This window comes from Gossypium arboreum, chromosome 5 (assembly GCF_025698485.1).
Source record: "Gossypium arboreum isolate Shixiya-1 chromosome 5, ASM2569848v2, whole genome shotgun sequence".
Taxonomy (NCBI): domain Eukaryota; kingdom Viridiplantae; phylum Streptophyta; class Magnoliopsida; order Malvales; family Malvaceae; genus Gossypium; species Gossypium arboreum.
The window spans coordinates 2,955,513-3,097,123 of record NC_069074.1 but is presented as its reverse complement, the minus strand read 5'-3'; the positions used below and the strand labels follow the sequence as shown (position 1 = coordinate 3,097,123).

At 33.0% G+C, this 141,611-nt stretch overlaps 15 protein-coding genes, 1 long non-coding RNA gene, 1 other non-coding gene and 1 pseudogene across 23 annotated transcripts; 12 read left to right on the top strand and 6 right to left on the bottom strand.

The window, feature by feature from the left end:
* Positions 1-13,175: 13,175 nt before the first annotated feature.
* On the top strand, positions 13,176-14,575 carry LOC128292922 (uncharacterized). The gene is made up of 3 exons (XR_008282911.1): positions 13,176-13,255; positions 13,719-13,805; positions 14,433-14,575. It is a non-coding gene; the product is annotated as an uncharacterized LOC128292922 (long non-coding RNA).
* Positions 14,576-47,977: 33,402 nt separating this feature from the next.
* On the top strand, positions 47,978-49,138 carry LOC108463874 (60S ribosomal protein L37-1-like). Its single transcript, XM_017763888.2, has 4 exons — positions 47,978-48,126; positions 48,222-48,357; positions 48,727-48,828; positions 48,932-49,138. The coding sequence occupies exons 1-4, from the start codon at positions 48,124-48,126 to the stop codon at positions 48,976-48,978; spliced, it is 288 nt and encodes a 95-aa protein (XP_017619377.1). The 5' UTR covers positions 47,978-48,123; the 3' UTR covers positions 48,979-49,138.
* Positions 49,139-49,393: 255 nt separating this feature from the next.
* LOC108463811 (rhomboid-like protein 11, chloroplastic) lies at positions 49,394-51,386 on the bottom strand. The gene is made up of 7 exons (XM_017763777.2): positions 51,126-51,386; positions 50,774-50,898; positions 50,513-50,598; positions 50,337-50,377; positions 50,077-50,243; positions 49,881-49,943; positions 49,394-49,780 (listed from the first exon to the last, which is right to left on the bottom strand). The coding sequence occupies exons 1-7, from the start codon at positions 51,334-51,336 to the stop codon at positions 49,598-49,600; spliced, it is 876 nt and encodes a 291-aa protein (XP_017619266.1). The 5' UTR covers positions 51,337-51,386; the 3' UTR covers positions 49,394-49,597.
* Positions 51,387-62,276: 10,890 nt separating this feature from the next.
* On the top strand, positions 62,277-66,743 carry LOC108456916 (sulfite exporter TauE/SafE family protein 3). The gene is made up of 12 exons (XM_017755654.2): positions 62,277-63,071; positions 63,227-63,386; positions 64,162-64,362; positions 64,452-64,516; positions 64,804-64,831; positions 64,947-65,029; positions 65,102-65,188; positions 65,281-65,331; positions 65,471-65,692; positions 65,843-65,936; positions 66,087-66,227; positions 66,328-66,743. The coding sequence occupies exons 1-12, from the start codon at positions 62,862-62,864 to the stop codon at positions 66,411-66,413; spliced, it is 1,428 nt and encodes a 475-aa protein (XP_017611143.1). The 5' UTR covers positions 62,277-62,861; the 3' UTR covers positions 66,414-66,743.
* A 12,633-nt stretch (positions 66,744-79,376) lies between these two features.
* On the top strand, positions 79,377-81,862 carry LOC108466413 (uncharacterized). 2 transcript variants are annotated; one of them, XR_001868617.2, is made up of 7 exons: positions 79,377-79,709; positions 79,838-79,965; positions 80,078-80,181; positions 80,256-80,343; positions 80,541-80,602; positions 81,368-81,590; positions 81,750-81,862. XR_001868617.2 is itself a non-coding variant. In XM_017766737.2 (6 exons), the coding sequence occupies exons 1-6, from the start codon at positions 79,597-79,599 to the stop codon at positions 81,518-81,520; spliced, it is 648 nt and encodes a 215-aa protein (XP_017622226.1). In that variant the 5' UTR covers positions 79,379-79,596; the 3' UTR covers positions 81,521-81,862. The 2 variants fall into 2 exon arrangements, 1 of the variants encoding a protein (XP_017622226.1); XM_017766737.2 differs by having other exon boundaries at positions 79,379-79,709; positions 81,368-81,862.
* Positions 81,863-82,677: 815 nt separating this feature from the next.
* On the top strand, positions 82,678-85,642 carry LOC108469747 (la protein 1). The gene is made up of 10 exons (XM_017770803.2): positions 82,678-82,930; positions 83,043-83,121; positions 83,234-83,383; positions 83,508-83,650; positions 83,780-83,928; positions 84,086-84,187; positions 84,277-84,598; positions 84,694-84,841; positions 85,150-85,228; positions 85,342-85,642. The coding sequence occupies exons 1-10, from the start codon at positions 82,880-82,882 to the stop codon at positions 85,418-85,420; spliced, it is 1,302 nt and encodes a 433-aa protein (XP_017626292.1). The 5' UTR covers positions 82,678-82,879; the 3' UTR covers positions 85,421-85,642.
* Positions 85,643-86,694: 1,052 nt separating this feature from the next.
* On the top strand, positions 86,695-92,148 carry LOC108483422 (transcription factor MYB3R-1). Its single transcript, XM_017786842.2, has 12 exons — positions 86,695-87,006; positions 87,281-87,465; positions 87,652-87,706; positions 87,890-87,947; positions 88,030-88,124; positions 88,243-88,346; positions 88,670-88,798; positions 89,004-90,747; positions 90,852-91,198; positions 91,319-91,433; positions 91,508-91,732; positions 91,815-92,148. The coding sequence occupies exons 2-12, from the start codon at positions 87,383-87,385 to the stop codon at positions 91,938-91,940; spliced, it is 3,081 nt and encodes a 1,026-aa protein (XP_017642331.1). The 5' UTR covers positions 86,695-87,006; positions 87,281-87,382; the 3' UTR covers positions 91,941-92,148.
* Positions 92,149-93,796: 1,648 nt separating this feature from the next.
* LOC108454479 (uncharacterized) lies at positions 93,797-97,289 on the bottom strand. The gene is made up of 8 exons (XM_017752957.2): positions 96,660-97,289; positions 96,424-96,582; positions 95,977-96,308; positions 95,534-95,873; positions 94,834-94,982; positions 94,469-94,562; positions 94,150-94,221; positions 93,797-94,022 (listed from the first exon to the last, which is right to left on the bottom strand). The coding sequence occupies exons 1-8, from the start codon at positions 97,029-97,031 to the stop codon at positions 93,978-93,980; spliced, it is 1,563 nt and encodes a 520-aa protein (XP_017608446.1). The 5' UTR covers positions 97,032-97,289; the 3' UTR covers positions 93,797-93,977.
* Positions 97,290-97,313: 24 nt separating this feature from the next.
* LOC108454489 (uncharacterized) lies at positions 97,314-100,508 on the bottom strand. The gene is made up of 3 exons (XM_017752967.2): positions 99,515-100,508; positions 98,613-98,693; positions 97,314-98,146 (listed from the first exon to the last, which is right to left on the bottom strand). Exons 1-3 carry the CDS (start codon positions 99,897-99,899, stop codon positions 97,728-97,730), a joined length of 885 nt encoding a protein of 294 aa, XP_017608456.1. The 5' UTR covers positions 99,900-100,508; the 3' UTR covers positions 97,314-97,727.
* A 1,147-nt stretch (positions 100,509-101,655) lies between these two features.
* LOC108475787 (TOM1-like protein 9) lies at positions 101,656-107,816 on the top strand. The gene is made up of 10 exons (XM_053028059.1): positions 101,656-102,070; positions 102,765-102,843; positions 102,979-103,077; positions 103,160-103,273; positions 103,436-103,593; positions 104,151-104,232; positions 104,591-104,676; positions 105,224-105,415; positions 105,878-106,680; positions 106,920-107,816. The coding sequence occupies exons 1-10, from the start codon at positions 101,970-101,972 to the stop codon at positions 107,492-107,494; spliced, it is 2,289 nt and encodes a 762-aa protein (XP_052884019.1). The 5' UTR covers positions 101,656-101,969; the 3' UTR covers positions 107,495-107,816.
* A 1,076-nt stretch (positions 107,817-108,892) lies between these two features.
* LOC108450362 (probable beta-1,4-xylosyltransferase IRX9H) lies at positions 108,893-112,931 on the top strand. Of its 3 annotated transcripts, none has more exons than XM_017748068.2 (5): positions 108,894-109,946; positions 110,105-111,250; positions 111,401-111,650; positions 111,971-112,179; positions 112,492-112,931. In XM_017748068.2, exons 2-4 carry the CDS (start codon positions 110,340-110,342, stop codon positions 112,139-112,141), a joined length of 1,332 nt encoding a protein of 443 aa, XP_017603557.1. In that variant the 5' UTR covers positions 108,894-109,946; positions 110,105-110,339; the 3' UTR covers positions 112,142-112,179; positions 112,492-112,931. The 3 variants fall into 3 exon arrangements, with proteins under 3 accessions (XP_052884020.1, XP_017603557.1, XP_017603634.1); XM_017748145.2 differs by having other exon boundaries at positions 108,894-109,972; XM_053028060.1 differs by having other exon boundaries at positions 108,893-111,250; positions 112,497-112,931.
* Positions 112,932-113,556: 625 nt separating this feature from the next.
* Positions 113,557-113,638, top strand: TRNAS-CGA (transfer RNA serine (anticodon CGA)). Its single transcript has one exon. It is a non-coding gene; the product is annotated as a tRNA-Ser (tRNA).
* A 1,518-nt stretch (positions 113,639-115,156) lies between these two features.
* LOC108475773 (anthocyanidin 3-O-glucosyltransferase 7-like) lies at positions 115,157-116,548 on the top strand. The gene has a single exon (XM_017777763.1). The coding sequence runs from the start codon at positions 115,157-115,159 to the stop codon at positions 116,546-116,548; it is 1,392 nt and encodes a 463-aa protein (XP_017633252.1).
* A 1,544-nt stretch (positions 116,549-118,092) lies between these two features.
* LOC108459692 (tocopherol cyclase, chloroplastic) lies at positions 118,093-123,334 on the top strand. Of its 4 annotated transcripts, none has more exons than XM_017759096.2 (10): positions 118,093-118,574; positions 119,042-119,286; positions 120,037-120,116; positions 120,260-120,336; positions 120,833-121,002; positions 121,205-121,302; positions 121,446-121,553; positions 122,080-122,196; positions 122,431-122,580; positions 123,045-123,334. In XM_017759096.2, the coding sequence occupies exons 1-10, from the start codon at positions 118,270-118,272 to the stop codon at positions 123,219-123,221; spliced, it is 1,527 nt and encodes a 508-aa protein (XP_017614585.1). In that variant the 5' UTR covers positions 118,093-118,269; the 3' UTR covers positions 123,222-123,334. The 4 variants fall into 4 exon arrangements, with proteins under 4 accessions (XP_017614585.1, XP_017614593.1, XP_052884451.1 ...); XM_053028491.1 differs by having other exon boundaries at positions 118,397-118,574; positions 119,032-119,286; XM_053028490.1 differs by having other exon boundaries at positions 118,397-118,632.
* Positions 123,335-123,483: 149 nt separating this feature from the next.
* Positions 123,484-127,374, top strand: LOC108483052 (VAN3-binding protein). The gene is made up of 9 exons (XM_017786241.2): positions 123,484-125,181; positions 125,270-125,541; positions 125,665-125,733; positions 125,832-125,900; positions 125,998-126,370; positions 126,572-126,715; positions 126,810-126,859; positions 126,965-127,022; positions 127,120-127,374. The coding sequence occupies exons 1-9, from the start codon at positions 125,052-125,054 to the stop codon at positions 127,320-127,322; spliced, it is 1,368 nt and encodes a 455-aa protein (XP_017641730.1). The 5' UTR covers positions 123,484-125,051; the 3' UTR covers positions 127,323-127,374.
* Positions 123,652-124,215, bottom strand: LOC108475783 (protein NRT1/ PTR FAMILY 1.1-like). Its single transcript, XM_017777768.1, has one exon. The coding sequence runs from the start codon at positions 124,213-124,215 to the stop codon at positions 123,652-123,654; it is 564 nt and encodes a 187-aa protein (XP_017633257.1).
* LOC108475795 (carotenoid 9,10(9',10')-cleavage dioxygenase 1-like) lies at positions 127,339-130,587 on the bottom strand (annotated as a pseudogene).
* A 3,352-nt stretch (positions 130,588-133,939) lies between these two features.
* LOC108481843 (carotenoid 9,10(9',10')-cleavage dioxygenase 1-like) lies at positions 133,940-137,183 on the bottom strand. Its single transcript, XM_053028586.1, has 11 exons — positions 136,863-137,183; positions 136,668-136,770; positions 136,086-136,345; positions 135,823-136,002; positions 135,674-135,752; positions 135,506-135,587; positions 135,361-135,423; positions 135,123-135,261; positions 134,717-135,038; positions 134,405-134,607; positions 133,940-134,307 (listed from the first exon to the last, which is right to left on the bottom strand). The coding sequence occupies exons 1-11, from the start codon at positions 137,181-137,183 to the stop codon at positions 134,185-134,187; spliced, it is 1,875 nt and encodes a 624-aa protein (XP_052884546.1). The 3' UTR covers positions 133,940-134,184.
* Between the last annotated feature and the right edge of the window lie 4,428 nt (positions 137,184-141,611).

Sequence of the window (141,611 nt, the reverse complement as noted above, 5' to 3'; positions counted from 1 at the left end):
TTGTCAAATGATTGTGTCAGGTTTTAAAAAAATTAATTTTTTTAGTTTTGGTCATTGACACCAGAGTATTTTTTTTAAAAAATCGTATCATATTGGTATACAAAATACGAGTTTTAAAAAAAATTGGTCTTGGCTTTGTCAATGGGGCACCCAGTCTAACAAAAAAATTCAACTTTTTTCAAAATTTTTTTGCTCTCTAAAATACGAGTTTTAAAAAAAAAAATTTGGGTGCTGGCTTGTCAATGGTCGACACCCAATACCAGAAAAAAAAATTCAATTTTTTTTCAAATTTTTTTTTTTTTTTGCTCTCTAAACACACGATTTTTTTTTAAAAAAAATTTTGGGATCTTGGCTTTGTCAATGGCAAGACTCGATATAAAAAAAAATTTAATTTTTTTTCAAATTTTTTTTTTTGCTTTTAAAAATACGAGTTTTTTTCAAAAAAAATTTGGGTGCTGGCCTTTTTTTTCAAAATTTTTTTTTTGCTCTCGAAAATACGAGTTCCAAAAAAAAAAATTTTTTGGGTGCTAGCCTGTCAATGGCCGGCACCTAGTGCAAAAAAATATATATATATTCTCGAACAATGGAGGAATATCTCGCAGTGGATCTGGATCCATGGGGTGTGATGATGAGCCGGATGTTTCATATTCTGGCTCGAGATCGGGGTTCGAGGTAGTATCAGACTCGATTTCACCGAATGGCGGAACTCGATTACTGCGCGGTTGTGCGTTCCTTGGTTGCCATCGAGAAGATTCCGGTTGCGCGTCTTTTTGGATCAGCATGTATTTACCTTAGAATATAAAGAGTTTTCCGTATGCCATATACCATGCTGTGTACTCGGGCGTAGGAGAAAACCCTCCATCTAAGGTATACAAGAGAGGGTGCCTCGAATGTCCCATATTCCATAGAAAGATATATGGTTCATGTTTTTGCGCCCAATTTAAAGAGTCTCGACCCGAACCCTTTTTGTCCATTCCGTGAACTTCTTTAATGTTGACGGGAGGGTTCGGGATAGGTTGTGCGCAACCAAACTGCCTCAAAACCCGACTTCCATCGTGCCACTCCACCATATGGAAATGAATCAACGGCACATTTGACACGAACAACTGTTGCTGCTCGGCAACCCATGATGGTATGAGCGCTGCGATATGTTCCTCATTATATGGCATCCATATGAACTGCATAATATAAAGAACACGTTATATTTAATTTTTATTCTTGCGCAATTATTTATTTAAAAAAGAGAAATTCGAAATCGTCTTTTACAGCATCCCCTGAATGAGTCTCCATCATCATACGGTACATAGGTACCGTAAAAGATCGGTCGATTCCCGGTACAGTTGCCCATCTAAAAAAAAAGAAAAAAATATCGTATTATTTCCAATATGAAAAAAATAAGTATACTAGAGTATACAATTAAAAAATAGATGGCAAATTGAACTATATATTTACCTATTAACGAGTGGCCAAACATACAGTTGGTGGCTCACTGATGCTAGAAATGGCATTCGATATAATGCCCAAGACTGCAGTAGAAGGCAGCAACCGCCCATTGTTTTTGTAGACGGCTTTGTTACTCGACAAAGTTCGCGGTATAAGCATGCCAACACTGCAGAGCCCCAACTAAATCTGCCGGCAAGCTCGAGATCTTCTAGTAAGGGAGATACATTAATGAGACTTTATTTTGATTTATGTCCGGCATCAGTATCCCACCTATAAGTTGAAGAATAAATGCTCTCGCAGCGTAGATAATGTCCATCTGCGTTGGATTTCTTTGAAGATGTTGGAAGTTTTGTTTTAACCAATTAAAATTAATATGTGTTAATCGTCCTTCCTCGTCGTTCGGTGGCACCCTTCCAAGTAACCGCTTGCTAGTGCTCCATGGATCGGGCACTCTTCCAAGCCCGGTCACTGCTTCACCGTTTACAGAAAGCCCTAGTTGGACTGCTACATCTTGCAGCGTAATAGTAACCTCTCCACACGGGAGGTGGAACGTATGTGTCTTCGGGCGCCATCTTTCAACTAAAGCCGATATTAAATTGGCTCGTAGCTCAGATGTCTGAATGTATGCGGCTACCCCAAAACCCACTACATTCAAATGCTGTAAAACTCTTCTATCAGGAAAATAACTGGGTCATGCAGCCGGGGTCTCACAAATCGGTACAGATCCTGCGTTTATAGTAAATATATAATGTTATATTTCTCATGGCAAAAAAATTAAAAGAATATTTAAAATTAAATAATACATTTTATTTCTTGTTTACCTGATGCATATTAACTGCAATGTGATCGTTATCATTTAAAAGAACATTAGGATTAGGATCCATGGAGTGATTCGCGAATGTCAGTGATGAACAGTGATTGTAGAAGGTTTCTAGAAGTGCTCGGTGGTTGTTGATGGTCGTCGGAATAGCCTATTTATAGTGGGGGACCATTTGACTTCAAAGGCAAAATTGAAAAAAAAAAAAAAGAAAGCATGAATGGCCAACCAATTGTATCCTGTGACACAGGCCTGACACAGGAAGGGTCTTGTCAACTTTTTTTTAATTTTAATTTAATTTAAATTAATTTAAATTATTTCATTTCAATTATTTTTTTTCAATTCAATTCATATTAATTTTTTCATATTATTCCTCATTAATTTTTTAATTCATTTTATATTTTATCAAATTAATTAGAAGTGGTCTTAATATCATGGTTATTTAAATTGTTTTCATCAATATTTTAAATTTTTTATATTTTAATTTTTCAAATTAAATTTAAAATTAGTTAAATATAATTTAATTTAATTTCAATTATTTTTTCAATTCATTTCATATTATTAGTTAAATTTCATATTATTTTTCAATTTAGTTTTTATATTATATTTCATTATATTTTATCAAATTAATTAGAAGTTGTCTTAATATCGGTGTTATTTAAATTGTTTTCATCAATTTTTAAATTTGATTATATTTTAATTTTTCAAATTAAATTTAAAATTAGTTAAATATAATTTAATTTAATTTCAATTATTTTTTCAATTCATTTCATATTATTTTTTTCATATTATTAGTTAAATTTCATATTATTTTTCAATTTAGTTTTTATATTATATTTCATTTTCTTTTTTCAATTCATTTTATATTTTATCAAATTAATTAGAAGTGGTCTTAATATCAGTGTTATTTAAATTGTTTTCATAAAAAATTTATAATATTTTATTTTTGTCAAATTAAATTTAAAATTCATTACATTTTTTCATATTTTCTAATATTATTTTTTAGATTTTTTAGGTTTGACACCGTATTTATTAGGCTTGATAAAAGTTATTTGGAGGCTTAATAAAAGTAAGCTGAAGCCGGCCATTGCAAGGCCATTGTCAGGCCTATTAGGTGATGCAGGCCTAGCCTGCAAATTAGGGGATGCCAACCTTTTTTTTTTCATTTCTTTTCATTTTCATTTTATTTTAATTTTATTTCATTTCAACTTTATTTCATTCTAATTTCATTTTCATTCCCATTTCCATTTCATTTAAAGGGTTTTTTACTAAAATAATTTTAAAAAATTTATTTACAAATTTTATTTTTTATTTTTAAATAAAGTATTATTTTTTTATTTTTGGATCAGTATGACCCGCGTATGATACAAATACATGTTGTTTTCTCGGTTTTATTAGGTATAAGTATTTAAAATTTTGTGAATTAGTTTATATATTTTTTAAATAGCTTTACTTTGGGTAAAATATATTTACTTTAATATTAATATATAGGGCTTTTATGAGTAAAAACCATAAATAATATATCACTCGTCATCTTGGAGTCCAGCATTACGAGACGATTGACCGGAAACATAGACACGATGTGGGCATGTTGATCGGTTGTGTCTGGATGTTCGACACACAGTGCACAGTTTGGGTTCACTCGTCTCCCTGACATCCATGTCATTTCGAATTCTCGTCGATTGTGGTCGACCTTTAGGATTTTTGCAGAGACTACGGTCAGGCACCATCTCGAAAGCAGGTGGTGGAACTTCCAAGTTTGAGACATCGGGCATTACAGGAAATTCGTTCCCCCATATACATAATGTACGTTCCAACGTGTAGATCTCGTCTATGAATTGTTCAACATTTAAGTTTGCTCTCGCACACGCTGCATGAACATGCGCACACGGATATCAAAGAGTCTGAAATATCCCGCACTCGCATTGTGACAGCCCTAATTTGGCCCTAGTCGGAAAGTGGTTTCGGGATCACAAAACCGAGTCCCAAAAATAATCAAATGTTATATTATGTGTTTATTTCATGTGAAAGTGCATGTGTGAAAATCCCATGCTTTGATTCTGCCATTTGTGAGTGAAATTATGAAATATGACCTATGTGAAAATTTTTGAAAATGCTATAGGCTAATATGTAGTGGCCTAATAAATAGTAGTGCAAAATAGGAGGATTTGCATGTCAAACTCCCCATTTTATGTGTAGTGGCCGGCCATGGTGTTAATGGTAGACAACATGTGCAAATTTTTTTATTGAAGTTATGGCATAAGTATGGCACAAATAATATATGTTATTTTGTGTCATAAAATGTTTAGTAATAGAATAACAAAAAGGAAGAAAAGGAAGGTTTTTGTTCATTCTTGTTCATGAAAGTTGAAAATAGAAGAGAAAGGAGAGGAAAAGAGCTCTTGAATGTTCGGTCACTTGGGGAAGAAAAATCCAAGGTAAGTTCATGGTAGTTTGCTTTTATCTTGATGTTCATGAGTTCTTCTTGATTCTACCCTAACTCATGAAGCATATTTTGATTTTTGATTGTATTGTGAGCATTCGGTCATGAATTAAAATGAAGGAAATGGTTGTTGTTTCATGTCCTTTTGATGAAAAATGGAAGATAGGTGAAGTTGAGCCAAGCAAATGAGCATGCATGTGCCTTAGATGCTAAGAGAAAAATCAGCTAACATGTTGTGCTTTAAAATGATGAAATGAAGATTATGCTTAAGTAAAATTATAGATATATGATGAATGATTGGTGATATGCATGTTTAAATAACATGCATGCAAGGTATGTGTGAAAGAGTGATTTGGTAATAAATCTGTTTGGGACAGCAGCAGTAACGTAAATTTGGAAAATCACCATAAATTGTGGGAGATGATTTAGAAGCTGAATAAATTATGTAATTAAAGCTTAATGAGTCTAGTTTCTTATAAAACAAACCATGTAAGCAAAAGAATTTCCGATAATGAGATATTTGAAGTGATGTGGGACAGGGTCATAATGACTTCTAGATCCTCTGTTCTGTCTTTATAAAATCATTATAAATTGTAAAAAATGTTCATAAGATGAAATTTATATGCTTAGACTCTTTAATGAGTCTAGTTTCAAATGACATAAACGAGAACATATTTTGAATTCGGTACAATGATAAATTTGATTCGTAGTGAGGAGTGGTCAGATTAGTCAAACATTGAAGCAGGGGAAATTTTAAGAAAAATCTGGTATTGATTGGCCAAACCAAAAATTCTGAAAATTTTATGGATGAAAGATATATGAGTCTATCTTCAGGAAAAATTAACGGCACTTGATTTGGAGTTTCGTAGCTCCGTTATAAATGATTTAGTGACTGTTGCTCAGGAAGATAGCTTGCAGTGAAATTATGATTATGTGGTAAACATTGACAAAAATTTGTTAATGAGTTGCTTATTGATTTCTTATAAGCTTAATATGATCAGTAGGTGTGAAAGTCGAATATATATATGTATATATTATATTTTGAAAGTGAGCTCGAATAGTCGAATAATGACTAGTTTAAAATATTTGAATTTAAGCTCAAGAGCATAGAGGAGCAAAATTCGGATAAGGAAAAAGAGAAAGTAATCGAATAGCCGTTGTAATCGTTCGGCAAGATTCAAGGTAAGTTCTTAAGTGTTTAAGCTTGATTCCTTTTTATATGCCCAAGAGTTAAATTAATATGGAAAAGGGAATGTACATTTTTATTTAGTTAATGTGCCAAATATGTAATGATTTAAGGCTATAAGCCGATTATGGCTATTATGCTTAAATTGAATTGGATTTGGAAATTTGATACACTAAATGAGTGTTACAATGAATAAACTGTGCCGTATATGTGCTGGTGGAGATATCACGATTTGTGATTATTAAATACCTAAAGGAAACCATGATGTGTATAAAATTATTATTATTAGTCCTTTGTGGTAGCCGAATATGGCTTGGCACTAAAGTGATTAAATGTGAACTTCGATGAGGTAAACTATTAAAAGTGTGGTGCTATAAGACTATGGGCTAATACGATATGTGGATTCGTTCCGTAAAGTAAATTATTAAGGTATGTGATATGTACTTATGCATGTTAAATCGATTGGAATTGAATCATGAATGTGAATTGCCAAGCATAGGTAAAAATGCCTATGACATATATGTGAGTAAGGGTAAAACCATCGTAAATTATCGATAAGGATGGGCTATGTGCGGAACCATCTTATAATTGCTAATTTGAAAGGTTGTGTGTGAATCAGTGAGCAATATGTATATATTAGATGAATCGTGACCTTTTGGTTCTACTTGAATTAAGTTATGCGATAAATAATTTATGTATATGACTTATAGTCGAATGGTCACTATGGGTTAAGTTTGAATGGTGAAATGGATATGTGATATTTATGAATGACTTTTGAACCGAAATGTAAATGATGGTGTTCATATGGAGCTTATACCCGAATGTTGCAAATGACTACGAATGTGATATGTTGAATGAGATGTATTAATAAATGATTAAATATGCATGATATTTGATGTGTATTCGGTTAAATCCCACAGCTTCGTCTTTGGTATTATATCAGGATAAATCCCACGTGCCTAGTCTTTGGTATTATATTCGCCTTCGTGCCTAGCGAGCTTAGTACCGGTGATGTATATTCGCCTTCGTGCCTAGCGAGCTTAGTCTTGATGATGTATTCGACGCCGTGCCTAGCGAGGCTTCATGCGGTGATGTGTATTCGCCTTGCCTAGCGAGCTTCGTGCGGTGGCGTGTATTTGGGCCTTCGTACCTAGCAGGCTTCGTGCCGATGACGTGTATTCGGGCCTTCGTGCCTAGCAGGCGTAATGCCAATGAAATGATATGTTATGTGAATTCGGTGTTCCTTGTAAGATAAGGGTTTAGCCAAATGTTAAAGATGAAATGATAATGTATTGTATCATGCTTATATGGCCTAATGGCAAGTATAACATGTTGGTAAAAATGCAATATGCTTTTATAATCGAATGATAAGTTTGAAATGAACGTAAGTGAAATGTTATGCATAAGCTATCAAATGCTAAGTGTGAAAATGAGATGAAAGAAAAGTGTTTGAGATGTTTAATTATATACGTTCGAATGATGTTAGTACTTAATTGATATGAATATGTTATATGGAACTTGTTGACTTGATTATTCGGGCCTTTGAGCTTAGCAAACTATAATGCCGGTGAGATACTATTCAGGCCTTTGAGCCTAGCAGGCTATAATGCCGGTGAACTGATATCGGGCCTCGAGCCTAACAGGCGAAATGCTAGTGATTTGAAAAAAGTCCATAACTAAGGTACCTTGTGTTAGGTTGACAAATGAATACATTCAGTACGTTAAGTGGGCCAGGTACGCATTATGTACTCATATGTGAGTTTGATCTGCAATGAATCATAAGTGTGCATTGTGATACTTACGTGAATAAATGTTATAACTATATCTATGATCATGATACACCGGGTCAGGGTGTGAAAGTATGTGAAAGTTTTTGATTTAATTATGTTATACGAATTCAGATTAAGTGTGATAAGAATGCTGAACGTGCATTATGTGTTTGTGTGTATTCGGCCAGATGGCAATATACCTAGAATATGGCCACTTAAGAAATTGAATAATCGAAGTATAATTGCATTTATTTGTTTGTATTGCTTAAGACTTACTAAGCTTATAAAAGCTTACTCCGTTGTTACATTCCTCTGTTTTATAGATTGTTGACTTGGTTACACTTTCGAGTTGAAGTTCACGGAGATATTATCACACCGTCGAGCTCACGCTATTGGTGTAAGTAAATCCTAGTATTTCGAGTCTATGGCATGTATAGGGTTTTAATGTTGAGTATGTGATATTATAATTTAGCCAAAGGTATTGGCTAGTGATGTTTTGGGCCTTGTAAGCCCATATATGGGACAGATTGCATGTGAAAAGAAAAGTTTTAAATTGATTGAAATTTTTCGGCACTGTTTTTGTGTGATTGACTGAGTTTAAGTCGGGCAACACCTCGAACCCTGTTCCGGCGAGGGATACGGGTGAAGGGTGTTACACGCATCGTCTGTTTCGCAGATCAACTGCGTACAATCTAGGTGGATGTAACGACCCGAATTTTATCGTTACCGAAAAAGTGTATTTTCGGGTCTCCGTTTCTGAAAAACGGATTCATAAATATTTATTAAAAATATTTACGAAGTAAAATGAGTAGTTAATTAGAGTTTCATTAAGTGAATTTAATTTAATTAATAGTAATTAAGAAAAAGGACTAAATTGAATAAGGGGTAAAAGTTGAATTATAGATTAAAAGAAAATAAAAAGGACTAAAAAGGAAATTATACAAAAAGTATAAATTGAGGCGGTTTACCGTGAAGAAAATCTAAGATTTTTTTTATGTTTAGTATATTATTATATTATTATATAATAAAGATACTTTATGTTTTAATTATATTATATTATATTATATTATATATATAAACTAAAGAAGCAAATGAAAGGAAATAGAAACAGAATGAAACGAAACAGAGAGCAGGGGAGAAAAAGAAAGAAGGGGAGAAAAGGGAAAATTGAAGGTTTGAAGCTTTAAGCTCTAATAGGTAAGTCAATCAAGCCCTTTTTACTTAATTTTGATGTTTTAGAAGTTTTAGAATAAAGTTTTGATGAAATTAAGTTGATATTTTGATAGTTATTAGATTTCTAGATATTGTCCATGTTAAATAAAATGATGAATTAAGGGCTAAATTGATAGAAATTCAAGTTAAAAATGATACAAGGATTGAATTGTAAAGTGATTCATAAGTTTTATGCTTTAAGGACTAAATTGAAAGAATTTCGAAATTATGGTTTTATGATGAAAAATAGATAATTATGTCTAAGTTTGGTTAAAATTGAGTAGAAATAAAGTATGAATTAAGATAGAAAAGTAAGTGAATTTAGTTAGAATTAAATTGAAATTAAAGTAAATCAACATTTTGTACTAAGACTATTTTGGGCAGAAGCAGTAGTCTAAGTTTGAAAAATCACCAAAAATTTTAAAAATTGAATTAGAGGATGAATAAAATATGGTATTAAATATTATTGAGTCTAGTTTCTTATAGAAGAAACGATATAAGCAATTGAATTGTAAATTATGAGATATAATGAATTTTGTGAGACAAGGTCAGAATGAATTCGGGTTCCCCTGTTCTGACTTTGGAAAATCACAAAAAATTGAAGAAAAATAATTAGAGGTTTAAAGTTATATGTTTAGAATCCCTAATGAGTCTATTTTCAGGAGAAATCAACGAGAATATTATCCGATTTCTTTACTATGAGATAATTAATTTTTATTTAAGAAGGGACGAAACTGTCAGACAGCAGAATAGGGGTGAATTTAAAGAATAAACTGTACTTAATGGCTAAACCAAAAATTCTGAAAATTTTATTGTAAGAATATTTGTGAGTCTAGTTTCAGGAAAAATTAGCGGATCTTAATTTAGAATTCTGTAACTCAAGATATGAATTAGTAATGTATTAATGATTATAAATTGTATTAATTTCGTAGTCAATGTGGTACCAGAAATCTCGGCTAAGAAAGGACAAGACAAAGTCAACGGGAGTTAGCTCGAAAATTACGGTTTGTATTTCTATAATCTGAACGTAGTTATTATTTGTTATAATTATATACATATGGCAATTGTTAGTGTTAGAATTATGATGTTTTACAATTGGAATTGATTGATTTTGGTATGCGATGGATTTATTGAATTTATATTGATTGAAATTATTTTGATTGAATTTATATTGATTGAATTATATAATATATATGATTTATGTAGAAATTTGAATATTGAATGAATATTATATTGAAAAATATATTGATTGGAAATATGAGGAAATTGATATGAATATATGAGATTGTGATAATTGAATATTTGATATTGAAAAGTGAATTGAATTGTATTGAATTATGAATTAATGTGAATAATTGAAATATATTGTTGAATTGAATGAAATTGTATGAATTGTGAAAATGGGTGAATATATGTGATTATCGAATGGTATATTGATGAAAGAATTATTAAATTGAGAAAGTGAATGAAATACCCTATTAACTAGTCGAAATTTGAGTCGAATATAATTGGCATGCCATAGGATCCGGAAGTGTACGGATTTGCGGCTTTATCGATCAGGCACTTTATGTGTCGTATTTCAGGCACCTCGTGTGTCGTATCAGTCACCTCGTGTGTCGTTTTAGGCACTTTATGTGTCGTATACTGATCAGGTACTATGTACCGTTTTAGGCACAATGTGCCGTACTAGTGTGTTTGGGTTGGAATCCGTGTATCCGTCAAAGTCCGGGTTTGTTAATAGGGGTAAATAAGTGAAAGATAAATCGAATAAATTTGATTGATCAAGCTATTGAAATGAAACGAGAAATTGAATTGAGAATTGAAAATTTAGATATGAAATTGAAAATATGAACCAAAGGTTCATGAAATGATTGGAGTTCGAATTGATGATATACGATGCCACTTGATGAATTGAAATGTGATTTGAGATATATGAATTGTATGTATATATTGAAAGCTACCAGGGATAGTAAGTTGATATGATATAAATGAAATTGACAGTTATTGAAATGAATTAAAATGGAATATGATTGATAAGTGTATAGTTGAATATAGTTTAATGATATTGAATTGTGAGTAAATTAAGGAAAGCTATACCGAGTAGTAAGTGAAAGAATGGAGTAAATAATAATGGATTTAGTTAAGAATTGAACAATTATGTTATTGTGTTTATTATATGATTTGTATAAAATTTATATGGTAAGTAGTTGAAATTTATCTATGAAAAATAATTGCATAATTGTAATTGTTATTATGATCTTAAGTATTTGTTATATTATTAAATGTTCGGATTTTAGAAATACAATCGAGTATACCGTACTCAGTATACGGTTTGTTTCCGTACGCAGGTTAAGTAAAGATAGTACGTTGAATCAGCATCCCAGGACGATCCCAAATTCATTAAGGTAAAGTATGTTGAGTATTGATTGTGGCATGTACCCAGGATGTTTAATGAGAGTCACTTAGGTTGTAAAAGTATTGATGAAATAAGTAAATTATGGTTGGTAACGGTATATAGTATGAATTTTGAAATTTACTAAAAATTCGTAGTGATTCTAAATTAGTTCCGAATTGAATTTACTATTCATATTGGATCGCAAGGGCCCATTAAAGGGATTACATCTTAAAACTAAGATGTGTATGAATATTTATTTTAATTAATGATCGAAATTGGACTGTACTGACTGGTAATGTCTCGTAACCCTGTTCTGGTAACGGTATAGGGTTAGGGGATGGAAGACCCGAACAACGGCCGATGTACTCTTGAACTCGAAAAGTCTCCAAGTCGCGCGAATACAATTCAGCATTCATTGTTTGTGCCCTTCGACTATTTACCGCCATGGCCTTTCGGACGGCCTCTATGTACACGTGCCCGGCCTCAATCTGCTTAACTTGTCTCAACCCCATCTTGGGCATCAATGTTGCCAACCTATAAAATGTTGCCGAGAACACAGCAGAAATCAGGAGATGGCGTGTGCGCCTCAATACAAAGTTGATCGCCTTTACCAAGTTGGTCGTCATCTGCCCATATCGAAACCCCTTATCATAACTTTGAGTCCATTGCCAGTTCTCCATGCTACCCAACCATGTTCGGAGATCTGTTGGTAAAGATGACATCTGAGATTCAAGCCTCGCGAACCTCTGCCTAAATCTTCGCGGTTCTAACTCACGAGCTGCATATTTAATTTGAAACCATCATTCTAAAAACAACAAAAAATTTGAAAAGTAATTTTTTAAATAAATACAAACAAATTTTTTTACCCATGTTCACGAGTTCTTTTTTCCAATCTTTATTCTTATAATCTCTATGAAAATTTACCGCAATGTGCCATATGCAATAAACAGACCTCCACGGAACCCCCGATCGCCTTATCGCCGCAAGTAATCCTTTCGATATATCTGATATAATGCAAATATTATCTTCTTTGACAACGTGCCTCCGTAAATTTGTGAGGAAAAATTCTCAAGAGTCGAAGCACTCACGCTCCACGATGGCGAAAGCGATCGGAAGTACATTTCGGTTGCCATCTTGTGCAATAACAATCAGGAGTATTTGCGTTTATTTGCCATACAACCATGTCCCATCCGCCTGCACCATCGGTTTGCAATGAGGGAATGCCCTAACACACGGCTCGAACGTCTAAAATAATCGGTGAAAAACTCATTTCCCCGATTGTATCTCTCCGTCCAAGCCTTTATACGGCAGTGTTTGCAAATCAGTCACTGTCCCAGGCACATACTCCTTCATCCCGGCTATCCACCCTTGAATCTCGTTATATGACGCATCCCAATCACCATACAACTCTCGCATCGCCATTTTCTTTGCCCACCATGCCTTTCGACACGACACTTTATACTTGAATCGAGCTTGCATGTCCGCAATAAGGACCAAAACTTGAATGGTGGGCGACTCTTTCACCAAAGGTATTGTAACATTCTGAAATAGGGCCTAAACAGAATAGTGGTTGCGAAACCACAAATTCAGGGTAAAAAAAAAATTTATTATTATTTTGAGGTTCATGGTATGATTACATGATTGTGTGAAAATTTCGTGATAAAATTCTATGCATAAAGTGCTTAAATTGAGGTTAGGGACTAAATCGAATAATTTGCAAAACTTGCATTCTAGAAGTTTTTAGTATGAAATTATTTTGGAATATTAATTAGGAGATCTTAAATGGTAATTTGACCAATTTTAAGTTCATGGACAAAATTAGGACATGGAAGGAATTTTTGAAAGTTTAGTAAGGAGGGCATTTTGGTCATTTGGTTATTAACATTAATAAAAGGTAAAAAGATGATAAAATTGTATCATCTTCTTCAAGTTACCAGCAGAACCTTACCTCTCTCCATAGCTGGGGTTTCTTCAACTTTCAAGCTTCATAGTAAGTGATTCCAAGCCCGCTTTTAATGATCTTTACGTTTTGAAGTCCCGGTAGCTCGATAAAGCTTATGCTAGCAATAATTTAAGTTAGGAATCAAATTTGGAAAAATACCCATAGGTGAAATTTGTGTATTTTGATGTTTTATGATGGAATATGAGGTTTTAAATTATGTTAGACAACTTGTGCTACTTGGTTTTAAGTGAAAACGAGTAAAAGGCTTAATCGGTAAAAATACCTAATAGTCATAAGTACATGTTAGTGTGTGAATTTGATGTTGCCATAGAAGGAAAAATGATCAGCATGTCATAAAACATAAGAAAATAGGATGAAGTTTAATTTACGAGCCTTGGGGCAAAAGTGCAAATATGTGAAAGTTTAGGGCAAAATGTAATTTTGCCAAAGTTTGAGTAAAGGGTTGTTTTGATAAATTTTGATATTAAATAAGCTAAATTTGCTATTATAGATCAAGAAGAGCGAAATTCGAGAGTAGATCGGGGAAAAGAAAAAGTAAAGGACTAAATTGTAAAGTTTAGTCACATTTTGTATCGAGGTAAGTTTACAGTAAATAAATGTAATATTCTTTTATTTTACATTATTATTGTCAATTTCCAGCATTTATATATTTATGTTATGAAAATATTTAAAGTCGAATTTAAGGTGAAGTAATGAGAGGAAAAGTGTTAGAAAGCCCCGGTTGAACCCTAGGAATGTTAGGATATTAGGGTTGACAGGACAGAACGAAATGAGCCATGTAAGTCCATATTAGAAATATGGCTTTGGAGACAGGATTGAGCCATGTAAGTCCATATTATATATGGCATTGGAGACAGGAATGATTCATGTAAGTCCATGTCAAAGACATGGCATTGGTAGGATATTGATAGACAGGAACGACCCTAGTATCCTTAGTATTTCGAGTGGTTCAACGGGTCAGGATACGAGTTAAATTACAGTGAATTAACAGCAAAGGAAAAGTAGATTATACTTATGAAAAAGGAAAGGTCAGGTAAGAAAGAAGGTAAGGGAATAAAGAAGAAGATAGAAATTGATAAGTACAGAAATTTATGATGTTAGATGATATTATGCATAATTATCCATTATGTTGAATGTTGTGATTTATTTGCTTGTAAGCTTACTAAGCCTAGTGCTTAATCTCTTTATTTTCTTCTTCTTATAGTACTTATCTAGCCACTCGGGGATCGAAGGAAACGTCGGAGGCCGATCACACTATCAAAGAAATAACTCGGTATAATTAGGCGTTTTGTTTTGTGTATGGCATGTATAGAAACTTAGCCACTTTTGGTATAATATGAACAATGAATGATGTGTAAATACTTGCTAGTGATTAGCTAATAAAATGGCCGATGATATGCATGTTTATTAATATGTATGATTGAATGGTGATTATCACATGAAAATTATGAAAATGTGAAAGTAACCTAAAACAGATTCAAGTAACAGCAATTACGTAACTTTGAAAAATCACTAAAAATTGTATAAACATAGTTTGAAGATGAATAATATATGAAATTAAAGCTTATTATGTCTATTTTCTTATGGAATAAGAAAAATAGGTAAAGGTATTATATTTCATGATATATCTGAGTTTTAATGAAACAGGGTTAGAGCGATTTCTGGAACCCCTGTTTCAAATTTGGAAATTCACCATAAATTGTACAAAACTAATTAGAAGGTATACTTTATATGGTTATAATACTTGTTGAGTCTAGTTTTAAGAGAAACAAATGGCTTAGTGATATGAATTTTGTACAGGAAGAAACATGGTTCGTAGTAACAAGAGGTTAGTGCAGTCGAGTTTTGAAACAGGGGAAACTTTAACTAATAAACTGTACTAATTGGCTAAGTCAAAAATCTATGAAAAAAATTAGTAGATAGATATATGAGTCTAGTTTCAGGAAAAATTTACGGATCTTAATTTCGAGTTTCGGAACTCAAGATATGAATTTTTAGGCGACTACGACGCAGAATGGCAGCACATTCCGAAATGCTTAAATAAACAATTTTAAACCTATTTAAGGGATAGAATAAGTTTAGTAATGCCTCGTGCTCGATTCTGGAAACAGTCTCGGGTAAGGAGTGTTACATTTATTGGTATCAGAGCAGGTTTAGTCGGTTCTCGGAACAGTTAGTGTGAGAAAAAGTCTAGCTATACATGCCATACTTATATTTTGATAGTGTGACGACTCGGCGATTTTTTTAAATATTTTGTTTTATAGTAATGGATCCCGGGCAGCCGGTGATGATGATGTAGAAAGTAATGCTACTGCTTCCACGGAAGGGCAGCACCATCGAGAATAGGCCGTAATAGTTGATCGGGGAGGAGTGACTGAGAAGCTCTCTCCGAGCTTTGAATGATTTGTTTGCCGAGTTCGTTCGCATGCGAATCCGGCAGTTAGACCTCCACCCCTCATGATTCTCGGGCTACCCATGTAGCTCAAGCTTCCCGATCCACAGTGCAGTGGTAAGAGAAAAACCACCGTTGATAGAATCAGAAACAAGGGCGTAAGAGTTCGAGCAACAAAAGATGATGATGCGAAAGAGCGAATTTTGGTTAGAAAATACTATCGAGTCTTTGATTGAATTATCTTGTACATCCGAGGAATGTATGAAATGTGTAGTATCACTTCTTAGAGACTCACCTACTACTTGGTGGAAGACACTTGTATCGGTTGTACCGAAAGAGAGGGTCACTTGGGATTTCTTTCGGAAGAATTTCGTAAAAAGTACATCATCGAGGTTTATTGACCGTAAGAGAAAGGAATTCCTGGAATTGAAACAAGGCAATATGACGGTGACCGATTATGAGCGTGAATTTGTCAGGCTCAGTAAATATGCTCAAGAATGTGTGTCCACAGAGGCTATCCTGTGTAAAAGGTTTGAGGATGGGTTAAATGATGATATCCGACTGTCAGTGGGTGTCCTAGAAATAAAAGAGTTCGTTATTTTAGTTGAGAGAGCCTGTAAGGCAGAGGAGCTATTAAAAAGAAAAGGCAAAGTTGAGACAGAGACACAAGATACAAAGAAGAGACAGATGAACAGATCATTTCAGGCTACATCCAAGAGGCCCAGAGAGTTTTCTACCAGATCTAGCTTTTCGGCAGGGCAATCTAGTCAGAATAGAGGTAGCAGATTTAAGGATTCGAAGGCTCAGACCACCTCGACTACGAGTGTAGGTAATGTCAGACAGGGTAGATCAGGGTGTCCACGGTGTGGTAGACTTCATTATGGTCCTTGTCGGGCAGGCGAAAATGTTTGCTATAAATGTGGTGCTCCAGATCATTTTATACGAGAATGTCTAGAAGTGGCTAGCCGAGAGGTAACACAGAGTGCTAGATCCGAAAATGCTCCTACTAGAGGCAGATCACCGAGGCAACCGGGAGTAGGAGCAAGTAACAGAGGTACCTCTAGAGATTTGGCTGTGAGACCAGATGTTAGAGCCCCTGCAAGGACTTATGCTATTCGTGCACGCGAAGAGACATCCTCCCCCGATGTGATTACGGGTACATTTTCTCTACATGATATTAATGTCATTGCTCTGATTGATCCGGGTTCAACTCATTCTTATGTTTGTATGAAATTGATGCCTAGTATAAGTATGCCTATAGGATCTATAGAATTTGTGATTCACAGTGATGCATCCTTGAATGGGCTCGGTTGTGTACTCATGCAGGAAGGAAAGGTAATTGCTTATGCCTCTAGACAATTGAAGCCACATGAGAAAAATTATCCGACACATGATTTAGAGCTAGCTGCTATTGTATTTGCATTGAAGATTTGGAGACATTATTTGTATGGTGAAAGGTGCCGGATATTTACCGATCATAAAAGCTTGAAATACTTGATGACTCAAAAAGATTTGAATTTGAGGCAAAGAAGATGGTTGGAATTGCTTAAAGATTATGAGTTAGTGATTGATTATCACCCGTGTAAGGCAAATGTAGTTCTTGACGCTTTAAGCGAAACTTTTATTTACATTATGAGCTTTGAATACCAATTTAGCCATGTCGATGATGGTTCTATTTTAGCTGAATTTAGAGCTAAACTGGTATTTCTTGAAGAGATTTGTGAAGCTCAGAAAGATGATAATGACTTACAAGCTAAAAGAGTTCAATGTGAGTCAGGCATAGAATCAGATTTCTGGATTGGTTCTGATGGTTGTTTGATGTTTAGAGACAGAATTTGTGTACCAAAGAATGATGAGCTTATTCGAAAGATTTTACAGGAAGCACATAGCAGTTCTTTATCTATTCATCCAGGCAGTACAAAAATGTATAATGATTTGAAGAAATTGTATTGGTGGGTAGGAATGAAAAGAGATATTTCAGAGTTTGTTTCTAGATGCTTGATTTGTCAACAGGTAAAGGCCGAACATCAGGTACCCTCAGGATTATTGCAACCTGTGCTAGTTCCGGAATGGAAATGGGACAGAGTTACTATGGATTTTGTGACAGGATTGCCGTTAACACTGAAAAAGAAAGATGCAATATGGGTTGTGATTGATAAGCTAACTAAGTCGGCTCATTTTATCCCAATCCGTATGGATTATTCACTTGACAAGTTGGCGAGTTATACATTTCAGAGATAGTTAGACTACATGGAGTGCCATTATCGATCATTTCAGACAGAGATCCAAGATTTACTTCACGGTTCGGCGAAGTTACAAGAGGCTTTAGGTGCGAAGTTGAGTTTTAGTACGACTTTTCACCCTCGAATCGATGGTCATCGAGAGAGTTATTCGGTACTTGAAGATATGCTTAGATGTTGTGTATTAGAATTTCAAGGTAGTTGGGAAAAATACTTACCATTGGTAGAGTTTGCCTACAATAATAGTTATCAGTCAAGTTTGAAGATGGCACCTTATGAAGCTTTGTATGGACGTAAATGCCGCACACCTTTATATTGGATGAGCTTAAAGAAAGCCGATTTGGGGTTGATCTAGTTAAAGAAACGGAAGAAAAGTGAAAGTTATCGAAATTGTTTAAAAGCGACTTGAGATGTGCGTAAGTCGTATGCGATTTAAAAAGAAAAGAGATCGAATATCAAGTTGGTGACAAAGTTTTTTGAAAGTATCCCGTGGAAGAAAGTTCTCGATTTGGCAAGAAAGGCAAACTAAGTCCACGTTTTATTGGACCGTTTGAAGTGATTGAGAGAGTCGGACCATTAGCATATCGGTTAGCTTTACCGATTGAGTTAGAGAAGATTCATAATGTATTTCATGTGTCTATGCTACGTCGTTATCGTTCAGATCCGTCACATGTGATTTCTCAAACAGAGGTTGAGATTGACCAGACATGACTTACGGTGAAGAACCCAGAAAGATTCTAGCTCGAGAGGTAAAGCAATTAAGGAACAAAAGTATTGTACTTGTGAAAGTACTATGGAATAGACATGGGGTAGACGAGGCTACATGGGAACCCGAAGAGGCTATCGAAAACAGTACCCATATCTCTTCACGGTAAGATTTTGGGACGAAAATCCCTAAAGGGGAGAAATGTAACATTCAAATAGGGCCTAAACGGAAGTGGTTGCGAAACCACAAATTCAGGGTAAAAAAATTTATTATTATTTTGAGGTTCATGGTATGATTACATGATTGTGTGAAAATTTCGTGATAAAATTCTATGCATAAAGTGCTTAAATTGAGGTTAGGGACTAAATCGAATAATTTGCAAAACTTGCATTCCGAAGTTTTAGTATGAAATTATTTTGGAATATTAATAAGGAGATCTTAAATGGTAATTTGACCAATTTTAAGTTCATGGACAAAATTAGGACATGGAAGGAATTTTTGAAAGTTTAGTAAGGAGGGCATTTTGGTCATTTGGTTATTAACATTAATAAAAGGTAAAAAGATGATAAAATTGTATCATCTTCTTCAAGTTACCAGCAGAACCTTACCTCTCTCCATAGCTGGGGTTTCTTCAACTTTCAAGCTTCATAGTAAGTGATTCCAAGCCCGCTTTTAATGATCTTTACGTTTTGAAGTCCGTAGCTCGATAAAGCTTATGCTAGCAATAATTTAAGTTAGGAATCAAATTTGGAAAAATACCCATAGGTGAAATTTGTGTATTTTGATGTTTTATGATGGAATATGAGGTTTTAAATTATGTTAGACAACTTGTGCTACTTGGTTTTAAGTGAAAACGAGTAAAAGGCTTAATCGGTAAAAATACCTAATAGTCATAAGTACATGTTAGTGTGTGAATTTGATGTTGCCATAGAAGGAAAAATGATCAGCATATCATAAAACATAAGAAAATAGGATGAAGTTTAATTTACGAGCCTTGGGGCAAAAGTGCAAATATGTGAAAGTTTAGAGGCAAAATGTAATTTTGCCAAAGTTTGAGTAAAGGGTTGTTTTGATAAATGTTGATATTAAATAAGCTAAATTTGCTATTATAGATCAAGAAGAGCGAAATTCGAGAGTAGATCGGGAAAAGAAAAGTAAAGGACTAAATTGTAAAGTTTAGTCACATTTTGTATCGAGGTAAGTTTACATAAATAAATGTAATATTCTTTTATTTTACATTATTATTGTCAATTTCAGCATTTATATATTTATGTTATGAAAATATTTAAAGTCGAATTTAAGGTGAAGTGACAGAGGAAAAGTGTTAGAAAGCCGGTTGAACCCTAGGAATGTTAGGATATTAGGGTTGACAGATGAACGAAATGAGCCATGTAAGTCCATATTAGAAATATGGCTTTGGAGACAGGATTGAGCCATGTAAGTCCATATTATATATGGCATTGGAGGCAGAATAATTCATGTAAGTCCATGTCAAAGACATGGCATTGGCGAGATATTGATAGACAGAAGCGACCTTAGTATCCTTAGTATTCCGAGTGGTTCAACGGGTCAGGATACGAGTTAAATTACAGTGAATTAACAGCAAAGGAAAAGTAGATTATACTTATGAAAAAGGAAAGGTCAGGTAAGAAAGAAGGTAAGGGAATAAAGAAGAAGATAGAAATTGAGAAGTACAGAAATTTATGATGTTAGATGATATTATGCATAATTATCCATTATGTTGAATGTTGTGATTTATTTGCTTCTAAGCTTACTAAGCCTAGTGCTTAATCTCTTTATTTTCTTCTTCTTATAGTACTTATCTAGCCACTCGGGGATCGAAGGAAACGTCGGAGGCCGATCACACTATCAAAGAAATAACTCGATATAATTAGACGTTTTGTTTTGTGTATGGCATGTATAGAAACTTAGCCACTTTTGGTATAATATGAACAATGAATGATGTGTAAATACTTGCTAGTGATTAGCTAATAAAATGGCCGATGATATGCATGTTTATTAATATGTATGATTGAATGGTGATTATCACATGAAAATTATGAAAAATGTGAAAGTAACCTAAAACAGATTCAAGTAACAGCATTGACGTAACTTTGAAAAATCACTAAAATTGTATAAACATAGTTTGAAGATGAATAATATATGAAATTAAAGCTTATTATGTCTATTTTCTTATGGAATAAGAAAAATAGGTAAAGGTATTATATTTCATGATATATCTGAGTTTTAATGAAACAGGGTCAGAGCGATTTCTGGAACCCTGTTTCAAATTTGAAATTCACCATAAATTGTAAAAACTAATTAGAAGGTATACTTTATATGGTTATAATACTTGTTGAGTCTAGTTTTAAGAGAAACAAACGGCTTAGTGATATGAATTTTGTACAGGAAGAAACATGGTTCGTAGTAACAAGAGGTTAGTGCAGTCGAGTTTTGAAACAGGGGAAACTTTAACTAATAAACTGTACTAATTGGCCAAGTCAAAAATCTATGAAAAAAATTAGTAGATAGATATATGAGTCTAGTTTCAGAAAAAATTTACGGATCTTAATTTCGAGTTTCGGAACTCAAGATATGAATTTTTAGGCGACTACGACGCAAAATAGCAGCACATTCCGAAATGCTTAAATAAACAATTTAAACCTATTTAAGGGATAGAATAAGTTTAGTAATGCCTCGTGCTTGATTCTGGCAACAGTCTCGGGTAAGGAGTGTTACAGGTATGATGCAATTGCATATAGTTTTTGCTTCTAACTTTCCATAGTCTTGCGACAAACGAGCGGACGTGCATGTGTGTGGACCTTCGAGTTTCCTTATTATTGACATCTGCGTCCGCTGCATTAACGCAGCTCGGACACGCCATTTACAACCACTTGACGCTTTCCAATATTCTCCTACATACAAAGACCGCGTCGACTTCGTTACTTTATAATCCACACCTAACTTCAAGCTAAGTTGTTTTATAGCATGTAAACAGTCTCTTTTGTTATCGAATTGTTGTCCTACAAACAACTCTTCATCGCCGAATCCTTCGTACAGTAGGTGAGCAGGCACAATATTTGTATATTCCGGGAACTCGGGTGCTAGAGCTGCATCAGGATCCACGTCGGTCATGAAAGACCCCAGATTATTTCTTATAACTATACCAGGGCCCGTGTTCCCAGCCGAATAGGGGTTTGCATTTTCACCCTCCACCGGTCTTTCCTCGTCTATGTCTTTAGGGATGTCATCCAAATCGGGGTCACTGAAATCATCATTTGGATCACGGTGGGACTGGTCATCATTATCAGACCCTTCATCACCATCTTCTATGGTGGCCAACACCTCTGGATGGATCTGTAGACGAGGACATAGGTTTGGGAAGTTATACGAACATCCGCCGGTGTTTGGATTTTCGGCAGTTGGCATTGACCATCCAAAAGTCGACTGATCTTCCCAGGAGACGTTAAGATCAAAATCAATTCCAGAGCGTTGGCTTGCTGGAATTACAACTTAAATTGGATCTGGTTCAATTAACTCCGCGAACAACTCAATCGGGTTGGGATTTTCTATCTCAGGGGGGCAATAAATTGCTATCATTGTCCCTAGATCATCATCATCTTCAAGCTCCATTTCTGAGAATTTTAGCGGATCAGTTGAAACCAGAAATTTGTAAAATAGTTTTAACATTTGCTCTCCGCAACAGCTTGCTATTTTTGTACTGATTTTCTGTTTTAAATCCGACAATGAAACACGTTTGTTGAATCTCATTTCTCCATTAAAATGAACATAAACAAACAAAATTTGAGAATTCATCTTTAAAAAATTTTGCTTTCTTCTTAACAAAGAAAAAACTAAAATTTTTAAAAAGAATTGATTTTTTTTTGTCGTACTGGGTGCCGACCATTGACAGGCCAGCACCCAAAATTTTTTTTTAAAACTCGTATTTTGTATACCAATATGATACGATTTAAAAAAAAATACCCTGGTGCTGGCCATTAACAGGCCAAAACTAAAAAAAATAATTTTTTAAAGCCTGACACAATTATTTGGCAATCATTGGTGCAAAATACGAGTTGGTGCCGGCCATTGACAGGCCAAAACCTAATTTTACTGTTCATTTCAAGTTATTTTTGTGATTGTTTTTGAATTTGGGTCATTTTTGTAAATATCAAAATTTTTTAGATTATTTTAGTAAAATTACCCTTGGCTTCATATCAAACACCGGCAATATCGCTGTCAAAATGATTTCCTTCCAAATAGAATGCTTTCGACCACCTCATCATGTGCATTTAAAAATGAGCAGAATAAGTTACATGTACATGGAGATTACATTTATTAAAAGAAAGTCCCATTTTTGCTGCAAGCAGAGCAAACATGCTTCAACAAAAATGAAGGGAACTTATGTGTCACTTTAGGAAAATGAAGGGACCAATCAATTCATTTTTAAACAAAGGAAAAAGGGTCGACCTGGCTATAACTGTATGAAAACCATTGTTTGTCATCTGCAAAAGTTGAGCGGGTTTGACAATTCAGTTGGATTTGATAGATAGCCTGTCATAAAGAAAAGAAATTCAACTATATATATATAAAAGAACAATTAAACGGATCCTTCCCCCAGTTATGGCTTAAAAAATTATAAACGTACAAAAAGATTAGGTGAAAAAAAAGCAGCTTTTGCAGGAGATAAAAGAGAAGGGACCGCGGAATAATTGGTCGTTTTCAAATTCAATTCAAGGCTGGGAGCCTAATTAACATGTGTTACATATATTTGTTGGTAACATATAGCTTTGCATTGCATGGACCATTTATCCTATATTTCCAATTTCCAACTACTTTCACTTGCCTTTGCCATCTTAATTTTCATTTTTCTCCGCCACTCGACAATAAAAAAAACATTTTCCTTCAAAGAAATTATACTATTTCTTGCTATATACACCTCTTTTATTTCCAAATCAGAAACCATGTTCAAAGGATCAATCAGATTTTTTTTTTTAAATTATGTTTGTCTTTTATTTTTATCGATAAGACAACCTGGTTATTTATTTATTTATTTATAAAATTACAAATAGATGCAACCAAAATTTCTTATTATGTAATTTTTAATACGAGTTTATTATTATTATTATTATTATTATTATTATTATTATGATGTAATTTAATAAATTCGAATATTAAAGCATGTCTACTTACAAATATAATGTCAAGTCAAATCAGCCGAAGATAAATATTTTGAAAATTTTTATTTTTATTTCAGAAAACACTTTAATTAAGGGGCATTATTTGTATATTGATGAACCGGAATCTTAGTAATAAATAGATGTATATTTAATAGCTAGCATCAAACACTTTTGCACATGGTTTTTATCTCACCATCGTATCAGATGTGGGCCACTTTTCTCCTACGTCGAAATGTAGAAATGTCTCCTTGTTATGCATACATGCATGCATGCATGCATGAATGTAGTAAAAAATATATGATTCATATAAGCCAACAACATTCACTGCATGCTTCCCGTTATCATCCAACTTAATGGATTCATACGATAAACTTATATTAATAATAAAAAGTTCAATTTTATCCATTTCCCATATTGTAAATTCCTTAATAAAAATCTCAATCTCATTTTATTTTATTTCATTCCACTCCTTTGGTGCAAGCTTTCTTTAAAGCAATGAATGGAGATGAGATGATGGGAGGTATGTATGGCTCATAAGATAGATCCCATATGGCTTGCTACTTCTCTTCCCATTACACAAACAGTAAGCAAATCATGCATCACACATCTCAATTCTCGACTTCAACTCCTTTGGTTAGAATCTAAATAAATCTCATGTAAAACTTAATCAACTAAGAGCAATCTAGTCTGATCATATGAAGAATGAACTTGAATTCGTGTGGATTTTGATAGTAGTTTTGATCTTTCAGATTACAATATACATAATTAAAAGAACGAAATTTTCTCATTTCTAGAAATAATATATACAAATAAAAATATATGTCACATATTCACCAAAATTAATTACTAAAAACATAGGTGTCACATGATTTGTTGTTTCAATAGGGTCGGAAGCGTGTAAATTATTGTACTAAAAAATCACACAAAGTTCAATTCCCAGGGAAGAGAGGTGGATCACAAGGATCTCTTAAATACCAAGTCTTTCCTTAGTCAGAATATCCCTTTTATAGTAATTTAATAGCACAATTAAATACAACTATTATACCTCAAATATTGAAAGAAAAATAGGACAAGAAAGAACACAAGAGTTTTAACGAGGTTCGTAAATTATACCTACGTCCCGGGCACTAACACCGGATGATAACTTTACTATCTCCAAAATATTACAAACAAATAGAATTCCTTAAGAATTCTCAAATGGGAGAAGAGAGAAAACTAAGAGAGAAAGATTGGTTGGGATGATTGAAATGAGAAATGGTTAGGCCTATTTATAGTTAAGGCTCGGGGACTAACTTGCAAATGGCCTAAAAATTAGGGACCAAAATTGCAATTATCCCATTCAACTTTAAACAAGTTGCTTGCCACTTTTTTTCTTTCGGTGCCAATTGCACCTCCCACCACCCACCATTTTGACTTTTCAACAATCTCCACCTTGAAGATTTGATTAGGATAATCACATCTTCACTTCTTTCAACTCCCCAAATTCGATAAAGCTATCTTTTGTAATGCCTCCAAATGCGCTCTCGGCGCCATACACTGAAGGTGCTCAAATTCTCGGGATGTTAATCAAGTTCAAACAATGATTAAACTTGATTGTTGTTACCACTTTGGTCATCATATCTGCAGGATTATCTGCTGTCGGAATCTTCAAGTAGAATTTTTCCTTTTCAAAGACTTCACTTTAAAGTGATATCTTACGTCGATATGCTTGGTTCTTGAATGATAGACTTGATTTTTCGCTAAATGAATAGCGCTCGATTGTCACAATATAGACTAATGTGACTTTGAACAACTCCCAAGTCTTTCAACAATCCATTAAGCCAAATAGCCTCCTTAATGACTTACAGAATCGCCATATATTCCGCTTACGTAGTAGACACGACTCATCAGAGACGCAAGGTAGACTTCCAACTCACTGGGGCTTTAGCAAGAGTAAACAGATACCCCGTAGTTGAACGACGTTTATCTAAATCACCAGCAAAGTCGGAATCAACATATCCGACTACAAACTGACCAAGTGCTTCATCCTGTTCAAAAATTAAACCAACATCTACGGTTTTTGAAGATACCGTAGAATCCATTTCCTGACTTGCCAATGTCCTTTTCGAGGATCATGCATATACCGCTCACAACTCCAACAACTTGTGAAATGTCGGTCAGCAGACACACCATCGCAGATACATCAAACTCCCAACTGCATTAGCATATGGGACTTTTGCCATATATTCTCTTTCTTCTTCAGTTTTCGGAGATAATTGAGCACTAAGTTTCAAATGAGAAGCAAGTGGGGTACTTACATGTTTAGTGTTTTCATTTACACCAAAACATTGTAATACCTTTTTCAGATATTGCTTCTGATTCAAACAAAGCTTGCCTCTCTGTCTATCTCTACTTATCTCCATGCCGAGAATCTTCTTGGCCTCACCTAGATCTTTCATCTCGAACTCTTGATTCAACTGAGCCTTCAGCTTATCTATCTCTTTTTGGCTCTTCGAAGCGATTAACATATCATCAACATACAAGAGTAGATAAATGAAAGATCCGTCATGTAGCTTCTGCAAATACACACAATTGTCATATTTGCTTCTTGTGTACTTCTGCCTTTTCATAAAGCTATCAAATCGCTTGTACCACTGCCTCGGGGATTGCTTCAATCCATATAGCGATTTGTTCAGCTTACAAACCCAATTTCTACCACCAAGATCTTTGTATCCTTGGTGAGTCATATAGATCTCCTCTTCTAACTCACCATGCAAGAAAGCCGTTTTAACATCAAGTTGAGCTAGCTCTAAATTCAACTGTGCTACCAAGGCCAACAAAATTCTAATGGAGGAATGCTTCACAACAGGGGAAAAAACATCATTGTAGTCAATTCCCTCCTTCTGAGCGTAGCCTTTAGCTACTAACCTTGCCTTGTAGCGAACATCTTTCTTGCTAGGAGATCCATCTTTCTTTGCGAATACCCACTTGCATCCGATTGCCCTTTTACCTTTCGATAATTGCGCCAACTCCCAAGTATTGTTCTTCAGGAGAGATTGCATTTCTTCATCCATGGCGCTTTTCCATTTATCACTTTCTAAGCTTTGCATTGCTTCTTGATAAGTGATAGGAATATCATCATCAACAACGGGAAGGGCGTAGGCCACCATATCAGTAAATCGAGCAGGTTTACGAATTTCTCTCCTTGGCCTTGCAAGCGCAATCGGTTACGTGTACTTAATGGTTCTTGGGTCGAACTTCTTCAACCTCTAATTCCTCCATTGTGGTGGAGAATTAGACTTATTAACTGGGCAAATCCCCATCTGCTCAAACTCCACCTGTTTTGGAGTACACTCCACCTGCTGTGGAGTATCGCTTGTCTGAATATCTTCATCTGCTACCTTTTTCAATGTGGCAGATTCATCAAAGGTAACATCTCTGCTACAGATCATTTTCTTTGTGCTTAAGCACCAAAGACGAAATCCCTTCACTCGTAAGTGATTCCCATAAAGAGAGCTTTCTTTGCCCTCGGATCTAACTTTGACTCCTTCACATGGTAATATCGGTGGATCCAAACACATGTAAGGAATCATAATCAGAGGCGGTTTTCAGACCATACCTCCATAGGAGTTTTTCTTTCTAATGCGATGATGGCAAGCGATTAACAAGATGGCGGCATATGTCACACCTCGACCAAAATTGCTTGCCCAACCCAAGATTGGACAACATACATCGAACTTTCTCCAAGCAATGTTCGATTCATACGCTCTGCCACTCCATTCATTGTGGTGTATCCCTAATCGTGAAGTGTCGAACAATACCATACTCTTGGCACACATCGAAGAACGGATCACTTCTATATTCCCTCCATTGTCCGTCCTAGGCCGCTTGATTTTCTTGCCGGTCTGGTTTTCGATCATAGTTTTCCATTTAAGAAAAACTCCAAGCACTTCATCTTTAGTTTTCATGGTATACACCCAAACTCTTCGGAAAAGTCATCAACAAAAGTAACAAAGTAGTGTTTTCCTCCCAACGAAAGTGTTTTGGAAGGCCCCACACATCTGAGTGAACATATTCCAAAATACCTTTTGTATTATGGATAGCATCTTAATTTCACTCTCTTTTGCTTTCCCGAACACAATGCTCGTAAAATTTTAATTTGCAAGCCTTTGCACCTTTCAACAATCCTTGCTTTGCTAGAATTTGCAAGGATTTTTCACGGCATGTCCCAACTTCATATGCCACAACCGCATTGAGTCCAATTCTTTGTTAGGAAGTCGCAATGATCGCTCCAATAACTCGTACTACCTTGGTAGTAATACAAGTTATTTTTCCGATGCCCTTCAATATCACAAGTCGCCAGATGTCACTTTCAAAACCCCATCTCTCATAGTAACAACTGAACCATTGGATTCCAAGGCTCCCAATGAGATGAGATTTTTCTTCAAACCGGCACGCATCAACATCGTTAGAACTCGGTTGATCCATCTTGATTCTTTAATTGGATTGAACCTATCCCAACAGCTTTCTGTGCATTGTCATTGCCCATATAAACAACTCCTCCATTTAGTTCTACTAAATCGAGAACCACTCCGGTTAGGGGACATATGATAGGTACAACCCGAATCCAATATCCACTCATCCGTATGGAACGACGATGATGATGCAACCAGTGATAATTGAGTCACTGGTATCATGCTTTGCAACACAAGCATCTCTGCAGCTTTTCCTTATTCTTGACTTTGGACAATTTTTCTTCCAGTGGCCTTTCTCATGACAAAAGGCACATTCATCTTTCCCAGTCCGGACTTTGACTTTGATCTCCCTTTTGAGTTTTCTTCCGAGTGTATGAACGACCTCGGACTACTAAAGCTTCAGTATCTCGATTGAGTTTTTTCGTTTGTCCTTCTTTCTCTGCTCATAATCGTATAAGGCCGCATGACTTCGCTCGAGATATATCACTCTGCCATGAAGTAGAGTAGTTTCTAGGAACTCAAACTCCTCGTGAAGTGACCCCAACAAGATCAAAGCCAAATCTTCATCTTTGAATGTCTCATCCATATTCACCAAATCGGTGACTAACTGATTAAATTTGGTGATGTGATCATTCATTGTGGTACTTGGGACGTAAGTGAAGCGAAAGCAGATCTTTTCTTCAAGTGGAGCTTATTTTGACTGTTTTTCTTCAAAATTTTTCTTCAAGTGCCACCCACAACTTATTTGCGAAGTCTCCTTTGAAAAAGCATACCGCTTCTCGAGAAAGGCATGATCGAATTGTGCCACATGCCAACCGATTGATCGCCTTCCAATCTTTCTCTGTCTGACAAGATCTGGTTTCTCTTCATCAATGGCAATGTCTAGACCTCGCTGAAAAGGGCATCTAGAACCTCACTTTGCCACATACCAAAATGGCCCGTGCCATCAAAGATCTCCACGCCAATCTTGCATTTGCAATTGTCGGTCTTGTCCACATGGACGATGTTGAAGCTCCTACACCGACCGTTTTCTCCATAATCTTTCAATATACCTAAGGAAATCTTTTTCGATGTGGAAGATCGGTTTAAGCGCAACCACAGAGCATACTACGATTAACCTTCGACTCTTGATACCACTTGTTGTTTCAATAGGGTCGGAAGCGTGTAAATTATTGTACTAAAAAATCACACAAAGTTCAATTCCCAAGGAAGAGAGGTGGATCACAAGGATCTCTTAAATACCAAGTCTTTCCTTAGTCGAATATCCCTTTATAGTAATTTAATAGCACAATTAAATACAACTATTATACCCTCAAATATTGAAAGAAAAATAGGACAAGAAAGAACACAAGAGTTTTAACGAGGTTCGGTAAATTATACCTACGTCCTCGGGCACTAACACCAGATGATAACTTTACTATCTCCAAAATATTACAAACAAATAGAATTCCTTAAGAATTCTCAAATGGGAGAAGAGAGAAAACTAAGAGAGAAAGATTGGTTGGGATGATTGAAATGAGAAATGGTTAGGCCTATTTATAGTTAAGGCTCAGGGACTAACTTGCAAATGGCCTAAAAAATTAGGGACCAAAATTGCAATTATCCCATTCAACTTTAAACAAGTTGCTTGCCACTTTTTTTCTTTCGGTGCCAATTGCACCTCCCACCACCCACCATTTTTGACTTTTCAACATGATTAACAATCCTACGGCTCAAATTTCTTAAATATATAATCCCTTTACAATAATTTAAGGGTTCCTTGACAGCGATGGTAATAAAAAAGTATAACGAAAATCTTTCATCTCAAAATTTCTTGCTAGAAGTTTCTTGGTTTCATGCAACAAGCTTATAATATTATTGACAAGCATTATGTCGTCAACATATAAAACAAAAAAATAAAAATAAAAAAATCCTTACTTTTACTTATTGTATATATAACCATCAACCAAATTCCTTTAAAAAAAAACGAAATAATTACTTGGTGAAATTTGTAATATCATTGACAAAAAGTCTGCTTAATAGTATAAATAAATTTCTTTAATTTGTATATCATTAGCTTTACATCACTTAATACAAAATTATGTGGTTACATCACATAATCTAACACATTTAACTAAAATATTTTGCGACGTTATATTGTGCTTAACCTTAATTAAAGCTAGCTCTTTTTACATATTTAATATAGAAATTTCTATTTATTGCAATTTCATCCCCAATTTCCCTTCACCATTTCCATCAAAGAAGATTATGGTCAAGGCATGTTTACGAAATCATTATATATATGTACATATATATGAAAATGTGAAATTAATACTAATGTGTCTCAAGAGATGTGGATACACTGAGTGATATACCAAATGGTATATCAATAAGTAAACATAAAAAGGATAAAATATTACACATATGAAGTTATTTATGCAGTTTGAACTTAATCTACATCTGAGACATCTTGATATAGAAAAAATTAACTACTTAATCTCATTGTAGAAGCAATTATTTAAGCTCAATCTATCCTGACTCTCAAATAATTACACTCACCTAAGTACACTTAGTATGAACTCTCACCAACAACAACAATCATTCCAATGAAAGAAATTTTCTCAAAAAAGTAAAATAAAAGAGCATAAAAGCAAATTATGCACACTTTCACTCGTTATTTAATCCCAAGAAAATCTTTCAATTTATAAAACATCAAAACCTTAGAGATAATACAAGGTTTAGTTAATAATTATTCCATAACTTTAATTTATCAACAAATAACGCTATTATCACCAAAATAAATCTTCACACAATTATCATATATATTATCTTTGAATTATCTTAAATTTATCGTGTAAATTTGATCTTTAAGGAGTACCAATCACATCATCAACTATCTCCAATTTATCACAATTTAAATCATCAAATAATTTTTCAAGTAGTATTCAATCGAAACTACGTCATCTAGATTTGCCATGTTATATGTATTTATCTTTAAATAATATGTAACCAAAAAATCATATATTTGAAGTCAGACTCTACCTTATCCAATTCTAATCAGTTGTATCTCGCTTTATTTTAAGTTAAGCATGACTGGTTATAAAAATGATAAATGAATTATTGTAATTTTGCTACATCACTACATCAAAATGGTCCACTCTTCATTAACTGTGGCACCAACAATATACATGAATGAATTGGGTTTTCTTTTTTTTTAAATGAACCAAATCTACAATTTCTTTGATTGGGATTCTTGTCTTGCAAAGTAGTCGTGAATGATGATAATAAATACATTAATAATTATCTCACTACTATACTATAAATCCATTTTAAGGGCTGTTTCCGAAGCTTGACAATGACCTAAACATCTCTTAGCTGGCTTTGTTCTTCGACAAAAGGAAAACTTGAATTTCGAGAATATCACATTTTAATCATTAAATTTGTTTTTATTTTCACTATAATGGTCAAGTGTATATTATATCAATCACTATCCCACCAAACTAAAAATGTTTCCTTTTTTTTTTCCAAAAAGTTTATTCAATAATTATTAGTTTTAAAATTTGATAATATTGATATTTATACAATTATGAAAAAAAATCAATTTATAACAACTTTTAAGCTTTACTAAATTTTAAATCATTAGCTAGTTATCATGTGGATGAAGACTTTTAAATACAATATTTAGAAATGATTCAAACTTTTTACAAAAAAAAAATTAGATTTGAATCCTAAATCGAACTTGGAGTGAAGATGTTGTCAAATTCTTTAAATTTAGAAAACAAAGAGTAAAAAAATATATATATTTTAAAATATCAATTAATAATCCAAAATTAAAAACTTAACTGATTTAATTGGAATAGTGTCATGAGTTTACAGTATTAATTGAGTTGGAAAAAGACTTAAAAAAATCATAATTTCAAAAATAACAAATTTTAGTATCTTTAAATTATTTCATAATTTTATTTTAAATTAAATAGGGTAGAGATATAACTTAAAGAAAATCTCAAAATATTTTTTAAAAGGGAAATTCATTAATTCATTCAATGAATGAGACCATACAATTGGGAGAGGAATAACAAACACCCGTCGTAGGCGATCAAGGACAAGCTCCATTAATACAACAAAAGTTTCAGTCTTAACATCAATAGAATATTATGACACATTGACAATTGGCTCTGTCAAAACTCTAGCACAACATATTTGAAGTGATTGCAAGCACTTAATACAATGAAAAAATCAGCCTCGTGGTCCAAAGCAGCAGGTATAAATCGAAAAAAAACACTAAGTATCCACCAAATTAAAAAAGATGACAACAAAATTAATCCTAAAATCACCTGCAAAAATAAAACTGAAATATAGATAAAAAAAAATCACAAAATAATTGAATGATTAATTTCTTTCATTCATAATCTGAGTTTGGCATAATCTAATAGATTTAATGGTTTGATTTTATTTATTTAATTTATTCTGTTGGATCATATTGAATTAATGGGTGGTCCATTAAAATTGATTAATCGAAGTGTTTTATATATGAATGCAAATTTTCTTTTATTTTATTTCAAAGGTTTATTATATGATGGATAGTTAATTTCCAAAGACCTAAAACTTGACTGCTAGCAACATGAAGTCAGCATCAGATGGGATGGTGGGAAGTAATCAGTCAACTAAATGCTTATTCATCTAACAATACAACTCGTGATTGGAATCCATGAATTTCATCATTAATATTTCCTTTGAATGTTGTCCACTGTCACGAATCTGGATACACACTTTCTAAACCAAATAAAAAAAAAAAAAACTGCCAAAACCATTAATCATCTACCAATAATATATGTTTTTTTTCGAACAAACAGACAAATATATATATATATTTGGTAAATGACAAATATATAATTTTAAAATTATAACCATAGCCAACAGCTTAAGAAGGCTTCTTTAGACATTTTATAAAAGAAAAATCGGATTTCAAACTTTATTGTTATTATCTTCTTCCACTTATTGCAACATATATGAAGAAAATTACAATTATAAAAAAAATTAAAGGGATAACTTAAATTAGAATGATCTTAAAATAAATGTTTGTATGTATCAATAAAATTTTGAAACGTCTTTAAATTTTAAATATATGAAATTATTATACACTTGTCCATAGAATTATTATTTTATGAAACCTTCCCACCATATTATTCATGGTTCATTTCAATTATTTAATTTCATTTCAACAAATTTTTCATCTTATTGACACATAGTTTTGGTATTTTATTTTCAATTCCAAACCCAAATCCTTGAATCCGAACCTTGAACTCCAAACCTAAAATCCAAACTAGAACCCTGAACCTTAAATCTCAAACCCAAATTCTGAACCTCAGTGTTTGGAGTTCAAGATTTAAAGTTCAGGGTTTGAGTTCAAAATTTGAGATTCGGATAAAAAATTATCAAAATTATGTATCAATGATATGGAAAAAATTACACAAAGATAAACAAAATATAAACTTATGGGAAAAATGATTAAAATTTATAAAAAGAAAAGATGTTTGCTTATAATTTAAAAATTAATTATTTTAAATAGTTTAATTGAAGTTAAATTAAGTTGGAGAAGATGTTAGATATAAATGAGTGAATAATAATATTTTATTATCTTAAAATGTAATGCCGTAATAAAGTGTTTTATTGATTTATTTTAGAATATTCTATCATAATATAAAATGGAGATGTTGAACTATATAAGAAATGTCGATAGTCTTGGCTTGTCGATGTCGTAACCATTTTTAAAAAAAACGGTATGGACTTGGAGAAAAAAAAACGAAAACAGGAGTCGCCACCAATCTTTTTAGGTGTGATCGGATCACCTTAAGTTAATCATTTTAATAAAAGTTAAGATTTACTAAAACGATAATTTTGGTCTCGAAAATCGAAAATGAGTTCGGGAGTCGGTTACGCATGAGGAAGGATTAGCACCCTCGATCGCCCAAAATTGGTACCTAGTTGATTAATTAGTGTCTTAGTGTCGAAAATTTGAAAACTTGAAAGAATTTAAAATCGATCCCTCTTTGTAAAGAAAATATTCAAATGTTAAGGACCTTCTCGTCTCACAATATAAAAGGTCACATCCAAAGAAGTTAGGACACGACATCTTGAATTTTCGAGAGCGAGCTTGCCTTTTATATAAAAATTCGTGTATTTCAAAAGGTTATTCAGTTAGTTAAGGTGAACGAGGAAAATCGAAACCCAGTAAGTTAGGGCACATTTCTCAATTCCCAAACACCGAATATTGCCTTTACTTGCAAAAATCTTATTTCGAGGTAACAAAATGCCATACCCAGTAAGTTAGAGCACAACACCTCGTATCTCCGAGAATAAGCATTATTCAAAACTCATGTCGCGATTTAAAAGAATATTCCGTTATTTAGGTTAAAGGAGAAAAATCGAAACCCAATAAGTTAGGGCACGATTGTCTCGAATTACCAAATACGGAATATTACTTTTATGAAAGAATTATTATTGGGTTGGATATAATGATAATAAGAATAATATTAAAGTAAAGTAAACAATAATACTATATATAAATATATATATATATATGTATATAATAGAAATACACACTACTATATAATAATAATAATAAATATAGAAATACAAAAGCAAATATAATAAAAATATTAAATTAAAGTAATAAAAACAATACTATATATAAATATATATATATGTATATACATAAAAATATACACTAATATATAATAATAATAGTAATAGCAAAAATAATGAATATATGAGTAATATTAATAATATATTAGAATACAAAAGTAAAGTAATAACAATAGGGTGATAATAATAATAATAATACAAACAATAATACATATATATATATATAATAATAGTAGTTAGAAATAAAAAATAATAGAAGTAACAATAATGATAGTAATAATATAAATAAATATGGAGAGGGCATATATAATATAATAATATAAATAATAATATATACATGAGAAATAATAATAATAATATAAATAATAGTAAAAATAATAAAATAATAAAACAAAGCTCTCAACTCTCTTTCTCCCTCTTTTCTAAATCCGGCCGTTGGTCCGGCTTTACTTCGGTCATGGACCCCCACGGGCCGCCATCGGCGCCACCGTACACGGCGGCCGGACCTCAAAAAAAACTTTTTTGGTAATGAAAATATGGGTAAGCTTCTTACTTTTATTTTTACTTTCGTATAAAAAAACAAAATAAAATTGAAAGGAAAACAATAAACAAACAAAGAACTAAAGATAAGAATAGACAAAAGAAACCTCTTTTGCTTTGATCTTTGATTAATCTTCAAAACTAGCCTTTCCAAGAAACAAAACAACCTTCTTTCCAAAAAACAAAAAACACCTCCAAAAACAAAAAACCTCCTCCAAAACAAAGAACAATCCTCCTCCAAAAACCAAACCCCCTAAAACAAAGTCTTGAATGGCTTTTATAGCCAAATTTTACAAGTGGAGTGGTTGGGGTGGTTTAGGTGGCCAATGGTGGTGGAGTTGGTGGCCAAGATGGGTGGCCAACAAAGGTGGTGGAGTAGGTTGGGCCAAAATTGGGTTTGGGCTTGTAACTGGATAATAGGCTAGGTTTAATTCGGGTTTGGTTTTATTGGGTCCCGGGCAAAATTTGGGTCTTATAATGCCCTCTTTGCTCATTATCGTAACGAGAATGGAGCAAAGACTACAAAAGACCAATTTTGCGGGGCTCACGAGTCTTGAGTTCTTGATCTTCTTTAAAATGGCCTCTTGACGGCTTCAATCGCTTCACCGCAACTCGTGAAGGCGATATCCGCTATCTTTGATCCGCTTCATCTTGTAAGCATGGGAATGTCGATTGCTATCTTCGATCTGTCCCTATAAGCACGTGGATGCCAAATCGATGTTTTCAACTTGTTCCCTATAAGCACAGGGATGCCAAATCGATGTTTTCAACTTGTTCCCTATAAGCATGTGGATGCCATGTTGAAATCTTTGATCCGCTTCACCGTAAGCACAGAATGTCGATCTGTTATCTTTGATTTGTTCCTATAAGCGCAGGGATGCCAAATCGATGTTTTCAACTTGTTCCTATAAGCACGTGGATGCCATTTGAAATCTTTGATCCGCTTCACCGTAAGCACAGAATGTCGATCCGCTATCTTCGATTTGTTCCTATAAGCACGGTATGCCAAATCTGCAGTTTTCAACTTGTTCCCTATAAGCACGGGGATGCCATCTTTGAAATCTTTGATCTGTTTCACTTTGTAAGCACAGAATGTCGATCTGCTATCTTCGATTTGTTCCCTATAAGCACAGGGATGCCAAATCTGCAGTTTTCAACTTGTTCCCTATAAGCACAGGAATGCCATGCTGAAATCTTTGATCTGCTTCACTGTAAGCACAGGAATGTCAGATCTGCTATCTTCGATTTGTTCCCTATAAGCACAGGGATGCCAAATCATTGCTTTCAACTTGTTCCCTATAAGCACAGGGATGCCATGCTGAAATCTTTGATCTGCTTCACTGTAAGCACAGGAATGTCAGATCTGCTATCTTCGATTTGTTCCCTATAAGCACAGGGATGCCAAATCTGCTGTTTTCAACTTGTTCCCTATAAGCACAGGGATGTCATGCTGAAATCTTCGATCTGCTTCACTGTAAGCGCAGGAATGTCAGATCTGCTATCTTGATGCGCTCTCTCAGTAACCCGGGAGATAAGACTTGTTTTGATCTTCTTCCACTGAAACTTTAAGGAGATCTGCTGTGGCTTTTAGCCTCTCCAATGCCATTTCTGGAAGAAGAGGTTTGCTAAAACTTCAAGGAGATCTGTTGTGGCTTTTAGCCGCTCCAACGCCATTTCAGGAAGAAAAGATCCTCTAAAACTTCAAGGAGATTTGCTGTGGCTTTTAGCCGCTCCAATGCCATTTCAGGGAAAAAGAAATTTGTAATTTCTAGCCTGTTACCCTACTACTTAGGGGTTTAAGGCCCATCATCTTCGATCTATTTCCCAACTGCTTAAGGGGTTAAGATCTGTAAATTCAACCTGTTACCCTACTGGTTAGGGGGTTAAGATTTGTAAATCTTCAGCCTATTACCCTACTGCTTAGGGGTTTAAGGTTTGTAAATTCGGCTTGTTACCCTACTGCTTAGGGGGTTAAAGCCCATCATCTTCGATCTGTTTCCCTACTGCTTAGGGGGTTAAGATCTGTAAATCTTCAGCCTGTTACCCTACTGCTTAGGGGGTTAAGGCTTGTAAATTTGGCTTGTTACCCTACTGCTTAGGGGGTTAAAGCCCATCATCTTCGATCTGTTTCCCTACTGCTTAGGGGGTTAAGATCTTCATCTTCGATCTGTTTTCCTGTTGCTTAGGGAGATAAGATCGCAATTGATCTGTTACCCTACCGATTAGGGGTTTAAGACCTTCGTCTTCGATCTGTTTCCCTCTCGCTTAGGGGTTAAGATCTGTAAATCTTCAACCTGTTACCCTATTGCTTAGGGGCTTAAAGCTTGTGAATTTACTGATTCCAGAGACATCACCTGTAGAATCAGTTCCATATATCTATGCTTATGTCAAACGATTAGGATGCTATGATCGAAATGAATCAAATGCTCCTAACTAGATGTGTTATGAATGTGTCAAATAATTAGGATGCTATGATTGAAATGAAACAAATGCTCCTAACTAGATGTGTTATTATATGAATGTAGAAATGTCATGAGCCCTTTTTAAAAAGGCTTAAGGTATCATCGTGCGTTGTTCATTAGGACATTATCGCTGACGTATTATGTTGGCATCTTATTCAGCTGGTATTCTTGACAGAAAAGTCAAAGAAACAATCACATTTTGCTCGGAAAGCTTGCCCCACTGTAATTTTAGAGTCCCTTCCACTGTACCTTTTAGGACATAAAGTTTGTGCCTCCTACTGCAATTTCAGAGGAATAACATTTGGTTTCTTCCATCCATTCCACTGCAACTCAAAGGCATAGTATTTGTATCATCTTCAATCAGTTTGATCTGTTACACTATTCCCTAGGTGTAATGACCAGATGTACATGAATGCAAAGTATCAATTCTTTTCTCGAGAATGACCCTCTTTTACACTTAGGTTGACATTACTCGTCATTTGTCGAGGTTGTATCACTGATGAAATGTCTCGTCTTTTGGTTCAACCAATAAAGAGTCCAAAGAGATAATATTTCCAACCTTTAGGCTTGGTGAGTTCTAAACAATAGTCCTATTTCAGGTTCTTGTATTATTTAGAAACTTCCAGAGTAATATGCAAAACTTCTTTTGTAAAAGTGTTATTAGTCCATTAATCATTATTTCAATGCAAAATGCTTGAAAAAGATCAAAACAATTAACAAGAAGGAAATTGGTTATGAGCATAGCTCGAAATGGATAAATTAATCAAAGATTGCAAATGCAATAAGAATGAAATCAACTCAGAATGAATGATTTAATCAAAGATAGCAATGCAATAAGAAGAAAATTTATTTGGACATATCTTGAGAAGAATCAAAGATAAAAAATTCAAAATGGGCAAAATGGAAGCTAGATGCCCCAGATATCGCAGCCTGAGCTTCTCTGTACCAACTTCTTGAAGACCTTTCTGAGTTCAATATGTGTTTAGGGGATCCGGAGTATTTTGTCGATGCCCCGAGACGTAACATACTTCTTCATTGTTAATTAAGGCATAGCAAGACTAATGTATGCCCCACTTTGATCCAAATTTGAGCTGCCCTTTTCGAGTTTTCAACTTGAATCCCTTTTAGTCTCAAGGCTCCATTTGCGGGGTTTCGCACTAGCTTCTCTTTTTTTTAGAGTTTTTTTGTTTTTTTTGTGTTTTTGTGTTTTTTTTTGCCTTTGCCTTTGCCTTTGCCTTTGCCTTTGCCATATAACGCCTAATCTTTAAACAGACTGCAACCTTTTGATATTGTACAGCTGTGTTAGACATGATTTTCTGGCACTCTTTATTGGCACCCCTTTTTTTGAAATTTGATGACTGTCGACCTAGTGACATTGGCATATGAAACAACTTTTATCCTTTTCTCGGGGTAAACGATGACCCCAAAGGCGAATCAGTATTGGTTAGAAGTTTTCAAAGAGATCGGCCCATAACCTCCATGCCCCACATGAAGGGGCACATGAATTTTCTCTCTATAAATTTGGCATTTACAGCATACTGATGCAATCCCTTTCTATGGTGGGTCAGCAGAACCCAAATATCATGATTAGCTTGACCATCGTAAAACCATTAGCATATGTCATTCAAAACCCTGCAACATCCTCCTATCTTAGTAGCCAGACGTATCTTGATATGATCATGCAAAAAATCTTTAAATTCTAGGAAGTGACTCAATGACGTCTCGCTTTGCCTTTGTGGTAATGCAGACTCCGATGTTTGTATCTTTCTCTTGTCATAGGCCTACTGTCTACTGTCTTTTTGTAAGAGAGGATCTGTTTTCATCTTACTTTACCATCCTTAACAAATTAGAGAGTAGTCTACATCTCTATCATCTTTGAGTGTTGAGATCCCTTTAGGCCCATATTTCGCTCAAAAGGAGACTCGAGTCAATGGCGTTACTCACATCATTGATATCTGGGGACCCGCTGAAGGCAGATTCTAAAGAAATAAATGATTCTAAGGATGATTATTTGTATGGTATGATCATGAATGAAGAATAAACGAATATTTGAAATAAAATCCAAAGAACAAAAGAATCTAAAAATAATTATTTGTACCGTATGAGATGAAATCAAAGAATATTTACTCAAAAAGATGCATTTTATTGAAATAAAGACTTGGGATACAAGCCTATTTCACAAAAGGGGTTTAATTGCTTCCAGGCTTAAAGCAACAAGCGTGTTTTGAATATTACTCTAGATTAGCTCTAAAAACTACAAGAGGTTCCTCTACAGACTAATCATTCAAAACATTTCCAGGTTTGTAAGGACGAATACCTCACAAGTTTCTCTACTCAGGATCCGATGCTACTAATCATCTTCTTATTTTTCTATCTTTGACAGAGTCCTTTAATCATTTGCTCTTATCATCGTGATTTGGTAACGGACTCTTTGTACCAGGGGTATCATCAAACTTCACAATCCCCATCTCGAAGAGTCTTTCAACCGTCTTCTTGAAGGCAGTACAGTTTTCTATTGAATGCCCCGATACTCCCGCATGATAATCACATTGAGCGTTTGAATTATACCATTTGGGGTATGGGGGTTGCAACGGCTTTATATAATATGGGGACACCACGTGTGAATCAAATAAACTTTGATATAACTCCTTATATGACATTGGGATTGGCGTAAATTGGAGCTTTTCAAAATTTTGCCTTACACTTGATTCTTGCTTTGTCGAACCTTGTTGCCCCCTCGTAGTCACCTTTGGTTGATTGACTGTTATTGACCTTAAGTGATCTCTATTGCATGAGCTCATACTGTTTACTTCATTCTCCTTTTCTTTGGGCCGACCTCTTGGTAGTTTCTCCAACTTCAATCTTGCCACCTCTTATGGCATTCTCAATCATCTCTTTGCCATTACTATATCGGAAAAACTTTTGGTAGTATTCCCAATCATATGGGTGATGAATGGGGCCTTCAAAGTATTAATGAAGAGCATGGTCGTTTCCTTCTCCAAAAGAGGTGGTTGGACTTGCATCGCTATTTCCTCCACCGTTGTGCATCTTGCTGAAACTCTCACTCGGCTTTTTTCCATGTTTTGTAGTGTGATCCTATCTGGCGTCATATCACCACATGGTTATCTTGTTGCATGAAAGCTTTGTGCAAGATCTCTCCATGAACCAATCTTTGCGGCTCAACTGATTGTACCACCTAGCATTTGCTCCCATTAGGTCATCACGAAAACAATGGATCAATAGTTGATCGTTGTTCACATAGCCGATCATCCTTCTACAAAACATTGTTATGTGCGCCTCGGGCAAGTAGTCCCGTCGTACTTTTCAAGCTCTGGCATCTTAAATTTATGAGGAAGCACCAAATCTGGAACCAAACTTAAGTCTTTGGCATCGATCCCCTGATGATTGTCAGCGCCTTCTAAAACCCTAAACTTCTCCTCTAACCACCTGCAACGATCTTCCAATTGTTTCGAGGATTCAGTGGCCATTCTTTCCTTCTCTATTAAATCCAGATCAGGAGTAATAGGGTTGACCAAGCTATCACCTAAATTATTTCCCAACCCAGATGGGAAATTTATGGGGATTCCAGCATCCACTGGCCCATGTTGAGGCCTCACTGTGACAAATGGCCTTCTAGGAGGTGCCTCGGTTTGCAGGGGCACATGAGGTGGGGTAAAACCGGAGGTAGGTAGGATCTTCATTATCTTCTCCCGCTTTGATCAAAGGGCTTTTCCCCTTTTCTAATCCGCCACCAATAGGCGAGTTAATTGATCCATCATGCTTTTACGGGACTCTAACATATGGTCCCTCATATCTTCTTTGTATCTTAGCCAGTTGCTCTTGCATCCGCTCTTGTAATTGTTCTTGCATCTCTCTTTGCATTTGTTCTATCCTTTCTAATCTCTGGTCCATTGCTTTGGTTTTACGGCGGGTATAGTGGCTGTGTTCGGTTGCTTGATTCTCATTGGTTTCCAGATTAACTGAAATAATTTTGTTTAATCAGGGTTCTTTAGTGAAAGTTTAATGCGAATGTTGCAATGTAATACAAATGTATGGAATGAATGCAAAAGAAAGGAAGATGTTGATCTTGAATTCAATTCCATTAGAATAACTTTTCTAGAAAACATATTTCTTTACATGAAAATAGATTACATATGCGGTATTGTCCTTCATATCCCAAATAAACGCTGATCTTTTCTTCATGGTCGAATCCTGTAAATTCTCTAAAAGATGCCTTTACTAGTTCCTTGCTGCTTAATCTGAGCCTCGATCTCTTGCTCACTTATCTCCATGATACTCATCAAAAGTGTCGGCTCTTGAATAATCTTCGTTGGCAATTAAATCAAGTCATGTATTCCTTCGTGGACTTCCGGCTTTCTCTCGTCATGCATTTGTTGGCTTGAATCTCTGGCAATTACATCATGTATTCCTCCGTGAACTACCAGCTTTCTTTCATCGTGTTTACTTAGACTATATTCAGGCGATCGCACTATAATCTACTTTATCAAGAAATTCGTTTCCTTATGACAAACTATTCTATTTAGGAATTGAATTTCGAATCAACACATTCTTTTCTTTGATGTAATGTAATGCAAATGCATGAACGCAAAAAAAAAAAGGAAGGCATTAATTCTAAATTTAATTTCATTAGAACAACTTTTCTAGAAAGCAAATTCTTTTACATAAACGGACTACATATCGGCTTTTCTCTTGTATTCCAAGTGAAGACACCTATCTTCCTCTTCATATCCGGATCTTGTGGTCGAGTCTAACGAGTTCTCCAAGAGATGTCTATATTAACTCCTTTTTTGCTCGATCCAGGCTGCGACTCGTTGCTCACTTATTACTGTAATACTTGTCAGCTCCTTTAAGAAGGTCAAGATGTGACAGCTCTCGAATAATCTTTGTCAGTTTTTGTCTTCAGGTAATGAAGCGAAGTCTTGTATTTCTTTACAGGCTATCAGTCTTCTTTCATGTGTTCACTTGGATTATATTTAGACAACCGTATTATAATCCACTTTATCAAAAAATTCGTTTTCTTATGACAAACTGTTCATTTAGCAATCAAATATGAATCAACACCTCCTTCCTAGGATGATGTAATGTAATGCAATTATAAACAAAACAAAAATAAAACACGTTAGTGCAGGATAAATAAATAACAAATAAAGCAATTCGGGTGACCACTAGGGTTTCAGAGTGGCTCTACCTAGGGTGGGCTCCTAGGTCTCTCTATATGTGGTTTGGTTCTAGAGTAAGAGTACCTGAACCAGCAGATTCCTCGATCCTCACCCATTATAGGCTCATTTGAATCGAGTTCAATTAAGGAGAATACATTTCCCTATGGCTACACGGAGATGAAAATCTCACGAAACCATAGGTACGGATGTATTCCGAAAGTGATCCACTATCCTGCACGGAGGTGAAAACCTCACGAAGGCGTAGTTTCTCACTCCCACTTAAGGGTGTGACCACAACGGTCATGCAATGCAATGCGAGAAGATATATGCATAAAAACTTGAAACAATTAAAGAAACTAGGAATAAAATGATGAAAGCAGATCGAAAACGGGTGAAACGCAATAAAGTGATCGTATATCAAAACCAAATTCTCAATTTTGAAAAAGACAAAAGTTAATCAACTTGTGGCTTGACTCTCTTATAAAACTCCCCAGTGAGTCGCCAAGCTGTCGTAACCATTTTTTAAAAAAAACGGGTATGGACTTGGAGAAAAAAAAACGAAAACAGGAGTCGCCACCAATCTTTTTAGGTGTGATCGGATCACCTTAAGTTAATCATTTTAATAAAAGTTAAGATTTACTAAAACGATAATTTTTGGTCTCGAAAATCGAGAAAATGAGTTCGAGTCGATTACGCATGAGGAAGGATTAGCACCCTCGTCGCCCAAAATTGGTACCTAGTTGATTAATTAGTGTCTTAGTGTCGAAAATTTGAAAACTTGAAAGAATTTAAAATACGATCCCTCTTTGTAAAGAAAATGTTCAAATGTTAAGGACCTTCTCGTCTCACAATATAAAAGGTCACATCCAGTAAGTTAGGACACGACATCTTGAATTTTCGAGAGCGAACTTGCCTTTTATATAAAAATTCGTGTATTTCAAAAGGTTATTCAGTTAGTTAAGGTGAACGAGGAAAATCAAAACCCAGTAAGTTAGGGCACGTTTCCTCAAATTCCCAAACACCGAATATTGCCTTTACTTGCAAAAATCTTATTTCGAGGTAACAAAATGCCATACCCAGTAAGTTAGGGCACAACACCTCGTATCTCCGAGAATAAGCATTATTCAAAACTCATGTCGCGATTTAAAAGAATATTCCGTTATTTAGGTTAAAGGAGAAAAATCGAAACCCAATAAGTTAGGCACGATTGTCTCGAATTACCAAATACGGAATATTACTTTATGAAAGAATTATTATTGGGTTGGATATAATGATAATAAGAATAATATTAAAGTAAAGTAAACAATAATACTATATATAAATATATATATATATATATATGCATATAATAGAAATACACACTACTATATAATAATAATAATAAATATAGAAATACAAAAAGCAAATATAATAAAAATATTAAATTAAAGTAATAAAAACAATACTATATATAAATATATATATATATGTATATACATAAAATATACACTAATATATAATAATAATAGTAATAGCAAAAATAATGAAAATATGAGTAATATTAATAATATATTAGAATACAAAAGTAAAGTAATAACAATAGGGTGATAATAATAATAATAATACAAACAATAATACATATATATATATATAATAATAGTAGTTAGAAATAAAAATAATAGAAGTAACAATAATGATAGTAATAATATAAATAAATATGGAGAGGCATATATAATATAATAATATAAATAATAATATATACATGAGAAATAATAATAATAATAATATAAATAATAGTAAAATAATAAAATAATAAAACAAAGCTCTCAACTCTCTTTCTCCTCTTTTCTAAATCCTGCCGTTGGTAAAACTTTACTTAGGTCATGGACCCCACGGTCACATCGGCGCCATCAGACACTGCAATGCGGACCTTAAAAAAAAAATTTTTTCGGTAATGAAAATATGGGTAAGCTTCTTACTTTTATTTTTACTTTCGTATAAAAAACAAAATAAAATTGAAAGGAAAACAATAAACAAACAAAGAACTAAAGATGAGAATAGACAAAAGAAACCTCTTTTGTTTTGATCTTTGATTAATCTTCAAAACTAGCCTTTCCAAGAAACAAAACAACCTTCTTTCCAAAAAACAAAAAACACCTCCAAAAAACAAAAAACCTCCTCCAAAACAAAAACAATCCTCCTCCAAAAACCAAACCCCCTAAAACAAAGTCTTGAATGGCTTTTATAGCCAAATTTTACAAGTGGAGTGGTTGGGGTGGTTTAGGTGGCCAAGGGTGGTGGAGTTGGTGGCCAAGATGGGTGGCCAACAAAGGTGGTGGAGTAGGTTGGGCCAAAATTGGGTTTGGGCTTGTAACTGGATAATAGGCTAGGTTTAATTCGGGTTTGGTTTTATTGGGTCCCGGGCAAAATTTGGGTCTTACAGCTGATATTTCATAGTTTCTGATGGCTCCAATTTAATTATTCTTTATTAAAAAATAAAGGGGAATTGAATGCTATTTTAGCTGCATATGCCACCAACTTATTCATTGTCTCCATTAGCAGATATTGATTTGCCTACTGAATCTGATTTAATTGATATTAACTTTTGACGGACCTCCAAATTCTTCATTAACAGTCTCCTCCATTGGTTATAGTATAAAGTTAAGTATATGTTTCATGTATATATATAATCTCTAAAAATATGAAATATTCACCGCCTTAAATTCAACTCCATAAGGAATAAATTAAATGTTACTAAAAGAATTATTGAAAGAAAAAAACAAAGAAAGATGGATATGCATGAGGAAGTTGGATGGAAGAAAAGGGCAAGACGAGCAAGCAAGCGCATGCATAGAGATGAAATTGACAGACTTTGAATATCATCATAACAATAATAGGAAGAAGAAGAAGTAGAAGAAGATAATGTTGCACTAAGGGAGAGAGTGGGGAGATATCCAGTTCATGCAGAGAATTGTTCCACTCTTTTTCTTCATATTGGGAGGGACCGCCACTCTCTCAATCTTTACACCATACATACCACCACCACCTTTCTAATCCTCACATGCTCCGTGAAGGTGTTAATTTACTCACAGGGTCCATCTTCATGTACTTTTTCTTTTCCCCTTTCATCATCAACATTCAAAATTCAAAACTCAGCCAGCAGGGGAAAAGAAAAAGCTTCCTTTGCTGAATCTCAACCCTTAAGCTAGCTTTTTCCAACACACACTCCATCTGTCTTTCACATACACAGATGGAGGGGTGATGTGTTGTTAATGTATAGGTAGCTTTATGTCAGTCTCCAACGGGTTTCTTTCTCCATGTAAGTGACAAGTAATTATTGAGAGAAATTACGAGAGGCGTATTGTTTTTATATATCTATGTGCTTGGTGAAAGCTAAGCTTCAAAACCCACTTGTCCACTTTCTCCCCCTCTCCACTTTGCTCTTTCTCTTAACATTGAGTATTGGATATTGCTAGCTATGATTCTTCCCCAGCTTAGGTTGCTCTATTATCTTCTTCAACTTTGCCCTTTTTGCATATTACTTTCTCATTATTCAAGCATGCTCATGAATTCATAGATATATAATATTGGGCCTTTTGCATGGTTCTTTGTACCTTGCAGGATCGAGTGGGAATATCCAAAGTACACTTTTGTATATGCTGAAATTTTATATCAACGGATAAATTGAGTACATATGAATCTTTTTTAAGCTTTATTAAATTGAACTTTCCATTAAAAATAAACATGTACCATTACATATTATTGCTTCATCTCTGACTTTCATTGTGATAGGGTTGTCAAATTCGTATTCAATTCAAAGTAATCATGGGAACACTAAGGCTAGTCCATTTGCATTTGTATTCTGGACAAGGACTAACCCTTTTGTTTTCTTGTGAAAATTACTAAAAAGTTGATGCAATGCATTCTTTAAATCCAACTTTGAAAAGCATTAACTTTTCCAAAAAATAATAATGATAAATAGTAATAATGCAGAAAGGATATGAATATGATGATTGATAAAGGATCTTCAAAACACACACTTGGTAGTTAATATATAACCCCATAGTGAGGGAGCTTTCAACTTTCCTTTTATGACGAAGCAGCCCAGCAAGGATTTGTATAGCACCAAATATGTACAATTTTTCAGAAAAGCAAATCTGAATGATATCTAATATATATATATATATATATACATTTGAAGGTTTGTATATTTGTATCATGTTTTGTATTATATTTAAATTATTTCCGGTGTTATATTTGTATTTTGCTTAATAATATTAAGAAGACTGTTAGTATAATTTTTAGACTTCCCATGTAAATTTTTGAAAAATACTTACTTATAATATATCTTATGGCTCATCCACCAATTGGTCATATTTTGATAGTATAATTTGGAATTGTCTTTTTGTACACTTTCGTGTATCTATTCAATAGAGTACTTAAATGTGTTATGTTTCAAGTTCGAATATATGAAAGTCCACTTGAGAACGATAAAATCTTAAGGAAGTTACGAGCATCTAAAGAACCCATTGTATGGTATAAGTGATGGAGAAAATTTCGAAAAAAAGTTTAATACATAAATAAAATTTTAATATGCATAATTGAAAAGTATAGTTAAATCATTACAATACACAAATGGATGAATAATAAAAAATAATTTAAACTAAAACCTGAATATGTATTATTACAATGATAAAATTAAAGACTCGTTCATACCAATTACACATAACAAAACTCGAACCTAATTACTCAAAACTCAAAATTTCAGCCAAACTTTTATTGGTTTTAATCATGATCTGAATAAATTTTATTTTCCTCTTCCAGGTTCTTGACCTAAAAGAATTAACACACTCGAGAAAATATGAATAAATTGAACATAAGCCGTTGAACAAAAAAATAAAGGAAATTTAACAAAAGCCCATTGAAGCCGAACCGAAGGCCTTTACCTTTATTAGTGGACTTTATCGGTAAATGGGCTCAGAAAAGAACGCCGTTAGAATTGTCTTGGACTCTCTCGCTGGCGTCTTGGTCGTCGAAAATGAGCAAAACCCTAATTTATTTCATCTCTATATAAATACCTTAACCTACATTTTGTCAAAACTTTTCTGGTGTTTTTGCAGCTCGAAGAACAAAAGAAAATGGTATCATCATTATCATTATTCGAATTCGTTCTTATTATTGGTGCCATTTATGAAGAAATTGAAAATGACTGTAAAGGTTTTCTTTTTTTGGATAGGGAAAAGGAACTGGAAGCTTTGGAAAGAGAAGGAACAAGACTCACACGCTCTGCGTTCGATGTGGTCGCCGAAGCTTCCATCTACAGAAGAGCCGTTGCGGTGCTTGTGGCTACCCTGCCAGTCGCATCCGAAAATGTAAGATCTTTTCTTTTCTTTAGATTTTCCAAATCTGACGTATATTTTTAGTCATTCTAGCTCTCTTTGTAGTTGCTTAGCTGAACTTAGATAAATTAGCAAATGAAAATTTTCAGGAGAAGTTACGATATCCAATGAAACTTAGAAGTTAGATATTTTCTTGATTTAGTTGTAACAGTTCATAAATCATTTTCCGTTATCTTTGAGTGTCATTACTTGGTTGAAAGATAGAATCCTGAAAATATGGTTTATGTGTTTGTTTTTTTTAAAGGCATTTTGTCTGCTGAACATTGGCTTTTGTTTGTAATATCTTCTTGTTTAATTAATTTGTTGGATTGGATTGTGTTGTGTTGTGTTATTGGTTTTAAGATAACTGGAGTGTGAAGGCTATTAGAAGAAAGACCACCGGGACTGGCCGCATGAGGTACCTCCGACGTGTTCCCCGAAGGTTCAAGACTGGCTTTAGAGAAGGTATTTATGATTATTTCGTATTCAATCATGGTTGGTTAAAATGAAAACATGTTTGGTAGATAGCATATAGTAATGGGGTGTTGTTGAATTGTCTGTCTGTCAGGTACTCAAGCAACTCCAAGGAAGAAGGGAGCTGTTGCTGCTTCATGAGTTAATTTGTGATGTTTTGTTTTGTTCAGAGAGATTCCTGAATTTAGAAACAATAGGTTTTGGGTCTCTTTCAACTGTGTGTTACTTTTTTATTTTTCACCTAATGTCTACAAACGGGAAGTTTTGTTTTATATTATGAAGTTTCACGACTTTATTTTCATTATGTAGAGCAATTTACTTCTATCCCCTTGTGTTGTATGAAATAGTGATATGCAACCCATGGGTGATCTTATACTTGCTCAACACTGAGGATAGCGGTCATCCCCATCTACATGCCATGTTTTCTATTTTCTGCAGTTGAAATGTTATTTCCCAAAGGGTCTATTATCATATCCTTGGGAAAACCCAAATATCTTATTTAGATATGCAACCCAGTACTTGAAATATTAACAAAACATGGGTTTACTCCTCTGGCTTTAGAAACGTCTACTTGCTTTATTTTTTCTCTGAAGATGACAGTTTACATATATTGGAGGTACTCAAAATTCATTGAAACATTAAATTTTTACATGTATAAAGCAATTGGGCCACATTTCATCTCCTCTACTTTTCAATAACCATTCCATAATGATACGTTAACTCACAATTTGATGCATTTTTTTAGAAACTCTTAAGAACCTCAACTTCTCTTTCTAGGAGACTTTGATATTTCATTATCAAGAGGCTCAGAAGGAATTTTGCTGAGAAGCCATACTAGAAGAACACCAATAAGAGCACCAGAGAGATGTGCAATGTGATTGACATTTTGCAAGGGATAGGAAAATCCAGACAGGCCTGTTGAAGCTTGGGCTGCTTCCATCACCTGCCCCAAACCAACATCACAAACGTTATTAGGAAACTGTTGATTCAATATAATCTTTCAGGAACAAGAAATAAAAACTAGTCAATTAAAAATTTCAGACCTTGTCGATAACAAATTGGCCCAATATGAGAACCTCGAGGATCTTTCTCCAGTCCCAGGACATCTTACAATAAGCAAAAGCGGTCGAGTCATTCCATTTGTTCCAATGTTTAGACAACTTATTTTTCCTTGAAACTATAAAAATTTAAAGAATTTATTCGTACGGTTCTCTATATTTGTGGATAAAATTAGCTTACCTTTACAAGGACACTGATTGCAAATAACCCGAAAACTGCACCGGAAGCACCAACGGAGACTGCGTTTCTTGGTAAAACCAGCCACGAGACGATGTTAGCTCCAGCACCTGTGAAAATGTAGGACAGCCACAATGCGAAACTTCCTTCCTCTTCTTCGACGAGTTTCCCTGTTTTACAAAAAAGGATCCAATCAAACTTCCAAAGTAAAAAAGGTACAAAATTACAAGCATTCTCAAGTCAAAGAAGAGCAAAATGCTTACCAAAAATGTACAAGAAGAAAAGGTTGCTCGAAAGATGCTTCCTAAATAAGGATGATAAGCAGTACAATGAACATCTAAATGAGAAGGCAGACACATAAAATAACAGCAATTCATTTATCAAAAGATTTAAGGATTTTCACACTTGGTCTTCCACGGCATTCATATATAGAACTTACCAGTTAGCATGGCAAAACGTTGACGTTATAAATTGGTACCAAGCAGGCCAATTATGGTACAAGTATAGACACTGAATGCCCTGAACCTATTGAAAGGGAAACTTTGTGGGTCAAGAAGATTAATAATTGAACAATTCAAAACTTCATTTTTTTCAGTAGGCAAATTTTAGTGCAGAAACCTTTTACGTATTACTGATGTTAATAGGAAAAATCCCCATCGATAATAAACAAAGAGCAACCAAAAAGAAAGTAAATGAGTACCTTAAACAAGTTATCAGCTACATACATTCCAAGATTCAGAAGTATAATCCAAAACACTCCATTAACGAGCTTCTCGGGTTTTCGTCTATCCCGTGGCTTTCCAAGTTCTAGATCCGAAATAATATCTAAAAAGAACATTGGGTTGATAAATTATTATCCCTTTCTCGGAACACAAAGTTTTATCAGCAGTTGCACATTAAATGCTCGGGAAAATGCCGAGCAGACAGAGTTCGTTTAGAAGTCAGCACGGAAATGATTTTCCCTATAGAAAACTAAAACAACAATCAAAGTACATTTCAAATTACAAATAGATATTTTCGTAGAACTAGGCTTAGTAAAGTAGAAAAATAACCTGAGCCATTCATCTTGCATACCAAACGGGGTTGAACGGGGGGCAGAGAATGAAGATGATGAAACTTGATGGATTCATTTAGTGTGGGAAAAGCGGGAAAAAAACGAATTCTGAAAAGTTTAGGGGGGGTATAACAAGAAGCTAAAGACATGAATGTGCATGGATATGGCTTCAGTGCCATGACCTGTTGTTGAAGCAGAAACTGCCCCATTTCTTTGAAAATAAAACTGTCGTTGAAAAGAAGGCAGTAGTGACTCTAACCAAGTCTTTACTTACTGGGTTAGTTTAAAGATTTAAGAGCCGAATCAGACCGAATGGGCTTTTCTCGTTTCATCTGGACCTTGCCTACTAGAGTTGGTGTAGGCACAAACACAATCGTTAATCTGCCTACAAGACCAGGCCCAAAGAGAATAGGAATAATCGGTTTTCGTAATTAGTCAGTTAATGGAGGAGTTCCTTGCCTGGTGAGGGCATCAAGCATCGGTACTCGTACTACTCTCCACACACCAAAATAAGCAGGATCCCGTGATTGTCTGATTTTCCTCTCAGGGAAATTTTCATTGGGACCATGCCACTGATAAGCCTTAGCTCTAATCTCCACACCTTTGTTCTTGTCCTTTCTAATTCGGCCATGGGAAGGGAAAACACAAATTACTGTCACGACATTATTGCAAACCTAAAACCAATTTTAATCCATTGCATTTGCGCTTTCTTACTACTCCTCCCTTTTGGATTTGAAGGACCACAATTTCACAAAGCTAACATCTACTAGACACATTGTAAAACCTTAGCATCCAAATTTCTCTTCAATCAACCACGATTTTTGCTTCTCTGCAAAAATTTTGAGGATGTGTACTCAAGTGGCATTATAGATGCAAAGAATCACGTTTTTTTTTTTTAACCTTAAGCAATTAGGTTTGTTTTATTTATGTTTGAACCGACAACATAAACAAACAAAGAGAGCCCATTACAACCTAACACTTAAAAAACTATTTTTCTAAATTCATAACTTCAAAACAAATAAGCTAACTAACCTTGAAGATGAAGAACCAAAACATTAGGTTTTTTGAGGCATTGATGTTATGGGTTGTCTAAGATTACAATATAAGTTAATAATTTAGTTTTTTTTTCTTTGGATTCAAAAAACTTTGATAAATTTGAAAAATTTCTGAATTTTAAGATTCTTATAAAATTTAGGAATAGATTCTAATAATGTTTAAAGAGTTCATCAAATAATGTGTGTGTTTTATATATAAAATACACGTTGAAATTAATATATTTAAAAATTACATTATTTATGAATGCTACATTAGTGAAATTTTCAATACCACAAATATATTTGTGTATGCAGCTGACCTTTAAAATAGAAAATTGTCTATTTAGATCTTTTAAAATTTTAAAATTTAAATTAATAAAATTAAATTAAATTTTATCCCTAAAATGATAAAATTTGATTTAATCATTTAAAAATTATATAGATAAAACCATTAAAATTTAAAATTTAATTTCAATCTCTGTAAAAAAAATTAACTTCACCCTGCATATATACAATCCAAATACTCATATAGGTACTAGCTTGATCAAATTCAAAAACATTAAACCCTTATTCGACTGTTTTGAAACAACCTCTTAAAGATTAAGTATTTGTTTGAGTTTGAGTTTGAGTTTTCTTTTTCATACCAACTATATGAATACGAGGATTACATGTGGAGATATATATATAATATTGGACGAATTCAAATTATGAAAATTTAAAGGATTTGAAAGCAAATAATTTTCTAACTTTTAGCTCATGACTCTCACAGTAAAGCCAAAAAGGAATCCGTCTATTTCCTTTGTCTCTGGCTCCGCCCTCGCATGTGCTTTAATCAAAATCCCAAAAGGGGAAAGGGAATGTTGAATTGGATCCAACTGGGGCAAATCATCATCACAGATTATTTAATCTTATTATTCAATGAACAAGTTGCAAAAGGTATATTACTGGACCGCTTGATATAAAGGACCATCTTCACTGTCCTGAAGCAAAGGGTTTATATATACAACATGAACTGGCAACGTCCGTGACCCATCACTGAATCCCACATGTAATGTTAATATAATCTGATTAAGTCTGTTTGATTAGTGTTTTGGATCATCATCTTAATTAATGTAAGTCTGGTTCATCATTAGCTGGGACTGCACAAATACTTGGCCACTACCTTTTCAACTACAGATGTCTATTTTTTTTTTTTTTTTTTGAGATATTTAAAGAAAAAAACTCAATTCTAAAGTGAAAAGATAAAAATATGTTTTACAAATTTAGCCCAAATATTTTCTTAAATATCCCAAAAAAACGACCCAAATCCTTTTCTTTTCGACATTTTCAGTAAATTTAGCCCAGATCAAATCAATCAAATTACTACTAAAAATATCAAAACAATATTGTAAAACTCTGAGAACTTTAACCCTTTTTTTCCATTATAAGACCAAACATTGTTTAATAAACATTACTTTAAAGACACGTGGAACCATAGATTCTTTTGTTGTTTTATTTTATTTTTTTTAATTTCACGTGGTGAGCCCATTGAAAGAGAATTCAAAAATGGCGGATCAGTTCAAAATTTTGCACACATCATATCTATATAAAGTTTGGATTAAAATAGGGGAACAGTAGTGCACAGAAGTTTAATATTGTAGAAACACTGAAGTGAACAGATGATAAAGTAGTCAAAAATGGACTATCCCCTTGAAACATTACGGTGAGTTGGGAATTTCATCCAATAATTTATTTTAGATGCACTTTTTTGAATAACTTATCACTTAATTGGAGCATATCAATTATACCTCTCTAAATTTTAAGATAGGTAAGATAATTATAAATAATTATATTCATATTTAATTAGTTAATATTATTTTGTTAATATCATTTGAACAATTTTAAAATATTCATGTATTCATGTATTAACAATAATATTTTTATCAATTGAGTTAAGATTCGATTAATATATAGTATTTATTATTAATTATTTGTCGAAACCATTTTCAAATCGAGCTTTGGAAAATAGGAATCGATTTTAAAAATGAAAACGGGAGTCGCCACCAATCTTTTTAGGTGTGATTGGATCACCTTTAAAACATTTTGTTTTAAAATCATTAGTTTTGGTCCACGAAGTAAAAGAACGGGTTCGGGAGTCGGTTACGTACGAGGAAGGATTAGCACCCTCATAACGCCCAAAAATTGGTACCTAATTGATTATCAAATGTCTTTAATGTCGAAAGAAAAAAAAAATTTAAGATGTAGTCCTCTTTAAAATATTTTAACTTTGAAAATTGGGATTCACTAGCGTCAAAGTATTAACATTAAGTTATCCCTTTTTGAAAATCCTATCTCAAGCAACAAAAGCTATATCCAATAAGTTAGGACATATTGCTTTGAAATTCCAAGATACTAGCTTGCATTTAGAAAACCTTTAAAAAACTTAGAAGGGTGCTTAATTATTTGAATTCAACGAGAAAAGTGGCAACCCAATAAGTTAGGGCACTACTTTCTCGAAATTTCCAAACACCAAGCATCACCTTATTTGCAAAAAAAAAATCTTATCTCGAGGTAATAAAATGTCATATCCAGTGAGTTATGACACAACACCTCAAATATCAGAGAATAAGTATTTTATTTAACACTCGTATTATGATTTAAAAGAATATGCCGTTATTTAGATTAAGCGTGAGAGAAAAAAAATCGAAATCCAGTAAGTTAGGGAACGATTGTCTCGGATTACCAAATATGAAATATTTACTTTAGTGAAAGAATCACTATCGGGTTGGATAAAACCTAAATTAAGTAATGAAACGAGATAATAAAAATGCATAACAAATAAAAATTGATAACCATAACAGGATAAACATAAACACAAATATGAATACTAACGATAAATACGAAGGTAAGATAAATGAGTCGAATAAATAATAAGAAAGGAAATAATGAATAAGCTAAATGTTTGAAATTATTTAAAAAAACTATAAATAGAATAGATGATGAAATAATAATAAAAGTAATGATATGTAAATAAAATAAATATGCTAAAAATATACAGTTATCAAATTAGTTAATATAAAATAATAACGTATAAGTAAATACAAAAATAAAGGAAAATATAATAACAATAATAGAAAAATACAACAATAATAATAGTAAAATATATAATAACATAATAATATAATAGTAATAGTAACAATATGACGATAATAGTAAAAATAATATATTAAATAATAGTAATAAAAGTAGTGATAATAATAATAATAATAATAATAATAATAATAATAATAATGATGATGATGATCTATTAAGTTATAATGAAAATAATGATAATGATGATATATTAGATAATAATAGTAAAATAATAAGTAACAATAATAAATTATAATAATAGTGATGAGAATAACAAGTGATGATAATAATAAGTAACAATAGTAGTAATAATATATTAGTAATACATAATAGATGTAGTAACAAAAATATAGTAGTTATAGTAATAATAATATAAACAAGAGCATATATACGTATGAAAAATAATGATAGTAAAATATAATAATAGTAATAATAATAATGGAATGAAGGTAATAATAATATTAAAATAAAGTAAACAAAAATAATACTATATATCAATATATATATACATATAATGCAAATACACACTACCATATAATAATAATAATAATAATAATAATAATAATAATATAGAAATACAAAGAGCAGATAAAATATTAAATTTAAAAACAATACTATATATAAAAGTATATACATACATATATGTACATAAAATATACACTAATAATAATAATAATAATAATAATAATAATATTATTATTATTAAAATCGAAAGTAAATATGATATAATAGTAATATTAAAATGACGTAATAAAAATAATACTTATATATATAGAAAGCGTACATACGTACATATATAATAAACATACATTAATTAATAGTAAAAACAATAGAAGTGCTAATAATATTAGTATTAGAATGAAATAAGAGATAAATGCAAACATAATAATATAAATAAGGTAAATGAAACAAATAAAAAATAATAGGAAGGACATAATCGAATCTGAGAGCAATATTTTGGGGTAAATCCGTAATAAATAAAAGAAGAGGGATTAATTAGCACATGCAAATAATCGGGAAGGACTAAAGCGGACAATAGCCCTTTGACCCAAAAGCGCGACTTTGATTCTATCCCTTATTTCTTACTACGATTGGAGTGAATATAATGAAACCCTTTGAACCTTTTTTATTTTATTGATATCTTGATTTTTGTTCTTGAATCTCAAAAAAGAAAAATCCCTCTTGAATCTAAAAAAAATCTCTTATTGAATCTCAAAAATTTCTTCTCTCCAAAATACAATCAATTCCTCTCTCCAATCCTCCCCATTTTTACATTGAGATTGTGGCTTTTTAAGCTTTTACCACTTGTTCTTCTTTTTTTTTTAATTTATTTGCCTTTTCTTTTGTAGGCAAATGGAGCAAAATGGGGTGGGTGGCTAATTATGGTGTGGAGTTGGTGAGATTAGGTTTTTCTTTTTTTCTTTTTTTTTTTTGGGGTTGGGTTAGTGTTTTGGGCTAAGTTTTGGGTTTGGTATTGGGTTTTAATTGGATAGTTGAGTTATGTTTATTTGAGTTTGGTTTTATTGGGCCCCGGGCAAAATTTGGGCCATACATTATTCATACTTGATCAATGACCAACTAATTATGAAAATAAATATAAGTTCAATGTTAGAGAGTAAATATTTCAAATTTCTAATAAATTTGGGATGCTAGAGTAATTATATATATATATATGATAATTTTATTTTAAGCTCTGTTACTTTAGTAGACTTTTAAAAGATTATTAATATTTTTTATAGGCAGAGTTGTTTAAAATTAAAAAAAAAAACAGACATATACTATAGTAATAATTATTCTTTATCCAACTTATAATTATTTTACGTGGGATGCTTATCTATTCTGTAGTTGAAACATTACAATTTTTACTATTATCTTTTTGACTCTTTCATTTGTACGGATAATGGTTTATCTCGAAGACAGAAAGGTTAAATTGATTCGATATCGTTTCTTAAGAGGAATTTATGGTGTGAAACGCAAATAATTTAAAACGTGGGAGTGAAAATCGGGAAACCCACAAGTGGAACTGTGGAACTGTGGAACTGTGGAACTGTGGAACAAATAAAAATGGATTCCAGGTCACTTTGAAAGCGACTACTGACCTTCCCCCCTACTCGAATATATCGAAGAAAGAAAAGGAGAGGAGTATTAGTACGTGTGTTACAGCAATGGTCCAACGGAGACGGAGGCATCAAACGCAAAGCCGTGGTTGATAATACTCAACAGTATTCGTACAGTGGTGGGTCCGATAAGTAGTCACATTTTTATCACGCGCTTTAATTTTGATAGGATCTCTATGTTTCATTTCATCGTTAACAAATAAATTTCATTTTCATATGTATTTCAACTGTTTTAGTCAATATTATTTTATTTTAACCATTATTTAAAAATGCAACTTAATTTTTTTTAATTAATAGTTTTATATTTTTAGTGAGATATATAAATATGCATCTGATACACCCTATATTCAAATGACATAAATTTGCATGTTTAAGATAGTTTTAATTAACATTACCAATGATCCAGCTTTTTCTGTTTAGCAATAAGAATAATGCATTTTTTTTTTGAAGTCTAGGTGGGTAGGTTTGGTTTGAATTTATATACATGTTGACATAATTGTAATATTTAAATATGACTATAAATTATTTCAAATATATGCTATTTTGACTATAAACTCTCCTTCTTATAACTTCCACCAAAGGTCTTTTAATTTATGATAATTTAATATCAGTTTGGTGAAGTAGCATGCATGACATTCGCTAGCCAACGAGCTTCGTTGACGTATTTAGATAAGTAGTTCTTTAAAAAAGGTTAATTAATTTAACAACTGCAATAATCTGCCGCTGTCGTCACTCATCCTATTTAATCCACTCTCAAACGTCACTCTTATTTTCTTTCTGGGTATTAAAAACTGATATTATTGTCAAGTTGTTCAACCACTGGTAGCTAATTATTATCGTTATTGTAAAATTTCTGCTAATTCATATTTCTGATTTTACAAAGATTTAAAAGGAATTACACTTGGCGTGTTAAATTTTTTTATTGAATTTAAAGAAAAAAATGCATTTATAATATTTTTTTATAGATAGAATATTCATTAATGTCATAGTTAAGACGCTGATTGAATCTCCCATGCCCATGGCATGCTGCATTATTTATATTTTATTGTAGCATTTCATTAATTTAATATCCAACTTGCGAATTCACAAATCATATACAGAAATGTCCGTTCCTAATATATTAAGTGAAAACACTGGTACAACTATAATAGCCAATTTATATGTTTTTTATTATCAATTAGGTAAGGACTAATATGTAGTTACAAATTACAACTCAGACTGAGAGCAGCTGCCCGATTAAATATTTATGTAAATCGCACTAATAAGGTTAAAATTTATTAGACGTCGTCGTCTCCTTGATCTGGATTTCATGACTTGGCTTTATCTAATTTATTGCTGTATAAATATTTTTTAATTGAAATCTAGTTTTATAATATAAATCAATAAATTGAATTTTCTTAGAGTAAAAAAAAAATTAGAGATTTGTGAATGTGGTGATGACACATGCAACTGATGTATAATACCCATCAGAGTAGTTTAATACAACACTCTATTGTTTATATTATTATATATTTATTAAAATCAATCATTCTTAAACATATATACCCTTTTAATATTCCTCTTGATTAATATCAAATATCTAATTTAAATTATAATTGAATCTGTGAAATTATCTATAAAAATTTAATATTTTTAATCATATCAATTATAGTATGTCATAATCTAGTAACAATAATGCATCTGATATTTTTATTTTTAATAATAATAAATCTTATTCTCCATGAAGTAGGAGACATAAAGCCTTATCAGAATACCGAAAATTAATGTCAAAATGGAAATAGAAATGAAAAAGTGTCGTCTGACATTTACTGCTATTCGTTTAATATCGGAGACATTTGCACGTGATCTAACGTGGGGTTGAATGACGTTACTAGTAGTAGTAATATTGTTTATTTGGTTATGTGGACTGTACAATGTACATATTTCAACTGATTTTAGTGTTCAACTAAATACAATTATGGATAGTTGTTGAGATTTTATTACAGACGCTAAGGCAATAAAATAAATGGTTTTTTATACAATAATATAAATGATTAAATATTGATTTCTCATGCTTTCATGCATCATGCTGAGCGGTACTAATATTTTCAAACTATAATTCCATTTTAACTTAAACGGTAATTTTGATTTAGAAAATAAACTAATTTTTACCGGTGCGGCTTTTAATATAAATTAATTATACTGTATTATATAATTTGCTCAAATTTTGTATTAATTTAGTTAAAATTTTATTAATAATTTTATTACAAAATTAATATATAAAAGATAAAAAAATTAAACAATCTCATTATAAGTTTTATTTATATCTACTCTTTTTTTAAAATAATACTAAAATTACTCTCTAACTCATAAAGAAAAGAATAATGTGTTTGCAACGCTTCAACTTATATCCTCTTATAAATACAACAATATTTATACCAATAGAGTTAAGACTCAATCGATAATAAAAATTTATTTTAAATACTAAATAAGTAAAATAAATATATAAAACATGTATTTAAAATAAACATTAGTATTAAAATGGATTTTTTTAAGCGTGTGAATTAAACAAAATTATTTAAACACGTTATCGAAAAAGAGTAACTAAATGATGGTGTATAAGCCCACTTTTTAGCAAAAATATTTATAAAAATTTAAATCAATTATTTAGAAAGATCAAAATTTTAACTATTTTAGGTTATTGGATTTATACGAAATCAGTAATACATTTTAAAATTCATTAAAATATTTTTCTTTATTTATTGACATTATTTTTAAAAATAGATGATACAATTTTAAAGAATTACTAAATTAAAATTCATTTAAAAATATAAAAGATATTTTTAATAATTTAATAAAATTGTATTTTAAAATAGGTTTATCTTTTATAATAACCTTATTTTTTATAATATTCACACTTAGTAATATTTTGTTTCATAATAAATCAATAAAGTATTGTATATTATATTATCTTACCATTAATATTTTAGTAAGAGTTAATATTTATTAAGAATCAAATAAAATTCAGAGTCTACATTTATATCATAAATTGGTAAGAATTATTTAAGAGTTTATTGATTGAGTCGATTTACGTTTAATAAATTGAAATATATATTGAATTTCAGTGAAATATATGTATCAAAATAATAAATTAGATATATGTAAGTAATAATTTAATTAAAATATTGATAACTAGTAAATATTTTCAAAATAATAAATGTATATTGATTTTTATATTTATTGTCCAAGTTTATTTTTAGATGTGATTTTTAAAAAAATTATATATTTTTTAATTTTAAAATAAATTTTAATTTTTGAATATTGATGGGATGAATCTAGATGTACATTAAATCATGTTCATGTTCATTCAGGTTGTTATAATTATATGCATTTTCTATAGTTTTATAATTGTTATAAAATTGTAATTTTATATTTGGAATTTTTATGATATTTTTATAAACGAGTTGATGTGAGTTTGTGGTTGATATATGAGTCAGGGCACAGTCAGACCCAATTATATGTTAGAGAATGGGGTTCAGCACTTAATGTTACAAGTCAAATCAATGTCCCTACCTGTCCACCTATTAATAATTACGTGCACTTATACAACTCCTCAAATCTAATAATGCAAGCCATTTTATTTAATTTTCTACGCAAAAGATTAGATTTGCTCAAAAAATTTGATGTCAACGATATGATTGAATAAAAAACAAACGTAGACTCTTTTTCCACCGTATCATTTAAATTGCCCTTTTTTGGGTAATGACACCCTACCGCTTGATTTATAACAACAAAAAGCTTCTGCCAGGATTTCATTCTAATAAAAAGCAAAGGCTTCTTTTCGGGGAGGATGGAATTTGGAGCGAAAATTTAATTATTAATTTTTCTATTACATGCATGTTTTAATTTTAAAATTTTAGTGATAATTTAAATAATAATAGTTAACTTTTATTATTATAAGCGATTTGCTTGGAATTTGTTATTAATTTTGTATTATAGAAATTAATTATTGCCATCAAGTAAATGTAAAATAATATTAAGTAGAGATTTATTTATATCGATATAAATTGATTAGAATAAATTTTTAATAATTTAATAATTTAATTTATTAATAAAATTTAAGTTATTATATTGATTTATTAATATATTTAATACGACTAAATTGTTTAGATAGAGAGAAATCTACTTATATATTTGGTTGGCTTATAAAATAAATAGATAACTTTTGTTTCTTTAACTTAATTTTGATAGATATAACGATAGAATTATTAAAAAATAATTAAAAAATTAATTTGACGAGGGAAATTAGAAGGATGAAATTTTAAATTGAGATTTGGAACTTTGTACCTTCCTTTTGTCCACGAATATTCAATTACTTATTGCTTTATTTTATTTTATTTTCCTCAGATTCAGTCCTTTTCTCCAACTTTCTATTTATAAAAAGAGATTAACAGGTTAAATTATGAATTAGTCTCCGTACTTTATAAAAACTATAGATATATTCATTATACTTCTAATTTAATTAAATTTAATTTTATAATTTTTAAATGAATTAATTTTAGTTCATATTTTTTAAAATATGAATTTATAGCCCTAGCCCAAACAACAATAGTATCCGGTTAAATTCAATTTCGTACTATCTATATAAATATAGATTTAGTTCATATTTTTCAATAAGATTATTATAAATTTATATTTTTTTAATTTTAAAATTTTAATCTTAATGCAAATAACACTCGTTAATCTATTAACTAAAATTTTGAGTAATACTTAAAAATACAAACTGACGTGATATTGGAAATATATTTACTTCATTAAATTTTGGAAATAAAACCTAACTTAATGAGCCAAAAATTGATCATTTGATTTGAAAAGTAGATAAATTAAGAAAACTTAAATCTACAATTTTTGCAAAGGACAGATAGCCAAGTTTAACCAAATTAACACGTAAAGTAAAATGTTGTATGAACGAGCGAGGTGGATATGGAGATCCACCCGAATGGTGAATGGGGCAAATAGTCAACCTGTCCAAGTTCCCACCTAACCACAAACAAACTGCGTCAAATCAAAGAAAGATCTCAGTTTTATTGTTATCCACTTTATTCTGTATTTATTTTCCGAGTGTGCCATGTAAAGAAAGTCATTTTCTCTTTTTTCACAAAGAAAAACAGAGACGTGAGTCGTAGTGACGAAGAATTGTGATTCTTTTCTTCATTTTCAGCGTTCACGTTTTTTTTTCCCAAATCTCGAATCCGAAAAAATCATCTCTCTACAATTTTTTTTTTATTTTTGGTTTTGAATCCCTAAATCTATCTAATCTTGTTTGTTTTCATCCATTTTGCATCCTTGGAAACTGAACGCCTTTTTGACGTTGTTATTTGTCAGCTAACGGTAGAAAAGGAGAGATTCTGATACCAAAAAAGGTGTCTTATTTGTTTTGTTAGAAGAGCGAGAGACTCAAAAACAGAAAGTTGGTCGAGTTTTATTATCAAGATGGCGAAATTTGGTGTAAAACCGAGTGTTTTGAGGTCGATAATGTTGAATTTCTTCAATTTTGGTGTAGCTTTTATGCTAGTTTCAGCTGAGAGAAGCTTGAGGAATGGAGAATCTGTCAAGGAGTCTGAAACAAACAATAATTATTTCCTCAAAGCTATTAACTTCTTGTGGCAATCTGATGAATCAGGTTATCACCATGTTTGGCCTGTAAGTATATACACACCATTAGAATTCCTTTTTACAAATCATAAAAATGTTTTCCTTTTCACTTCGCTGGATTGTTGTTTTAACGTCTTTGATTGGTTTTTTACCTTAATTTATAGTTTTTTTAACCTTTTGGATTCATGTTTTTTGGGGAATAGGAAATGGAATTTAATTGGCAAATTGTGCTGGGAAGTATAATTGGATTCTTTGGAGCAGCGTTTGGGAGTGTAGGTGGAGTTGGTGGAGGTGGCATTTTTGTTCCTATGCTTAGCCTTATTATTGGGTTTGATGCAAAATCAGCCACAGCTATTTCAAAATGTAAGTTTTTTGAATCTGATGTTTATGTTCAAATAAGCTTCTTCTTCTTCTTCTTCTTTTTAATGTTTAGGAGAGATAAAGAAGATGGTGAAATTTTTTATGAAGCAAATAATAACGAAAAATTGGGAAAAAGAAAAAAAAAAAAGGAGTACCGTGTTTCTTCTGGGTAAAGTGTTCCTTTTAGTTAATATGTTTACCAATTTCACTTTTCAAGAATCAAGAGAAAAGGATTTCCTCAATATGTTATTTTTAACTAACTCTTTCTTATCAGTCTCTCTCTCTCTCTCTCTCTCTCTCTGTCTCTCTCTGTATATATGTATGTATATATGTAAACACTATTTCTTATCTGCTTTGATTTGTTCTTGAGCTTAAGCGTATAGCTCAGGTGCAGGAGGTCCCTTGAAATATAAAAAGAATGGGAATTTATTAAAAGATTTTGTTGCTATATCAGAACATTGAGTTTGGTTTTAAAGAAAATAAAAGAAAGGAATCTACTCATCTTGTTTTGTGTTGATCCATACTTCAGTAATTGAAAATCGCAGTTACAGTTTTGCTTGTAAGCTAACTTCGATTCCTAGATTTTGGAATTTCCTAGCCAACACTAACAAGGGAAATAAATAGGTGTGTTTTATTTGATGCTTCCAAAAATTATATGAGTTATAAATGCATTAATGTGAGAATTCTGAATCCTATTAATCAGTCATTACCAAAACGAACGAGCCTGATATAATATAGACGAGTTTATGCTTTCTGTGTTTTTTTGGCATTTTCCTAGGTATGATCATGGGTGCAGCAGCTTCAACTGTTTACTACAACCTTAAGCTAAGGCATCCTACACTGGATATGCCTATCATTGATTATGATTTGGCTCTTCTTATCCAGCCAATGCTCATGATGGGAATTAGCATTGGAGTCACTTTTAATGTGCTCTTTGCAGATTGGATGGTCACAGTTTTACTTATTATTCTCTTTCTAGGTAATGGTTGGCTGATTTAGTGTTGCGTTTGCTGGGCATAATGTTCTTGTAGAACGATCTTTAATTTCAATCAATCGGATGGTTTGCAGGAACATCAACAAAGGCATTCTTCAAGGGTGTAGAAACGTGGAAAAAGGAAACCATACTGAAAAAGGTGATTTCTTTTAACTCACTCACTCATACTGATGTGTAGCGATTGTCATAACTTTTAAAATAATTTATTTCTGTTTTCATCAATGGCCAGTTGAAAGATTTCAAGGATTTTTTATTTCAGAATATCATAAGCGCTGACAACTTCTGCATAATTTCATTCAGAATTTCACCTTTGTGCTGCTTAATCTACTAAAAACAATGAAGTGACTTTCTCATTCAGTGTGTGTTGTGTTTATATTATTAAAATTAATTGCTAACTATCTGAAAGCTTCTCCTCTTGGATTTTAGGAGGCCGCTAGGCGTTTGGAACCAAATGGTCAGTTGTTTACTTTTTTTTTTTTTCCTTTAGTTGGTTCTTAAGATCATTTGGTGATCCTTTCCTCATGCTTTTCGTTCTGACCTGAGCCCATATACTTGTCATATGACATCAGAAACTGGTAGTGGAGATGTGGAATACAAGCCTCTTCCTAGTGGCCCAAGCAGTGATCCTCCTAAGGACAACTCAGATAAAGAAGTAGGTTGACTTTGTAATCTGCTGTTACCAAGTTCCTTTTTGTTTTCTATATTAATAACTACGTCATTGCAGGTCTCTATTTTGGAGAATGTTTGTTGGAAAGAACTTGGACTCCTTTGTTTCGTTTGGATTGCATTCCTTGTACTGCAGATTACCAAGGTTATATTTCCTCTGCCTTTTTTTATGGTTCAAATATTTAACAGAATATGAATCATTGAGGCATAACTGATGAACACGACTTTTGGCAACAGAATAATACAACTACTTGTTCAGCATTGTATTGGGTGTTGAACTTGCTGCAGGTACATTCTATCTCTTTTGCCTCTTTGCAATGCTGACTGGCATGATCTAGATATAATTTTTTAACATTGAGGATCATCATTGATCCTCGTCACAATGATTTCTTTGAGGCCTGGTTGAATGTATCCTTTTTCTGTCCAGATCCCAGTTTCAGTTGGGGTATCTCTATATGAGGCAGTTAGTCTCTATAAAGGATATAGAGTTATTGCATCCAAGGGAGAACATGGCACAAGTTTTCGAGTAGCCCAGCTTGTTACCTACTGTGCTTTTGGAGTACTAGCTGGAGTTGTCGGCGGTCTGCTTGGCCTAGGAGGAGGATTTATCATGGGTCCACTATTCTTGGAGTTGGGTGTCCCTCCTCAAGTGAGTTTCTTTGTGCCCTTTGACCTTCATATGTTAATTGGAATGATGATCACATTGGAGGGAAAATCAGTTCTTGTCTCATTATGACCTTGAAGATGATCCAATGTTTGTAATTTTTGTTCTTTTGGCTTCTTACCAACTTCCATGCAGGTATCAAGTGCTACAGCTACCTTTGCCATGACATTTTCCTCATCCATGTCTGTTGTAGAATATTACCTTCTGAAGCGTTTTCCAGTACCTTACGGTAAGTTGGTATCTCAACAGTGCGATAATTTTATTGATTGAAATAAAAGGGAACATTGAAACCTGCAAGGGATGTTGCGTCTACATGAACATATCGTTGTTCCACATTTTCCCAGGAGTTACATGACGTATTCCGTACTTTATTTTGCAGCTCTGTACTTCACTGGGGTAGCTACAGTTGCTGCCTTTATCGGACAGCATGTTGTCCGAAAGCTGATAATTTTATTTGGAAGGGCATCTTTGATCATCTTCATTCTAGCCTCCACAATATTTGTCAGTGCAATATCACTAGGTGAGCTTTGATATTCCTCCAATTGTTTTGACAAGACTTTTTTTTTTTTTTTTTTGGCTTCAAACTTCTCAAAAAACAATTCTTGGCTGACTTTTGGTAGGTGGTGTTGGCATATCAAACATGATCGGGAAAATCGAGCGGCACGAGTACATGGGATTCGAGAACCTGTGCAAGTACGAAAGCTGATATCTCAGGTTATTTCATCTCTCAATTGATCCACCCCCTGAAGTCTCCTGTAAATTAGGCTAGACTTTTACTTGTTCCATTTGTTGCGTTTTGGGGAAGAAAGAAGATGGTCAATAATTTCCATTCTTTACACAATTCCCATTTTTCACTTTACGTTCCGTTTTATAATTATGAGATACATTTAGTGACAATATTCAGAAATTGTCTAGATGAGTGGAATTATAGCTTCCTGTTATTTGGTTGTTTATTTCTGGTTCATCAGCCTCCCTGCTGATTTGACTATTTTGAAAACAATATGAGCATGACATGGAAATGCAAATGGATCAAAAACAGCCCAAACATATCGAAAATTTAAATCCTACCATGCGGCACCAGCAGTATCAATGCGATATCAATTACTATGATTCAAACTTCGCACTCCTCAACATTTATGCCTGCTTTGGTCATTCAACAAGTAGTAGTTTTAAATTAGAAAACTAAGTAAAAAAATTGTAAGAAAATAATATCTTTTCAATTAAAATTAATTTATATACTAAAACATAGTCAACTGAGTACTGAGAGTCATTTCTAAAGTGATATAATTATTTAATTTAATATAAAAATATAACTTTCAGGATAAATAGTCAAAATAGTTATTTTTATTTGTCTTAGGTTACAATTTGGTCAGTTATGTTTGAAATGTTGTTTTAATTACTTACGTTATCGTTTTGTTATAAAAAGATCATTCTGTCATTAAGATCTGTTATCTCTCTAATGATGTCTGACAGAGCAATTAAAATGGGTTTTAAATGCCAACTTGAATGTCCAACCAAGTAAATTAATTGATTTTTAATTAAATAATTTTAATTAATTGAATTTTCTAAATAAATTTAAAAAATTAATTGGGATTCTTGAAATAATCAAAACCAATGTATCATACTAATCATTGAATTGAAAGAAAAAAAAAACCCTTGGTCTCTTTTTTCTTTTAGTTTTCATTTCCGTTTTGATTGAAAAGGCTACTCATTTTCACAATCATCTATACTGAATCGAAACAATAGAAATAAAATTAAGTGCTCCATCAATTGGTTAGATTTTTTTATTCAAAATGAAATAATAAAGGATCGATTTAATGAAGGGTCGAAGCATGTATTACTGTAAGTAATGAGTTTTTTTTCTCCTTTAACTGGGTTTTGGGTTCAAATATTATAGTAAGTAATAAATTCAATGCATCAAATATCATGGATTACAGTAAGTAATGAGTTTTCTTCCTCTTATCTATCGTTCTGCTCTTCTCTTCTCTAATGGTAACTTCATAATAATAATAAAATTGAACTTTTCTCATCCCAATTGGCACATCCACGTTGACATTTAACTATCACATCAGACTGCTGTTTGGGAGGTAATAGATCTTAACGATAAAGTGACTATTTTTGTAATGCCCTAAATTTAAGGTTATCAGAACAGTGGTTTTATAACACCCCTTATCCGTATTCGTCACCGAAATAGGGTACGAGGCATTACCGGAGTTTACCGAATTAATTTTTTTCATTAATACGAGTTAAATACTATTCATTTACTAAAACATGTCATGACGTCCTTTAGATGGGCCTCCAAAGCCCAAAACATGCTTCGAGACCAAACCAGAATTAAATCGAAACCATAGGGAATTTTTCGCAAAATCCCAAAGTTTTTTTTTTTCAATATAACCCCTTTATAAATATCTAACCTTCCCTGCAAATTTTAAAACCGAGACCAACCCAACCAACCAATTCATTTCAATCAATTTGATACCAAATTATACTTCTATTATAATCATACTATTTAACATATTCATCATTCTTTATTTAATGTATATTCATTAAACAAGTCTTAGCATTTATATAATCATCAAACCTTATACATGCTATATAAATCAAAAAGGAAATTTACAAAAGCTACCGGAGATAATCTGGATAGTGTGATCCTCTGTGTTGATCCGATCCTCCGTATACTTCCACGTCAATCTGCAAGAGACATTGAATACACTCAAGTAAGCTTATAGAAGCTTAGTAAGTTCATAGGCATAAAACATAAATCTTACCAAATATTTATACACTTATACAATATACACAATTATTAAGTTCACCTGTCAACCATAGTCATTGGTGAGTTTCCTTGTATAAACCTACTACCACTTATCCATTTTCTTTAATTCTTTTGGGCCCATTTGTCACATATCATTCTTTAACCAAATTAGGGAACGATTACGGAAAATTGAGTACTTCACTTTCACTTTGCCATAGTATAACTATGGTCTTGCGTATGATCACTTATCACTTTTTGAAGTCATAGTCCTGTCACGATATTACACTGATCACATTTATCACTTGTTACTGATCAGATAAGTGTAGCTAAAACTACCACTTATCACTTGTCATTGATTAGATAAGTGTAGCCAAAGCTACCACTTATCATTTATCACTTGTCACTAATCAGATAAGTGTAGCTAAAGCTACCACTTATCACTTGTCACTGATCAGAAGTACTCAAATCTGACGTTCCGCTCAATTTGATCATTTATTCGATTTTCGGGTTGTTATTTTATTCTCTATTCATCAATAAATATATTTCATCATACATTATATAATTCATAAAATTAACATATAATCATTAAACTTCAACCATATGAACTTACCGGTCGATTTGCAAAATTTGTGAAAGTTCGGGGACTAATCACTACTTTTTCTTTTCCTCGACTTGCTTGGGTTCTCGATCTATCATTGTAAAATCATTCACTTATCAGTATTGACTTCATCTTCAACCCGCTTATAAGTAATATTATCTATAATTTCATTATTTACTTATGTATATTCCAATGCTGTCCATCCGTGTCATAGTCACTAAATTATTTTTATCTTTTGCTACAGAACTCAAAATTAAGATCGCTAATTTTCCCTGAAACTAGACTCGCATATCTTCTTACTGTAAAAATTTCATAATTTTTGGTTGGGTCAATTAATACAGTTTATTCATTGAAGTCTCCCATGTTCTGCTGTCTAACAGTTCCAACCCTTCTTCACTAAAAATTAATTATCTCCTCGTATAGGATTCAAATGATTTTCCCGTTTGTTTCTCTTGAAAATAGACTCATTCAAGATTCTAAACATATAAATTTAAGCCCCTAATTATTTTTATTCAATTTTTTTATAATTTTTCAAAGTCAGAACAGGGAACCCGAATTCATTCTGACATTATCTTACAAAATATATTATATCTCATGATTTACAATTTTGTTGCTTACACCGTTTCTTCTATAAGAAACTAGACTCAATAAGCTTTAATTTCATATTTTATTCATTCTATAATTCGATTTCTACAATTTTTGGTGATTTTTCAAAGTTAGACTACTGCTGCTGTCCAAAACTGTTTTAGTGCAAATATTTATTTTGATTTTTGCCCCAAATTTCACAGTTCATACAATTCAGTCCTTGATCAATTAACCCCTCAATGAAGCTAATTTTTCCCAATTAATGCTTTACCTAGAAATTATAAGTTATTTCACAATTATTTAAATTTAGAATTTCCACATAAAACCCTAACTTCAAACTCTTTCACCATTAGGTCCCAAACATTCACTTTCTATTCAATTCTTTCAATAAAATCAGCATATAAACAATTTAAAGCTCTAATTTCATGCTAAATTATCATAAACTTCCAGCACATATTCATAGAAACTTCCAATTTCTTTCATAAAATCAAAAACTAGTGAATTCAACAAGTGGACCTAATTGTAAAAGTCATAAAAACAAAAATATTTCAAGAAATAATCAAGAATTGAACTTACTTGCAGTAAAAATATGAAAAAACAGCTTAAGAAAACCCTTCTATGGTGTTTTTGCTGATGATAATGCAGAAAAATAATGAGAAATCTAGATAATTCCACTTTAGTCCTAGTTTATTAAGTAAATTTTGCAATATTCCAATTTTACCCTTAATTCATCAATTTTCCTACTGATTTCATGCCCCTTGCCTTCCAGGCCAAATAGAAATTGGGTCTATTTTCCTTTTAAACCCTCTTTCTTTTATCATTTAAGCTATTTAATCATTTCCCATAAATTTATATTTGTTACAATTTAGTCCTTTTTATTCAATTAACTATCGAAACTTTAAAGTTTCGTAATTTCTAGACGAAACTTTAATATAAATATTTATGGCTCGTTTTAAAATTTTAAAACTCTCGATATCTCGCTCCCGATTCTAATTTTATTAAATATTTATTTCTAGTATATTATTCGCTATTTCAAAAATTTTTCTAACTTCACATTGAACTTATATTCACTAAATTATTCATATTTTCTACTCATTTTTCGGATTTAGTGATTTCGAATAACTATTCCGACACCACTGAAAATTTAGGCTATTACAGGTTTTGTAACCACAAATTCGATTTAAAGAGAAATTTATTTTAATATTTTTGCATGAATATTGATATGATAGAAAAATAGTATGAAAATATCGATAGAAAAATTTTACCGATTTAGTAGTTAGTTAGTAAAAAGAAATTATTAAAGAAATTGGGTAAAAATAAGGTATCGAGACCTTGATCTCGTAAAACCAAGTCAAAAATATTTTTATAAATATTTATGAAATGTTATTAATGTGGTATTAAAATTTCGTTAGAAAATTTTAATGTTTGAGTAGTCAATTAAATGAAAAGGACTAAATTGGAAAAAGTGTAAAAGTATGTGAGATGATTAAATAGCTTAAGTGTCTAATGAGAAAGGATTTAAAAGGGAATTGGACCCAAAATTTATTTGGGCTGGAGACCATGAAATCAGGAAAAAAGGGGATGATTTAAGGGTAAAATTGGAACATTGCATAATTAACTAAATAAAATTAGGACTAATATGGAAATATCTATATTTCTTGTGATTTCTCTTCATTCTCATCAGCCAAAACACCATAGGAGGGGTTATTTAAGCTGGTATTTCATAATTTTTTCACAAAGTGAGTTAACCCTTGCCTTTTTATTGTAATTTTTGTGTTTTTAAGACTTTTACAACTAGGTCCTACTATTAAATTCATTAGTTTTTGATTTCATGGATGAAATTGAAAGTCACCATGGTTAATTTTTGTAATTTTATGATTAAATAACATGAAATTAAAGCTTTAATTTGTTTATGAGATGATTTTATTAGGTAATTTCAATAAAATTGATTTTTAGGACCTAATTGTGAAACGTTTGTAATTAAAGTCTAGTGCTGGAATTCTGATTCCAAGAGGTTATAAAGCAGTTTAAAGTGATAGAATAAAGTGTTAATTGAAAAAAGTCAACTCAATTGAGAAGTTAATTGAGTAGGGACGAAATTATCACTTATTAAAAGCTTAGGGGGAAATTGGTAATAAACATCTTTCACTAAAACAGTTTTGGACAGCAGCAATATTCTAAATTTGAAAAATCACCATAAATTTTGGAAATCGAATTAGAGGATGGAAAAAATATAGAATTAAAACTTATTGAATCTAGTTTATTCTAGAAGAAACGGTGTAAGAAATTGAATTGTAAATCATAAGATATAATAAATTTTGTGAGACAAGGCCATAATGAATTCGGGTTCCCCTGTTCTGACTTTGGAAAATCATAAAATATTGGAGAAAAATAATTAGGGGTTAAAATTTACATGTTTAAATTATTAATGAGTATATTTTCAATAGAAACAAACGAAAACATCATCCAAATTTTATACTAAGAGATAATTAATTTTTAGTAAAGAAGGGTCGAAGCTGTCAGATAGTAGAACAGGGGTAAATTTAAAGATTTTACTGTAATTATTGGCTAAACCAAAAATTCTGAAATTTTTATGGTAGAAAGGTATTTGAGTCTAGTTTTAGAAACATCAAGCAGTTTTTAATTTGAAATTCTATATCTTGAGATATAAATAATTTAGTGACTATAACGCAAGAAGATAGCTTTGAATGAACAACAAATAATAGTGGAATTATAGAGAATGTTACATATGAACATGAAATGCATTATATTGATGATTAAATTTATTTATTTAGACCTAGAAAATTCAAATACGAAGCTGGATCGAGGAAAAAAAAGTTCGGGATTAGCAGATTTTTGTATACAAACAAGTGTCGAAGTAATTTCGAGTAACTTGAATTATATTCCTAAATTCTTGAAATGTATGTTATTGATGTGAATATGTAACACCCCGAAAATTTCTACAGTAAGATATTATCCTTAATACAATAAAATAAGGAAAAAAAGTGACAAGAAGAAGAAAATTGAGTTATGTCACTAGGAAGTATATTATTACATATTGATTCAAGAAAGGACTAAATTGTAAAAGTGAGAAAAGTTTTGTGGCCCAATAGTTAATACTTAAAATTTGAGGGATTAAAATATAAATATGAAAAAGCTAAAAGACTAATAGTGGGTGGAATGATCTAGAAACCAAAGAAAATTGATGAATAAGGACCAAATTAAATAGGTGAAGAATTATGAGGGACTAAATTGCAATTGTACCAAATTAAGTGATGACTCAATAATGGAATTTTAAAAGATCACGAAGGGCAAAATGGTCAATTGAAAGAGAGAGAAATCTAGAAAGTAATGATGATGTTGGTGATATTTTATAGTTATTTAATTAGATAATTATTATTTATTTAATATTTTAATAAGATATTTATTATTATTTTATTATTTTATTTAGTATATATATGTGTGTGTATGGAAAGCAAAAAAAAAAGAGGGAACAACACCATCATTTTCATGCATCCCACGTTAGAAAGAAAAGAGAAGAGTAAACTTTCATTTCTTTACAATTTAGTCCTTTCATAAAAAATTCACCATTTTCACCTAAAAATTAAAAGAATTTTCATAGCTACCAAGAGAGAAAAATGTTAAGGAGACTAAGGGGAGTTGGAATATCAAGTTGGATTCAATAAATAGAAGCTGGAGGAGAGAGAAAATCAAGTTAAAGATTAAAATGAATGGGAAAAGAAAAGAATTTTAATATTTCAATATATTTTAAGTAGAGTTTATGATGTAAGGTAATATCAAAAGCATGAAAATGATGTTAAGGTAGAGTTTTCTTATATAAGGATCCATGTTCTTGATATATTAGTGAAGGGAAATGAGAGAAAATAATGGGAAATATGGTAGAGAATGGAAATAAGAGTGTTATAAACTTGGTAATCAATATGTTGCACTAAAGTAGTTTTGGACAGCAGCAATAGGCTAACTTTGAAAAATCACAAAAAATTTTAGAAATTGAATTAGAAGCTGAGTGAGATATGGAATTAAAAATTATTTGAGTCTATTTTTATATAAAAGAAATATATAAAGTAACGGAATTCTGTATTCTGAGATATTTATATTTTTGTGAGACTGGTTCAGAATGATTTTGAGATCCCCTGTTTTGACTTGGAAAATTTATTAAAAAGTATACAAAAATAATTTTGGGACATAATGTATATGGTTAGATTCCTTAATGAGTCTATTTTTATAAGAAATATCTGTTAACATCATTTGAATTTTTTTTAAAGAGATAATTAAACTTTAGTGAAGAGTGGTCAGAACTGTCAAATAGCAAAATAGGGGAGACTTTAATGAATAAACTGCACTAATTTGCTAAACCAAAAATTCTAAAAATTTTATGGTAATAAGACATGTGAGTATAGTTTCAGGTAAAATTAACGGATCTTAATTTTGAGTTCATTAGTTCAAGATATAAATAATTTAGTGACTATGACTCAAATGGACAACTTTGAATATACATATAAGTAAATAGTGAAATTATGTATAATGCTACTTATAAGCATATTATATAAATTAAGGATGTGGAATGGAGAGGAGGAGGAGGAAAATATGTATGAATATTCAGCTAGCATAACTAATTTGCATGTTTTAGGCTCAGGGACTAAATTGAATAAAAGTAAAGTTTTTTGGGCAAATTTGTAAAAAAGTTAGAAATGACCAATTTACATGAAGTGGATTATTTATTAAAATTGAAAACTTGAATAAAATTATTAATTTAGTTCAAGATCGAGGAAAAACATATTTTAATGAATAAATTGAAAAGTGTTAAAATTATAAAAATTCGATATTTTATAGAATACATGGGTAGTTATCAATTTGTATGAGAATAACGACTAGAAATAAGGATTAAATTGCAAGAATTTTATTTTTAAATGCATGAAATATCGATATAATGAATTACCGATTTATGTTTATGAAGAAATGGAAAGAGAATGATATTTATCATGATATGTCAATATGTGATTATCTTTGATACGTTGATACAAGGAAATTAAGTATATTGAGACGAACAATAAATTCAAGTAAAACATGTCGAGAAAAATAAGTATGTTTAAAGGACAATATGATTGATTTTAATTAGTTCCAAATATGAACGTTAGATGAAATAAAATATCTAATAAATAAATCAGTAACTTCGCTAATGCTCCGTAACTTTGTTCCGGTGACGGAATCGGGTTAGGGGCGTTACAAAATATGATTTGAATGTTCATTGTATGAAAAATTGATAAAACATTGATATAATTGATAAAAAAAGGGAAGAAATCCCGGTTGAATGAAAGGAAAATTCAATGGATCTCTGAAAAGGAATTGACAGTAAAAATGATCTAGCCTGGACGGGTGATCCTATCCTGATATAGCCCTCCTGAAGAATATGTGTAAAATGGATTAAGCCCGGACGGGTAATCCGAATTAGGGTATGAATTTAGCCTATAATGGTAATTCAGATCCAAGCTCATTAGAGTAATTGTCGTTGCTGGGGATTTAGCCTGAACTGGTAATCCCAACAATACTCTATGAGTTTATATTACAGGGGATTTAGCCTGGACTGGTAATCCCGCTATAAAAATGAGGTTCGCGGGAGTGTGCTCTCTAAAATGGAAATGTGCGCACATGAATATGAATTGACAGACCCGGAATTGTACACTAAAAGTGTACCTTTGAAAATCCATCGAAATTCTGAGAAATTCAACGGGATAAATATGAGAAATAATAAGGGTAATAGAAAACATGGAATTGATGAGCTCATCAATCATTAGTCCTTGTATTGAATTCATACGATGTTATTTGATTAATGTTTTGGTTGAGTTTGTGCGTGATAGGTAAATGGTAAATTGAATGGATGTATGAATATTTATTGTATTGTATTGAAAACATTAGGTAAGTATAATTCTTATTACATGAGCTTATTAAGCACAATGTGCTTACTCTGTTTCCTTTTCCCTTATTTTGTAGTATTAAGAGCTCGAAGGTCGGATTGAGTTGGAGACACGTCACACTATCAACCTCAACATTTTGGTATATCAAAAAAATTTATTTTAGAAATCAATGGCATGTATAAGTTAATAAAGCAAATGTTAATATGAAATGAATGTGAAGTTAGCCATTGGTATGGCTAATAAATCCTGATTTTGGTATGTGATGAAGTTATCTTGTAACGCCCCCACGCCCGAAACCATCACCGGAGTCAAGCTTGAGGTGTTACTAAACTTATCTTACCTTTTAAACAACTCTAAATCACTTATTTTAATTTTCGGAATAAACTGTTTTTCTGTGTCATGGTTACTTAAAAATTCATTTCTCGAGTTTCAAAACTCGAAATTAAGATCCGTAAATTTTTCATGAAACTAGACTCATATATATATCTACTAATTTTTTTCTAGAATTTTTGACTTATCCAATTAGTACAGTTTATTAGTTAAAGTTTCCCCTGTTTCAAAACTCGACTGCACTGACCTCTTCTTACTACGAACCATTTTTCTTCCTGTACAAAATTCATATGACTAAGTCGTTTGTTTCTCTCAAAACTAGATTCAACAAGAATTCTAACCATATAAATTATACCTTCTAATTAGTTTTGTACAATTTATGGTGAATTTCCAAAGTTGAAACAGGGGATCTAGAAATTGCTCTGACCCTGTTTCACTAAAACTCAGATATATCATAAAATATAATACTTTTACCTGTTTTGCTTATTCCATAAGAAAATATACATAATAAGCTTTAATTTCATATATTATTCATCTTCAAACTATGTTTCTACAATTTTAGTGATTTTCAAAGTTACATCATTTCTGTTACTTGAATCTGTTTTTAGGTTACTTTCACATTTTCACAATTTTCATGTGATAATCATCATTCAATCATACATATTAATAAACATGTATATCATCAGCTATTTTCTTAGCTAATCACTAGCAAGTATTTACACATCATTCATTATTCATATTATACCAAAAGTAGCTAAGTTTCTATACATGCCATACCCAAAACAAAACGTCTAGTTATCTGAGTTATTTCTTTGATAGTGTGATCGGCCTCCGACATTTCCTTCGATCCCGAGTGACTAGATAAGTACTATAAGAAGAAGAAAATAAAGAGATTAAGCACTAGGCTTAGTAAGCTTACAAGCAAATAAATCACAACATTCAACATAATGGATAATTATGCATAATATCATCTAACATCATAAATTTCTTTACTTCTCAATTTCTATCTTCTTCTTTATTCCCTTACCTTCTTTCTTACGACCTTTCCTTTTCATAACTATAATCTACTTTTCCTTTGCTGTTAATTCACTGTAATTTAACTCGTATCCTGACCCGTTGAACCACTCGGAATACTAAGGATACTAGGTCGCTTCTGTCTATCAATATCTCGCCAATGCCATGTCTTTGACATGGACTTACATGAATTATTCCTGTCTCCAATGCCATATATAATATGGACTTACATGGCTCAATCCTGTCTCCAAAGCCATATTTCTAATATGGACTTACATGGCTCATTTCTGTTACGTCTGTCAACCCTAATATCCTAACATTCCTAGGGTTCAACCGGCTTTCTAACACTTTTCTCTGTCACTTCACCTTAAATTCGACTTTAAATATTTTCATAACATAATATATAAATGCTGGAAATTAACAATAATAATGTAAAATAAAAGAATATTGCATTTATTTACTATAAACTTACCTCGATACAAAATGTGACTAAACTTTACAATTTAGTCCTTTACTTTTTCTTTTCCCCGATCTACTCTCGAATTTCGCTCTTCTTGATCTATAATAGCAAATTTAGCTTATTTAATATCAACATTTATCAAAACAACCCTTTACTCAAATTTTGGCAAAATTACATTTTGCCCTAAACTTTCACATATTTGCACTTTTGCCCCAAGGCTCGTAAATTAAACTTCATCCTATTTTCTTATGTTTTATGACATGCTGATCATTTTTCCTTCTATGGCAACATCAAATTCACACACTAACATGTACTTATGACTATTAGGTATTTTTACCGATTAAGCCTTTTACTCGTTTTCACTTAAAACCAAGTAGCACAAGTTGTCTAACATAATTTAAAACCTCATATTCCATCATAAAATATCAAAATACACAAATTTCACCTATGGGTATTTTTCCAAATTTGATTCCTAACTTAAATTATTGCTAGCATAAGCTTTATCGAGCTAGGGACTTCAAAACGTAAAGATCATTAAAAACGGGGCTTGGAATCACTTACTATGAAGCTTGAAAGTTGAAGAAACCCCAGCTATGGAGAGAGGTAAGGTTCTGCTGGTAACTTGAAGAAGATGATACAATTTTATCATCTTTTTTACCTTTTTATTAATGTTAATAACCAAATGACCAAAATGCCCCTCCTTACTAAACTTTCAAAAATTCCTTCCATGTCCTAATTTTGTCCATGAACTTAAAATTGGTCAAATTACCATTTAAGATCTCCTAATTAATATTCCAAAATAATTTCATACTAAAAACTTCTAGAATGCAAGTTTTGCAAATTATTCGATTTAGTCCCTAACCTCAATTTAATCACTTTATGCATAGAATTTTATCACGAAATTTTCACACAATCATGTAATCATACCATGAACCTCAAAATAATAATAAAATATTTTTTATTTTTTTACCACAATTTGTGGTTTCGCAACCACTGTTCCGTTTAGGCCCTATTTCGGAATGTTACATATCTTATGTATATGCATGAATCTATCTTGAAAATATGTTGAATTGGATTGGTTGATTTGGATTGGTCTAGATTTAAAATTGCAGGGAATGTTAGATATCTATATAAAAGGGTTATATTGAGTTCATAAAAAAAAATTAGGTTTTGCGAAAATTTTTCTATGGTTTCGATTTAATCTCAGTTTGATCCCGATGTATGTTTTAGGCTTCGGAGACCCATCTATGGGATATCATAACATGTTTCGGTAAACGAATAGTATTTAACTCGTAATAATGGAAAAATTAATTCGGTAAACTTCGGTAATGCCTTGTGCCCTATTTCGACGAGGAATACGAGTAGAGGGTGTTACAATTTTGTAACAAAACAATAATGTTAATGACTAAAATGTAACATTTCAAATATAAGTGACTAAAATATAACTTGAGACAAATAAAAGTAACTATTTTAATAGTTTAGCCAACCATTTATAACTTTATGTATTTATTTGGGAAAAAATAAATATCAACGTGAAAAAAATATATATTTGTGAATTAAGCTTTTATTATCAAAACATTAACTTAATTGATTGTTTTAATTTTATTATAATTTAAGTTTATATACATTTCATTGAATTTAAATACTTATTTTCTACTTTTAAGATATTATTTTTAATATATACATTTATCTCATTTGGAAGCAATGATAAACAACATTACAAATATTTTCTACCACATTTTTCAACTTTAATAATAAATTCATCATTAAATAATGGTTGAACTAGACTGATCGGATTAAAATTCAATTAGAATATAAATCTAATTGAATAAAGAATCAACATAAATTAATTAAATTACAAATCAATACAAAATGGGATTAAATTGATAATTTAACTAAACTTTTATAAAATTTTAAATTCAGATTAAATTAATTGATGTAATTGATTATATTTTTCTTTCGCAAAAACGGAAAAAAAGCGAAAAAGAAAAAAAATATGGGTTAGGCGGTGATAGGCACGTAGCTTAGTTAAAACGCTTTCATTTGGAAAAACGGAAGCATCGAACAACAGGGAATTTCCTCACATCAAGTTTCCACGCTATCCATACTATCAATTATTTTCTTGGAAGAGGGCAAAAACCCTAATTTTGTCTCTGATCTCCCAAGGAAGGAAAAGAAAACCAAGAAATAACGAAATTTCGAAAGGAAAAAAGGATGGTGTTTTACTTCAAAGCTCGACCAGAGGCTGGCGATTACACCATTTTCATGGGTCTCGACAAGTACGAGAACGAGGAACTCATCAAATATGGCTTCCCCGAAGACATTTGGTAATCTTTTAAAATTCTTCCTTCGTGTATTTTCTTATTGGAATTTCATTATTTGTATTACAAATGGAAGGTCTTTATTTTTTCTTTTCTATATATAAATAGAAATTGAATTTAGTTTTTCATTACAGGTTCCATGTGGATAAAATGTCTTCTGCCCATGTTTATTTAAGACTTCAAAAAGGTCAAACCATCGATGATATAAGCGAAGGCTTGCTCGAAGATTGTGCTCAGCTTGTTAAAGCTAACTCCATTCAAGGTTTGTTTTAATTTCATCAATTTCCAGTTTTGTAAAATGTTAGTGAAACATTCTTTTGATATAAACCAAGCCGCATTTTTAATGGTTTGTTTTAATTATTATGCGAGGCTAGGCAACAAGGTGAACAATATTGACGTTGTTTACACTCCATGGTCCAATTTGAAGAAAACCTCTTCTATGGATGTTGGTCAAGTTGGCTTTCACAATTCTAAGATGGTAAACTTCTTTATTACTATTTATTTGTTCTTGTATTTGCTTCATAAGTGGATGATGTATATCAATTGATTTAGGTCCGGACCCTGAGAGTGGAGAAGCGAATAAATGAGATAGTTAACAGGCTGAACAGAACTAAAGTAGAACGGACACCTGATTTGAAAGGTATAAACATACCCGCGGTTCCATTTTATGCTCCGACTTAGCACTAAAGATAGTATTGTCGTTGTTTATTAAGAAATTTGGTTTGGTTTATGTTATCCTTGTTCTTTCTTTTATCTTATTCTCCATCCTACTTCAGTTGAAATATTTTATTTAATCTTGATGTAACTGACACCACATAATACAATACATTGTTGAAGCTGAGAGAGAAGCAGTCAATGCAGCGGAAAGAGCTGAGAGAAAGCAACATATGAGGGAAAAGGTGAGTTTCTTTTTCTTTCCCTACTGTTCTTTTTTTTCCTTTTCTTTTTTGTCAATTTGATATTGGCTACCTCAGGTTGTGTTTTATTTAAATGGGTGTGCTATAGGACATGAATATCCTAAATGGTTGTATCATGAAAATGAAACTTATCCTATTCTTTTTTACTTAGGGTAAAGAATTAGTTTATATGATAGCAGATTCTTGAAGTTGAGGCAGGATGAAAGTTATCCTGCTCGATTTCGCTTAGGATAAGAACAGTTTTACCATGGTAGATTCATGAAGCTGAGACAGGAACAAGACAAACTACGAAGATTAAAGAATATAAGCTGTCATTTATTTAAATATGCATATAACGTTGTAGTTCTATTTCTATATGCATCACATGATCTTAATATACTTGAATTTTTTTCTTGTTCAGTTTCCTGGACCAATTATGTATATGTGATAATAAAAAATGGTAAAATGACTTGAAACTACGGTCACAACGGCACATGTTTGAATGGATTTGTTTCCAGCTTCGTTTTGCTGCTACTAAGTCAGATATTTGCTTTGAAAATCTGAACTTCCTGTGGCTGTGTTGATATGAATTATCAATACTCATACGGATAGGTGCTAAATATTGGAACATATTATAGAATTCATGGATTGTAATCAGAAAATCTACAGATTATAGTGTTTTCCTCTCTATGCATGTACACATATGTACAAGCATTCATATTCTTTTTTGGATATCTAAACTGAAAACCCAATTGATTTATCTGGCAGAAACGACGTGAGGAGCTAGAAAGGCTTGAAAAGGAAAGACAAGCGGAGATAAGAAGCTACAAGGGTCTCATGGTATCTGAAAAGATGACATCCAACAAACAAATTGCTGAGACGAGCAGATCTTTGCAGGAACTTGAAGAGGATTTTATGTAGAAGATACTGGTATTCATGTGGGAATTAACGATGATGATGGGTGCCAAAAACCTGCTGCCCTTCAAAGAAGGTGGTTTGTTGTTGGTTTACGATTGATGTTATGTGCCTTGTGAATAAGTCACCTCGGTTTTGAATATCTTACTTTCGAGGATTTGGATAAGAAAAGAGACAACATGGAATGGAAACTGACATAATATGAGAAATCTATGTAATTGTTTGTCATTTGCAGGCTTCAAGGAGTAGAATGAATCAAAGATTGAGGATGAGTGAGATGAACTTCTGTTATGGTCTTAATACATGATAATAAAGCATAATTCATATCTCTATTGCTGATTAATAAAATCGTCGTTTTTCGATTTAACATCATAAATTTGGATTGCAAATTTGCATATGCCATATTACCACGGTTTTGATTGCAAATTTTGCTTATGTTTTACCACGTAAACCCATTCATTGGTGCTATCCGGACCTGGGATGACAAGGATTGGTTGTCCAAAAAAAAAAAAAAAGACTCCAGTTAATCGGACATAGTGTACGAAATTTTAAGATTTCAACATTGCAAACACAAAGTAATTATAATAAAATTAAATTATTATGAGTGTATTTTATTTTAATTAATATAAAATTAATAAAAAATATACATGATGAGATTTAAAGTCAACTTTTAAATATTATTTTTATCCTTTTAGCTAAAATTTCATTTACTTCAAAGATGTGATTTCAATAAAGATATGATTACAATAAAATTTTCAATCACAATGTAGCATATTAGTTGTTAGGAATTGAAAAATTATATGGTTAAATAACTTGGGGTTATTGAAAACTAAAGATTCAGTTGTAGAGAAAATCACGTAATTGCATTAATAACAAGATATAAAAAATCATCCTTGTAGTAATTGTTTGTGGATTAAATGCAATTTTTTTTTGTTTAGATTGTGCGATGAATCTATAATTTTATAATTTAGAAGTATAATCCAAGTAGTATATATTTATTAGTGAATCTATCATATCATTCTTTCATCATCGAAGTATAATTGTATTTTTGACTTGGGTGCGGAAATTTCTTATCGACCGAAGGGACAAGGATTAACCTAAGTTACGGTCTTGTGAGTTAGAAGTTGGGGGTTAATTTCAGTTTACGGTATATATTTTGTTTTGTTGGAATCAGTTGGATTATAGAAACAAAAACATAACACTTAAGAAAATAAAAAGCCCACCATACCCATACCATACCATATAAACAGCTCCCAAGTCCCGACCCAACGGCGAAACTACTCTCCCAAAACCCTAAACATCTTCAAACCTTTGTTTCTTTTCTCTTCTCTCTAATTTTGTCTCTCGATCGCTTACCGTACAATAATGGCGTCGCCTTCTTTAAGCGAAGATACTGCCAAGGCTGTTCTTCGCCAGGTCAATATTCCCCCCTTCCTTGCCCCCATCTTTTATTTTTGGGTTTAATTTTCCTTTTACCTTTCAATCCCTTATTATCATTTTTTGAAATTTTGTTTCTGTAATTTTACAGGTAGAGTTTTACTTCAGTGATAGCAATATTCCGAGAGATAACTTTCTCAAGAAAAAAATTAACGAAGACGATGATGGCAGTATCCTTTGTCTTTTTTAAAACTATTTCCCGCTGTTTGTGTAATATTTTATTTACTTATTTTATGCTGCTGCTTCTTGTTGTTTGCTCTTGACCGTGAATTACCAAAAAAGTGGTCAGTTTGGCATTGATTTGTTCGTTTTCAAAGATGAGAAGCCATTTGAATTTAAGGGATGTGAAGGCGGAAGAAGTGCCAGAGGCTACTTTGAATGCCGTTGCTGAAACTCTCAGAACTTCCTCTTCCCTCAGGGTTTCTGAAGACGGTAAGTTTTATCAAAATCGAAAATGAAGATAAGAAGGAGAATTTCTTTTCTCTTTTTCTCATAAGCTAAGCCAAACAAAGATTTTTTTTCCACATAATTTTAAATGCGGGTTTCGATCTTTCAGGGAAGAAAGTTGGTAGAAGCACTGCACTATTAGAGCCTGAAGAATTGTTAGAGCAATTAGACAGTAGAACAATTGCTGCAACACCATTTGAGTTTAATGTCGAGATGGAAGCTGTAGAAGCCTTTTTTGGTCAATATGCTAAGGTATTTACTCAATGGCTGTTTTCTTATCTACTGTTATTTTACTCACTTGATAACTGATTATGTGTTTTAAGGGTTATAAATATGTTTGCGGTTCCACGTAAACTGATTGCCTTCTTACTTTTCTTGTAGGTAAATAGTGTGAGGTTACCTCGTCATGTAGCAAACAAAAAGTATTTTTGTGGCACTGCTTTAATTGAATTCTCAGCTGAGGAAGATGCACAAAAGGTTTTGGAGCAAAGCTTGGTTTATGCAGGCGCTGAATTGGAACTGAAACCTAAGTAAGTATTACTCGCCGCTGTGCATTCTGTTGCAATTTGTTTTGGTAATTGTGTTATACTGTGAAATGGATAGAAAACACTGTTGACTTTTAGTGTAGGGTTGTTGCTCTTACAATTGTATGTTCTGATGTGATTGTTCGTACAATGTTCTTTTCAGGAAGGATTTTGATGCTATAAGAGAAGAAGAAGCAGAAGAATATGAGGATAATCATCCAGTCACAGGTTCGAATGGAGATAACCGTTTGAATTCAGAGGATAAGTAAGTAATTAATCACAATCTTTAACTGGCATTAGTTTTTTTATTGCCATAATGTTTGTTACTAAAGTCCATGTAATGGTTTGTCACAGATACCCCAAGGGCTTGGTTGTTGCATTTGCATTGAAGAACATTTCAGGTGGGGACGCTGCAGAGAAAAATGGTTCTGATGAACCTGCAAAGGATGTTGCTACTGAGAAGAATGAAGAGAAGACTGCAGAAAATGACGAAGATAACAAAGATAAGGTTGATGATAAACAACCTGTGTTGGGTGACGAAACGGAGAACAAAAGTTCCGTCCAGAAGGATGAGGGAACAGAACATAAAAACACTGCATCTGTTTTCAAAGACGATATGAATGTTGTTTTACGGGAAGATTTGAAGGAGGCCTTCCAAAAATTTGGCACTGTGAAGGTAGATATCTCTCTTTTTTCTTAAAAATTTGACATTGTACTAGGCAGTTGTATCTTAACGTTCTTACTCATGACATATATTCTTTACATGTGAAGTATGTTGACTTCAAAGCTGGTGAGGAGAAGGGTTACATTCGGTTTGATGAACCTGAAGCAGCCCAGAAAGCTCGTGCTGCTGCTGTTCTGGCTAATGAAGGTGGTCTGGTTGTCAAAAATTTCATTGCCACTTTAGAACCAGTTACCGGTGAGGAAAGAAAAAAATTTTTCCGTTTGATTTAATTTTCGATTTTTGTTGCATGTTGATCTCAATATTGACTAACATTCATCTTGCATATAAGGAATAATATGTAATACAAGAGAAACTAATGACTTTAGGTCAATAATATGAACCTGATATATTAGATGAGCAACTGATAAAGTGCTGGGTAATATGTTTAGTTGATGCCGAGAGAGAATATTATGTAATACAAGAGGAACTAATGACTTTAGGTCAATGATATGAACGTGATATATTAGATGAGCAACTGATAAAGTGCCGGGTAATATGTTTAGGTGATGCTGAGAGAGAATATTGGAGTTTACTTCGGGGTAACCAAGAAAAGCACCGTGGAAACAAGCGCTTCCAAGGAAGGTCAGTGCTGATAAACGTATTCTACGGCTTTTGTTATTTAGTTTGGATAAGCAAATCCCGTTTCGATGTTGTTCTTTCTTCTGTTTAAATTCAACTGTTACTCCTCTTATTAGGGGAGGAAAGCACTTCAGAGGCGGAAAGCGTGGCCGGGGAAGAGAAAACTATTCACCAAACAAAGCTAGAAGAAGTTGAGGGACATGAAAGTGATCCATCTATGCACGTTAGATGGATTTGGGGAGCAGCTATAGCCTGAGGGATTTATGGGGAGAGCGGCCACAGAATAAGCCATGGGTGCTTGTTTATTTCCTGGTTTATGCCTTTTGCTTAGTTTAGATCGATAGCCATATGATTTTAACAGTCCTATTTTCATTCCCTTTAAAATTTTAATATACGAGTTAGCAGTCTCTTTTACAACCATTGATCGTTTGCCCTTTTTAGTGCATGTCCGACGGTAAATTTTAGAACAAAGGTAAGTTTCATTTGGAATATTTTTACTATATTTATTTATTTGCTGACTAGTAAAAGAAATTAAGTCAAGAATAATTAGTGAATATAATATTATTTTGTTTTTAAAATTATCCTACTTTTAAACGAAAAACTTGTTCTGTTTCGGAAAAAAGGTAGGAAATATGGAAAATAATTGCTTTTGGGGACATTAATTTAATGGAAAGGAAAAATAAACATTAAATTTAAAATCGGCCAAATATCGTCATATCAACTTATTCCATTGGTTTTATCTATTTGGATATAGCGTAATTGATCAATTTTTTGTTTTTAATATTTTATACGTAATACACTGTAGCAACTAACATGTGATTTGCTTTTAGTTAGCGTGTATAAATGTTTTAATTTTATAATACTTAACAAGTGAGCATCCTAAGAAAAAAAAAAAACCAAGTGAGCAATTATAATAATAATAAAAAGAACAAAAATATTAGGTAAAACACCTCTTCAGGCCCTCCCAATTTTAATATTGAGCAAATTGGCTCAATTAAATAATTGATATAATTTGATTATTATCAATTTCAAAAGTTAATAATTAAGGATAATTAATCACAAAAATTAATATTTTAGTCAGTTGTATATAACTAACTAAGCTCTTAGTGTTTACATATTCTGTCTATTTGGTCTTAATTTTAAAAAAATATTTGAAAAATGTATAAATTTTAAAAATCTAAAAATATATATATAAAAACTTTAACTTTAAATATATACATAATTTATAAGCTTTAATGACTAAATTTATTATTATATCAATAAAAAATATGTAAAGTTGACAAAAAAACTAATATTGTGATTAGTTGTCCCATATGCTTTGATAAATTTGAGAGGGATCAATTTGCTGAATATTAAAACCGAGAGGGACCGTAGAAGTCTTTTCACCAAAATAATAATAAAGTAAAAAATTTGATCGTTGGGAGTTTGAAAAATAAAAGCCCACGGACGGCCGCGATTCCAGCATGGACAAATCGAGACCATCAAATCTAGAAAACGTTCGATCTTTAACTATAGGTTTGAAACTCTATTAGTCCGCCCCTTTATGTTTGAATAGCTTTGCAGACCGTTTCATTTTCTCTCTCTCGGTTTGCTGCTTCGATTCCTTTGCTCTTTCTCTGATTTTTTTTTTCAATTCATCGTCTTCTATAATCTTCGCAGTGCATTTGCAGATCCCTATATTTAATTTCTCTACCAATCTTCGCTTGGATCTGCAAATGCACATCGTTTCTACATTTTCTCTCCTCAGCTTCTTCATTTATCGGGTTTCGAAGCTCAGTTCGGTGAGTACTTTCTTTTTAAGGAATTTCCCCCATGGGTCTTGATGTTAAGCTACATGCTTAAAATTTTTCTTTGGTAACTATCGGTTGTTTATCCAATTTCAGTAGTTGTTTAAAATTGAATGAATTTAGATTTCCGTCATGATCTACACCTTTTACTCGAATTCTTTATAAATTTTTCAGATTGTTGACTTCTGCGTTCTGACTTATTAGTTGCTGGTATTGATATTTGTATTTTTTGATTGCTTTTTTCCTTTTATGTTTGTTTATTCTGTAGTTTGGTGAGCTGGGACTTTATAGTTAGGAGGTTGATTTATAATGATTTGGAGAGTAGATTGCGGAGAGAAGCGTTGTAGAGTTGGAATTGCCGTATGGAACTATGGAAAGTGACAGAACAGTATCGACCCCTTCGGTTGGGCTCAGCATCAGCGATGATGCTCAGAGAATGCGAGCTCTTCATGGGTATTTCCTTTAAAACCCGATGTGATTGTTTCTTTTAGCACCTCTTCTTGAAAATTAAAATCCAGTATTGGTGTTCTTGGGCGTTGTTCTCCTCCCTTCACTATGTTTAGTTCTTTATTTTCTCTTACAAGAAATTGATTGTTTTATGAACTGCTGAGTTTTGCTGACTTTGCAATCCTTCCGTAGGAGGACTACTGGTCCTACAAGACGTTCTACAAAAGGACAATGGACAGCTGAAGAGGTATTCTTCCAACTCTATGGCTGCTCTCTTGTGTTCTAAGACATTGCTTTTCTGTCTATAACTTTATTGATCTTGTTCTGTCGTGTTACTGCGTCCACAAATTTAGTTCCACCTTGAATCTGTAATTTAGTAACACTAATATTTAATGAATTTTCAATTTGGCTAAATTATATTGACTTCCAGGATGAGATTCTGAGCAAAGCTGTTCAACATTTCAAAGGAAAAAATTGGAAAAAAATAGGTATCATTTTTTAATTGAAGAGGCATGATAGCTCTTTGCACATCATTTTACATGGTCTAATTGTAAGCTGGTTCATCTGCAGCCGAGTGTTTCAAGGATCGGACTGATGTACAGTGCTTACATAGGTGGCAAAAGGTCTTGAATCCTGAGCTTGTTAAAGGGCCATGGTCAAAAGAGGTTATTGTTTTTGCTACTTCTTATTTTTCTCACAATTCTTTGAATTAGATTGCTCATGACAGAACAAAGAACATTTTTTCTTGACAACCATTCTGAGTTGCTTGAGAAATTTAAACAGGAGGATGAACTAATAATAGAGTTGGTGAACAAATTTGGGCCAAAAAAGTGGTCAACCATTGCTCAGCACCTACCTGGACGAATCGGAAAGCAATGCAGAGAAAGGTGTGATGTAGAGCTGTTTAACTTTGATATTTGTGTCCCATTTACATTTGGGACTTTGTAATAGGACAGGGAGCGGTATTTGAACTTTAGAATGTTACCTTTCTTAGGACGGTAACAACAGCTGTCCTATGCCTGGTCAACTTGATTTAATGCTGTTGATGTTAACAATTTGTGGGAGGTTTTCACTCAGGGATGTCATGGCAAACATCTCTTGTATTTTATGAAAGTATTTTGTTGTTGCAATGCTCCCCTTTCTCAAAATATAAGAAAAAAGAACTTGTCCTGTTTTACATTTTTGCTAATACAACTAAGTTCTGATGTAGGTGGCACAATCATCTCAATCCTTCCATAAACAAACAGGCCTGGACTCAGGAAGAAGAGTTGGCTCTAATTCGAGCTCATCAGATTTTTGGGAATAGATGGGCAGAGCTCTCAAAGTTCTTGCCAGGAAGGTATGTCAACTTATTATTCAGAGAGGCCACACCTTTCCATCAATGTTATTTCGAGGTTGCCTATATTTGTCTCTTATTCTTTTTACTTCCTCCTATGACCACCTTTATCAGCTGGTATCTGTCTAAACTCTAATGCTTTGTCAGTTGGAAGCTAATATTTTTTGTATTTGAACGTGCTTTATTTCCATCTTTGTATCCATAACAGGACAGACAATGCAATAAAAAATCACTGGAATAGTTCGATCAAAAAGAAATTAGACTCTTATATAGCATCTGGCCTTCTAGAACAATTTCAATTCTCACTTCTTGCAAATCAAAGCCAGCCTACGCCGTCATCTTATTTGACCATACCAAGCAATGTAGATGATAGTGCTTCCAAATGTAGGACAGAAACAGAGGATATATCAGAATGCAGCCAAGAATCAGCTATGGTTAGCTGCTCTCAGTCTACAAATGATTTGGCTAAAGCTGCTGTACATACAAGAGAGCAATTCTACATGACTGAAAAGCTAGGTGTGGCAAAGGAGAAGAATTCCAGTCCTGCACCTTGTTCAGAAGAGTATTACCCATCTTTGGAAGATGTCAACTTCTCCATGCCAGAAATATCTAGTGAAGGGAACTCTACTGGTGGGAATTACCAGTTTGGTTTACAAGATCTACCTAATATTTCTTCTCTGGATTTGGGGAAAGAATCATCAGGGTTGCCAAATAACTGTTTAGAGACTAGCGAAGGCTGTGAAGTGATGAACATTGCATTTCAGTCATCTGTAGGATTAAATGCTCCTGTATCTTTCATTAATATGGTTACGACTTCAGACAAACCAGAGCAAACATTGATACCTGATGATGAATGTTGTAGTGTTCTATTCTCTGAAAATTTTACACAAGGATCTAATATGGTTGAATTGGGTGGCTTCACAAATGCATCACTTTCTCAGGCTTCAGGCATGCAAATAACTGAAACTGGAAGAATTCCAGCCTCACAATCTAATTGTCTTTCAAGGTCTGAAGTATTGCCAAGCTCACAAGCTTTTGTGTCTCCTTCACGTCTTGCAGTTGAAGATGGTACACTTACGTTTGGAGGAGAGTCTTGTCCGTTAAATGGTCAACCTTTTGGAACTCAAGATCAAGAATTTACTATGAATACACATGATGGCTTTATCTATACTATTGATGACCATACAGATAGTACAGATCTGCAAGAGCAATCATATCTTGACAAGGATTCTCGGAAGTTGGTTCCAGTGAATACTTTCGGTTTAGAATCAAATGTAGCACAAACTTGTCCTGCTGAGGATGATAAGCCAACCTTGCCCGCAGAACAAGATTTTTGTGGTCTATGTTATGAGCCTCCTCGATTTCTGAGCTTGGATATTCCATTTTTTAACTGTGACCTTATCCCCTCTGGCAGTGACATGCAGCAAGAATATAGTCCCCTTGGTATTCGCCAGCTGATGATGTCAACGAACTGCATCAGTCCATTTAGGTTGTGGGATTCACCATCGCGGGACAATAGCCCTGATGTTGTACTGAAAAGTGCTGCGAAAACTTTTACTGGTACACCATCCATATTGAAGAAACGCCACCGAGACCTTTTGTCACCTTTATCAGAGAGGCAAAGTGAGAAAAAGCTGGGAACTGATATGGCATCCAATTTGACCAAAGGTTTCTCTCGCTTGGATGTTATGTTCGATGAGAGTGGGACTGGCAACACAACTCAACTGTCTCCATCTGAACATATAACCAACTCCAGTGTCTCCATTAAAGAAAAAGAAAACATATCTCAAGCACTTGATGAAGAATACGACAATGGGGGAGTTCACGCTCAACCTTTAGAAGATGAAACTCCGAAGGGTTCTGATGGAACTAATTCCCTAGGAAACATAGAAAAGGGAGTCTGCGAAATTGATACCAAGGACAAAACTGATATTGATGCTTCTTACAGAACTGTGAGTTCATATATATTGCAGTCTTTGTTGGAAATCTTAGTCTTAATTATTCTTTCTTTGTTACCGTTATATCCACTGATCTTTCCCCTTTATACTTTTGACAGGTTCAACGGCCTCCAGCAGTGCTTGTTGAGCATGATATAAATGATATATTGTTGTTTTCTCCTGATGATGTTGGTCTTAAGGCTGGCCTACCATTACGGTTTTCAAGCATGCGAACTCCAAAAATTCAGTATCATAAAAGCCTTGGAGCTATATCAAATCAGGGTCTTGCTTCTGAATGCTTATCTGGAAATGCATGCATAATTGTTAGCTCTCCTACTCTGAAAATAAAGAAGAGTGAAGGCCCCTCCATTGCTGATACTACAGTACAATTTTCCAATTCATCAGCAACCCTAGAGAATTCGGTTGATAATACTGGAAGCAATGCTGCTATTGAAAATTACAATATGTGAGCTTCGAACTGCTCCCTATTTGTTATCATATTGCTACCAAGTTTGCCTGCATTTCAAATGCTAGTATAAATTGATTGGTCACTTATAAGTATTGCTTGCTGGATGTGGATTGGCAGATTTGGTGGAACTCCATTCAAAAGAAGTATCGAATCGCCATCAGCTTGGAAATCTCCTTGGTTTATTAACTCCTTTGTACCTGGTCCAAGAATTGACACAGATATAACAATTGAGGTAAAACTTTAGTTAGATTTTAGAACACCTAAACTTCTTGTTCACGGTTCCTGATAATCGAAATTTGTTTCCAGGACATAGGATATCTAATGAGCCCCGCGGAGAGAAGCTACGATGCCATCGGGTTGATGAAACAATTAAGTGAGCATGGCGCAGCTGCTTATGCTGATGCCTTGGAGGTTTTGGGAAATGAAACTCCACAATCAATTATAAAAGGAAGAGGCTCCAACAATTCTAATAATATTGACAAAGAAAATAATCAGTTGGAGAATCATTCACATTTGGCTTCAAATATCATGGTATTACTTATTAAAAAACCCTGCTTAACATAAATCTTCCTAAGTGCAATCCATTGAAGCTAGCATGGCGATTTTCTTGCAGGTAGAGCGCCGGATCCTTGATTTCAGTGAATGTGGAACACCAGGAAAGGGAACAGAAAATGGGAAGTCCTCAACAGCCATGAGTTACTCAAGCCCCTCTTCTTATCTTCTTAAAGGTTTGAGATAGTGTTTTCTTTTAGTTAAAAAAGCCTTCAATGTTTCTGGTTCATATACATTTATATATATATATTTATATTTATATATATAGGTAATTTTTTTCTCTTTATTTTTGTTTGGTGGTTTGCAGAGTTTTTCAATTTGTTGTCAAAAGACATTTACTGAATTAATTGATTAAAAAATGTTGTGAATGTGATTTTTACCCATTAAATATTTAATCAATTTTTAAATATTATATTATTAATAGCAGTAATTAATGTAAAATAATATTTATATTTAAATTATTGAATATAAGTAAAAAATATTAACTTTCAATTCAACTATTATAGTAGAAAATTTTCAATATAGTTAAATCACTTTTAACATAGTCAACCTATAATATAATTTTACTTTATATAAATAATGCAAAGCAGCATTATTTAAAACAATAACTAATTAATATAATTAAATTCAGTATTAATTAAGTGATAATTAATATGTTTAGAATTATATTCATGTAATAACTTTATTTTCTTAAATAAAATTAATAAAATTTATTTTTATATAATTTTTAATTAATAATTATAATTATCACACTTTTTTCTTATTTAAGTAATAACTTTATTTTAAAATTAGCACAATTTTTTAACTATTATAAATTTATAATTATTAGTTAAAAATTATACTAATTTTAATTATAATTTTAAATGTGTAACTATTACAACTATTAAATTATGAATATTTTTAAATTTACAATAATTATTACAATTTATATTTTTATTTTTATTGAATTTATTAATATGAAGAAAAATAAATAGTATTCTCATTTTGACAAACTCGTACTTTTATATATATTATAGATAATTATAATTATCACAAAATTTTTTATATATTTTATTCTTAAAGTTCTATTTAAGCAATAACTCTAATTTACGTTTATAGTTATAATTATTAGTTAAAAAGTTGTGATAATTTTAATTATAAAATTTTAGATGTGTAATTATTACAATTTCTATTTTATTTTTATTCTTTATTTTTAAATATAAATTTAGTAATATGATTTTTAATTTAATTTTTTTTCAAATTTGGGCTTTTATATATATATTATTGATAAGCAAATCCTAAATAAAAGAAATTCGAAACATCTCCTTAGGTGGTTATCTTGAATCACTAACTTTCTTAGACACGTACTGTTGTACCTGGGGATCAAGAAACGTAGCCTTTGCCAGTCCTAAAAGAAAATTAATGTTCTTTTTCTTGCTTTTCCTTTTTATTGTGGAAAGTTAGATGTTTCAGGTAACAACGAACATAATTCATAGTCGAAGGAGGGATGTTAAGTGCAACAATGCATTGCGGGAAACAAATAAATCTTCCTTTTGTCTGTTGCCTTAACCATGACGGGCAGGGTTCATAGAAGTGAGCATGACTTTTACTTCCAAATCCAATCCAATCCAATCATTTTTTATTTAAGCATTAATTTCAAAATTTTAAAAATTAAAAGTTTTATAAAACTCAAGGGCTATAAAATTGTTAAATTATAAAGATTTTAAATTTCTTTCAAAATAACAGATTTAAAACCTGAAATGAAATTTATTTTATTTTATTTTGAAAGGTTATTGAATATACCCTCAGAGGAAATTTTAATTATATTGTTAACAAATTTAATGACGATTCAAATTTAAATAATCTAATTTAAAATTTGTAACAACGAGATGTCAATTTTCGACTCAGAATTTCGAATAAAATAAGAGTCAAAACTAGATCAAAATTCTCAAATTGAATTAAGGTTATCAAATAAGACTGGCCATCTGAACTAACTCAATTTTTTTTCTCTGCCCCTACTTGCATCATCGAATTTGAACGTGCCGTAAAGGGGGAGGCAATGCATAACCAGGATACGCCGCTTTACTTAAATATCATTTAGCTTAAAAGACTACATAAGATCTGAAGCTACCAAAATTCCATTAATTGACAAAAGGGGAATTAAAATGCCATACATATCGCATAAATTTCTGCCGAGTAAAAGTAAAACAATCAATCCAAAGCAAAGATACGTAGGCAGCCAAGTCTACTCCAGACGTATCCGATCCATATCATTTATCACTCCTTCAAGCTGTACCAAATACGAGTACTCAAGCAGTAAGACAACAAGATACATATCTCCAAATAACATTGGTCATACAAACATATATATATATATGTGTGTGTGTGTGCGAGTGCGCACTGTATATATACCATACCTTGACAATCTGTCTCAGGAAGTAATCACCGAATCTTTTAACTGGCTTGGATTCAACTACATGAATCATATCCTGCATCAACAGCAAACCGTTATTTGCAATGGCTCAAGAATAGGGATATTCTTACCAAATGACCCTCCAAGGACAAAATATTTAAATGCCTAACATAATATTTATCCAAAACCATATTTTAGCTACAGCTTGAGATTGATCCATCTATATATTTGTTTTCCATGAGAGCATGTCAACAAAAAATTGCTAGCAAGCATATTTTCTCTGTAGTCTACAGCACAATGCATAAGCTGAAAGTTTAACTTACATCATCAATGTAGAAGTCCACATCAGCATTAGAGATAATCTTTCCATCAGAATCAACGGCATGAGTTTTGTGCTTGTACGAAAACAAGATTGTCCTATAAAATATGACACAAGGTCAGTATACAACAAATGAAGCATACATTTAAATAAAAGAACTATTATTAGCGGCAGAATTGTTTAACTCTACAACTGGGGCTAAGAAACCATCTTATGTCTTATTTAATTTTTATTCTTTTAAGTATCAATTAATAACACGTTGCAGTTTCTTAACTCCGTTTGTGGAATTAGAAAAACTTCCCCACCTGTGCAATAAATGATTATCCAAAAACAAAAAGGCAGGAGAAGAAGATCAAAAGAAATGTCAACCTCAGAGTGGGCTCATCCACTTCCATGTAATTTGCAAGTTTTCCTAGGGATATAGTTGAATACACTTTAAGAAAAGTCCGGACACCTGATAACAACTGCTGCTGCTTCACTTCATGGAGAAACAGCTTCAACTGAAGTCTATAGGCATCCTGCGTGGTAAAACACACACAGAGACAAAAAAAGGCTAAGATAAGAAGACCAAGCTTAAGCTCATGCCAAATGGCCTTTTTTACTTCCCTTCCTCAACAATAAATAAGCTTACAAATATAAGCACAGTCTAGGAGACAGGGGCATAAAGCTTTTCATTCGAAAACCGTAAAGGCACAGTAATTGCTTATTGCTACAACAGATACACTGATTATGGAAAATTAACCATTTACTAACACATAATAAACCAACATCAAATGGACTCAAATGGACCTAAGCTAAAAGATCCAAATTACTACGAATCCTAACATGAAATTGCAGATGTGTTCTTTTTCATTCGAAAACCGTGGAACCTCTCAGTTCAAAGAATTAATTTATTGTTTACAAGGCAACTATTAACAATAAAAGAAATATGAACAAGCTTGATTACAGCAAGTTTATGTGACATGATTATATATGTTGGATAACTAGAGGACTTTACTTTCTGTACTTTAATTACTGTACTTCCCCCAAAGTCATTCTTAAGTTTGCCTAAAAAGGATAAAACCATTACCTGGTTGTAATTTACAAGGGGCTCCTCAAAGCTAGGTGATGAAGGTGTAATGAACTTCGGACATGCATATGAGAAGAGCTCATCATAGATGGCAAAAGCTTCATCGTCATATCTTTGCATCCTAGCCATCTTTTCACCATATTTCTCTCGCAACTGAGAGTTAACAGTCTCTTCAACAAGTTTTGTTTGGGGACAAAGTGAAAGACAAATAGCCAGCAGGGCATACATCTGTTCGTTCTTTTTCAATATTTGTTCATACTGTGGAGATTTCTGATGATATTGCTTTGTCTTGTAAATATATAAGAGCATCTTATTGAATTCGAGAATAGCCTCCACATACCTTCAATTAAATTTTTATATATTATTATCAAGGTCAGTTAAAACAGAATTGAACTGAACTTTAGGTAAAAATCACATCGTTATTTAAGCAAAAGAAAACATACCTCCGCATCATTAGATTGGCAAAACCATAATGATATATGGTTGTAATATGGCTTCCTATAACACTGGTGTAAACACCTTGTTGACTAATGTCAATAGGAAGTAAGCACTTCAGCCCAGTTTGGTAATCACCCAAAAGACAATGAACTCGTAACAAACCCACCATACTGAAGTATCCCAACACCTTCAAGACATTGCTTCCACCACTGTAATCATACCCATCAGTAGCAGTAAATTGTTCAAGACCCTCCTTCTCCTGCTCCAATATCTGAATAATATTTGACTTCTCGACAAATGCTTGCAAGTAATTGAGCACCCCATACACATTCCATGCCTATCAGAGAAAAAAAAAGTAACTCACAACGTTAACATCCATAAATCAACAATAGCAAAAACTACCGTCCAAATTACATTTCCCTAGCTCTTATAATTGCAGTGAATTGAATTACCTGATCAAATTGGCGGAGAAGAACAATTTCTTGCTCAGTTTTGTTCTTCATTTTAGCCCTGTATTGACAGAAACTTTGGAATTGGTATACAAACTCATCCACCATGTCCCATAGCCATTGATTTGGTAATTGCATGTTAACTACCCTATGCAAAACCACCTAAACAAAAACCGAAGCGCAAATAAATCAATCAATGCCACCGAAGCTATTTATACAAATTAAAGGTAATTAATTACCTGAAAGAGGCTACAATAATTATCCCAAGAATCGATCCTCTGCTTGAGAGTGGGAGAAAGGCGAGCATAGAGATGACGAAACCACATCTCACGGTAAAGGAGGCAGAAAACTTGGTCGTTGTCGACGTAATGAGCAACTGCGTCAACTGAAGGCCAAGGAGTGTCTTTGAATAGACGGTCGGAGAGTGTTTGGAACGAGATCTCGTACATCTGGTGAATCTCATACACGTTTTTCTCACGAATGTGACGGTAAAGGTGGACGACGAACGACTTAACGGAGTCGGGAACGAAGTTCGGGTCGTAGCCAAGGTCTTGGCGGTTGGCATCGTCGTAGGTGGCTGGAGCCTCGTCGTAATCGTAGGTGGCTGCCATCGTTGAAGCTAGCTGTAATTAGATTAGAAGACGTTAAGGAGATAGTAGCTGAGGACCTCAACAAAGAGATTTGGGATGGGAGTATGGACCCTCGACTGTGAACGATAGTATAGTAACATACAAAAAGATTAGGGTTTAATGAAGAAAGGACATGTTAGAATTTTGGGCTTTCAAATTTTGGTTTATACATAGGCCCAATCGTAGTCCAACCCAAAGAGTCAGAAAGCTGTTATATGGCTCAATTAGTAGCTGAGTCCCGTTCTATATTTTGGGTTTTCACAATTGACACACAATAATAACATATTGCTTAATTAAGTACAAGATACTGAAATTCACACCAATAAAGTGTGATATAAGCACCAAACTGTCATCTGAATAACTTTGAATGGTTGGTTTGATTTCAGGAAGTGCCTAAGCTATACAATAAAGTGTAGTTAAAAGTTAAAACGCATATAGCTCAAAACATAAAACGACAATGCCTCACTGTGGTTAATTATTCACACAAGCTATGGAAGTCACCTATGAAGAGAGATGCGATGGGCAGCTTAATCAACCGAACATCATAATTATCACAGTAGTTAAACTCTTCTCGTTCAGTGAGCAACCTTGAGCTCGAACTTTCATACTCCGAAATTGAACCCATCTTCCTATGATGGCGAAGTAATGAAAAATTTCCCCACACTGGTGAACTGATAATCACACTCTCTGCCTGTTAGAACCTGTGCGTGTTATAAGAGGCGCTTCGTGATAATTCTCAGTTTCATCTTCTTCGTCAGATGATAGGAGGGATGATCCCATCCATGCTTTGAAGCCTTCATTAACACACCTTTCCACATCAGGGGTGACTTCTAAGGGGTTAGCCTCCGACATTTCTAAACCAAGAGTTCGACTACCGAATTCTCCTTCATCGATAATTATAGCTACTCTCCTTTTTAGGAAGAAGGCAGTTCCTCCATATAGAACCACCAAACCCCACGCAGCAATCTCATAGCACCAAAACAAGGGCAAAGAGCAGTTGCTCCCTAGCGTGAGGAGGCTTGAACCCAAAAATAAAGCAAGAAGACCAAAGATGACAGCAAAAACCGCATTCAAAATAGACAGGCAGCGAACTCCACCTGCAGATTTCAGTTGGGAATTTAGCATCCACTCCAATCAATGAAAGTAACATGCGCATATATATATATATAAAAAATATAGAGATGAAAACCAGCTTGAACTAGCAGTCAGGTAACTACAAAGAAAACTTGGCTAGCAAATGAAAGTATATTCAAGCAGCTAATTTGTTAATAGCTTTATAGTTAATAACTTTCAAAAGGATGAACAATAGAAAAAAGATGCTGGTTATTTACTATGAAGTAGCACCTAGAACAGATTCAAATTCCTTCTTAACAGATTGCAACAAGTAGAACCATTTGCTTCACAACACAGCTTATACTTCATTTTGCAATTAAGAGGTTTACTTGAAACCTCCAAATGCAAGAAGTGAGAAAAAAGTTTTTATTTTCTAAGGAATTATAACAAAGGACCAAAGTTCCAAAACCAATAAGAAATTAAATTAAATAAATGAAAAATACAGCATACCTCTTTTTGAAGCACAGTAATTATTCTCAACCACCTTCAAACATCCATGCCTATTTGGAGCAGAATAAGCAACGGTAATTCCTGCATCATGACTAAGCCATTAGAGAGTAAGACAACAGAAAGCATAGTCATATCAAGATAACAGATCAACAAGCCAGGATAATAACATAACAAAAAATAAATAAAAATGATAAGGAGAATAAAAAATATACAAAAAAACCGAAGACCCAACATCAAAGCAATTCCCACTAAATTTTTAGCACTAAATAAACCGGCAAATAACATCAAGCAAAAAAAAAAAAAAAACAACAACAGTAGCCTCAATAAAGCAAACATAAAATCATCAAATGAACATGTACAAAAGTAAACAATTCCAAATTTATGATCCAACATTTTCGAGCCTGTTTTAACCTAGTAATAACAAAGGAAAAGAAAGTCAACATTACAAGACCAGATACAGGTTAACCATGATTCATGCAAAGCACACACCATAGAAGCGATGAAAATTTCAAGAAGCAGGCCAAATTGGAACTGAATATGTAAATCAACCATTTACCACATGGAAAACTAGACCGGACAACCAATAAGATCCCCCTATGCCATTGAGCAAGTCAAATAAGAAGCTTAATTCATTAGAATTATCTAGCAACTAAATTGCATCTATATTCCCTATCCATTTGAAACTACAGCCTAGAGGGAATACATCTTTAAATTTCCTAGCCATCATAATCATCTACATTCAAGATTCAAAGTCAGTCTTCATCTTTAGAAATATTTCCTTTTCACAATGTACAGTTCTTTACCTTTTAGTCTTTTTCTAAACAAGATCTAAAGGAGAATAATACTAAAATCAATATTTCGCTTAAAGGAAACGAAGCATAAATAGCAGAATTTTGACTGACCTGCTACAAGATATGCAACCGAAGCTAAGAAAATGACCGCAGATGGAATAAACACAACCATCCAATAGTAATCAATAGTCTCTTGATCAGTCAAATAAAATGCTCCCGGAAACAGATCTGAATCGCCAGTGCCTCCTCCTTTCGCATTCAATGGCAAAGGCTGCAGTCTCCAGTCGTCGCAAAACGGTCGCTTCAAAGCATCTTCCGGAAACACAATCTTCAAGCTTATAATTGTGCAAACAAAGATAGCGATGCAAATGGTCCCAATGGAGCCTATTAAGATCGGTTTCTGTAGCCTCGTCCAAATTTTGTCTTCCTCCCGTAGACTCTCGTACTCGTGCTTCGGCATAAAAGCTTGGCGTAGCGCGTTGCCTATAATCGCCATGGAATATTTTCTTTGAAAACCCTACCTCAGTAGGAATTCAAATTTACGGTTAGTTGATCTAGGGTTTTATCAATCTCTAGGTATTTCCTCAAAATGTGAGAAATGTAAAAGGTAAGGGGTTCAAACTTCAAACCCTAATTGTGTAATTTGAAATAAAGGAATAGAGCTAACTTTCCAAGGTATGGGAACAGCTTAATTGCAATAATCACTGATCTAGGGTTTTAAATTTGGGTTCTTCAATAGGAGCTCAGGAGGGGCTGTGGCGGTGCTACGTTGCCTTCAGCTGTCAGTTATGAGCAGTTATGAGCAGCAATTTTACGCCATTTCTGGAATTCGGCGCAGCGGGTGGAAATATTTTATTTGTGTTTTTTTTTCATGAAATAATTTATATTCGTGTTTGTTATTCATTCCCCAATAACTACCGAATTTGAAGAATAAAGTTTTTGGTTAAAATATTAAAAAAATTCATTTTTAATTTTTTATTGTGATAAATGATAAAATTTGGTTTGGTTTGATAAAAAAGATTATTGATGCGTTTTGCAACAATAAAGCCAATGAGAATTCGGTTTGATGGTTAAAATGGATATTTAGGGGTAATGAATCTCACTATATATACACAATTATGTGTGGTGTTATCCTGTCCTTTATATCTGGCTCAGGCTCGAAATAGGCTTTTGGGCCGCTAATGAAGAAAACTCACATGACAATGGCAGTATAACAGTTGAGTTCCCTGCCTCAACGGGTATTTGTCTCATGCAATCAAGCCCAAAGATAGTCAGGCATTGTCATATGCTATCTATCCAAATAACTTAAGAAGGCCACACATCTCCCATTGCAAAATGCTACCTGAAACCTACAACCCAATACGCCGCTTCCGTAAACACCATCTTTAAAGGTGTCCCATTCCTAAAATCACCAATCAACCAATTGAGCATATTAGCATACCGTGGGAGTACATGGCTACAAAGAGGTGCCAATTTTGATGACATCTTAAGTTCATAATTCCCTCATAATCCAGTTGCGGTATCCTCTTTGGAACAAAAAGAAACCAACACAATGGAGGCGACGTATGCACTCCACACAAAAGGAATGTTGTAATTACCTAATTTTCCAGCATCAAACGAGGTGAAAACCAACATTTAGCACAATAGAATTTACCAACAAGATGATTTTTAAATAATATGGGTCCAATACCAGTAACAAGAAGGAGCTCACTTAAGTTAAAGCTCCAGTATAAGCATTCATATTAAAAAAAAGAACTCCTATTTGAAACAGTTGAATGTGAAATAAAAAACTATTTATATCAGAATTCAACTCGGTGGGCTTATTTATATTTTTGCTGCAAAAATAAAACTATTTATGATTTTGGTAGTGATGTAAACTTTATTGTCACAATCATTAAAAAAACTGAAAAAAAAAAAAGAGTTTATAGTCTTAAGTTGTAACTTACAAGAAACCAAGCTGTCTTTTAATTGGTCGGTGAAGAACGAGCTATCCCCGCTAGGTAACGTAAGGGTAGTTTCCTTCAAAGTTCACTATGCTTAAAACGACATCGTGCATTGGCACAAATATCCCGCGCGAAACACGAAGTCCAGTAAACGATAAAAACCGTTTGATGTAAGCGGTTAACAAAATTACCGGTATCTCGTATCGACACGTGTACTGGCCCAAGAACATTATTCCACTAAATAACACGTGGCAAGTTTTGGTTGGTCTTTCCTTTTTCTCTTCACCACCCAAATAATTGAAATAATTTTAAAAATGGAGAAAAAAAAATATTTGTTCTCAACGGCAAAAAAAATATATTTGATTTAATCTTTAGATAGGGAGAGAGAAAGGCGAGAGAAGCAAGGAGGGAAGAGAGAGAGGGGGAAAGATAGAACTGCCGATTTTTGTACTGTTTGATTTATTTTTTATTTTTTTTTACATAAAGAAGTGTTTCGAAGGACTCTCCGTAGTATTCTGCAGTTCGTTGCAATCTCGCAAGACGGTGATTGGAATCGGATTCATCTTTCTTTTCTTTTTTCTTTGGCTTTTTTTTCGTGTGTGCGCGACAAGCCGAGAACAAAGATGGTGAACTCTATGGTGGAGAGAGCAACGAACGACTTGCTGGAAGGGCCTGATTGGGCGAGGAATATTGAGATCTGCGACATGCTTAATCAGGACCCTGGGTATGTGTAATCCTGGATTCCAAGCTCTCGTCTATTTTTTAAGAAGTTCTTATTGCTCTTATGACTCTATTGATGATCACTTTTGAATTGATAATAAATAATAAATTTGAAGATTGTGATTCTTGTGTTGTTTCTTGTTTCAGTACTCGATTTGATTTTACTTTTTTTTCCCCTTTTATCGCTTGTAAATTTATAGAGATTTGGTTTAGGAAGCTTATCAGGATTGATCAATGTGCTTTTGCGTTTTTCTTTGTTCGCATTTGATTGATAACACTGCACTTTAATATGGCTTTTATTTATCGATAGAGGTCGTAATTTCATGCCGATATAGACTGGTGTTAGAGACTCGACTACTTTGCTCTCCGTTGAAAGATTTTGTTGGTTGTGTCCTGATTATCCTGATGCTTAAATTTCATTTCACAAATATGAACTAGAGTGAAGTCACATTTACATGTTCAGCTTAATGGTTGGTCATTTTATCTGGTTGTTCATTACATGTTCAAAATAAGTTCTATCTTGGTAATTATTTCTGGTTGATTTTTAGTTAATGTAAGTTAATTGTCAAGCACAAAGGGTCAAAACTTATAGATTCCATTTACTGGTTAATGTTGGCTTTTCTTTTCCAATTTTCTCCCCTCAGGGGAGTATTGTGCCTAATCACGTTGAGTGTTTAAATAAGATGATTATTTATCAGGCAAGCGAAGGATGTCATTAAAGGCATAAAAAAGAAGCTCGGAAGTAAAAATTCTAAAGTTCAACTTCTTGCACTAACTGTAAGATCCTGAAAACTTCTTGCATTGATTTCTTCTAATCCCTGGATATATATCAGTGCTGCTTTCGTCGTTTTTTATCACCTTGTACATGCATAGAATTAAACTTGTTTAAATTATTTACTTCCGATGTTCTAGCTACTAGAGACTATCATAAAAAACTGTGGGGACATTGTACATATGCATGTTGCAGAGAGAGGTATTCTTCACGACATGGTCAAAATAGTCAAGAAAAAGGTAGGAAATAATTTTAGCTCCCATTTTCTATTTATTTTCTTGTAGTAAACTTGTTCTTAGCTTTTGTGCTGCTCAACTGTAGCCTGATTTTTATGTGAAAGAGAAGATATTGACTCTGATTGACACTTGGCAAGAAGCATTTGGAGGAGCAAGGGCAAGATATCCACAATATTATGTTGCGTACCAGGAGTTGGTGGTATGTCTGCTGAGGCCTCTCACCTCTAACTGTATGAGATATGCTTTCTCGGGATCTGTTTCTCATTTACCATCCCTTCAATTCATGCCCTGTCATTGTATTCTTGGGATCCCTTCCTTTTCCCCCCTTCTTCTCTGAGCCTAACTGATATATGGTTTTCAGCGTGCTGGGGCAGTATTCCCCCTGAGATCTGAGAGGTCCGCACCTGTATTTACACCTCCTCAGACACAACCTTTGTCTTCTTATCCCCAAAACATTCGCAATTCTGGTCAGCAAGAGACGGCTGAGCCTTCTGCAAAGCCTGAGTTCCTAAGCCTGAGGTAATTTTGTTGTTCCTCAGTCAGTCATTTGAGTGGTAAAAACATGTTGATTGTTCGTGTTTTCCATAATTAGTATTAGATTCTATCGTGGCCTATGTTTTTTTTTCAGAAAAAGAAAAACCTTCCCTTTATGATGTCGGTTTAGAAATTGTGGTACAGTAATCTGTTTAAGTGAAAGTCTGATGCTCACAATAAATTCTTATTATCATTATCTAATAAATAAATTACAAATCTTATTGACATATGTCAAAGTGGGTTTTCATTAATAAGGAGACTCTTCCATTCTATTTGGTGCGTATGGCTAATTTTTAATATTTCTAATGTATTAAAGTAGGAGTAATTGTCAAGACAAACCTCTTATTCACCCCTTAAATGGACCTTTTTTAGAGAGAACAAGGGCCTTGTCAGTTAAAATTTCCTATTTGTTTTAATTTCTCAGTTTGCTCTTATTCTGTTCCATTATTTATAGTGACTTTATTTTGCCAATTCACTGTGTCCATGGTATATTATCATTGATAATGCATCTGGTCTTCTTTTAACTGGAGTTCATTTATTAGTTTGACAGAAATTCAGAACGCACGAGGTATTATGGATGTCCTTGCAGAAATGCTAAATGCTTTAGCTCCTGGGAACAAGGAGGTATTGTCCACAATTTGAAATAGAAAGGAAGGCATTTTGTATACTTGCTAAAATGACACTTCCCACAAGCATAATGATGTAGTTTCCAAGTGACAAGTCATTAACTGATTTACCGATTTAAAGTGACTATTGAAGTCTTGATATAACTGACATTTGTGTAATAATTTCGTTGTCAATGCTCAAATTCATCAGTATGTGAACCTGTTTCTGTGTAAACTTTATGTTTTTCCAGCTCTTATGATTAAAAGCTGCTAATGAAGTCCATGAAGTTTCATGTCGCTTAACCGTTTCTAATCTTAATGAATTTCTGTTTCTTTTAGATTCATTTTCGATTTGCTTATTTTGTCCACAATTTCAGGGACTTAGGCAGGAGGTTATTGCTGACTTAGTGGATCAGTGCCGTACTTACAAATTAAGAGTTGTACACCTTGTTAATTCCACATCGTAAGGATACTCACTTTTACTATAATTTCCCAGTGGCCCTTAGTAATTGTGTTATATGTCGATGATTCTTTGTTCTCTTCTATTTCCATGTTCCTGCCATTCTTGTTCTGTGTGTTCATTTATGATTTCTGTTTGTACTGCCTAGACTTAGTGTGTTATTTCAATATGCTTGATAAAATGCTTGACCAAATTGAAGAGTGAGTTCAAGATGAGTGTTGAAACCAAAGGACTGTTTTTTTTTTTTTTGTTTTTGTTTTTGTTTTGTTTTGTTTTTTTTTTTTTTGTTTTCACTTATAATGTCTTGGTTCTATGGGACAAGATGCCAAAGCAGTCTGTGAAGGATTTTTACCTCTCTTTGAGTACCTCAATGAATATCTTTATGTGCATTCCAATTAAATTTCCGTATGATATAGTCACTTATTCAGGCATGTATGGCGTATGAGTTGCGTTGTTATTTTGTTTTTGACCTTTATGGAATAGTACAAGGAATTCATTGCAATGTTTTTATATTCAAAACATATCAGGTTTGATTCTTTATCTCTTTTAGGGATGAGTCACTACTATGTCAAGGTTTAGCATTGAATGATGATTTGCAGCGAGTACTGGCAAAACATGAAGAATTAGCTTCAGCAACTTCTTCTCAAGTAGGCAAACCTAAGCCTGAACCTGCTAAAGAACTTGTGAATGTTGATGGTCCCCTACTCAATACAGGTGATAGAAGCAAGCGTTCTGATGGGAGGTAATTAGCCTTTTTTGGTCTAGATTATTATATGCAGGAATGTGGTAACTAGAATTATTGATTCTTGTGTTACTACAGGAAATGATAGAATAATAAATTGCATGTGCTGCATGTCCTAATCTTTACTGGTGCTAACTAATCATGCTCTTGTCCTCAGCATCCTGGTACTCGGATTACCTGTTTCTTTCTGCTATTTGATTTATTTGTTTGGAAGAGTCCTCGGTAGAATTATCACACTAGATTTTCATTTTTGATGCTTGACTAGTTGAAGTTGGAAACCTTTTCAGCATTCTTAGAACTAGTTATTAGTAGTCTGTTTCTCTCTATTGGGAGTGACTAAAATTGCTTATCCAATTTTAAGCTGCTAGGATTGACATTGATGTTCATTATATACTGGGTTATCTAAATCCCTTGATTAGATATTTGCAGTAGCTTGAGCTAACTAACAGGATTTCTTCACAGATCTACCTCAAGCAATGGTGCAAGTTCTCAACCATTTAATCAGTTATCGCTTCCTGTGGCTCCTGAAACTAATGGTTCAACTCTTCCAGCTGCAGTGAATCCCAAAATGGATCTGCTTAGTGGTGACGACTATTCACCCAAGGCAGATAACACACTGGCCATTGTTCCTTTGGGAGAACCACAACAAACAACTCCTGCATCACAGCAGAATGCCCTTGTTCTCATAGATATGTTCTCTGATAGTAATAGTACCTCTGGTTCTCCAAAAATCCAATCTTCTGGTTTGGCTGGACAAACCGATCCTTTGACTCCTCAAATTCAGCAGCAGCAGCAGAATTTTCATGCGAATGGAACTGTATCTAACATGGGATCACCTCGATATGAGCAGTCATATGTTCAAGGGATGGGTCATGCCTGGAATGGCCAGATGGCTCAGCAGCAGCAGAATTTTCATGCGAATGGAACTGTACCAAACATGGGATCACCTCGATATGAGCATTCGTATGCTCAAGGGACAGGTCCTGCCTGGAATGGCCAGATGGTTCAGCAGCAGCAGAATTTTCATGTGAACGGAACTGTATCGAACATGGGATCACCTCGATATGAGCAGACATATGCTCAAGGCACAGGTCCTGCCTGGAATGGTCAGCTGGTTCAGCAGCATCATCAGAATAACTTTTATGGAAATGGAAGTGTATCAAACATGGGCTCGCCTCGATATGAGCAGTCATGTGCTCAAGGCACAGGTCCTGCCTGGAATGGCCAGCTGGTTCGGCAGCAGCAGGCCCACTTACCTGTCTATGGTTCGTTTCTGTTTGTAATAGGCTTTTTTCTACAAACTGGAGTATTTTGCTTTTGTTACACTCACACACCATTCTTGTTTAGGGAGAGACATATAATAACAGCATGCCACATTTCAAATCATTAATATACATCATCGTGGTCTTTCTCTTACCAAATTCATGTAGATTATATCTAGGCTTAGTTGTCTGGGTGAATAGTTATATTCTTGCTGCTAATTTACTTATTTCATGTTGAGAAGGTGCCCAGAGTAGTGGTTCACTGCCACCACCACCATGGGAAGCACAGGCAGCAGATTCTAGCCCAGTTGCAGGTGCTCAGTACCCCCACCAATCAGTGGTTACTCAAGTTGTTGTAACACATACACTTCCTCAAAGACCTCAGCATATGGGAAGTGATCACGTGGTGGGTATGTATATTCAGCCAATCACAAATGGTAATTTGTCAGCAATTAATAACCAGGTTGTTCCCAAAAACCAGTTTTCTGGTTTTTTTCCCCAACCGATCCAAGGAGCGCAGCATACGGGAATGCATCCACAGCAAATGCCAGCTAACCAGATGGCTTCCATGCATCCTCAACAAATGTACGGGAACCAAATGGGAGCATATGGCTATGGAGAGTTGCAGCATATAGATCAGAAAATGGATGGGCTATCCATCAGAGATGATAATAGCCTGAGAAACTCTTACTACCAGGTTCCCACTTCATCTTATGTTCCACCTGGCAAGGCTTCGAAAGCAGAGGATAAGCTGTTTGGGGACCTTCTTGACATGGCAAGAATTAAATCAATAAACACCACCCCAAGAGCTTGGTAGCATGTGAACCTGGAGTTTGTTTTTTTTTTCTCCTTTCAGCTTTTCATTTTACATATTTCTTTTGGTAACCAACTTGTTTCCTTTCTGGTTTTCTTTCTTTTTCTTAAATAATATAAGATGTTCTTCACCTGTCTCTTATATTTTGTTTTGCATGGTTGGCAATGAAATCATGTACATTCCCTGTAGAGAAAATGGAAAGATCTACTCTTATTGGGTTAGGATGACTTTTTTACTTTCTCTCTCTCTTTTAAAGAAAATTTCTAAGGCTTTATGTAAAATAAATTTTATTGTGATATAATGTAAATGCGGAATTCCTTTCCAACTTTTAAGGCTTTTAGGCATAAATTTTCTGTTGGCATTTTGAACTGTAAGGCTGTTGTAATATTGTATATGCTGAAATTTACTCTTGTTAACAGAGTAGGGTTAGTTTGTCTATTTTACTATTGATTTTTTTAAAAATTTTAAATGTATGGCCCAAAAAGAAAAGAAAAGAAAAAAGGAAAACTAGTAAAATGACCATTGGAAATTGGAATAAAGTTCAATACCACCTGCTCAATCAGAGTTCCATTACATCATTCAAAGTACAGTTCCAGCTACAACAAAACAATTACAGAAATCGTAACTCGACGAGGAACTGGTCGAACCAATCACTTGCTTCTTCCACCATTAGTGGAGTCATTTTATTCCCTACATAAAACCATCAAAACTGTAGTAGAGCTGAAAACTGGTAAGTATCTTAAATACTAAAGCATGCATTCCAAGATGGCAAACATGTATATACGCAACCTGCAACCATTACCGCAATGTGTCTATACACACGTGAAAGATATATTTGGCACTGGCGCACTGCCCCATCTTTAGGTGATGTGTTAGGTTTCCCATGCAACAATGGGAGCTTGAATACCTTTGCTTTCAAGCCTTATTGGCAAACATAAATAGAAATATAGTTTTTGGACATTTCAGAGTTCTTTAAATTCAATTCCATACCTTGAACTTATCTAAACAATGGGTCTAGCTTACGGTTCCATTGAGAAGGCGATGTAATCTTGAAGGATGAGGAGGTCGGTGGAGGGGTGGACCACAAGTTTTGCAGCCTCCACAAGTTTTACAGTTCCATTCAGCTTCAAACGTTCTGTTCGCTTGCCATGTTTACAATGTGAACTGGTAGTGGTGTTTACGGTATGTTGGTTCGCACGTGTGGGATAATAAAGGTAAAAGCATAATATGATGAAATTAAGAAAGAAAAGCTATGGAAGAGATAGTAAACAGCATTGACAGGTATGAGGGAAGCAGCCTTTTCGTCCACCTACTATTTTTTTTATAATAATAAAATAGGAAAAGGCCCAAAACTTTTAATACCCAAAGGAAGGCCCAAAACAAATGTAACACTGTTTCTATTTGGATACACGATTGTAACATTGTTTCAGGTAAAGAAGGGGGAAACCAAGAGTTATTTTGTTTGATTCGACGAAAGTTGAAAAAAGAAAACAACGAAGCTCCGTTCCTTTTATCTCCAGAGTTTTTCATTTCACATTCAATGGAAATCTTAGGAAAAACATACTAAACAAAAAGGCAACAGAAATTGTAGAACCATGCCTTGGGGTATCTAAGTTGATTTTGGACAAGTGGAAGATCGCCGTAAGTTGGTCGAATGTTTTTGAAGATGGATGACGACAGTTCGAAGCCAATGGTGATGGTACAGATTAGTGCCATAATCAAAAGATTTAAGATAGGAAAATGGTCACTTTTGATTACGGGATCCTGACAAATGGAGCAGCCAAGATTTATTTTTTATTTTTCCGATGTAACTTGCTTTTCTTTTAAACTTATCTTAATTAAATGCACATTTCTTTCTATTTGCTGTTTTTTAATGGAATCTAGTTAATTTCTGCAATTAATTCTGATTCTTTTTTCCCGTTAAATTGTCTGATGGTGATGAATGAACAGCAAATTTTGGGTTGGAAATTCATTGTCTTAAGTCAACTCTGGGTGCCTTTCTGCACCTACTAATTACTAAATAATAATACATTTTAAAAAATAGATGACCCCGTTAAAGGTTTCATTCATCACATGAATCTTTAGCTTAAAAAAGTATCCCTATTGAAAAAAAAAAAATCTCGTTTATTGTTTTGTCCTTCTGTCTGAATGTTTGTGACAGAGAGCGTGGGACCGTCTTCTCTGAACTGTTTTAAAGTCTCTCTTTTTTCTGCAAGATTTCAAGCACAGCAAGGCAATTTTAAAGATTCCTTGATCATCTACTTTTATTTATTTTAGGCTCTATTTTTTTACTCTCCATTTTGACCTTTACATAAGGCAAATGAAGATCTGAAAAATGTTGAAGCTTTCCGTTTTCTTCGGTTGAACAAAAAGCTCAAAGCTCAAAGATGATGCTGCTTCTCTCTCCTCTGCGACTTCTGGAGAGGAAAATCAAATACCCATTTTCCATCGGAAGGTAATTCGGCTGCTGATTTCATCAAGGTTGGATTATTCAATCAAATCTGGTGCCATTTTTCTTGTTTTTGAGAAATGGGATTTTCGTATTCATCCTGTTTGATTTGAAATTACTTTAGTTTCTTAAACAACTTTGGTTTGGATTTGGTGTATTTACAGGCATCAGTAAGGTGAAAGGGAAAATTATATTTTGTGAAAGTGGATTCATATAGCTGAATGTTTCTGGTAGGATTGATTTGATAATTTATTGGTTATTATGAGCACTAGATTGTTGCAAAAAGAGATATAGAAATGAATGTGCAATGCAGTAAGGAGTATATATGCATGAATTTGATTGCTGTCTTGTGGTGGTTCTTTTTAGTAATTGGTTAAGGAGTAAATCAGATTAGTAGTGATGGCATCCATTAGAAGAACACTGTCTCCGGTGCCTCGACAAGGGACTTTAATTACCGGAGAGGCTGAGCGTTCAGTTCCTTCTCCTTTGTCCAAGTCTTCATCATGTAGCCAGAGTTCCCCAGCCACTGGTGGATTGCTATCTTCTCTTTTTGGTTTATCGGATTCTCAAGCTTTAGTTTTGGGAGTTTTCTCACCAAGATCCTTTAGGCCTCTTGACAGGGCTAAACAGAAAGGACAAGTTTGGAGGAGGGTTGTTTTTCAATTCTTCATTTGTTTCATAATTGGTTTTCTTATTGGATTTACACCATTCATTTCCATGGACTTTTCATATATGAATCCGATTTCAAAGCATCAGGCATTTTCTTTTGAGGTAGTATCAACTGCTGGGAATTTTCAATCACTCAACAATTCACAAAGGAATGTAGCATCGACAATGAACAACCTTGGGGTTGAAAATAATTTCACATTAGAGGGATTGGTGCAGAGACAGGAAATGACAGAAGGGAATTTAGGTGATGCCTCAACTAATCAATCGGTCCCTCAAGATATAGATCTGGAATCTCGCAAGCTTTTGATAATTGTGACTCCAACATATGCTCGATCGTTTCAGGCCTATTATCTAAATCGTTTGGCGTACACATTAAAGGTTGTCCAACCTCCACTATTGTGGATTGTTGTAGAGATGACCTTACAATCTGATGAAACAGCTGACATCCTAAGAAGGAGCGGTGTTATGTATAGGCATCTTGTCTGCAAGAAAAATCTGACTGATATAAAAGACAGAAGTGTTCACCAAAGAAATGTGGCACTATCTCACATCGAAACTCATCATCTTGATGGAATTGTCTACTTTGCCAATGAACATAACATCTACTCAATTGATCTCTTTGAGCAAATGAGGCATATTAGGTATCTCCTTTATGCTTTTATTTTCTGTCTGTTTCTTGTTCTCTGAATGAAGCACCTTGCTTATCCTTTTATTTGTTATAGCCACAATATCCCTTCTCTCTTTTATATGTGCCTAGTGCTGCAGCTTTTTTATGGCATTTATATTTATAGGCAGTTTGGGACTTGGCCTGTGGCCAAACAAACATCGGACAAAAGTAGAGCTGTATTGGAAGGCCCTGTTTGTAATGGAACTCAAGTCATTGGATGGCACCTAAATGGATTAAGCAAGCGATTCCAAAGATTCCATGCTGAAATGTCAGGGTTTGCCTTCAACAGTACCATACTATGGGATCCAAAGCCATGGCACCGACCTACTCTTGAACCGATAAGACAGCTTGACACGGTCGAAGATGGTTTCCATGTTAGTATTTATTGGCTCTTCTTTGATTGTCTTTAAGTGTCTTATTGTTTCACCTTACTACAGTGATCACAGCTGTTGTTGTTTCTGGATAAAAGAGAAAAGGATGTTGGCAATTCAGATAAGATTATATATATTTATATTTGAGCACTGAAAAGATGGAAACAAAATGTGGGAAAAAAATGTGAATGGAATTCTCCCAAACCTGGTGTGGAAAATTTACCCCTGGAGAAAGTATTTAGCACCGTAACCTATATTGAAATGCTACATACTGGTGATGGATTTCACTTCAATATTTTAAGATTATTTATTTGAATTTGCAGGCAAGCTCATTTATTGAACGAGTTGTGCAAGATGAAAGCCAGATGGAAGGCTTACCACACGACTGCTCAAGAGTCATGGTTTGGGAACTAAATGTTGAATCATCTAATTCTTTCTATCCCAAAAAATGGTCAATGAAGAATAATTTAGACATCATTGCTCCACTTGCATGAAACTCAATATGTCAAAGGAGTTAATTTTGATCATCAAGGTGAGTGTCAATTTCTTTTTCAAGTAATCAAAGTAAATGCTAAATTTTTTTTCTTTTTTGTTTTGCCTATGACATGCTAAAAATCTACATGGAAATAAAAGTAATTTTATATTAACTTGAATTCCAGTATATTCATCATTGAAGTGAGAAGAAAGAATATACAGGAAAACAAACAACATAATGAAAAACCAAGCTCTTTTAGCTGTATTACCTCTTTCATATTTTCCTTTTCCATGTTTTGGCCTCCGGGGCTGACTCATCTAACAAGACACTGCACAAGTGCATTGAGATTTTTCATGTTCATTATTGTAGGAAAGATGGCCAAGAATTGTATTTAACTGTCATCGAAGGAGACTCGAAACCCAACTGATACCTAAATCAAGTGGAAGAGCATTACCAATCGTTGATGTACTTACCTTGTAGCAGTAAAACAGAGTAATCTGCAGACAAGTGTAAACAAAACCTTTGTATGGTATCTCGTTTTCCCGTTTCTGCATTGCCCGTTGAGAGCATTTCGTGAGGCTAGTTGGGAAGGATGGTCAAATGGAAAGCATCCTTGTGTAATGCTGACTGTAATGTTGTTACTTTGACTCTCATTCTCGTTTTAGCTAATAGCTATTCTTTGGGGGAGTAAATTGAAAGCAAATTTCGTCAATCACATTTTGTTACCTCCATATCTGTCTTTTTAGTACAATGTTTCTTGCATGTATTTTATAATTAATTTGTAATGCAGCTTTGAATTCAGCTGTAAATGCGATGTCAAAGTGGATTGGGTGACTAAATTGCACTTTTAACTGCAGAGTACTGGTTTAGAACAGAACTGCAGATTCACTACATTAAACTACAGTGGCTACCCTATTAGAAGTTGCGTGTAAATTTTTGTTAGTTTAGCTACTATGATTGGTTCGTTCAATTATTGATTATTGTTACAAGATAAAATGTTATGACTTTGACATCTTCAAATCTATTTGGATAGAATATTTTTTTTTTCTATAATTACAGTGCCCTCCACTAAAAGACATTTAGGAATCCTGACAATAAATTTTCTTCTAACGGCCCTTTTGGTATGCTTGATGTAAAAAGAGGAGTATTATGTTCAATACCACTCAAGATAAAAGATATATCAAGGTGTTTGGTCGATGAGAATCATAATATTTATTATTATTATTATCTTGTGTTTGCTATCAAATAAAACAAAAACTGTCAATCCAAGTGATATTTAAATACCAGATTTAATTCTGTTTTATTTATCCAAAAGTGACGCTAGTTTTAGCTTTACCAAATGGGTCGTAAATGTGATGGGATGTTATTAAACTTTTCAAGGCAAAAGGATAATATTCTATAAATATTTTGAAATTAACTCATTGACAGGCGGCTGTCGATATGTCCGAGTGGTTAAGGAGACAGACTCGAAATCTGTTGGGCTATGCCTGCGCAGGTTCGAATCCTGCTGTCGACGATCTTTTATATTTTCCTTTTTTTTCTCAACTCTTCTTTTTTGATAATTTTCTGAACTCATGTTTAAGGTTATGCTAATGAGACTGTAATAACTAAGAATCCTGAACAATGGATAATCATGGGCGTTTCTCTTAATTATCATAAAACTTAATTTGCTAAGCAAGATTGCATTGCATGAATAAACTTAGCATATACTATAGATACAGAAAGAAAATTGCTGAAATTCTACTGATATATATATATATGTTCAGTAAAACTCCTGTTCTTGGTTTGATTCTTTCCTTCTTTATGTTGCTGATAAGTATATATATATATATGCCTAAAAGATTTATACAACAAGAGGGTACCAAGGTAAATTACAATATTTGATCTGGCGAATGAGTGCAACTCACTTCATTCTCTTCTTCAAATTGAGTTTTTTTTTGTCTTCACTATCGATCAATCATTTTTTTTATCATACCAATCACCATTGCTTTGCTTAATTAATTTCTCCCAGAGTTAGATGTTTCCTAACCTAGAGTTGATCTTTCTGGCATCTCTCTATGGCTCCTACATTGCTTGCGTGCTTCTTCTGGCTTCCTGCCTCATCTTAATCACCCTCTTGCTCACTTTTTCTCTCTCAACTTTCTCCGTTGTTTTCATCGATATATTTACCATCTTTTCCTTGTTTTCTCAGTTGATTGGATCAATAAAGGCTGATGTTGATCTGGGTTTTGTTCTGCTTCTCTGCATGTTCTTGCAATATGGGATTTCTGGTGTTTCGGCTTTAAAGCCCTCATTCCATCGCCTGGTTTTCATACTCAGAGTAAAGCTCCAAGATACCATGAATCGCATCCATGCTTGGCTGGCTGTTGCTCCCCCACACTAGAAAATTTCAGCCGTAAATTCATCCCAATTATTCACCAAAAACTAATCAATATCATATAAAAGAAGAATTGATTTATAATTTATAATCATCTAATGTTTGGGTGCGATTCATTGTTATTCATCCAAGATAACCATTACTGTCTAGTTTTGTAGTATACGGTTATTGGCTCAAATGTTCATTTTATAATTTTAATGAAATTAAAAATCATGGTGGAATTAAGATTGACTATTGTGACTATTAAATAATAATAATATAAAAAGTTTGTTTATTGTAACAATCACATTCAACATTACTTCTTTTAAATTATTAATTTAAAATTATTTGATAGAGAATAACTATTTATAATCCTTTCCTAACTTATAAATAGAAGTATAATATGTTTTAATGCATTCGAACTCACGTTCCGACTACTTAGATGATAATATTAACCGTATTAATAAATGTAAAATATATTGCTCTCTCCACCAGCAATTCCTTAACGTAAATTAAAACCAACATTAATTTTTCCTTAAATTTATTAGCAAACGCTATCGCAATAACTTCACATTCAAAGCTTTTGGTTTCTATTTTTTGTGTAAATACCCATGAGAGTAATCTTCATATATTTGTATTTTCTCTTTCGCTAATCAATCACCAAAATAGGGTTCTTAAATGTCAGTGACCCAAAGCTTAAAAGAAAAACATGTTGCTGTCTTGGCCTTCCCATTTGGCAGTCACGATCTAACCATCCTAGGACTGGCATGTAAGTTGGCTCGTGCAGCGCCGAATGTGCAGTTTTCTTTCTTCACCATACCAAAATCTAATCATTCTAAGTTTTCCACTTTTAAATTTAATGTCCCCAACAATATCAGAACTTATGATGTGGAGGATGGTGTGCCTGTAAATCATGTTTTTAGTGGAAACCCAGTGGAGAGATTGGACCTTTTCCTTAAAGCAACTCCTGGAAATTTTCAAAAGGGCTTAGATGTTGCAGTAATGGAAACGGGAAGGAAAGTTAACTGCTTTGTCACGGATATGTTCTTGACGTTTGCTGCAGATATGGCTGAGGATATGAAGGCTACTTGGATCCCTCTTTGTGTTTCGATTCCTCATAATCTGTCAGCCCATGTTTACACTGATCTCATTCGCAGGCTATTCAGTCATGTGGGTGGTGATAAAAATGGTGGCCAACACCAAACTTTAGAGCTTATTCCTGGGTTGTCTCCAATGCATGTTAAAGATTTATCTGATGAAATATTGCCTAGACATTCAAATGAAACGTTCTTTTCTTACACGTTGTGTAAAATCGGATGTGTTTTGCCTCGATCTACCGCCATTGTTATGAATTTCTGCCAGGAACTTTATCCTACGCCACTCTTTGATGATCTCAAATCCATGTTTCCAGCTTTGTTGAATGTTGGTTTCTTAACGCAAGAACTTCCCCCGTCACCGTTACCACCATCGGATTCAGATACGACGGGCTGTTTATCATGGTTAGACAAACAAAGTTCTAAGTCTGTTGTGTATATTAGCTTTGGAACAGCGGCAGCGCCACCGGGCGAGGAGTTAGAAGCCTTGGCAGAGGCAATTGAAGAGAGTGACATTCCGTTTATTTGGTCTCTCAGTAACGACCATAAGCACCATTTACCAAATGGGTTCCTTCAACGGACAAACAAGCGAGGGAAACTCGTTCCGTGGGCACCCCAAGCTATGGTGTTGGGACATGCTTCGGCAGGTGTGTTCGTGACACATTGTGGGGCAAACTCTGTGTTTGAAAGCATTGCAAATGGAGTCCCAATGGTCTGTAGACCGATGTTTGGGGACCACTGGATGATTGGACGTGTGGTGGAGGAAATATGGGGGGTTGGTGTTAAAGTTGAGGGGCTTGTGTTCACTAAGAGTGGGGTACTCGAGAGCTTGAAACTGGTTTTAGGACATGAACAAGGGAGGCAAATGAGAGAAAGGATTAAAGCACTGAGAGAGCTCGTTTTGAAAGCAGTAGCACCAAGTGGAAGTGCTTCGCAAGACTTCAAAACTTTAGTTGAAACAATCTTAAATTCTTAAAACTTGAGTTATGCAATTATAGATAGTTTTTCTTTTAAACAATTATCGCTAAGATTTCTCTGTTTTAGGGCAATCAATAAAACCATTGATCAAAATCAAATATACCATGAAATTTTAACAATTACGGTATATGAAAAATCGAAAGGGCAGAAAATTAATGATAGAAAATATAAATGAAAGGAAAAAATATTTGAAAATGGATCATTTTTTCAATTTTTCTTTAATTTTTATACATGACAGAAAATATTCATCCTCTTATTTTCTTTTTTCTTTACCTTCAAATTTTATTTTCCTTCTATTTTTTCACTCACCCCTTCCATTCCTTGGTTTTTTTCATCCAGCATAATTTGAATGCTGAATTAGGGTAATAAAATGATAAAAGGGGTTAATTGATTATTCAGTGTAATTGAAGCCTCAACGATTTTTATACCAGTCTATTTATATCTTTTCATTTGTTTGTTCTTTTAATTACTTCTATTTGGTCATATGTCTATTTTTTATCCTTTATTTACTCATATTATAATAATTCTTATTTTTATTTTTTATTTTCTGAATAATTCTTGTCAATTCTCTAATCATATAGAATTAATTTTTAAAATAAAACAAAAAAAATTCTAATTATTTTGCATCATAACTAAATTTATTGCATTCTTGAAGGAAATAGAATTTAAACCGTGAAAATAATATTATTAAAATGAACAATCTCAAACCCCAAATATAAATTATAAAATAGACATAAAAATCATCAAATTTTCTTTTTACAGTTGCAATTTAAATTTAAGCTATTTCTTGACTTAAAACCAATTGCTATATCTCTTATCTTTTAACTGTAAATATTCTAGCTTTATTTTATTCTAAAAGTTTATCTCATAATTATTTATTTTGTTAATAAAAATTAAGGCGTTGAATATAAAAATAAAAATAAATGATTTTAGTAAATTATGAATCTCATAAATAATTTAAGAGAATTTGAACTCATTTCAAAATACCCTTTTAACAAGAATTTTAATTCTCGTTTTATATATTAAAAAGATGAAATAAAAAAATACATTACTAATCTATCAAATATTATCTTTTAATCTATAATTTTTATTCTAAAATTGGTCATATATATATATATTACAAAGGTGAAAGTACCTGAAAAATCTTTGTATTATTGAGATTAAATCAAATTAGTCCATCTATCATTAAATAGTTTAATTAAGTCTATGTATTATAAAAAATAAGGTCAAATTATAATAGAGTTAACATTTATTGTTTAATAAAGTTAATATTTTAAAATTTTTATGATTTTCTAAATGAAATTTTTGTTTACAATTGAGAAAATTAAATTTCAAGACATTTTTCTAGAGTAAATATTTACTCTATTACAATTTAGACTTATTTAATTTTTTAATAATATAAAATTAAATTAATCTATTTAATAATAAAATGACTAATTTCATCTGTCTCTATAGTACAGGGACCTTCCGGTACTTTATTCAAATATATATATGATTGATTTGCATTTCAACATTTTTATATCAATTTTTTACGAAAATGTAATATTTATTTAGTATATAAATTTTTAATAAATTGAGTATCCATGAGTTGACATGCCATTCGCGGTTAATCTCTGCTTCTGGCGCCGCCGCCACGTATCCTACTCTTATATAACCAAAAAAACAGATTAAAAGAAATACAAGCTTTGTTTCTTTTTATTATTTTTCTTGCTACTTTCAATGGAGCTAAACACTTACTCTATCAACGAGCTTCGCCATTTCCCTTCTTGTTATATTGGTCTTCGTTCTCTAAACTCCAAAACCGCCGTTAAATTATCCCAATCTTCTAACTTCAATGGACTCTTTCCTCGACGCCTCCGCCCTCTCAGGTTAGGGTTTCGATCGAACTCGCCGATCATCGCATGCAGCTCCATCGCTGAGACTGATACCGAAACTTCTTCTACGGCATCCAACAGACCCGTCTCCGTCAATCCGGTTTATGTTCCCACGCCGGCTAATCGAGACACTCGAACTCCTCACAGCGGGTAGTTCTTCTATTCAGTTGTGTTCAATGATTTTGAATGATTTTCGAATTGAATTTCGGTAAATTTTCTATTGAAGTCGTAGCTTGACTTAGCTTTTGTTAGCACTTTTTGTTTCCTTCAAAATGTTTAGAAAGTGAAAAAAGTAGTGCTTCCAGCTAACCAAAAGGTGGAAGTAATGAGCTAGTATTACTATTATCTCATCCATCATGATTATATATAAAAAATATTATAGGTTTAAAGCTGAACCATTCATTTAGAAGTAAAATAAAGCCTAAGATTTTAAAGGGAAAATTTTAGTAAGTGCATTTTAAAGGTTACATTTATAGACTTTTCTATGTTTTTTTTCTTTCTAATTTTTATTTTTGGGTTACTTTATCGAGTATAAAAGAAGTTTACTTTTGCTGTAGTCTAAATTCAGGTTCCTTTTAGTGTTTTATATGATTATGAAAAGCTTTAGTTGTATATAGGTACCACTTTGATGGAACCACTCGACAATTTTTTGAGGGTTGGTACTTTAAGGTATCAATCCCAGAACGAAAACAGAGCTTTTGCTTCATGTACTCGGTGGAGAATCCCGTATTTAGGAGGAAACTGACCCAATTGGAAACACTGCAGCACGGACCTAGATTTACAGGAGTTGGGGCTCAAATCCTTGGTGCTTATGACAAGTATATATGTCAATACAGTGATGAATCTCAGAACTTTTGGGGAAGTAAGTTTTCTACTTTATTGGTTTCATCAGATTTTAATCTAAGGACTGGTCTTATTACAGCCACCCATTGCACCTGATTGATGATGTAGTAATGAAACTGCAATCTACTGGGTGTAAAAGACACTTATTTTGTATAGTTGCTGCTCGATTATCTACTTGTTGACTTCATCATAGAAAATTTTATCATATTATCTTTTGAGGAAGCTAGCATTTATGGTGGGAAGCTACCTCCTATAATTGTTCTTGGATATCTAGCAAGTCAGAAAGTTAATCTATATGAATATGTTCTCAGGCATTTAACCTGAACTTTCTAATCAAATGTTGATACATTAATTTAACTTGATTTTAATTCACTTCACCCTCTGCATTTTATTGCACTATGATGTTTCATTCATTTTTATGCACCATCGTCACTTAATCTTTTGGTCTTGTTAGACTTTAGCAATTCAAAACCTTACTGATATCTGGTTTGTCTCAGTTTTCAAAGATCCTTTTCGGTTGTTTTAAACTTCTAATTTTGGGCCATTCAAATTTATTTTATTTTGGCCTCTCGTTAGAAAGTCTTTGGTTCTCCAAGCATCATGTTTATTACTGAGTGCAGTTGTATCTATTTAGTTATTAGCTATATTTATTTTACTCTTATCATCATATGTCTTTTGGTGTTTCTCGAGTTTATACCTTAATAGTGCAGTGATGAAATGCATAATTGAGTGACGTTCTATGCCTAATTTATAACTTTTTAATGCATAGGCAGGCATGAGCTGATATTGGGGAATACTTTTTTAACCAACAAAAACTCACGACCTCCAAGTAAGGAGGTCCCTCCTGAGGTCAATAAGCAGTTTTGGAATTCTACTCTTTGAAGGAAAATGCCTGCAAAGCAAGCCTTAATACGGTTTCCATGTGATAGTTTATGTTGGTTGATTTTAATCCTTTTTTAACTTTACATATTATCTATGGCTGTTCCTTGTAGGAATTCAATAGAAAAGTTTTGGAGGGCTTTCAAGTTAGCCCACTTTGGCATCAAGGCTTTATTCGTGATGATGGCAGGTGCCTCCTCTTGTTGAATCCATAAGCATGATTTTAATATAAACATATGTAATAAACCCTTACTTTGTTGTATTCTATGGTCGTTTTTGCTCCTTTCTACAGAGAAGTAAAGCATTTAATTAGCAGTGAATGTGCACTAGACTTATTTGTCATGCTGTGAAGAAACAAAATATCCTTTTATTGATATCCCAGAAGAATTAATAGTGTTATTCCTTTACGAGAAGATTAAAAAATTGCTATTTTGATGATTTTCCTATGCCCCCTTGTTGAGGCATTCTTTCTGCATAGTGATCTCCCTTGTATAACCGTTGGCATAACAAACATGCCATCAGAAAAGAAGTGGTTCTTCTATCAAGATCCATTCCTATTTTCATTCAAATGTCTATGTTGTGATTTGTTACTTTTTAGGTTCTCAAAATTAGAATTGAGCAAAACTTCTCAGTCGCTATCAGTTATTTCGGTAATCCTGTTTACTTGGTTTAGGTTTTAATTGCAGGACATCTTATGCAAGAACTGTTAAAACTGCATGTTGGGAGTACACTACTCGCCCCACCTATGGATGGGGTGATGTTGGGTCCAAGCAGAAGTCAACAGCTGGCTGGCTTGCAGCTTTTCCCATATTCGAACCCCATTGGCAAATTTGCATGGCTGGTGGACTTTCAACAGGCACTTGCTTGTCTCCTTCCTATTGTCAATTACACTTTGAATTTATTTCCTCCAATTGTTCATTAGTCTACAGTCTGCATCTCTTCTCAGTGTGCTATGTTGTTCACCATCAGTTCCTATCGCCTTGGCTGAAGATTTGATTTCTTAAGAAATCCATGTTTTCAATTGAGAATATTATCTCAGTTATGACTTTTGGTTGCAGGTTGGATAGAGTGGGATGGTGAAAGGTTTGAGTTTCAAGATGCTCCTTCATACTCGGAAAAGAATTGGGGTGGAGCCTTCCCTAGAAAATGGTTTTGGGTAAATCGTCATTCCTTCACATCTCCCTAAATGCTTATCTAACTATTGATCATGTTGTCTCCCAAGAAATTTTTGGATGCATTAGGTTTTCCATTGGTTCAAGCTTAGTCATTATTAATCATGGCAATCATATATTATTGCAGGCTCAATGCAATGTCTTTGAAGGTGCAAGCGGAGAAGTTGCATTGACTGCTGGTGGTGGATTGAGGCAACTGCCCGGCTTGACTGAGACCTTTGAAAATGCTGCATTGGTACTTCAGTTTTATCAAATCTTATGTTTGCCTTGATTCTCTTGATTTGGTTGATGATTGCCTATATCAGCTACAGAATGGAAAGATAGGAGGAAATGTGTTCACAAGGGTTTCTTTTTTCATAATTCTCCTGTTGATGTTTCCATTTTGGTCCATTTCCTTTCCGTGAAATCTGTTTCTCAATTTTTATGCAAAGAGGAATCTTGGATGTATATTTTTAGGATGTGCCCTTTCTTTATTGCCAATATGAGTTTCTGTGGGTCTGCTGTTATTTCCAATGTCTAGAAAACTGGTTCTAAAGTGTTATTATTGTTGTTATATTTTCATGTTTCAAGAGAACTAGTAAAACCACATCTTTCTTTTCATGCTTTACTAGTCGTATATGGTGGCATCCTTAGAAGTTTTAAGAATTGAACTGGATATTGGCATGTCTCATATGCCTTTTATTCAGAAAAAAACATTTTTTGTTTCAGACTAGTAGATTCTATAGCTTGACCTATAAATGATCCTTTTAATGCTTCTGCAGATTGGAGTGCATTATGATGGGATTTTCTATGAATTTGTGCCTTGGAACGGTATTCTATCTTGGGAAATTGCTCCCTGGGGTTACTGGTGCATCGCCGCGGAGAACGAGACACATATGGTAATTTTATGTCTTTTGGTGATGTTTCCTTCTCTTCATTGTGCTAGTGTACTCGAGTTTTAAACAATAAAATTATAACTTTGCAAATATAATATCTATGACATGTGGAACTGGTATATTATTAAGACAACAACAACAAAAAAGATTATGCTAGGTAGACAGTTATGATTGTAAAGCTTCTGTACTGTTTAATAGTGTTTTAATGAACTCTAATTGGTTCCTACTTCTGAGCAGGTTGAGTTAGAGGCAACAACAAATGATCCAGGTACAACATTGCGTGCTCCAACAATAGAGGCTGGTCTTGCTCCTGCATGTAAAGACACTTGTTTTGGTAATCTAAGATTGCAGATCCGGGTAAAAAAATATGGTGGCACTAAGGGGAAGGTTTGTTATTCATACCTTTTCATCGCTTTAGGGTTAGGACAAACTATCTACTTCAGTTCTTACTGAGCAATGATTACTTTCACATCTTTGACTTTTCTAATAGTGGAATAAGATATATCATATTTGAGTATAATGTCAGAACTTTTACACATCTTAACCTTACCAATATTTCATGCTGCCTTTCCGGAAGTGCCTTTGTTAATTTTAATATTGTTCTTGGTTTTAACTTTTGCCTGCTGTTGGCAGGGGGGTATATTGTCTTTAGGCAAATCCCCATTGGATATATTCCAAACATGCTATGTATCCAATAGCTTTCTGTTTTGGAGAATGCTGATGTATTTATCTTGTTCCATCCAATAGCTTTTGTTCCTTAGCCTGGATGCTAATTTTGACTTCTGAAGTGGCTTTCAATAAATTTTCATTGAACTCAATATACTAACAATTGCAATCTTTTCAATATGCAGCTAATCTTGGATGTTAAAAGTGACATGGCAGCTCTAGAAGTAGGAGGAGGGCCATGGTTCAACACTTGGAAAGGGAAGACCACTACACCAGAGGTCCTTAAAACTGCTCTTCAGGTGCCTGTTGATGTGGAAGGAATTTTTGGTTTGGCTCCATTTTTCAAACCCCCTGGACTGTGATAAGAGATAGATCATTCATTACATTAACAAGGCATTGAGTTTATAAAGTATATAACAACAATTTGTATAAGAAATCGTCCTTTTGATTGAAAACTGTTCTTCCTTTGTGCAAACCCTAACCAGATATGATCATAGGAACTTTAATAGCCCAAACCAAGTAGAGAATGTTAAATTGTCATTTTACATCTATTGCCTTATGAGAAACTAACAATCATCTATTGTCTCATGATCTTCTTGACAAGGACCATAAGCCTTGCTGCAAGCTAGAGAATAGATAAAATTAGGAATACTTGAGCCATCCAGAACCCAGTAATAGTATTCATAATGGCCCTGTTAATATTACTTGAGATCCAACTTTCACCTCTTGTTTTAATAACGTTATTGACTGTACTTGTTATAGAACTCACCACCAGACTTCCAGAAGAGGCTCCTAACATTTGAAGATTGGCTGCAACACTGGACATGGTTCAGAGTAAAAGAATTCTGTCTGTCCAATTCCATTGAAATCCGAAGCCCAGCCGGACATGATAGCATATGGCAGAATCCATAGTGCAGAAATGTGCACCATGGCTTGTGGTTTATCCGAAAGCCCTTCTTGGATTGCAATTTCTCGTCGAATATACTTCACAACTGTTAATGAAACCATGGCTGCACAAGAGCAAAGAAGTCCGGTCTCCATTCTTTGCTTAAAACTAAGACAAACCGGTTCCCCTTTCATTTTTAATGCTAAAGGAAGAATTATCCGATCATACAAAGCAATCCCTACTACAAAAGTGATGATCACAGACGCACCAAATGAACCTGCTGGAATATCAAACTTTGGAGTTATATGTCGGTCCATGGTACTTGTTTGAATAACTGCAAAAGAATCCAAAGAATATGTCACAGCGATTATGATTCCCGTAGACCAGACCGGTATCACTCTGATTAACGCTTTCAGCTCTTCCACTTGATCTATTGTACAAAAGTCTCCATGGGTTTGAAGCATTGCCATCAGAGGTTAAGTCCTGTTGAGGGTTCTTTATCACACAAGCTTTATTCAGAAACCTTAGTGAAATGAGACCATTTTCAGTTACTTTATTCCCATAATAATTAGTGTATTGGGAAAGATAATTGTCAGACAAGTATTCAAACTCAATACTCCAGGAGTAACAGAACTTCACATGGTTTGTTTCCAACCGTGCACAAAAACAAGTTCTTTGTCAGACCCTAATTCAGTTTTTCCAGGAAAATATATAACTATCTGGTACAAAATGTTTTTGATTCAGAAGATACAAAGAAACCCTGTTCACTAAGTACAACTAAAAACAGTAAAAAGAAAATATTAGTGAGATACAATACATTGTTCCTTAACAGCTTTTAGTACCAAAAAAAAAAACTTTATCAGTACGTGTACAAGAAATAATGTGGTTACTGCATAGTTGAGCCCGTAAAGTTTGAGTGCATCATTTGCTTTTCCATTTTGATGACAAATCAAACGTTTGGCCTCTACTCTGTAATTTCTAGAAATATGTTCCTGGGCAGTGTTGGGTTATAATCCTAAAGATATACAATGGGCGTGCGAGAGAGGGCCCTTGGCATTAGCTTTAGCCACTGATAATGGTGACAAAAGAGAACCCAGGTAATAATGACTTATGCCAACGCCGCTCAATAGAAAAAAATATATTTCTTCTTTAATTCCATTGATCTCTTTATAAAATATATGTAAAGCTGAAAAACAGGAAGCTGAGGACAAAGATGAATTGCCTTTAATGGGGGGAGCCTTTCCTGATTCCAGTACAATAGAATATATCCCCTTCCACTTTTATTTTTCCCAATAAAAAAAAAATCATGCATTTTAGATTCAGTTCCCATGATAAATGTCAAAGTGTTTCTTTATCTTCCTTGGCTTGTTCTTGCTGTATTTGTTGGAATCCAAGTCTTAGCTTCAGTGAAGGTGAAGCAGTGGACAAGTTTAAAAGTAAGGATTTTTACCTATGTTTCATGAAAAAAAAAAAACTAAATAAGAGTTCTAACTTTGTTAATTTGCATGGTGGTTTTGGTCTAAGTGAGCTCATGCAGTGTAAGAAGCTCATCAAAGAAGCTGGAAAACATAGATGAGAATGGTCCCCCAAGGTGGTTACAATTGTCTTGTCCTCTTCCAGAAACTCCTACAGAACCAATGGAGTTTCTTGCCAGATCATGGAGTTTGTCAGCCATGGAACTCTCCAAAGCTCTTGCCAAGAATAATATAGCTGCTTCCAATGGCGTTGATGCTGACATTAAGTCGTCATCTGCTTCTTCTGTTGGAAATATTGAAACGCATGATTCAAGACAATGCGTAAGAAGAAAAAAAGAATCCAAAGTTTTGATAAAATATATAGGTTTTGGCTGCTTCCAAGTGAAGAAAGCGACAATTATAGTATAAAATATTCATGTTTGTTTGTTTGTTTGTTTTGTACAGCTAATTCAGCAGCAGCCTTGTGACGATAGCCCTCCAATAATTTCCCCAAGGGAAAGTGAAGATCTGAAGGTATCCTCTTTAACATCAGGTCTTTCAATGGTGGATGTTATGTGCAGTGTTTGTTATAAGTTCATATAAAAGATATTTACCCCTTTTCTAATGTGTAGGAACTATTTTTGCTTCATCAGACACTGAACCCAGAGTTTCTTTCTAATCAACAATTGCTTAAAAATGGGGTATCTCCTTGTTCAACCTCGTCATAATATTCAATCTACCTAACAGTATCATCACATATATACTTACTCTATTATTGGCTTTATCACCAATTTGAAGATATACAAGAGCATTGTAAGAGGGCGAACAATGGGGAAATGGTTGAAGGATCAGAAAGATAGGAAGAAGCAAGAGATTAGAGCCCATAATGCACAACTTCATGCAGCTGTATCAGTGGCCGGTGTTGCGGCTGCTGTTGCAGCACTTGCTGCCTCTAACGCAATGTCACCGGAAACGGAAACTACAGGTCTTAAGACATTGTCTAAAGTACCGACTGCTATGGCATCTGCGGCAGCTCTTGTAGCTTCTCACTGCATTGAGATTGCTGAGGACATGGGAGCTGATCATGACCAAATCTTAACAGTAGTCAACTCTGCAATTAATGCAAGAACTAATGGAGATATAATGACCCTAACAGCTGGAGCAGCTACAGGTTGTTTAAATTGCTCCACGTAATTTCATTCATCCAGCTAGAAAATTCACATATTTCTATTCACCTTACTGTTAATTTGCCATGGCTGCAAGCATAAATTGGAAACCAATAGCTAATAGGAACATAGCTGAAACATGATAATGCAATGAATTTGTAGATAGATTTCAAGGACATATGGTTAACAGTTTTGCATAAATGCAGCCTTGCGAGGAGCTGCTGCCTTAAGGGCAAGGCTGCAAAAGGCTGGGGCTTTAGCTTTGGGTGAAGACGGTAATGGATTGAACATCACAACAGCATTGAACTTTGCTGCAACTGGGGGTGAACTACTCAAGCGCACGAGAAAAGGTACATTTTCCCGAGCCTTATTAATTGAATCTTCAATCTTCATCATTCAGTTATGAAATATTACATCTCATCACCATGTTTATGTTGATTACAGGAGCTTTACATTGGAAGCAAGTTTCTTTCTACATAAACTCTAACTGGCAGGTATAAAATCCTTGTAAAAAAACTCACCTGTTTAGCTACATATTCCAAATGCATGCTTTTGAGCTTGTTATCTGAGAAAGATCATAATCATTTTAATGAAAACAGGTGGTGGTTAAACTGAAAAGTAAGCATATGGGAGGCACATACACTAAAAAGAAGAAGTGTAAGCTTAAGCCTGATTGGCTCATACTTGAAATAAATAAACTTTCTTACTAATTTAACCCCTGTTGTGTTAATGGAGTTTGCACTGTGGTTTCCAGGTGTGATCTTTGGAGTTCATGATGGCATCCCGGCATGGCCAAGAAGGGAGAAAAAAGACAATGCAGAGCAGAGAGCTTATTTTGGGATTAACACTGCAGAGAGAATAATAGAATTCGAGTGCAGGAGTAAAGGTGACAAACAGATGTGGACGGATGGGATTCAACATATGTTGAATTGTTGTAATAGCATTGCATATTTCTGAGAGAAACTAGGTTCGGTTTGATGGAAAAATGCTCGATTTTCATTTCCGTAAAGTAATCATGTTGAAATTGCATATATATATATATATATATGATTATTCCCCAAATACTAAGCTGAGGGAGGTCATTGGAATGTTCCATGTTTGAGCCTTTTAAATTGGTTTCAAGTTTTCTCAATAACAACTAAGAATCAGTTATATTATGACAAATTGACGAAACAAGTTGAATCCAACAGTTGAGTTTCTGATCGAACAGATACTTCGAAAGCTATGGAAGTTTCATCAGATTTGAGGAATCAGTGTTCTGCAGTTGGATTGGCATAAATGCCCCGTGAAAACCATACGGGACTCTGAATGGGAGTGTAATTTTAGTAACTGGCTCGTTGAGGAAGTTCTTGCTGTCAATTATATAAGCCTGTACATTGTCCAAGGAATTCAAGCAAAATACGTGTCAGATTAACCCCTCTTATTCTGAATCATCAAAAACCAAAAGAACTTGTCTGACTTACTTCAGATATACTAGTGTCTTCGTGATGAACAAACGTGATAATCCAACCATCATCTTCTTCAACACCTTTTTTAGGGACAAAGGCAGCTCCACTACAGTACGTGTTACTTCTCAAACATGTGATATTCTACTTTAATTGATACTTCTTCATTATTTTCCTCTTCAAAGTAGACCTTGGCAAGGCCTCCAAATCTCCCCATGCCTGAAATAACCAGATGAAAAAGACATCATGTTATCTTTAACATATGACAAAATGATGGGGGCTAATTTTTTTCTACTACCTGAGGCAGGGCTTGAGTCGCAGTGACCTACTTGGGTCTAACCATATTTGTTTTTCAAACCTGTAAAAGCTCCATTGATCATGGGAAATTCCATGGGGAAATGATTAGGCCCTGTCAGGTTTCTCTCCTTCACATCCCCGGTTTGCACGCTTAGTCTCCATTCATAGGGACGAGGAAACAATTAAGTGGTCTTCTAAATGGCGTTTTCAATTGGTTTACCAGGGCCAGGCTTAAATTTTGTTGGAAACCACTCTAATTTTTTTGAACCCTGATCAGGTCCTGGTATGACTGATGCAAGAGCTCTACACCCCCATACACCAACCTATTCAGAACAGATATCTATATATATATATAGTTCTCTCAAAATTCATGGTACATGAGTCATGTTGTAGATAATTTAACTGATTATTACCTCATCACCATCCTCAAAGCAATTGATTATGTGGAAAGTGCAATTTGGTTTCACTTTAAACCACTGAATTGAATCAGCATCTCCATGGCGAGGCATTATACCAATTCTTGCATTTCCTTCACTTTCATATTTTATTAACCTAAATAAACATTTCTTGTTAACTCAAAAAACAAATGTTCTGATTAAGTAAAAGAAAAATGAAGACTATAACTCACTGGCCACCACGAATAAATCTGTTTACAGCAACAGTTAGTGGGCAATCCATGAAGACAATATATCTGCAAAACAAAACCCCAGGTAAGTAAATTATTTTGATTATGTAGCTGCTGATTTTTCCAACTTACCACACACATGCAAGAACACTAACTTTACCTATTTGTAACTCCAATCTCATGGCAAAGTGGGCATCTATCGAGTTTAAGGTCCAACTTGTGAATAATTCCTTCCCATCAGCTGAAAAATTAAAATCACAAGCTTCAGAATTGACATAATCAGTAGGTTCCAACCCCCGAATTTGCTCTCTATGCAGTAGTATTAACCTGAAATTACTCCCACTTCAACAAAAGGTTTAGTTGCTGCAATTCCCATAGTAACCAGCTTCCCCAGTACCTGGAACCCTGTCATATATAAAATGATGTTAATTGCTATTGAGTAAAATCTTTATCAATAATAACATATTTGAATTACCTTCGGATGGGCAGTAAATGGTCGGTTCCATGCTCCATTAACATCCCAATCGCCTAAAGCTTCTAGTGTTAAGATGTCAATCTCCTGAGGCAAGTCATTTTCTGTAATGGAATACAACTTCCCCAAATGCTCGAAAACGTTGGTATTACTTGTATTTTTTAATGGTTTTCCAAATCTCACCTGCATTAATGAGACGTTCACTGTCAATATATCAAACCTAAAAATTATATATATATATATAATTAGGAGTTTGGATAAGCAATTGCAAACCAACCAAATTGAGCAAGAAAGAAGTGCAAACAGCAAGAGGATCCCCTTGGATGACCGGAAGAAAAGAGGGTTTGTTTCGAAGTTTTTCGAGCTTGAATGTGTCAGTTTCGACATGTCTGTTATTGTAAACAACAGTCCAGTTCCCATTAATGTTTTTACTGAAATACAAAGCGTGGAGCAGTCCTTCACCTTCAATCCACAGAGGACTTGACTCCCCAAATACAGATTTGGTTGACTTTAATCCCCCGAACATAGGATTTGGTCCTGCAAATATAAATTATATGTCACCATTGACCGCTCAGCTTTTAATGATTTTCCTTTTGCTGATCAAGTAAGTTACTTTGGAATAACCTCAAAATCATAACCAATATTAAAAAATATAAAATTATATCATATATTCACCAATGCAAACAGAAAATCTTAAACAACAGCAAAACACCGAAAGAAAGGGAAATTTATAACACCCTCCTTACCTTTGAGTTGATGGGAAAATTTATATCATATATAACCGACCATTGATAACATATAGTCTTCATATATATGTATGACAAAAATAATAAAAGCTCAAGCTGTGCGGTATCATAACCAACCATTTCTTATATAGACTCCTTGAGGAAATTCAGATGGGATATTGCCATGGATGTTGGTGATAACTGCAGCTTCTTTTATTTCATCAACTGTAGCAGCGTTTGTTTGTCCAGTTTACATTTTCAAACGTAGTTAAACATTCAAAGCTTCCATTCCTTAAATGCAATTCTATATATATACCTGAGATGGGTCCAATGGGTAGTCAACAAACTCGAAAGTAGAATCTACAAATGCATCAAGCAGCTTAGCAGAAGTGTTCTTCACTGCAGCTTTCAGTACATCAACTCTAAAAACATGTTGTTCCAATTCTCTCAAAAATGGCTGTATGTCAGTCACGAGATATGTCACATAATCGTTGTCTCTCTCACATTATTACATTCTCATCAGTAAGAGAGAGTTGCTTACCTTGAAAGAAGAGACAAGACGGTGAGTTGTTGATGAGATTAAAGTTGTTTGAGAATGAAAGAGTGGGCTTTCGAAAGGAGCATGACCTTGAAATGGGACATAGTAATAGCATGACATATCTTTATTTCCTTCTCTTTTGGGAAACACCTTTAAATATTTCATTTATTAAATTCGAGAAAGTATACATATAGATAGCTCAAAAACATTAATGTGTCGAGCAAAACAAAATAAGAATAATAATAGCAAGTCGCCCCAACTTGAGAGGATGTTAAATAAGTTATAGTTCTTGTTTTTTAATCAAAATTTAATTCTAAAATCGAGTCATATATTAGTTATTTGACTACGAAATGTGAGAAATTAGTTAATAATTGATTTTAGTTATGTACGAATTTTTCTCTATTTGTAAATACAGTGTAAAGAAAAATTAAAGATTGTTTGATTGATGAGAAAGTTTGAACTTCATTTTCTTTGTATTTCTTCTTTCATGGATTTTCTTTGTACTTTCTTGAGAAAATCGGATCTACTTCTCTCACAAACACCAACAGGAGACATCGGTTTTGACTCTTGAATTCCCATATCGATTTATCCGTATTGAATTCAATGAATTCAACATGATAAGTACTGAAATAAGATAAAAAATCAAAAATAGAAAGATTCATCGCCTAATTGCAGCAGCCTTCGTTCATGCAAAACCCAAACTATCCCTTGGGTTTCAAATCCATAGGTTTTAAGCGGTATAGATTTTCTTTTTCTGAAAAGCGAATACAGAACGGGGTGAGATGGATTTCTTTTTGAACGAGGTATAAAACGGGTATTATAATTACTTGTCCCACACCCTACTTCACTTTATAAAATTATATTTTTATTTTTGTATACTAAATTTATTAAAAAGATAAATTTGTAATAATATATTATAAAAAATATATATAGTTTATGTCTAAATATTTTTACAAAGAATTATGTTTAAATATTTACTTGACTTTAAAATTAAATTGAAACAAGCGGGATAAAACAAAGTTAGGTTTATTCAACATCCATGAAAGTAATAATGATTTTTAAGATTATATGTCCATATTAGAACGGAGCGAGTAGTGGAGCAAATTATGTCAATTACTGAGTGGTGGTGGATCTAACAACATTTACCCCACATCTCTCTATTGCCATCCCATGATATTTTGTTAGGTGTCGTCACAAATCCAATAAAAGAATTAATAATAATGAATGTAAAACTATATAAATATATAAAATAATATATGAATCTAATGCAAATAATGCTTTATTTTTAATTATCAAATTCATAAGATTTTAAAAACTATATATTAAAACCCTTTTAACATCATTTTTATTTTAAATTAAAACTTATTATTATTTTATCTAAAATGATAGCCTTGCATGTCATATATATATATGCATATATATTTAATACAACATCTAAAATTAATGCAAATAATTATTTATTTTTAATTATTAAATTGAAAAATATTAAGATTTTTTAAAAATAATATTAAAATCCTTTTAACATGATTTTAATTTAAATTAAAACTTGACTAATTCTTCTTTATTATTATTTTATTTAAAATGATAGCCTAGCATATCAAAATATATATGTATTTAAGACAAAAAATTAATAAAGTATGTAATGATGACAAGTGACAATTTTTATGTAATTTCTATAAAAATATCGTATTTTTCAAAATTTTCATTATCTTTACGAATATAATTTCAAAAATCATTTTAACAAACAGAAAATGTATAATTTCTTTAAAATTATATAATTAAATTTATTTTAGAAATTAGTTGTAATTATGTGATAATAATAAATTTCAATAAAAATCATTTTATTTCTTTAAAAATAAAGGGAAGCGTAACAAATCCCACATAGCTCATCCTCTCTCAAGTCCCAAGACCAATGGGGTGTTTCTTTACCAACTATGCCCATACATTATTTTCTCATTTTATTTTATTTTTAAGTTCATATTTAACATATCACGTATCGTTATCAAATTTTAACATTTTTCTAAAATTAGAAGTTTTTTATTATTTATTATTTTAGTTTTTAATTATTTTAATTTAAAGGGCTTCAATATTTTTATTCATTTAATAAAAATGAAGTTGATTGAAATATTTTATCTTTTTATTTACAAGTTTAGAAGAGATTACAAATAGTTCTAAGTATTGTATTAAAATATTAAATAAACTTATATAATTGTATATTAATTAATCAAAATATTTAAATAATATATAAAATGATATGTCTATATTTAATAATTTTACTAATTTTAATTAATTATTAAATATTTAAAATACATTATAAGTTCCACTACATACATATTTATATATAATATATTTATTCATATAAGATGTGGGCTCATTGTCAATATATAGTTTCTTTACAATTATATAATTGAATTTATTTCAGGAAATAGTTGTATTTAAGTGGTAATCAAAATTTAAAAAATCATTTTATTTTTAGGAAATGTCATAAATTCCATATTAATTAAAGAAGATTTTCATAGCTCATGCTTACTATATAAATAAATATTATTATTTTTATTTCATCAGTTCTTTATAATTTCTTTGTTTGAAGAAATTCATGAGTGAAAATTTATAAATTATTTATATATATTATATTGAAATAATAATCTAGACAAAAAAGTAGATATTGGTTTGAAAATAACCTACTAAAATGTTTACATTCAATGGTTTTATGATTTTTCATAGTTTTTATAATTTTCACTTCGTGTTTATTTATGATTTTGTCATGGATTTTTATTTTGTGTATCAAGGTTATTATATTTTTTTGTGGTGAATATGATTTTTACTTCGTGTATTAAAGTTACTATCAGGAGTAAAATTAAGGGCTGGCAAAGGTCTCGATCCTCTAAAATAGAAAATTTTTCGTTTAGGTTCTTTAAAATTTTAAAATTTTAAATTAATAAAGGTAAAATTACACTTTGAACCCAAAAAAATTGATTTAATACTTTAAAATTATAAAGATATAGGCTATTGAAATGGTGAAATTACATTTTCACTATTATAAAATTACTATTTAATTTCGACCCTTCCTAAAAAAAAATTTGTGATATATATATGTGGATTTTTACAATCATTATAATATCATGAAAAATAAAAATCAAGCATTCATATTTACATGAATTTTATTTTAACCATTTTATTTGCAAATGTTAGATATCTTAAAATTATTTTAAATTAATAAATAAATTTATTCTAATCATATATATTTAATAAAGCAGAGCTTAGATGCAAAATCAAAAGATTTCAGAAACAAGTAAATTTAACTTCTCTTAATTGAAATTTATTGGGTTGTTAAAATATCTTTATATGTTTATTTGGTACAATGAAGAAAAAAATCATGTTGGACTTTGTTTTTTCCTAAAGTGGAAATTTTTATTAATTTGCGTATAGTCTTACCCTTATTCCTTATATTGCACACCATGAAGCCCTGAGATTCTTAATGACAGACCACAAAAATCAATGCCTCAAATGGAAGAGTGTACTTAACAACCACATGAATTGGAAAATGAAAACTCAGAATGAAGAAAGAGGTTGATCTGGTCTCTCTCACGCTTGCCCTAATATTTATGATTAATGTGTTGTCTACTTGATAATTAATATTATGACAAACTGGTCAACAAATCAGTACAACCAAAATACCACTTGAATAGATAGATAGAAAGGTATATGGGATTTTCATCAGATTTTGTTTAGCAGTTGGTTTGGCATAAAAGCTCCATGAAAACCATCCGGGACTCTGCATGGGAGTGTAATTTTAGCAACTGGCTCATTGAGGAAGTTCTTGGTGTCGATTATATAAGCCTGTAGTGTTTATTAATCCAAGGAAATTATGCAAGCAAAATACAAATCAGATGAAACCCCTGTTATTCTGAATTATCAAAGCACTTGTTTGACTTACTTGACATATATTAGTGTCTTCGTGATGAACAAACGTGATAATCCAACCATCATCTTCTTCAGCACCTCCTTCCTTACGGACAAAGGCAGCTCCACTACAGTACGTGTTCCTCTCAAACATGTGATATTCTACTTTGATTGATCCTTCTTCAGTATTTTGCTCTTCAAAGAAGAGCTTGGCAAGGCCACCAAATCTTCCCATGCCTGAAATAACCAGATGTAAAAAAACAAACAAACACCATGTTGTGACTTGTGATCTTTAAAATATGACAAGAAGCTGAATTTATGGGAGCATATATATTTTTTGTACCACCTGTGGAAGAGATTGAGTCGCAGTGACATACTTGGGTGTAACCATATTTGTTTTTCAAACCTGTAAAAGCTCCATTGATTATGGGAAATTCCATGGGGAAATTATTAGCCCCTATCAGGTTTCTCTCCTTCACATCTCCGGTGCGCACGTTCAATCTCCATTCATACGGTCGATGAAACAATAACTGGTCTTCTGAAATGGCATCTTCAAATTGTTTACCAGGGGCAGGCTTAAATTTTGTTGGAAACCACGCAAATTCTTTTGAACCCGGATCAGGTCCTGGTATGGCTGATGCAAGAGCTCTACACCCCCATACAACGACCTATACATATATACACATATAAAGCTCTCTCAAATTTCAAATATAGGTGAATCCTACAACATATAGCATAACCAATTAAGTTACCTCATCACCATCCTCAAAGCAATTGAAAATGTGAAAAGTGCAATTAGGTTTCACTTTAAACCAGTGGATTGAACCAGCATCTCCATAGCGAGGCATTATACCAATTCTTGCATTTCCTTCACTTTCATATTTTATTAACCTATTAATAAGTAAAAGAAATGTTCTTGTTAAACCCCTCCCCCCAAAAAAAAAGAAATTTTCTGATTAATTAAAATAAAAATGAAGAACATTAACTCACTTGCCACCATGAATAATTCTATTTACATCAACAGTTAGTGGGCAATCCATGAAGACAATATATCTGCAAACAAAAACTCCATGGACAATAAACATTTTGATCCTGCAGCTGGTAGTTTTCAAACACACAAAAACACTAAGTTTACCTTTTTGTAACTCCAATCTCATGGCAAAGTGGGCATCTATCGAGTTTAAGATCCAGTTTGTGAACTAATTCCTTCCCATCAGCTGAAAAATTAAAATTACAAGCTTCAGAATTGACAAAATCAGTAGGTTCCAACCCCTTAATTTGTTCTCTATGGAGTAGAATTAACCTGAAATTACTCCCACTTCAACAAAAGGTTTAGTTGCTGCAATTCCCATAGTAACCAGCTCCCCAGTACCTGGAACTCTCTGTCATATATAAAATGAAGTTAATTACTATCGAGTAAAATCTTTATTAATAATAACATATTTGAATTACCTTAGGATGAGCAGTAAATGATCGGTTCCATGCTCCATTAACATCCCAGTCACCTAAAGCCTCTAGTGTTAAGACGTCAATCTCTTGAGGCAAGTTATTTTCTGCAATGGAATACAACTTCCCCGAATGCTCGAAAACGTTGGTATTACTTATATTTTTTAATGGTTTTCCAAATCTCACCTGGGCAATGCCATTAAAAGTTTTAAGAACTTTAATGAGATGTTCACTGTCAGTATATCAGGAGTTCGGATAAGCAAACCAACCAAATTGAGCAAGAAAGAAGTGAAAACAGCAAGAGGGTCCCCTTGGATGGCCGGAAGAAAAGAGGGTTTGTTTCGAAGTTTTTCGAGCTTGAATGTAGCAGTTTCAACATGTCTGTTATTGTAAACAACAGTAAAATTCCCATTAATGTCTTTACTGAAATACAAAGCGTGAAGCATTCCTTCACCTTCAACCCATATAGGACCTGACTCCCCAAATACAGATTTGGTTGACTTCAATCCCCCAAACAAAGGATTTGGTCCTGCAAATATAAATTATATGTTAACATCGACCGCTCAGCTTTTAATGATTTTCCTCTTGCTGATGACAATATATGTGTAAATGTAAGACATTTCCCATTCCATGTGACGTCTCAAGCACCGAAACCTTACGTTTGACTTTTTGTTTTCAGCAAAATACACCTCCTCCATAATATCATTCAACTATTGCAAACAGAATAATCTTAAACTACATGAACAATAGCAGAACACCAAAACAAAGGGAAATTTATATCATAACCAACCATTGGTAACACATGATATATATGATAAAAAAAAGCTCATGCTGTGCTATGTCAAACCAACCATTTCTTATGTAGATTCCTTGAGGAAATTCAGATGGAATATCGCCATGGATGTTGGTGATAACTGCAGCTTCTTTTATTTCATCAACTGGAGCAGCGTTTGTCTGTCCAGTTTACATTTCCAAACGTAGTTAAACATTCAAAGCTTCCATATATACAATTATATGTCTATATATACATACATATTTATATATACCTGAGATGGGTTCAAAGGATAATCAACAAACTGGAAAGCAGAATCTACAAATGCATCAAGCAACTTAACAGAAGTGTTCTTCACTGCAGCTTTCAGGACATCAACTCTAAAAACATGTTGTTCCAATTCTCTCAAAAATGGCTGTATATCAGTCACCAGAAATGTCACATAATCTATATATATTACTTTCTCGTCAGTAAGAAAGAGAGCTGCTAACCTTGAAAGAAGAGGCAAGATGGTGAGTTGTGTTGATGAAATTAAAGTTAAGTGAGAAAGAGAGAGTGGGATTTCGAAAGGAGCAATGCCCTTGAAATGGAACATAGTAATAACATGCCATCTTTATTTCTTTCTCTTCTGGAAAACACATTTAAATATTTCTCAGATTTTTTTTTATACTTTCTTGTTTGAGTAGATATATATAGATGGCGAACATGCACTTCAGCTTCATATGATTCAGACATCTCAAAAAGATTAATGCGTCAAACAAAACAAAATAATAATACTAATAATAAGAAGCTGTACCAACTTAGGAAGAATTTTTTTTTATAATTAAAGTTACTTAGGAATCAAGTTATTGTCAGCGTAAAGATTGATTGAGAGAAAAGTTTTCTCTAAGAGACACTAACAATAAAAAAGGAGAATATGGGTCTTATCCAATTACTTATCCACATTAAATCTAATGAATTATTGATTTATCCGTTCAATGAATTGAAGATGGAAACACAGAAATGGAAAGGTCCACCATTTAATTCCAGAAGCCTTCATTAATGCAAAATATCCAACCTATAATAGTGGAACGGCCGCTACAAATTTTGAAAAGAATTAGTATTCATTGATATAAATATATAAAAAAAATCCGAGCTAAATTTAATGGATTTAATTTTAATTATGAAATTGATAAAACATATTTTTAAAAATTAAAATCCTTTTCAAAAGAATTTTTAATTTAATTTAAAACTTGTTAATTCTTATTTATTATTATTTTAGGATAAAATACACAAAAGTCATCCAATTTACATAACTTTTATTCTGAGTATCTAAAATAAAAAGTTTATATTTTGGGCACTAAAGTTTGGATCTGTTTTCATTTTCGTCATTATGGGTATAAGAGGTAACGGAAATCCATGTTGCCATTTTACATTTTTTTTTTTATTTCCATCCAATTTAGGAATGTCCAAGTAAGCATTTCTTTAAACCCAAAACAAAACTGAAACCACATAAGATTTAGTAAATACTTCATCTGTTTGGTAAGAACCCTAAATCGACCAACTTCCTAAGCCAAGGAATCGACCCCAATACCCACAAGAAACTACCAAAACCAATAGTTCAACAATTGATGATGAAGAGAAACAATAGCAGAGACAGCAATTACAAGCAGAATTTGGAGAACGCAAGGGCAACATGAGTCTGTAGTGATACCCAACTCCATCTCCCAAAACCCGGTTGGGTAACTTCAGTTTTTGTACCAAGAAAATATAGCTTAGACCAACACACTAGGTTTAGCACAGTGTCTTCAAGCAATGAGGGGAGGGGGGAGTATAGGTACCGAGGTTATACAAGGCGTCAAGGCCCTTGGTCAGAATATGTCAACCATGGTGAAAACGGGATTGGGCTGCTTTCAAATTTAGAGTGCCGCTCTTGTTTACCAGCAAACAAGTTTAATGAACAATCAAGTGAAAAATATCTGAGGAAGGCACTGGTTTTCACCAAAGCAACAAACAGATCAACAGTTAACTTGTTTCAATTCATAGTTTAGGGTTTGGCTGAAACCATTTACCAAATCCTACCCATTTCAATTTTGTTTTGGGTTTAAAACAAATGCCTATTTGGAAATTCTAAGTTGGGAGGAAAGAAGAAAAAAAAGACCAAAATGAAAACAGATTTAAACTTTGGTGTTTAAAATGAAAACTTACAAAAAATTGGGTTATTCTATTTTTTATTATAACATGATAATCTTGCATATAACTTTGGCATTACGAAGCTCTCCAATATTTAAATCAGTAAAAAGGATTTTGCAATTGAAAAATAAAAAAAAAAAAAGTTAAAACTGACAAATAAGAATGTTATGTATATGCACTTGGCATTATTGAGACAGCTCAAAAATATTAACGTGTCAAACAATACAAATGGTTGCAACTTAAAAAGAATTTTAATCAACTTTTAGTTTAAACCATTTTTAATTAAAATAAACATACGTATTTTACATTGGAAATGAGAAAATAAATTTACACACATTATTTAAATACATAATGTGATGTCACAACTCTTTACCATTAAATTAATAAATTATTGACTTTGACAATTCTATATTAAATATATTTAAAGTTATTTTAGCATAGTAAAATGAAACTAAAATATTTTCAAGTTGGTATCACTTATGGCTACCCATAACTAATTGTTGATAATGAATTATTTACTATTAAAAATTTTTAATCTAAATACTACAACTCTTAACTCATACAACGTCTGAAAACACGGATTCACTCCTATTTCTTTTCCTGTGTTTCAAAGTTCAACATTCGGCTTACCAATACTGCAAATAAGAAAAGAGAACGGTTGATGGCTTAAACCACAGGGGCCTTCAATAATGGAAATATCCAATCAATCAAATCTTACATCACCGTAGGAAGACTTTTATTGTGTTGGGTTAATCAGGCTATGTTTGACTTTCAAAGTGCTCTACATACGTTTCAAAATATGAGTATCATTTTAATTAAGCTTTCAATAGAATGTAATTTTTAGGAATATCGTTGTCAGCAAAAATTATTTTATATATAAAAATATTTTATTAAAATTTCAAAAAGGTGGATTCCACACTTTTTTTAATATAATATTACTTTACAAAATTACACTTATTAAATAAAATTAATATTTATTATTTTAATATTTTATTAATAACAAATATTTAAATTACGCCTATAGAATCTTAACTCAATTGACATTGTTGTTATTATAACAATCAAGAAAACATGAGTTAAAACACGTTTAGGATCATTTTTCTTTCGAATTAAAGGTTGAAGAGGATTATTGATAGAAACATACATTCCATAAAAATAAATATTTGAATTAAATATTTAATAATAATACTTTTCAATCCGTTACATGAATACATTCAAAAAACAACTTGCATATTAACTCGAGATTGTGAAGATGCACAATTTATAAAAAAATTTCTCATTAGATTGTAGATATAAATTAAAGTGTATTAATATATTTGTACATATGACTTAAAATTATTTTAACACTAAAATTTGATATAAATAATAAAATACATTTTAAAAATATTTATAACAAAAAAATATATATTTACCTAGTGATACCTCACATGTATGACCAGTTAAAAAGTGAAAAGAACTATGCAGTGTAGAAGCATATTGAGAATAAAGTTTATACTCTAAACACAAATTAAACAAATATATATATATATATATATAATTTTATTTTCCATCCACATACTAGAGTAAGGAAATGTTATATATATTAAAAATTACATATCGAAGCATTTTTCAACAAAATTAAAATTTTTAAAATTATATGCCCGTAAACATTCTATAATCTAGTTATAGACTCTGATGATATCTGTTTTTTTTAATACAATACCTAAGACTATTCATAGCCCTTCCTCAACTCATAAATAGAAAGATAATACGCTTCAGTGCATTATAACCTACGTCTTCCTGCATTGATAACAATGCTCATGTCAATCGAATTAAGACTCAACCGACATTAAATAATCATTTATGTTATAATTAAAGTATTTTAGTTTGAAATGATTACGAAATTGTTTATTTGGATTAATTTTACAAAAAATATATTCCTTCCTTTATATAAATACATAAAATAAACAATAAATTGTATAAGAAATTAATTTTAATAAATAGTTTATTAAAATATATTCACTTATATTAATTTTATAATAGTATTTCTTTTCTTTTTCTTCTTCCTTTTCAATTTTTCTTTCTATAAAAAGTATACTTTTGTACAAAATAAATTATTTATAAAATATAACATTATTACTTACATCAGGTAATTAAGAATCTATTTTAATTTATTTATTTCTCATAATTAATTTAGTTCAAATAAAATTTATATTAACTAATATTACCTATTTTCTTTATTATTTATAAACAAATGAAAATAAATATAAGAAATATATATCACTTGAGAATTTTTATAAGAAAAGATATCAGGAAAAAAAAAAGAAAGAAGAATGTGGAGAAAGAAAATTAATATTAAAATATAAATATGAATTATTTAATTTTTTTGTAAATGAATTTTATTAAAATATCTGTCGTAACCATTTTTTTGAAAAAAACGGGAATCGACTTGGATTTTGAAAACGAAAAAACTGGAGCCGCCACCAATCTTTTTTAGGTGCGATCAGATCACCTTAAGTTAATCATTTTAATAAAGGTTAAGATTTACTAAAACGATAATTTTGGTCTCGAAAATCAGAGAATGAGTTCGGAGTCGGTTACATGCGGGAAGGATCGGCACCCTCGTCGCCCAAAATTGGTACCTAGTCGATTAATTAGTGTCTTAGTGTCGAAAATTTGAAAACTTGAAAGAATTTAAAATACGATCCCTCTTTGTAAAGAAAACGCTCAAATGCTAAGGACCTCCTCGTCTCACAATATAAAAGGTCATATCCAGTAAGTTAGGACACGACATTTTGAATTTTCGAGACCGAGCTTGCCTTTTATATAAAAATTCGTGTATTTCAAAAGGTTATTAAGTTAATTAAGGTGA

Excerpts from the sequence above, each read along its gene's own strand:
- LOC108463874 (XM_017763888.2), top strand. Across the intron at positions 48,358-48,726 it reads TGCCAGTCGCATCCGAAAAT|ATAACTGGAGTGTGAAGGCT; the intron begins GTAAGATCTTTT and ends ATTGGTTTTAAG. Across the intron at positions 48,829-48,931 it reads CAAGACTGGCTTTAGAGAAG|GTACTCAAGCAACTCCAAGG; the intron begins GTATTTATGATT and ends TCTGTCTGTCAG.
- LOC108463811 (XM_017763777.2), bottom strand. The coding sequence starts at position 51,336 with ATGGGGCAGTTTCTGCTTCAACAACAGGTCATGGCACTGAAGCCATAT. Across the intron at positions 50,378-50,512 it reads ACGTTTTGCCATGCTAACTG|GAAGCATCTTTCGAGCAACC; the intron begins GTAAGTTCTATA and ends ATCCTTATTTAG. Across the intron at positions 49,944-50,076 it reads CAATCAGTGTCCTTGTAAAG|ATGTCCTGGGACTGGAGAAA; the intron begins GTAAGCTAATTT and ends GCTTATTGTAAG.
- LOC108456916 (XM_017755654.2), top strand. The coding sequence starts at position 62,862 with ATGGCGAAATTTGGTGTAAAACCGAGTGTTTTGAGGTCGATAATGTTG. Across the intron at positions 65,189-65,280 it reads TTGTACTGCAGATTACCAAG|AATAATACAACTACTTGTTC; the intron begins GTTATATTTCCT and ends TTTTGGCAACAG. Across the intron at positions 65,332-65,470 it reads GGGTGTTGAACTTGCTGCAG|ATCCCAGTTTCAGTTGGGGT; the intron begins GTACATTCTATC and ends TTTTCTGTCCAG.
- LOC108466413 (XM_017766737.2), top strand. The coding sequence starts at position 79,597 with ATGGTGTTTTACTTCAAAGCTCGACCAGAGGCTGGCGATTACACCATT. Across the intron at positions 79,710-79,837 it reads GGCTTCCCCGAAGACATTTG|GTTCCATGTGGATAAAATGT; the intron begins GTAATCTTTTAA and ends TTTTCATTACAG. Across the intron at positions 80,182-80,255 it reads GCTTTCACAATTCTAAGATG|GTCCGGACCCTGAGAGTGGA; the intron begins GTAAACTTCTTT and ends CAATTGATTTAG.
- LOC108469747 (XM_017770803.2), top strand. The coding sequence starts at position 82,880 with ATGGCGTCGCCTTCTTTAAGCGAAGATACTGCCAAGGCTGTTCTTCGC. Across the intron at positions 83,122-83,233 it reads TAACGAAGACGATGATGGCA|TGGTCAGTTTGGCATTGATT; the intron begins GTATCCTTTGTC and ends TTACCAAAAAAG. Across the intron at positions 85,229-85,341 it reads AACAAGCGCTTCCAAGGAAG|GGGAGGAAAGCACTTCAGAG; the intron begins GTCAGTGCTGAT and ends TCCTCTTATTAG.
- LOC108483422 (XM_017786842.2), top strand. The coding sequence starts at position 87,383 with ATGGAAAGTGACAGAACAGTATCGACCCCTTCGGTTGGGCTCAGCATC. Across the intron at positions 90,748-90,851 it reads TTGATGCTTCTTACAGAACT|GTTCAACGGCCTCCAGCAGT; the intron begins GTGAGTTCATAT and ends TACTTTTGACAG. Across the intron at positions 91,434-91,507 it reads ACACAGATATAACAATTGAG|GACATAGGATATCTAATGAG; the intron begins GTAAAACTTTAG and ends ATTTGTTTCCAG.
- LOC108454479 (XM_017752957.2), bottom strand. The coding sequence starts at position 97,031 with ATGGCAGCCACCTACGATTACGACGAGGCTCCAGCCACCTACGACGAT. Across the intron at positions 95,874-95,976 it reads GCCAATCTAATGATGCGGAG|GTATGTGGAGGCTATTCTCG; the intron begins GTATGTTTTCTT and ends ATTTAATTGAAG. Across the intron at positions 94,023-94,149 it reads TCCTGAGACAGATTGTCAAG|CTTGAAGGAGTGATAAATGA; the intron begins GTATGGTATATA and ends TATTTGGTACAG.
- LOC108454489 (XM_017752967.2), bottom strand. The coding sequence starts at position 99,899 with ATGGCGATTATAGGCAACGCGCTACGCCAAGCTTTTATGCCGAAGCAC. Across the intron at positions 98,694-99,514 it reads GGTTGCATATCTTGTAGCAG|GAATTACCGTTGCTTATTCT; the intron begins GTCAGTCAAAAT and ends GTCATGATGCAG. Across the intron at positions 98,147-98,612 it reads TTACTGTGCTTCAAAAAGAG|GTGGAGTTCGCTGCCTGTCT; the intron begins GTATGCTGTATT and ends TGAAATCTGCAG.
- LOC108475787 (XM_053028059.1), top strand. The coding sequence starts at position 101,970 with ATGGTGAACTCTATGGTGGAGAGAGCAACGAACGACTTGCTGGAAGGG. Across the intron at positions 102,844-102,978 it reads TTCAACTTCTTGCACTAACT|CTACTAGAGACTATCATAAA; the intron begins GTAAGATCCTGA and ends CCGATGTTCTAG. Across the intron at positions 104,677-105,223 it reads CACCTTGTTAATTCCACATC|GGATGAGTCACTACTATGTC; the intron begins GTAAGGATACTC and ends TATCTCTTTTAG.
- LOC108450362 (XM_053028060.1), top strand. The coding sequence starts at position 110,340 with ATGGCATCCATTAGAAGAACACTGTCTCCGGTGCCTCGACAAGGGACT. Across the intron at positions 111,251-111,400 it reads GAGCAAATGAGGCATATTAG|GCAGTTTGGGACTTGGCCTG; the intron begins GTATCTCCTTTA and ends TTATATTTATAG. Across the intron at positions 111,651-111,970 it reads CGGTCGAAGATGGTTTCCAT|GCAAGCTCATTTATTGAACG; the intron begins GTTAGTATTTAT and ends TTGAATTTGCAG.
- LOC108475773 (XM_017777763.1), top strand. The coding sequence starts at position 115,157 with ATGTCAGTGACCCAAAGCTTAAAAGAAAAACATGTTGCTGTCTTGGCC.
- LOC108459692 (XM_017759096.2), top strand. The coding sequence starts at position 118,270 with ATGGAGCTAAACACTTACTCTATCAACGAGCTTCGCCATTTCCCTTCT. Across the intron at positions 121,003-121,204 it reads GGCTGGTGGACTTTCAACAG|GTTGGATAGAGTGGGATGGT; the intron begins GCACTTGCTTGT and ends TTTTGGTTGCAG. Across the intron at positions 121,303-121,445 it reads TCCCTAGAAAATGGTTTTGG|GCTCAATGCAATGTCTTTGA; the intron begins GTAAATCGTCAT and ends ATATTATTGCAG.
- LOC108475783 (XM_017777768.1), bottom strand. The coding sequence starts at position 124,215 with ATGGCAATGCTTCAAACCCATGGAGACTTTTGTACAATAGATCAAGTG.
- LOC108483052 (XM_017786241.2), top strand. The coding sequence starts at position 125,052 with ATGCATTTTAGATTCAGTTCCCATGATAAATGTCAAAGTGTTTCTTTA. Across the intron at positions 125,542-125,664 it reads CGCATGATTCAAGACAATGC|CTAATTCAGCAGCAGCCTTG; the intron begins GTAAGAAGAAAA and ends TGTTTTGTACAG. Across the intron at positions 125,734-125,831 it reads GGGAAAGTGAAGATCTGAAG|GAACTATTTTTGCTTCATCA; the intron begins GTATCCTCTTTA and ends TCTAATGTGTAG.
- LOC108481843 (XM_053028586.1), bottom strand. The coding sequence starts at position 137,183 with ATGTTCCATTTCAAGGGCATTGCTCCTTTCGAAATCCCACTCTCTCTT. Across the intron at positions 134,608-134,716 it reads CGACTCAATCTCTTCCACAG|GCATGGGAAGATTTGGTGGC; the intron begins GTGGTACAAAAA and ends TGGTTATTTCAG. Across the intron at positions 134,308-134,404 it reads AAGACACTAATATATGTCAA|GCTTATATAATCGACACCAA; the intron begins GTAAGTCAAACA and ends TAAACACTACAG.